We start from the raw sequence: 114,983 nt of genomic DNA, 5'->3' as shown, positions 1-114,983 counted from the left end.
CCTATACACGCACGCTATTATACTTTGACAAGATGTTTATACTGAGGAAATTCACCACACAGCTATATTTCAATCTGAATGAATAAATTTCTCGCCAAAACTCGTTCGCTCTCTAAGATAACTATCATTAAGAGATCCAAAGACACAATCTAATGGCGAGCACAGTGTTCAAGAAAAATAATTCATTCAGAGACAGTGACAGCAAGCTTGATATAAACAAAATATCGCTAAAGAATCTACAAGACGAAAAATTGATATAAACATTCCGAAGATTCAAGCATAAGTTTCAACCTTTTTAATACACTTCTAATTGATCACTGAAGGAAAAAAATCACTGAAAAATCTGAAATGTTTTCGGAAGATATCTGAGCAAAACGCACACACACATACAAACACATACGATAAAAAAAAGAGTCTTATGACCCTGTCGTATCACTGCACCTTAATGGTATCCGTACAACGGATGTGAGCATTTATGAATAAATGCCCTACTATTGCACTGCTGTCGATTTATGTATGTGCATGGGGGAAAAAAAGTAACACCAGAAATTCGGGAGCATACCTGTTGCATTTTCTTTCATTAGATACCTCATACAACTCAACGAATGCAATAATAAGCACTCCTCAATCACAGCCTGAATGAAGAAAGAAGTTCCTACTTAGCGCCTTGAGTTTTATAAGGTCACTTCTCCTATACCTGTTATTTTGCAAAAATCGCATCAAAATACTGGACGTAAGTAAAACTACCAAAAGAAGAAGAAGAAGAAGAAGAAGAAAGATTCAAGGCTTTTCTTCTCAATCAAAATCAGCTTGAACTAAATTGCTCGGTAGCTTTGAAGCGTGTTTTTTTTTCTTTTAATCTGATTTTCTGTGGTTATACTGCATAAGAGAGCAAATTAACATCTAATAATGGCGTATAAGACAAAAGAGAGTGTCATCCTCTTACCTCAAGAAGAAATCAGATCAAACGTGACTTGGTCACTGACCAATATAATGTAGTATGCCCAAAGCAACACACAGGGAACTGTTTGAAAAAGGCCTTGGTTGAAAAAGTGTTGGACTTCTCTTCTTTCCGCCAGGGCCAGCAGCACAGAAATATTTCATCTAAATACACGGATGCCGAAAAAAAAAAGTTCTGTCCCGTGGGCCAATGTTCGAGAACAAGATGTAGAAGTGGAAGACAGAAGCGCTTAAAGAGTCACAGTCTTGTGTAGCATTGGTCTCTGCTAGCGTCTATTTTTGAAACTTCGGCCTCATCTAAACTTATATAGCTGCTAAAAAAAAAAGGAGGACGTAAATCAGGATGACACCTTGGTATGGTAACGCAGTCTGCTCCGCTACTTCGGTCGGTCTCGCGTCTGCGTATATCGGCGCGCGTGCGTGGGCAGCGAAAGACCAAGTAGAAAGAGTTCTTCTACTACTACGTATTTGGCTAATCCTGCGGGGTAAATGTCATGATTTATGGCAGGTGTTCTTCAGAGAATGACTTCTGTACTTTATAGACCAACATCTCGAAGGCAATGGCGGTGGTCTAGATAATGCCATGACGAATCCGCATTGTGATTATAAACCGGTGTACACATTGTGATCCTGTTACGCATGCCTAAATAAATTCATTTGGTATTGACTGTCTGATTCACACTCGAATTAAATTTTTCTTTAGACAGTGTTAATACATTTCATTTTTGTTACTCTGTTATTAATACAACTATAAAAGTAACGATGAAAAGTCAGATTAACTCTTACATATAATGAAGTACAACGGATATCAAGATTAGTTCTTCGATGCATCACATACATGTGCTATTCAGGTTTTCAGTTCCGTTCTCTTTCGAACAAAGAAATGTTGAAAAAAATCTAACTCTATATTCATCCTTAACGTGTGTAAACATAGTTATTCGCAATTGCATTGGAATTGAAACAGATTAGATTTGATTAGATTAAGTCAAATTGAATTAAATTAGATTAAATTGAATCAAATCAAATCAAATCAAAATGAATTAAATAAAGTTAACATTTATCCTAGAAGTAAGCCTAGCATTACTTCAGGATAGTGTAACTTTAATACACTAACGTTGTAACTAAAATCTCGGTTAGTTAAACATGATCACTATGCTCTAATAAAAACAAAACAATACAATACAAAATAAACAAAATAAACATGAAGACATTATGGTGGTCCCGTTGCACAAATGCAAACACACAAAGAAAAAATAAAAACGAAGCAAATAACGAAGTTATGTATGATCGTGTTCGTTTACTACTTAAGTTACAACTTAAGTTACCTTGACAGTTAGATAGTCGGCAAGTATAGGCCTAGGTAGTTGTTGCTGTGAATTGTGTTAAATGCAAGGGGGTCAAACACGTCGAATTTGGAAACCATGAAAGCACGCGTGTGCAAATAGAAAGGAGGGTAGGCCTATAGGCCTATGACTGCAAGAATCATTCACTGCTTACATTATAGAGCATGGAGCTAGAGCATAGCTCCATAGATGGACGGGGGGGGGGAGGCATTTCATGAAGTACTTTGTCCAATAAATTTGTCGCACAAATTTGCGTTCAGCCAATCACAAGCGAGGATTTCAGTAACTTATAACAGTTTGTTAAAAAATATCTGACGAAATACTTCATGAAATGAATCCATCAAGTAATTGGAAAATTGCAATGTACTACGGAAAAGTACAATTATTGTCTCGTCATCATTAATTAGCACCTTCGAATTTCATCGCGCATAATCTTTTATAATCATATTTCATTTCATTTCATTTCATTTCATTTCATTTCATTTCATTTCATTTCATTTCATTTCATTTCATTTCATTTCATTTCATTTCATTTCATTTCATTTCATTTCATTATTTTAGCACGGCACACGATTCAGCCAACACGGCTGTTCTTTCTCATTCTCGCGAATAATGAGATAAAATGATATAACATACGACAAAATGAAAACAAAATGATACAGAGAATTGCAAGAAAGTAGAGTAAGACATACAAATCAATGGAAGAATTGACAATTTAAAAAAAAAATCATCTCTAATAATTTATGAATTGAAGCAACATGTCAACATGTTAAGGCATACTGTATATTCGTATATGAACAAAGGAGGTACAAAAGGTATACATGTATACATGTACGAGGAGAACATACATGTACATGAAAGTATAGAATATTCAACATAGAATGAAGTGAAACAAAGCAGAACAAAAGCACCCCCCAAAAAAAAGAAAACAAAAAGAGGTGCATTTATGGGAAAAACATTTCTTACTCAGATTTCATCCAAATGGTGGAGGACAGGTAGCATGATATCACTGTGGACCTATGTTTAAAACCGCGAAAGTTTTTTTTTTTTTTTTCAGTGTTGTTTTATGCATGTTGACAGTGTATTCCACAATTTCGGACCTGGTTAATTAAAGGTCCTGTTTACCTTTGGGAACAGTGATTTTAAAAATTTTCAAGATATGACATTTAATGCATATGTCTAGGTTTGTTGTACCAATAAACATCCTATCATATAAAATTTTCGCGATAAAGTCTAAAATATAAGGAGATCTCTGTATTTTTCTTAATAAACCGTAACTGTACACGGTTTAGTCTGGAAACATTTTTATTATAAGTATTATTCACATTTTGTATATTTAACAATACTTAACACCGATTTTACCGATTCAAATTTTTACAGTGGTTGTTTCTATCCCTAACACACATTTCAGAACTATTTTAAAGCACTAATGCTGGGTTTTTGTTTCATCTGCAAATGGTAAATTATGACTTTAAATTCCTTTACCTATAAAGCGGGTTTTGATGTATGGTAACTTAAATACTCCCTAATGTTGTATATCTAACTTATATGTTTGTTTGTTTGTTTTTTTTTTCCAACTGAAACATATAATTTGTATGGTTAGGGGTTAAATTATAGAAGCTACTTTACACATTGTGTATAATATTATATGTTTATTTTTTTTTCTCATCTCAAGTGTGTAAATACTGATTTGTGATACATATATATATATATATATATATATATATATACGAGAAAAGTTAAAAAGCAAATTTACAACAAAAAAACCAAACTTTTTTAATCTACGTAAAGTACATGTATGATAACAAGATCTGACTTTCTTCATGCAAATGGTTTATTCTATTAACACATGTCAACCATAGCTATGTGTAACCTCTAAACTCCTTACGAGAGTATGCAACAATGCATTACATATAGTCAATGTAAAGTTTTTGCAAAAAAAAAAAATAAATAAAATGAAAGATGACAAGCAAATTATTACTGTGTATGGAACAAACACGCAGTCACACAGTGTGGTTTATGTGGTAATGTCCCAATTTCATATAGTTACATGTGAAATTGGGACATTACCACATAAACCACACTGTGTGACCGTGTGTTTGTTCCATAAGGGTATATTGCACTTTCGAAGTATAAAAAATAAATAACTAAGACTTTTCTCCAGATATTATAGCCGTAAGCAGTCTTCCGATATGTACATACTTGCTTACATATCTTGTTTATGTTGTCTGCCTCTAATTATGAGGTGTTTACCACGCTCTGTTTCGTCACCCAGATTGTATATTGATAGTTTGACACGGTAATTAAGTTTTTCTTTCAAATTTGAATAAACAATATTGTATAGAGTGTTGTCTGAATTCATCAGACTTCAAAAAAAAAATATTACTTTGGGGTTTTTTTTGTAAGAAGCTATTTTCTTATTTTCTGAATTAATGTACGATATCTGAGATGATTACATTGAAAACATTCATGTAAGTCAAATTAGGATTTTACAAGGTATAATCTTTTTAATCTTTTTCCAAGCTATATGCAGTCAGTTAAACAAAAACGAAACATCACGAAGATTGGTATGACCAAGGAAGTTCAAGAGAAATAGAGTCACAACCGCCTTATTTCCTTTTCTAGATGTTTGATGCCGCCGCTCAAAATATTTGAAGCATGTGCCAAACAGGATCTGCCACGCAGATAGGAAGACAATTGACTCGTGTCTCATTGCATAATCACTAACCACTTTCTAAGGAAGATAATATTATGTCTTTGTGATGGTAATTACTTTTCGCTATCCTTCCCTTCTTATAAAGGGTAGGTGGTGCAGACACGAGGATGCGCGAAGAAAAAAATGCTGAAATAAAGATGAAAATTACTCGACTGGGCATACCTGGGCGCTAATCTGATATATCTATCACTATAGAATACTTGAAGATTATTCCATGTTAGTGTTATTTGTGGAAATTAAGTGGAACAGTGATAAAACTGGCTTTCCAAGATGATACCGTTTTCAACGTTTTCTCATGATACAGCCCTGATTTACACTTTTGCTCAAATTTCTGGTCCATGGCGGAACCGGGGGCTCGCCTCCCCCCCCCCCCCCCACTTTTTGTTCACCATACAAAGGAATACATAAGGTGTCATCACTGTGCCCCCCCCCCCACACTTTTTTTTTTTTTTAACCCGAAAGTATGATACGTAAGTGCACTAAAAAGAAACAAATTGAGATCTTGAAGTGTGAGCTCGGTAAGGTTATGTTTTTATGTTTTTGTTTTTTTTTGTTTTTGTTTTTGGTTTTTTTTTTTTTTTTTTTTTTGCTTGTCAACTGAAGAAACCCGGAAGTGGAAGGGGAGGAATGAGGCTGAGGACCTTTTATTTCAGTTTTGCTTGTTAGGTCACGAAACCCGAAAGAGCCTCCCCCCACTTTTGAAAACGCTCCGCCGACCCTGTGGACGGGATTGCCTTTTGTTTTACATGCTTTATCATAAAGTGAAATTTCATTTCATTCAATAAATAAATAAGCAATATATGGCCAACATTATGTTAACATTCAAAATCAGTGAATTTTCAGATTGCTCAGCAAGACGGCGGCGTTGAACATCGATCATCAAAGGCACAAATGCACCCGTGAAATTCTTTTGTATATCAATAGAAATCTGACAACTGTTTGAATAATTACAGCCAGTTGGAACTCCAACTCTAAAACCTCCTTGGTATGACTTGCATCAGGACAACCGAGTTCCAAACATTAAAATCGTAAGTGTCTCAGAATCGCCAGACACGGCACTCTTCAGATCACGCCAAGCATCCTGTGAAGTTTGTTTGAATGCAAGCGGATTCCGCCTAGGTTGTCTCCATTACAAATGTATCAAGGGATGCGTGGGTATTTCCATGCTTTTCCAGTTATTAAACTAAATTCTATCTTTTGCTGGGAAGTCGATGTCTTTCTTTTCCTCTTTCTTTTCAGCATCTCTTTTTGTTATTTTTGTTTCTCTGTCACTTTCTCCTTTTCAGGCATTCGACTCCTCCCGCTAACATAGGCCTATCTTTTTTTCTTTCTTTTTTTTTTCAATCTTTTTGACGAGCTACACATGACGAATAATAAATTGTCGCCTACCAGACCAACATGACCAATAACAGTTCAGGGTCCGTGATTGAAGTCATGCCTTGACAAAGGGAAACTCAAAACCGTGTCCGAAAACTACGCCAGTTTCCGGGGGAAAAAAAAATGTTATGTTGTGTTATTTATGAAATACAGGTTTTGAGAGCCGCTTTGTAGGACCCCTATTGATTGATAGTCGATGGATCTTTATCTGATCTGTTTCTTTTGTGCGAGTGCCCAACTCTTGATCACTGCGTCATCTGATGACACATACGATATCAGTTTGCTGTTACACAAATGTCACATTGTAAAATTTTATTAAAGATGATAATACAATAAAAGATATTTAACACAAAAGAAAGTATAGAAAGTAGAATTCTGCATCCAAAGGCGAATGATATTACTATAATGCATACGTTACATGGACATCCCCCCCCCCCCCCTATTTTAGCAATTAAGTTATCCCATTCACCTGTTTTTATTCGTGTGTTGCGGTTATCCAGTTTACTTATGTTACGCAATCTTTGGGTCACTCTTTTGAGTCTCCAGGAGCATAATCCTGACACGTAGTCCCAATGTATGGTGCTGTACTGCATGGACGTCATCAGTAATGTTCAGGCAGGTGGTAACACGCATACCCCCCCCCCCCCCCCCCCCCTTTGAAGATCATTGTACATGTACTATATTTGGAGAACATGGGTGTCTTCATGAGCGATACTGTCTAGCAGCGTGATATGGTACAAGTCTGTGTTTATTCTAAGCCCCGCCCCCTTCTTTTCAGCTGCCCTTGGACAAGCGTCATTACATGGCCAATATGTCTGCGGCAATGCAGAGAATTAGCAAGGAGCTTTTAGGAGCTTGTCAGCAGCATCAAGGAAGATTTCTGCGATGTCTTTCAAATGTAAGTTAAGCGGGCATACCTTTCCATTGAAAGCCTTTGCAAATTAATTCTGGACATGGCTTTGTGCAGAGCCACTAGACTGCGCAGGGCAGGGAATAGATTACAGTCCCACCCGTTTCTTTCTGTGCTGTTTTGTTGTGTTGTGAACCATGGCCATGCGTGAACCATATGGCCATGCGCATGCTGCTTTGGCCTTTGCTTGTTTACACAGCAGAAATGCGTTGTCATCATCATTGACCAAGGTGCAACGTTCGTAGAGAAAACAACAGAAGAAACGCTACTCTTAAAATGGAAATGGAGCTTTAAAACAGTGTAGAGATCAATATCTATGTCTGGCAGATCTGGCAGTCTAGCAGTCATTATTTAGGCATGTCATAAATATGCAAAACATGTAAAATAGGTTAGCGTTCAAAAGTTTCATTTCACAAGAATACAATGCACATTTTGTATTTTACACTAATTTACTTTCTTGTTTACTTTATAGATCATTGGTCATCGTTTGCAAGATTAATGTCCCCGGGTCTGATATGTCTTTATGGCATAGTAAATTATCCTTAGAGAGGGAGAGAGGAAGAGGGAGAGAGAAGATGAAAAGACCAGAGTGGTTTGTCTATGGAGTTCTCGGCATTCTTATGAAATAGGCGCCACCACTACCTCTCTGTAATATACTATGGCGGCTTTCCTGTAATATACTCATAAATTCAGCTCCACTGACGTGTGGTGTACAGTGGTGGGGCTTTCTTTCACAGTATAATGCAAGTTGTAAGTGTGAATGCGGCTCCCACCAAACGCTGTTTCTTCGTGATTGATAGAGCAGTGGGGCCAATTTCTGCTGCATAGCATCTTTTCATCCTTCCTTCTTTCTTTTTTTCCTTCGTTTCTTCTTTTCTTTCTCCCTTTTATTCTTTTGGAAAGACTTCCTTATGTCCCTCGACTAATTTTAACCATATAGATCCAATCCTATCCACCTAACCTGAAACCCTAACTTAACCTTGCTTGCTAACACACAGTCTCACAGATGTTCACACACACTGCAGCAGGGCCTATTTCCTAATTTCTCTGTTGATGCATGTCATGAATGATAAAGATGATAAGGACAAGATCTGAGAGTTACATGATCTGCAATTTATATACTCTGCATTATAAAAGGTATAGAGATAAGCCTTCCATAGAAGGGGGGGGGGTATCTCACATATCCTTTATCTTGGCAAGACTTCCATAGTCTATTTATATTCCCCAAAGATAATACGTAATGCCCCACCATTTGCCAAGTGTGTGTGTGTATACATGCATCTGTGCATAAGCTACAGAATGGGGGGGGGGGGGGGGAGAAGGAAGTCTTTCCATTGTCTGTGAGTGTCATCAGTTAAAACTGCTAATATCTATAGGCTTGTAAAAAAAGCCCATAGGAGTATTGACAGTGATACATGTATATATCAATTCATATTTTTATACGGGGCATGCTCTTTTTTATGCCTCCGCCACGAAGTGGTGCCGGAGGCATTATGTTTTCGGGTTGTCTGTCCGTCCATACGTCTGTCCGCATTCGTTTACGCGATAACTTGAGTAACATTGACTGAAATTTTACCAAACTTGGTTCAAGTATAAAGTATGATGGGGCAATTACTTGATTAGATTTTGGGTGAAATCGGCCCAAGGTCAAAGGTCAAAGGTCAAATCATGAAATTGTATTTGTTTACGCGATAACTCAAGACTGGATAGAGCAAATTTCACCAAACTTTGTCCGAGGATGATGTATGATTGGACAATTACTTGAGTAGTTTTTAAGTGAAATCGGACAGAGGTCAGAGGTCAAGGATCAAGGTCAAATCCTAAGATTTATCTGTTTACGTGTTTACTCAAAACTGGATGAAGCAGCTTTCACCAAACTTGGTCCAAGGATGATGTATGATGGGGCAATTAGTTGAGTAGATTTTAGTGACATTGGCAAGAGGTCAAAGGTCAAAAGGTCAAGGTCAAATGTTAAAAATGTTGCTATTTCCCCCATATCTATGCAATGCCCGAAGGTATGTTCTTAAAACTTAGTGTAGACATGAACTACTGCGTAAAGATTCTCCAGAGAGAGTTTCATGTCATAAGGTCAAAGGTCATAAGGTCAAAGGTTAGGTGAAAATGTTACAATTTCACTTTTCTCGCAAGTGGTTCAATGTATTTTCATGGAACTTGGTACATACGCATGTACTGACTGGCAGGGATTATCTAGGGAACTTAGGGGTCATGGGTCAATATTCAGGCGGTCAAAGGTCAAGGTCAACTCCTCAAAATTTTACTATTTCCCTTATATACTAGTATATGCAATGCTTACATTATTAACTTAATATATGCATGTATTACCTAATGGAGATTCTCTGGGAAATTTCCAACCAGAAGGTAAAAGGTTAAGGGTCAAAGGCCAGGTTTAAATGCAAAAAAAAAAAAAAAAAAAACTATTTTGTACTGTAATTACACTCTTTCTTCATACCTTGAGAATTACTCAATGCATAAACTTATAAAAGGGTCCATCAGAAGTCAAGTAAAAATCCTCAATTCTCCAAATATGTGTACCTGCACTCTTAGACAATTATAGCAAACCCATTTCAAGGAAAGTGAACATTCAAGATATTTCTGACAAAACTGTCATTATAATATTTTGCCAGTTATGTGAAACTGTCATCACACATTGTGACGACATTGTACCATACACCTATTGGGAGAATCATGCATTATGGCGGAGGCATCAGTCGCCATAGCGACATTTCTAGTTTTTTCCTTTTCTTTTTGTTGAAATGTAGATTAGTGCCTATGTGTGTGTACATATAAAATACGATAGAATAGTATAATATAATATAATATGATATTTTATATGTAATAGATTTTAGGTACTGTAATTCAGATGGAAATTTTAAGAATTTCGGGCAACTTACATCATATCAGCACAAAAATTAAAAGCACACAATTTTTTTACCAGTAATAAATTATGTAATAGTATTTTATTTTTCATTTTAAACAGATTTTTCTTTTTGAAGTGTACAAAAATGTTGTGACAATGAAGATGTACCTTTAGGTTCCAATTATTCTTCCTATGTTTGAGATCACACCTGTGTTGATAAATAAATGCTGTTCATTGTGTGAGAGAAACTGGGCCAAATACTCGTAAACAAAAAAAAAAAAAAATATGTAAGTGAGACCATGCATGCTGCATGAAATGAAATATCCAGATGATTCAATTCCACTAAATTCTAGAATCTAAACCATGAATGATCAGCATAACATATCAAGTAAAGGCTTTCTAAGGTGTATCTTGTTTTGTTTTGCTTTTTCACATCCCTGTCTCTGCTTTATTTTTGCAGGATGTACGCATGGGCTTTGTTGGGATGGTGGGCAGGTAAGATATTGTACATTTTGAAGTGGTTGTTTTGATCATTATTTGTATTTCAAAAATGCTAACAAGCAATTTTGATCATTTTGTTTACAGAAGGAAGTAATGATACAGCTATTTGTATTGAGGCATTTTGTCTTTGCCATCTTCATAGGTGTCATTTTTCTCCTTTAAGACCTGGGAAATAGAAGACAATCACATATCATCATAGATGACTTATGAAAAACAAAAAACACAAACCTAGCCTCTCTCTTAACACTTGGCGTACATAGCTGAGTGCAAATAAAATAATGTGTACAAAGTTAAGTGTGGGAAACATAAAGAACTATGGCAAAATTATTTCAGCTCCATCTTTACCTCTTTAATTTTTTTTTTCCATCAAGTGTTCAAGCAAATAAAATTATACCATATCTTTTTACTTTTATGGACGTGCCACATATTATCACTTGCTGGCCAACAGAACTCCCCTCATTCGACTCAACAAAGTGAGTGAAGAGACAGGATGTGACATTATGGTCAAGGCGGAGTTTGCAAATGGCGGTGGGTCAGTGAAGGACCGAGCTGCCCTGTTTCTTATCAAGCAGGGAATTGATGAAGGTACGCTTCATGAAAGATTTATAAGGCTTCCCAAAGCTGGGGTGAGAAAAAAAAAAGAACAACAACAGCAAACCTTTTAAACACCTAAGCAGTGCAAAGAGTCATACGTGCATTATGTTGCAGCCATCTTGAGTCAATGTAATAAATGATAGCAGCCCTTGTTTATAAAAGACCTTTACGTTCTCATGAGAGATCATAGGTTCTAATGAGAGATCATGCTGATATTGTATAAGCAAAGCAGCTCATGAATAAAACAAGAAATGAGTAAATTTTACATTTATGATCACTAATCATTCGAGTGAACTCTATGAAGTGCAGAGCAATATTCTTTAGAAACTGTGAGACTGACATAATCTGAAACCACACTTGAATCATGGAGGAAAAAGGAGAAAATTCAAGTTGTGTCCAGAAGTACCGACACATACACACACATGAAAAATAGAGCATGTATTGGGAAAACAGGCAGTAAAAAAAAAAAAAAAAAAAATTATGTGGTTTGGAAGTTACAAGTCAATGACTCCTGCATGCAGTGGTACGCATAATACATACAACACTGATAGTCCATGATACAAAGGGACTAGCATGATAAAGTTGTATCATAAACTTATATTGAGAGACATAAAAATTTGCCTGAGAATATAGGAAAACATATTCAGTGCTTTGTGTGTGGAGGTTAAAGTACAAGACTATAACATTGATGTACAGGAAATGGTGCTTCTTCAATTTGACTAGGATTTCTCAAATTACCCCTATAAGTAATTTTATCAGTTTGTTTGAATGTAGTCTGTCTTGCCAGTATGTCATTTTGTAGTTTCTGTTCACTACTATCAGGTGATGAAATTCCATGCCTTGCTATCCTTGTATATGTTGCACAAAGCAATGTTGATGAGATGGAATAAAATAGACAAGAATGATGTGAATTTGTTGAGTGTGTTTTATTTCATTGCAGGTCGTCTAAAACCTGGTGGTACTGTAGTTGAGGGGACTGCAGGAAACACAGGTAAATGGAGTCCAAGATCGCTTTTATGGGACGTACTGAGGCACGGTATTAAAGTATTTGCTTTTCCAAGCTCAGCCATTCTACAGTTACAAAAAGCAGTGCATTGTATGCTGTGTATCCTTGCAACCAAGATTGGTTAAACCTTTTGGGAGGAAGAAAATAAAATAATACTTGATTTGCAGATTCCAAATGCAATTAGCAGGTTCATGCATACATGGTGAAACACTCTTTTGAGATTTCATTTGGTCGGATTTTACCTTATCTTATAGACTGTGCCTAGTTTTGAAACATTATCTCGGCATAAACACGTGACCACAAACATTTTCAGAACTGATGAAATTTCCCTGTAGCAATGCCAAACTTTTTAAGACTTTGCTCTTGCTGTGAGGGCATAGATAGTGCTTGATTCAAAGATTTCAGCTTATAATTACAATATGATTAGAGGATGACCTCATCAAGAGTTGTTTGAAGTTTTGTTGCTGATGTTGTTGTTGTTCTTTCGAAATGTTAGTAAACTGACTTGGAAATAAAAAAATAGAATGTAAACCAGATGTATGATTCAGGAACAGATTACATTTTTGTAAGCTTTGTTGCCTTACCCAAACCATTGTATTGATGTCGGATGCACTTTAATAGCAAGAGAAAAGCAACCAATCAGGGGTAGGGTGTGGAATAGGGATACAACTGTACCACCCTCCCGCAGTAGAGACTCTTTTTTTTTTCTTAAATTTATGTATTAATGTTGCATTGTAAAGCATTTTTAGATATTTTCCAGGTTATTATACAAGCCTGATTCACTGTAGAATTAACAGTAAACAACAGTATGATCAGTATTCTTGATTTCAGAGACGGCCTAAATAGAGTGAAAGTTTTAAAGTGCAGTAAATATTGATGTGAAATTGTTCTGTTGTTAAGCTGTTAAGTGACTGGATATCATGATGCATTCTGTTTCTGTATGCATACAGGAATTGGTCTAGCCCATATATGCAATGCCATGGGCTTCAAGTGTGTCATCTTCATGCCCAACACACAAAGCCAAGAGAAGATCGACATGCTCAGACTCCTCGGAGCAGAGGTCTTTCCCGTTCCTGCCGTGCCTTTTGACAATCCAGACAACTACAATCACCAGGTAATACCTTTACTCTCTCATCACCCCACCATACCCTCCCCACCGCCCAATCTCTCCAACTATGGTGTTGTACATGATGAATATAGACCAAAATAGATTTGATCAGCATATCATTGTTTGCCCAGGTAAATAGCGCGAATGCACGCAATTTAAAGGTGCATGGTCCCGGTTTTTAGTCAAATGTGTACACGGGCGCACGGTGCAAGTTTCCTATAGAGACCTACGCTATCGACTCCTCTTTAGCGCTTACGCTGTGGCCCACTTCAACGAGTCCGAAGAAGTCCGATTCACTGTAGTCAGTGGTCGGATCACAGTTCGGCTCATGATTCGGCTGAGGGGGATGACAGCTTTAGCAAACTTCTTTTGTGATGTCATAATAACAAGCACATACTGTACGAGCTGAAATTTTCGCGGTGGTTTTATTTTCGCGAATTTCGTGAATCGCCTTTGAACCGCGAAAATAACAACGTGCGAATAGATAAATACAGTTAGACCTCGCAACCGCGAAATTAACAACACTTGAAAATGTCCTCCTAGTAGCAATTCGCGAAAATATCTGTACACGAAAATTTCAGCTCGTACAGTATGCACGCACCCTGGCATTACTACAGACTGCGCAATGCGCAGAGAAGACAATGAAGGCAACGTTACTTAGCAACACCTACGCACTTTACTCTTGATGACAGCTCAACTTCGGTAATCTTTGTATCAATGCTAACGGTGATCGGCAGTATCATCAACAGCGCCCTCTACACTACCGGGACTATGCACCTTTAAGGAAGATGTGCCTTGGAGAACGATAGGAATACGCATGTTGTTAGTTCTTCCTATGCAACATTACTTTGCATGATAGCTGGATAGTGCATGGGTAGTCATAAAAAATAAATGGTTAGTGTCTTGCCTCTCCCATGTCCTTCATTGATTCAGTGCTGATGGCACTGGTATTATTATAATATAGACTATCATAACATTCTCTTCTTTGCACATTAGACAATAGAACAAAATATTTGTATGAAACCTAAATGTTTTCCTTCATGCGACTAAAAAACAAAATTGGATCTGAAAAAGGGAAACAGTCATGCCTAAGTTGGAAACTGGATGTAATAATGCATTTTAGAGGCCTTCATGGACTTTGATTCTAATTTTGGTAGCACCACAAACTGCATCTCAAATCTATGTCATTGTTGTTTTTCATATTTTTATTAAGTAATTACTATCTCATGAAGAGATAATTAGGCAACGCTTTATTTACTCGTAGATAAGCTAAGTGCCATTATACACCCATTATGCCCCTAGAAAGAGCAAACACAGTCACGCCAAAATTGACATTGAGGTGTATTTGTCTGAAAGGGGTTATTATGAGATTTAATACCTCTATGTTGACTTCTATCTCAGAATCTAAAAGTGGAAAAAGGCCACAAAAATAAATTGATGCTCAGGCCTATTCCAGAGATGTGTTATCAAGAAGTGACCTGTGCATTTAAATGTCATACCTTTTCAGATGATAGACTGTTGTTACTATACAGAATCTCACCCTAATTTCTGTGCACTTTTCAAGTTGTTTGGCTTTTTAACTTGAAGCACATTTAAACTCAACCTTTGGCCATGTACCACTCTTTCAGCGGCAAGTGTACATGAATGTGGCACTGAAGGGCGTAGATAACCTCAACATTCTCAACAGGTGTTAGTAAACATTTTTGTCACACACGATGTGTGTGGTTATTATCTAACAAGAGGTTATCCATTGATAATGTGCACTTAGGTAGCTTACACACCACTTTTGGCAAACTGTTTGCAGCTTCTTCTGTAGATATGGGTGCACAGAAAAAGAAAACACACAAAACTCTTTTCATTACCTTTCTGCATGAACTGAAAGCAAAAAATAAAAAAAAAAAGAAAAAGGCAGGAAACGGCTATGCGCTGAATTTTGTTACAGCTGTATATTTCACTAAATACTCTCATCCATGTTGAATCCCTCTTCTTCTTTCACACAATTCTTACTTTCTGATGTGATTTCCTATCTGTATTGAATTTGCAACACTATAAGACTCAGGACTTAAAGGTAGGGAATCCCATTTGCATGCCTTATAAATGAAGAGTTGTATAAATACAGTGGTATGTTGAAGAGAGTATCATTTTAGAAGCTCCCATAAAGTATTGAAAGTGGAAGGTAACATTTAGTACATTTTTATTGACCGTTAGATTTTGAATTGAATTTTTTTCGGGGCTCACCGTAAATTCCAGTACATTACTAGGCTACCTTTGCAGACCCGTGCACTGCATGTGTGTCCATCATGTATATTTTGTGAAGAAAGTTCATCAAAACTTACAAACATTTCCATATACATTCTTGCCACACACTCTATATGTTATTACATCAGCTCTTATATTTTTAGATTTGTGTTTATAGATAAAAAACATACAGAAGACTGCAACAAAAAGGCTTAAGTGTGGCTGACACACAGAACTACTGAGTAGTTGAGTTTTGTGCATTATTCAAATTGTAGATAACTGTTGACTTCCAAATTTCTCAGCAGTGGCCTAAACAAGTCCCCTGAGGTTCATATTTAATGTTTTGCTGCATTTTGGGAGGTCTGTAAAAGGTATCCCCTACCTTTAAGCCATTAGGAGTACTAGTACAGTCAAACCTGTCTACAGTGGCCACCCAAGGGGGCAGAAAAAAGTGGCCTTAGTAGACAGGTGGCTGCTATAGACAGTGGTCAGTATAGACTGTATGTTTTCATCTTGCATAATTATTTACAGAAAGGCAATATTCACTTTCCTCAAGGAAAAGAACAAATATTTTGTTTTCTTTATCCTGTTGTGACTGTATGGTGTTTATCATAATTCTTGATTTTCTATTTCTTTTTTGATTTCCTTCCACTTGTTAATTACTTTTAATTGGAACACTGCTTCATTAGCTCATGTCGCCTTCTGCTTTTTGTCACAAAGGCCAAACGCTATGCTGATTCCCTGGAGAATGCCATCTGGACCAACCAGTTTGACAATACTGCCAACCGCCAGGCCCATATAGAAACCACAGGACCGGAGATCTGGCAGCAGACAGGTTAGCCATGACCTTTGAGAATGTGATGTGCAATCATACATTTGATTTGATTTGATTTGATTTGATTTGATTTGATTTGACTTGACTTGACTTGACTTGGCTTGACTTGACTTGACTTGACTTGACTTGACATGACTTGACTTGACTTGACTTGACTTGACTTGACTTGACTTGACTTGACTTGACTTGACTTGACTTGACTTGACTTGACTTGACTTGACTTGACTTGACTTGACTTGACTTGATTTATTCATTCTCTGTATGGCATCATTTACAATTCTTTTTTTTATCAATATAATAAAACATTCATGATACTCATTATAGCTAGTTTCTACAATTTCTACAATTTTCATTACATATACATCTGTGACATAATTACAGTACATGTGTTATGAATTACATTACCATACGGAACGGTCGCCAATAATAAGCTATAAGCTTGACCCTTTGGCAACCGATGATACAATATGTTAATGCAATAAGAGAAGGGGAGTCCTACATGATGCTCATGGATAAGAGGGATAATAGAAGAGAGAGAAAGAGTCAGAAAGAGAGGAAGGCTTGCCAGATCAACTCTCAATACATACGTACATGACTATAGATTACAGTAATGTATTCACATATTTACATACAAATAACCATGATACAGTGTTGCTATTGTCAAATAAAGGTTACATTGAATGAAGAATTGAATGAATTGAATACATTGAATGAAGAGAAATAAGAACCACTAAGAAGCATAGTATTACACAGTTCAGTGCCCTACCAGGGCGTATAGAAGAGTGTAACTTGCCCGTGTGTTTCTGTGTTCTGTGTTCCTTACTTGTACTCCATGATCACTAATTTGACCACTTGTGAAGTTGCATTATTATTGTATAATAATAATAATAATAATAATAATAATAATAATAATAATAATAATAATAATAATAATTATTATTATTATTATTATTATTATTATTATTATTATTATTATTATTATTATTATTATTATTATTATTATTATTATTATCATATTATTGCTATTGATATTATCATCATTATTATCATTATCATTCTTATTATTATTATTATTATTATTATTATTATTATTATTAGTGTTATTGCTGTTTGTTTCCAGAGGGCAAGGTGAGTGCTGTGACATTTGGAACTGGAACTGGTGGAACCCTGGCAGGTATGTTTAGCACTTTTTGAAACCTCTTTGTGTGGTACATGTATATTGGCAAATTCAAACTGCTTTCCAAGTCTAACATGTAGGCATGATTCTACAATCAAATGCCAGTCTTTATTTAGCTTGTCTGCACCTAGAAGGGCAGAAAGGGTATGAAGAGACTTTCTGCAACTGAGACAAACATTCACATCAAAACAACAGCAACAACAACAAAGACTATCATATGAAAGAATTTTTGTACTCTACCTCATGCATGAAACACTAACTGTAAATTGTACAAAAATTATGGTAAAAAGGTTTCGCATCAAACCACTAGACTATAATTTCTTGGCCTCAATAGGTCAAAAATTGAAGACTAGTCACAAATATACTCGGACAGGTGTTGATGGGAAAATTTGTTTAATATGTAGCAAAATCAGCTCATCCTCAGTGGGTTAATAAATGTTCGCTCCTCTGTCTGTGATACGTCACATGACAGGTGTGGGGATGTACATGAAGGAGAAGAGTAAAGATGTGAAGGTGGTGCTAGCGGACCCCCAGGGCAGCGTCCTCTACAACTTCTTCACCCACGGCAAGATAGAGCGCTCTCCCGGCTCCTCCATCACCGAGGGCATAGGTCAGGGGCGTGTCACCAACAACATGAAGGGCGCCCCCGTGGATGAAGCCATCTGCATCCAGGATGTTGATGCCGTGAATATGGTCAGTCAAGTAACAGTGTATTCTTTACTTCACCCTTCCCTTTCCTATTAAACTAAAGCACTCCACACATCATTTAGGAGATTTTTGTAATTTGTTCATAAATCTTGTACCCAATGAAATGGTTATCTGTCATGACTGTGCAGTTTTATCAATTCAGCAGTGTTTCACCTTCATACTCCTTCTGTGTGTATGTGATAATGTTGTATAAGTTAAGATGGTGATACTCATAAGAGTCTATTGTCACCTGGTTATTCAATTGTAATACATGCACACCAAACCTGAATTTGAAATAATTACTTTTGTTTATTGGCTGGCATCCTATTTCCATGACTTCTTGTTTATGTTTTTGTTTTTTTAATGAATTATTTGGAAGTGTTTTCTTATGTACCAAGAGGCTGCATATTTACCATCTATAGCTTGTTTTTTTTTTTTTTTTTTTTTTTTTTTGCAATGAGTTATGTACCTAGAAGTCTGTCTGAAAAAAAAAGACTGAAACAAAACACATCTACAACAACAACAGTATAGTGAAAGCAAAAGAACAAGAAATAGAACTTTTTCCATTATTCCAAGCCAAAGTCATTACTGTAGAATTATGTGACATCATTAAAACCAATTAAATCCATGCACAACATGCATGCTCTTTTTCACCGTAAGACTGCAGTGTTCGAAAATTAGAGCCACTGTACCGAAGTAGGAATGAACATCCCAAATCAATCGTTGTCTTCGCCCAACATCATTCACCCAGTGAACCCTGTCTGCAAATAGTGTGAATGGTCCACAATTGGTGCTCTGTGTCTGATAGCGCCCTGATTTGTAAGAAAGCATTCACACCAATCAATTCCAATTAAAGTGCCAGCGATAAGGGACCAGTCAATAGAAAGCTGCAATAGTGTAATGAATTGCAAACTGGAGGAAAGGTCATGCTCTTGCTACATCTTCTTTTATTCCTCTTTGAATACTTCACTGTTTGGTGACAATAAATCAAAAGATCAAAAACATGGATAACTTACTCTATCTTGGTGGTGCTTGCCTCTTGTAAAACAAGAATTTACAAGTTTAAAGTGGGTGAGAGGTCTTTCAATGCATATCAGTGTGATTGCTTTATTTTCTCTTGTAAAACTCAAAATCCTGTTGTTTCTCTTAATGAGAAGAGATTTTTACATTCCATCATGCTTGAAAACTAGGCAAAAGGTCATGGGGATTTCCTGCCTCATCCAGAGAAATCACATCCATGAGAGCAAATTTTTAAGGAATGGAAATATATCATTTGTGTATAATATTCCTCAGTACTTTAGTGAATCCAGATGCATATCTTAATTAAGTTTTTATTTATTTATTTATTTTTTTAATCTCTAAAGCTTGGCTTTGCTGTTTTAAGTGAGTTGTTCATATGTGAGTCAAGCCCAGGGCAAACCTTATACAAGCTTGCAGCTGCCATGAATATGAAGGAAGCATGTTGAGAATATAGATACATGTACAACAATTGATGTGTAGTCAAGGTAAGCAACATTCATTGTGTGTAAGTCAAAGCAAATCTGTTGAGATGCATGCCCCCTTAAAAATTTGATTCTTAGTCACCTTTAAAAAAAAAAAATACTGCTTTCTCTGAAGTGTTATATTTTGTGAGGGAAACAAATATGAAATTGTGCCAGTTTGGTCAAATAACACTGCTATAGCAAAAAGCATGTAGCAACAACCACAACAACCAAAATTAAGCCTGCTATATTAGTGCTAGGACATATAAGAATGATTGCTATAGAAAAACTGTAACAACAACAGCAACAACCAATATCAACCTTGCTATATGTGTGGAAGGACGTATAAAAATGGCATCAATAACCACAACCGAATTAAGCCTGCTATATGTGTACAAGGACATATAAAAATGATTGCTCAGAAAAAACTGTAACAACAACCACAACTGATATAAAGCTTGCTATATTTGTACAAGGACATATAAAAATGACTACTATAGCAAAAACTTTAGCAAAAACTGCAACAACTGATATTAAGTCATGCTCCATTTGTGCAAGGACATATAAAAATTACTGCTATAAATAGCAAAACTGGAGCAACAACTGCAACAACCAAGAGGCTTGCTATATTTGTGTGAAGTGCCGTTATAGTTTTCATTTTAAGTTTTGTGGCTAGATAAGTTTTCCAGGCACTTTGATATGCTGTTCAGCCCAAAGTTTGTCTGTGTGTGTTGTGCTTGCTTGAGTAATATCCCATTTTACAGGGTTAATTGCATTATGATTACGCTAGTGTAAACAGATTATTTTAATAAAAGCCACGATCGGAGCCGACATAATGGCCACAAGGATGCTGTGATGAGCCAATGTCAACAGTGCTGTCTTTATGATCATAGCACAGCAAATATATGCTCTGTACAGAGTTTGTTGTTTTTTATGGAGTCATTGATATAGCATCATGACTTTTTCTCAAAGCTCTCACAGTGCCAATGAACTAGCAGAGCAGAAATTTTGTGTTTTTAGTTTGTTATGTTTTTGAAGTCAGTGCTTTTGTTGTCCCCGCCGAACGAGTTCGAGCAGGGGACTATGAAACGGGCTCCGTACGTGTGTGTGTCTGTGTGTCCGTGTGTCCGTCCGTGCGTCCGTCCGTGCGTCCGTCCGTGCGTCCGTGTGTGATCAAAATGTTCAAAATGCTACTCCTTCACCATTTCTAACCCGATTTTGATTCTGTTTGCTTTATATGATAGCACTACATGAGAGCTTTGAAACTTCTATACAGAATTTCAGTTGTGACCTTTGACCTTGACCTTTGACCTATATTGTACATTTTGCTTCAAAATGCTACTCCTTCGCCATTTCTAACCCGATTTTGATTCCGTTTGCTTTATATGATGGCACTAGGTGAGGGCTTCAAAACTTCTACACAGAATTTTGACCTTTGACTTCTTTGACCTTTGACCTTGATTTTTGACCTATATTGTACATTGCCTACAAAATGCTACTCCTTCGCCATTTCTAACCCGATTTCGATTCCGTTTGCTTTATGTGATGGCACTAGGTGAGGGCTTCAAAACTTCTACACAGAATTTTGACCTTTGACTTCTTTGACCTTTGACCTTGATTTTTGACCTATATTGTACATTTTGCTACAAAATGCTACTCCTTCGCCATTTGTAACCCGATTTCAATTCCGTTTGCTTTAAGTGATGGCACTAGGTGAGGGCTTCAAAACTTCTACACAGAATTTTGACCTTTGACTTCTTTGACCTCTGACCTTGATTTTTGACCTGTATTGTACATATTACTACCAAATGCTACTCCTTCGCCATTTCTAACCCGATTTCGATTCCGTTTGCTTTATGTGATGGCACTAGGTGAGGGCTTCAAAACTTCTACACAGAATTATGACCTTTGATTTCTTTGACCTTTGACCTTGAGTTTTTACCTACATTGTACATTGGCTACAAAATGCTACTCCTTCCCCATTTCTAACCCGATTTCGATTCCGTTTGCCTTATGTGATGGCACTAGGTGAGGGCTTCAAAATTTTGACCTTTGACTTCTTTGACCTTTGACCTTGATCTTTTTACCTATATTGTACATTGTGCTACTAAATGCTACTTCCGGCGGGGACATATGTGACAGTGCACCTCAAAACGAACATAAAGTCGCACACACTGATTTTGCGTGAGGACTGAAAATAAGTGAAATGGGTCAACCTAGCCGAACTTGACTTTTTCATATTTTCTGAAAGAGCAAGTCTTCTTTTACATAATGCTAAAATTTGGGGTCATAAAAAGAGCGGGAAAGTGTTTTTTTTTAGCAGTTTATCTCGAACATTTTTGGGAGAATAGTGTGATTAGGTGTGTCTTTTAGAGTCCTTATTTCATTTTTGAAAAACCTTGTCCACACTCTTCACTCTCAACTCTAATAACTTTTGAAAGGATAGCGCTACTGCTTTGAAATTTGGCATTAATTATGGACAGAATTTGTTAATGAGGCATGCTTAATTTCAGTTTAATCTGATAATCCCTTCATTGTTGTTACTCTGGTGGTTTACTTCCTGTTTTTGTCCCATTCATCGCACAGCCAGCGCGGTTTGGTAAAGATTAAGCGCTTGAATAGACACTGTACTTTAGAGCCTCTTTTCTCAGTTCACACTTTTCCTGAGTTTGTGCTTTCTTTCCAATATTTAGATAGGTTAGGAGAGTCCATTTGATTTGAGTTATACATCATTTTAAAGCTTAAAGTCTGCTCTTTCAGAATATGGTCTTAACTAAAAATTCATATTTGGCGACTTTATGTTTGTTTTGAGGTGCACTGTCACATATATTACGCACCGCGTAATTTCTACTTTTCCTTGTTTTTTTATGCTTGCTTTCCGGACAACTTTTCATTTCTTTGTGATGAAACCCTTTGCTTCATACCATTCATACCATCAAGAAAAAGTGCAAGGTCACAAGAGGTGACCTAAAAAAAGTGAAGTTATTCCATTGTTTTGTATTTCAGCAGTGGTTGAACTTTAGTTAGTGCATATATTGCATTCATAAATGTGCAAGAAAACTGAGAGGGGAGGATGGGGGTAGGGCATGGCTTAGAAAAGAGCAGTTTCAAGATTTTTTGAATTTGTGAACCAGATCTTTTTCCACATCATTATGCTCAGTGATATTTTTCTGATAATCTCTGGTCTATTTCACTGTCACAAATCGGCACAGAATTATATGAATACTAATTTGGGCTTGTCCGCTGTACATAGTACCTGCCATTCAAATACAGGTCCATTTATTCATCTCTTCCTCTCTCTCTTTCTATCTTTCTGTTGCAAGCCTGTCTGCCTTTCTTCCGTCACATTCGTATAAAATATTGAACAAATATTGCGCTGAATTTGTATCCCTGATTTATGTAATGCATCCCCCATTTGGCTCTTTGACATTGTTCGACACATCATTATCTCCTCCTCTGTAGACATTCCGTCTGTTGAGTGAAGAGGGCTTTTTTGTCGGAGCATCATCTGGATTGAATGTGGTGGCAGCTGTGGAGGTGAGATGAAACAACAACCCAAGATCTTTTTATTCAAGTTTCTTGTTTTGTCCCATGAAATTTTTTTTGTTCAGAGGTGGTTTGTCAAATCTACGTTGATTTTCAAAGTGTGTGGAGATTGAAGCAAAAATGAAGACAGAAAACACCCAAATAAAGAAAAACAAACCTGACTGAAAACTACATAGGCAATATGCTATTATGAAGCAATGCCATTGCTCATAGTAATCTTTATGAGTGTGTGGGACTTTTTTTTTTTTTTGAGGGGGAGTTTGTTTTTATCATTGGTCACAAGAAACGTTCTAGTTTGTCTGGAATTTGAATGTGGAGAGGAAGGTCTCAGAGCAAAACTGTTTGTTTCACCAGGTTCTCATTGACTTCTTTAACCTGTTGAAGACAAACTGATTTTGCTACAACACGCATTTCCTAGAGACCTCTGCCCAAATATACTCCGGACTCGTATTTAACGGGTGAAATGATTTTGAGGAAGATTTTTAATAATTTCGTAACTATTTCATGTGATGGCAGCCAAGAGATACACAGAAATTTAACCCGTTGAGGATGAGTCCCGAGTATACTCAGGCAAGCATCTATGGGAAATGCGTGTTGTAGCAAAATCAAACCATCCTCAATGGGTTAATGATTGTACCAATGATTGACCTTATAATTATTACCTCCATCCTCGTAACTCGGTAGACTCAAAATTTTGTAAGTGCATTCAAGATTCACGCTCAATTCCATTGTGCAGAGACTCTTGTCAGCAGGATAGTACATCAACTTGGTAATTTTCCACAAAAAGTGAAAGGTGTATTCTTGCAAAGTCGACATTTCATGATCATTGTTAAGTTGGTCATGATGCTGGTTATGACTTTTCTCTGTTGATCAAAATGGCTTCTCTCTCTGTTTGTGTCCATGGAGAATTATAAAGTCTTCATAATGTTCTAGCTATTGCTCCCTGAACTTTTATTATCCATACCACCCACTGTCATCCATAAATTTTGTGAGTGTCTCTGTGATTGACAGTTGGTGTTGATGTTGAATATACTGCAGAAAGGTCGATTGCTTAGAAAAAAAAAAAGCAAAAAACAAAAAAAAAACAAGAAGAAAGAAATTGAATAGGGTAAGTTAGTTCTTGCCATTTGTTTAGTGTTGACCTCCAATGAGTCTGTCAGGGTTTTACAGCTATCCCAGTTGGTTTGTATTCTCCGAACTGCAGTAACTGCAACAGTAGCAAGGCCACATTCTTTTATAAAGTGTTTTGTCAACATTATTCACCAAACTCCTTTGCAATGTTTGGTCCCAGGGACACGGAGGTTTCCAGCAAATCTCTCTTCAAATGTCATCTCTGCAACCATTACATGCTACAAATCTAACCATCATCCTTTCCGTGATACTCCCATTCATTTTGAAGTACAGAGAGGAGGAAATGCTTGTTTTACCTGGAAAATGAAGCCTGAAAGCAGTTTCTTTGCAAATTCAAAGAGAGATGACACATCTTGACAGAATACTCCCTTTCCTCTGGCCATTGTTGTTACAGAAGTTGTCATGAATCCATTACAGAGTATATGTAATATGTCCATTGTGTGTTTCCATGAAGAAGACAAAATGTTTTCCATAAAGAAAAAAGAAGAAATATAGAAGAAGTAACTGCTCCCTGGCTCTGATTAAAGCAGCAGGTTTTTGTATTGTTGCTATCTGGATATTTTTGTTGGTGGTGTGGAGAGCAGTGGGGGAGGAATTCATTCATCTTTCTTCCTTTCTTACAATATAAAATACATTGAATGTGTCACTTAACAAGAGAATAATAAGCATACAAATGTAATAGAATACACTGGTTAAAGCAGAAAAAAGGAGAAAGACGAGGAGACTCTATAGAAAAGCAGAGCTTGTGAAATTAGGGGTCCTCATAATTAAAAAAAAAATATTAAACAACTCAATTAAATACAAGAGTTTCTAATAAAAAAAAATCAAAAAACTATAAAACTATAACAAGCATGGGGGTATAGATGGAGAAAAAAATATTTACAAAAGGGACATAACATAAGACAAGCACAAAGATAGAGAAAAAAGAAAGAAGGGACACTGAAAAGCAAGTAAACGAATGGTGTAATTCACAAAACAACAAGGGGGGGGGGAAATAGATAAGTTGGCTACAACTGAGAAGACAAAAGAAAGTCTGCAGTTCTCTAAACAGTGGTTATGCAGCAAAAAAGTAATGAACTGTTTAGATACCAAAATTAAAAAGGCAACACAGCAAATCAGAGTGTAAGTTTACGAGTCAACCAAGTAATTACTTAGTAAATATAACTTCAATTTACGCATAAAGACAGATATACTGACAGCACAGGTAATGCTTGAATCTATAGAATTCCAGAATGGGGAAAGGGAGGGATCGAATTCTGAATATTTGCCACAATGCTCTTTTGTTCGTGACAAGTCAGATGCATCGTATTCTATTTTATATACTTTAAACTATTGCATACTGTGCTTTGCTGATGGATGCCAAAACTTGCGTGCTTTCTTCACCAGTCCGTATGCATTTATAAACACATTGGGAAAGAATATAGAAAGTGTAATCCTATTAATCTTAAACATTTAGAAGAATGCCAAAAAGTCATGCACATAGGCTTATTCATTTTTTTTTTTTGCTTCTGCATTTTTGCTTTAGAACACAGACTAGTTAAATTCTACTTCTGAGAACCTTTTCTTTTAATCATTGAATAGTCATTTACAGGTGTCATCTTATATGACAAAATGGTATTTGACAGATTTGAGCAAAAAAGAAACCCTTAAAGTGCAGGAATTTCAAAAATTCACACATCAAATTCAGAGGAATGTGAGGTATTTACAGCCCCCCGGAAGGGGACTTGGGTGGTTAAGGCCTTCTTCCCCCCCCCCCCCCCCACCTCCAATCTTTGACCACTAACTGTCGATATTTAGCCCGTAAACTGTCAAGAGCAAATAAGTAATTAGTTGAGATTTGCTGTCAAGTGCTACTTAATCATTCTATAATGATTCCATTGTATTTTGATTGGGCCATAAAGTAGCACTTTGTATTCCAACAATTTGCTTTTCCGAGTTGGCGGATTATTTGCACATAGCGGCGGCAAACAAGAGATAAGGCAACCGTCCTGTGATGTTTTGTGAAATGCTCTCTGTATCATCCGAGCAATTTTTGGTCTATGCTCTACATCCTTGGATACATATCATAAAAACTATTTATAGAAGTATGCTTGCAAACCTGGTCATTATGCTTTGTTTTAGATCAAGAAAAAGTCCTCTCAAACAACAGCTCCAGATATTTTTGCAACTTTGTGGTTTTGTTTTTGTTTTATCTTTTTTTTTTTTTGAGTGAGTAAGGCATTGAAGTTGATCTCAGTTATCATACCAAAGCTGTGCAAAACCTGTATCCTCACTGATATTGATAATAACAACTGAAAGATGCTTCATGGTGGATGAAGCACCAATCTCACTGCAGATTGCACACAATGCTCTTGAATTCTTTTGCAGTGCTGAATTGGACTAAATATTTCTAATTCATTAAACTTTTTCATTAAAAAAAAGAAAGAAATTACTTTTAAAAATTCCCTCCCTCCACCCCCCCCCCCCCCAAAAAAAAAGTGCTAAAAGAAAATAGGGAACAGTCTACTATCTATTGATAAATGTCAAAGACATTTCCTTGAAAAAAATCACATTACTTGAAAGTTCCAACAATTAAAGTGTGCTCTGTGTGTGTACCTTATTGTCCATAGCATCCTAGATTGTCCATAGAACCATTCATGTACATTTGTATACCACTTTAGATGCAGCAAAGTACGGAATTTATAGGATTTAAATGAATATAAATAATGTGCAAGATTAGCACTTAAAGTCAATAGTCCCCTTTTTAATGAAAATTAAAACATGGTGATGTAATTCATATCCTGTTTCTGTTGGGAATATGATAGGTAAATCTTGTGAGTTTTGTGAGTTAATATTGACTTTTAAATCACTTTTTTTTTTACATTTGTCCTTACTGTGTGAACATATCAGGATAATTGAAAAGTGTGGATAAGAGATGACCAAATAATCAAGGTCAGACTGTATTTTGTTTCAAATGTACCGTTTGTCTCTTTGTTAATTCGAGACAGATCCATCCATGTGTTGTCATATACATTTTTCTGAGAATATAGCTTTCTGTGGCTCGTCATTTTGCTTCATATTACGGTTGATGGTTGGAGGAAGAGACTTATGATACCAGGGGAAAAAGAGAAGTAGATCCCCAACTGTAATTTCCTGGAGAGGCATTATTGCTGTCATAGATAATGCGGTGTTCAGTGCTCGAGATTTGTGATTGTTTCCAACTAAAGTAGAAACAGTTGTTGATGATGTAAACACTTTAAGTGATCTCTACTCAAGTCACTGTGGAAGACGATTTATCTACCACAGTCTTGAGAGACAGTGTCTAGAAGAGCTTGTTCTTGTTGTTGTTTGTTTTGTCAGTTTTTGTGTTTATCTGTAAATTATTTTCGTAGAGAAAATCAGAATGCAACTTTCTCGGAGTTCGATGTCAATGAAAGTAATACTGTGCAGAAATTTGCCTAGATATACACCAAGATCTTATGAAAGGTGCGTGTTTGATTCTCAGAATTGTATCAGATTTCATCAATGAGCCATCTATTGATCATGGGAGGGTGGGGGGGGGGGGGGAGAGGATGCAAACAACAAATCCAGCTAATCTCTGTGGAGTTTGTAAGCTTCCACTAATGAGGCATTTATTACGCAGCTTTATGGCAATGGGCTGTACCGCATGCGTCTATGCATGCTTCAAGACACCTGTGATTCATTAGCGTAATCGGGGTTTATCTCCTAATTTTCTTGTTGCTATAAACAGAAATGGGGGGGGGGGGATAAAGCACTGTAGTCATTCGCAAGTCATGTGTGTGTGAGTTTATCGTAAATGGCAAAATATTTCCCCAAAATCTCATAAATGAAAGCCACTTTTAAACATTAAGAGCAGTGATTAGAGAAATTATCGAATTTGTGTAATTCATTTGTATCACAAACACCCTACCATACAAACATTTTGCAATAAAGCCACAAATATTTATAAAGAGATATCACAAATTTTATCAATTAACCGTTACAGTGACGGTTTATTCTATAGAGGGTTTTTCATGAAACTATTGTTCACATTTTGAATATCTAATATTAACATTAACAAAAGTCCCTGGTCACCTCTGTACAGTAAAAAGATAAATTATGTTGGTACTCTGTATTGTGCAGTTGGTTTATCCCCCCATAATTCATTTTGTGAGTCAACAGACATCGTTCAAATTAAGGTTGGAAATTACTAAATTTTCTCTTCAGAAGTAATATGTTTCTTTCTTGTTCCATTGATATGAATCTCAGTTGCAAATTCAACCTCTTGCAAAGTTGTCTTACATGTCCCACATTTGCATTTAGGAAATATTATACTTGTGAAATAAAATTATTTGTGAGGTGAACATGAAACCTCCCTAATGAAAAAGTCTGCTTTCATGTGGTCATGTTGTCATAAGATATGAGGATGGATCAGAAATTGGCCAAGGAACAATTAGTTAAACTTATGTTTAGGATCCAGGACCTTTCCAAGGGATTAATCTTTATCTCGAAACATGACACTATTCGATTGTTCTACCTCAGTGGAGATCTGTGATACTCTCAGACCCTTGACTGCTGATTTTGTTCTGTTTTTAAACATGTCTGATGCATTATACCATTCTATACCCATATTATATAAATGAAAAATTAAATGAGCATTGATGAAGGCAACCTTCAATATACAAACTTAAAGGCAAAACATAGATCTTAGAAAGGCTTAAAATTCATCTCTCTTCATTGCAATTTTCTGGCATTACATCAGTAGGGTCTTCCAACAAACTCGTCTGGGTGATGCAATTTGCCAGAATGATTAGTTCTTTTGGAGTATTTTGACAGCAAAAGAGTATGATAATTTCTGAAGAGCCCTCCCTACTCAGTAGTGGGTTGGTAGATTGCTACGACACGATGAAGCATGCTGTAGCAATTGTATTTCCCAAGAAGCTGCACGCAAGTCACACTCATATGGCAGCTCGATGGATACTACTATGGCTTATTTCGTTGATTATTGATAATCATTTATAAATTAAACATTACATGGCAACTATGATCACATATGTCTTCAGATTACAATACTGTTGATGTATTTCTTTGTCTAATATTTTGCATTTTCATCCCAACCCAACTGAAATGGTTTTATCACATCATTATTTTATACACTTCTCATGCATATGCGCCCACTTCAGAGCAAAAATTGACAGTTTTCTGCAGGTGTAAGGAAACTATGGTTCACCTAGAAAAATTTTTCTGACTGGTTGCAGGTTGCCAAGAAACTGGGACCTGGTCACACTGTGGTGTCATGCTTGTGTGACACAGGACAGAGATACTACGCCCGCCTCTTCAACAGGACCTGGCTGCAGGAAAAAGGTCAGGGGAATCAAAAGGATTCTAGATTTGTTCATTTATTAATTTTCTTTATGGTACATGTATATCAAAGCAGATGCTGGTCAACATTGTGTGAGCCACTGATGGAGGGGGGGGGGGAGCAAAAAACACAGTTATAAAAGATACTGTGTGGTGCTGCAAATCAATGTGCACATGATTATTTGATATTTCTTTCTTGTGTTGTTTTAAGTCTATGATAAGTTAGGTGTTGGATGCAGGCATGAATAGATAAAAAAAAAAAAATAGATGAGGATATCACATTGTGTTGGTGTTGCCAAGCAAAAAATGGTTTTATCATAACAAATGATTCTTTCGTGAGAGAAAATCTTTCTATACATTATTTTAAATTGGTGATGTGACAATAAATATGATATCCAATTTGATGATATTCAGTATGGATGGTTATGACTTCTGTAAGGCCCCTTGCATTCTTTTTCTTAAAGTTATTGAGAACACATTTTCTTACCTTTTTATTCTTATGTTGTGTTACAGTGATGGCTGGGATAACTTTTTCTTTGCTTCTATTTCACTGTAACCACTCTAACCTTCTCACTTGTGCTAGACACAACTGCAGACACCTTGGGCTAATTTGCCAATCATGTCATATGCTCATAATCCTGTGTGCACACACTGTGTATTGAACCAATAGGCAGGATAACCACTAATGAATTCATTTTTCCAGGTGTCTTTCCCAGTTGCCAACCCTTTAATGCTGTTTATTCTTTATCGATAAATTTTCATACTAAACAGTAAACATGTGCCCGGATTTGTGATAGCCAGCAGTTACTTACCATTCAGCTATGTAAGGCAAGACTTAAGCTAGCTTCTGAAAAGGCTGGCCATGGGCAAACCTGACGACAAGACTAGCCATCCACACAAAAAAAAAAGCTTTCATGTAAAGAGGTTACCAATTGATTTCAAAAATGAACCTCATGATTGCTTCATATTAAAGGCACTTGGTATGTGGCCTCATTCACCCTTTGCCTACAAACTGCAATTATTTCCACAGACTTGTTCAGTTGCTACCGACACTCATTTAAGCTGTTTTCTTCCTTCTCCTTTCCATCTGTCCAGGCCTCCTGGATACACTCCCTGAAAAGTACCACGGTTACCTACACTCGTGATGACCTGGTTCCAGCCAGGAACAGTTGGAGCAGCTGCCAATCAACAAGTCTAGCATTTTTCTTTTCTTTTTAAAATGAAGATCATTCTCAGGAGATAATCAGTGATGTAATTTTATCATCATTCAATTTTCAATGGCATTGATTCTATCTCAGTCTGCAATTCCTACATCTTGCATGGTATTTCAGCGAAAGATTACCCAAGGTGGAAATAGACAATACAGAATAAAAAAGAACAAACAAATAAACCAGGGATTGACATAGTACATAAGAGCAAAATTCACATCAAATGATAATGTCATTGTCATGGAAATTTCCTCTTAATTGAAAGGGTGGGAACTTGGATGACAGGAAAAGTGTGATTTGGAGTCCCTGGCTATCAAAAGCTGGGATCTGTATTCCAGTCATGTTGAAGACCAGTTGCCTTGAATCGAGACTTTGGCAAATGGCAGATCTCTAGGTCAGTATCACACAAAAGAAACCAAAAGACGCAAGATGCCTTTCATTATACATAAAATGTGTTTGTATGTGATGGTGCTACTGCATTCTGGGAAGTGCATTTTTGTATAGTGTGTAAGCTCTGTCCTGCCTTGGGAAGAGTACGGAGGGAAACTTCTACAGGAGAAGTGATCATTGATTTGATTTTTTAAAGGCATCTCTGACAGTTTGTTATCATTATTCTCATGGTTGTCATGGAAACAAGCTTGTGCACTGAAAACCTCACTTAATGACATACAGCCACATTCAACAGTATGTTGGCGCTTTAATAAAGATAAAAGTAACAATACTTGCCAAATTTATTTAGGGTGGCTAAGTGGTTATCATTCATTTTGAATCAGGGGCACACAAAATAATCCATGATGACGGTTTAGACAGAATCAATGATTTTCAATTTACTGCTCTTTTGTAAACTGAGGAGATGATTTGACACAATCATGGACAATTTGATATCATTAGTCATTGTTGGTGTGAATGTGGTAGGTGAACTTAGTAACTGTGTGGCAAATTTATGTATGTTCTCTATGTGAGTCTCTGTGCCCTATAGAGACTCACTTCAAATCCTATCAATGCATTCTACTCAGAAACGGGATGGAACTTTGGTGATGGTTTGCACTTTTTGTGTTGTGTGAAGTTATGAAAAGGCGATAGAAATAAAATATGCAACGGAAGAAAAGTGAGAAACACAAAAGGAGAAAGACTGGATCAGTAAATAGTTATGTGAAAGAAACCGACAGAGAGTCGTAGGAAATAAACTACTGTATATCAAATTTGTTACTGTCTCCTTCAACCAAGTGCCTCTTCATGCACGCAGCTATAACTGTTAATAAACAGTCAGAAGAGGGCGCTGTTTAGCTTCAGTGGACTTGTTTGTGTGCTGTGTCACCCCTGTGTGAATCGTCAGGCAAAATCGAACATTTTCTGATTCCATCAGACACTGACTAATTCTTTATTTGATCTATTTGTGGCGTCTTTTACTCCAGTGTCACATGGTAGAGCCGCCGAGTAGAAGAGAGCTGCAGTCCGTAATTTCGGGTGTCTTTATGCTGCGCGTGTGCTAACGCCATTGACTTGACAATTCCGCCCAGCGTATTGAGTGTGGTTATGAGTACATAGCAATCTTATCTTTTACTGTGCCTCGTTTGATTCACTAGAAAGACGAAGATTCACGTCAAATTCTTGGTTATCATTGATGTAATGATTATACATTGCTTAGCGAATGGTGACATCAGGGCGGCTGGATAAAGATGGTGGGCTTTCAAGTAATGTGGTTAACTGTTTTGATCACAGGTTAGCGCCTCATGTGCCAAAGACTTGATGAATTGCGTGAATTAAGTTCATTGTCTAATGCATCGATGATGATTTCGGAAAGACGGCAAGTCTGGTTTGGAGAGATTTGACAGTGCTCATTTAAGCATCTTCCTTCATCATTATACAATGTATACTGGGCCAGACTGTCGGCCCGTGGGTTGTGGTTTGTTTGCGGTTACAGCTGTGCCTGTGGATTAGAGTGCTATGGCACGCGCTGTTATGCGGTTTTTTTTTTTTTTGTTTGTTTGTTTTTTTTTTTATTCACAACGCCACGAACTGTAGTGTTTAGTCACGCAATCATTTTTTTAGGTATCATTTAATATATGTTTCCCCCTTTTTTTGTAAGTAATTTTTCCTTTGGGTGTCAAGGAATTACTCATCACTTTTACTTAATGCTTTTAACCATGGCAAAACTATAGGTCTCTTTCAGATGATTTCTGTTGTTTTTATTGATAATTTGTATTATGCTGGGTTTTTTTTAATGGCTAATCTAGTGCGGTATGTTGCCAAAATGTAAAACGTGGGTGTTTTTATGACGCATTTATGCCTTTTTCTTTTCTCTGACAATCATAGGATGATGATGATAGTTTTGTTTGCTGGATTTCGAAAAATCCGTTTTCACGATTCCTTCACTGCAATAATGGTGAATGGTTAGTGTAGAATGTTTGGGAAGACTAGTTCTCAGGACCAGTTGGATGATTTAATGAGTTTCTGTGTTTGATGTTCAGTGGTTCATAGGATCTATTACTTCTGTCATTAAAGTCGTTTTAAAGGAATTTTAGTGTGTTTTTTTTTCCTTTAACAATCCTTTAATTTGTTTCAAGGTGAGGGGTATACATCGTAACTCAGTATGTTTACGTTCGCATCTATCATATTGTTATCAAAGCGTTACAATTAACTGTCAAATGAATATATATTTTCAAATAAACGTAGTAGATGATCATTCTGCAGCGTATCAGTGTATCTGTTGTTGTTGTTGTTGTTGTTGTTGTTGTATTCATGGAATGGCCGACGCGAAACCTATTGTTGATGGATAACATAAGACAATGCTGTTGTATGTGATAAAAAGAAAGGTAATGTTCACAATAATATGACGTAATTTTATGCAATAACATGGGATGGCTTTCTTATGCAGTATTGTGAAGTTGTATGTGTTTGGGTTTTTTTTTTTCGACTAAAGTTTCAATTTGAGCTAAAGGACTTACACTATGCAATTTGCACTATCGTTCTTTTTCTGCAATGCTCATAAAAGTAAACTTCTGCTGTGATAAAGATTTTGTATGAAATGCGTTCGGCCATGGCAGTGATGTAATGGTCATTACTATTATCATTGTTGTTGATACTGCTGCTGCTGCGGCTACTACTGCTACTATCACAAATACATGCTCTAAGCTTCTATTAGTGTTACTGCCACCAATTCAGCTGTTATTAATCACTATATTTAAATGTAATTAACTTGTGCGAGTTTTGATGGTTTGAACTTTATTGAATTACGAAGGGAATTTGACCGTGGTAGGTCAGAAAGTACAGTGCTACTGTAATTCCCATTATATTTAAATATTAGAAAGGAGTTCATTGTACAAGAAAGCGGCAACATGTGTATAATTTTCTTCTATATTCCGTCCTTGGACGGGGTTCATCAGGACACTTAATTGACTATCGTGATCTGTCGTTCCTGCTCTTCGTGATTTCATGTGTCAGCTTTGTTTATCATCGGTTCCAATTAGGTTGGTACTTAATCAGGTTGAATAATTATTTATAACCAAGCACACAGCATTGATATGCAACACGCTCTTCGTGACTTAAGTGTCAGCTTAGTCAGTGTACTGATTATGTGTATGTGTTCATATAATACTGAGACATTGATTTAGCCTCTCGTATACTTGTTCTGTTATACGATGTACATTATCATCCACATCGGCAGCAACGTACTACACAAGGATAGTAATGTTAACGCTCTCACGCCCTCAACGGCTATACTTCTGCTGACAGATCCTCCTCCTCCCGATCCCTCCTCGGTCAAAGCTTGTCCCGAGGGTGGCTCAGGTGGTTGTCGGGGGGACAAATGCCCAGAATCCGCAGATTCTCGCGGATTTACAACTACAGCTGGGGCACCGACATTACTTCATCTTATGTGTGTGTGTTTGTTTGTTTGTTTTTTTCTTTCTTTCTTTAAGGGAGGGGGATGCATAGGGTGAGAGGAGGCGGCGATTTTGCAGCATTCATGAAACACACACGTGCAAAATATCAATGTACTTGAACGGGTCTCTAATCTCATCCGGTGAATTCCTAATTAAGCACCAACCATCTTCACTCTAACACGAGAAGTCTGAGCAAAACAGAAATATTTATAGTTTATAGGACCTACTCTCTATGGCAATAAGTGAACTCGATGTGTCTCCCTTCCCCCTCTCTATCTATCTATCTATCTATCTATCCATCTATCTATCTATCTATCTATTATCTATCTATCTATCTATCTACCTATCTGTCTATCTATCTCCTTATCTCTATACAGTTCGAGCGAGAGAGCTGGAGACGTTTTTATAGACTTTTTTCCCTTTATACGATCTTCACACGCACAACCATCCGAATGAATCAAATTTATGAGCAGTTAGCAGTGTTGTTGTTATTGTTTTTAAGCTTAATAAAGCCGAGAAAGCACGTACGTATCATCCTATTGTGAAAAATTACGTTCTCTTCTCCTGACTCTGTACTATGTGAAAATATTGTGAAACATTGTAAAATACACAAGGATTAGACCGTTCCCTCCAGATAACAGTATTGTCTTTCTTCATGAGTATGTGAGAATGTAATAATGATCGTCATTTCAGTGTGTTGAATAGCAACTCATGATTATGTTTTGTTTCAACCAAAATCTACAAATATCAAAATCAAAATTTTTATGCTCATAATTCAACCAATAAAGAATTATATCAACCGAGTTTTATAGCACATCAAATAGTCTAACAAAAACTTCCATTTTCTCTCCAAATTTCTAGCCCTCCATACTGGATTTTTAGGGTTTTTTTTTATTGAATCCATTCCATCATTTCAAAACTCAATAAACTAATATCTTCAACCAAAACCATTTTTTTAACTCTTCTCCCGTTGTAATTTACAAAAAGATATGATGGAGTGACTGTCACTTTGTATATGAAATTTGGTAGACGTACACGATACAAAGTGCATATGGTAATTTATTCAATATTTGTTTTCACAATGTTTAAAAATGTGTAAATTTGTTATTTAGATTTTGTACAATAAGTTGCTGCTTGAACTGAATCACCACACAATTTAAAGCACCATTTCTGATCTCTTAAAAATATATGGACCAAATTCCACATTGATTTACTAATCTCACGGTAATGAAAGAAATCTATAATATCTTTCAAGTCGTCTTTTTTGGACAAAACGAACTGCTATCATTACTGATTGTCTTCATCTTTAATATAGCCTTCATACATGCAAACTTACTTCCACTTCTTCATGAATCGGTAGTTCGTCGCTATTATCCCTTTGTCAGAGGCTCCCTCTATGAGTCAAAACCAATTAGCTACCATTCCTCTGACAAGAATCCATCTGCTTTTAAGACATGAAATGCTTTGTTTTATATTCCAATGATATAGGTTGATGATATACATTCAACTTTCTACTGTTAGGGCAGTAAAGTAACGATCAGCCATTACCAAATTGGTTGTTTTTCTTGTCATTTCACCTAGTCTTACAATAAATCTGACAATTTCAGTCTCTGAAACTCGTTCGGTACCTCATTTCCCCCAACTTTAGCACCTGAGAAATGTTCAAAGTAACGCAAAACACATATCCATGATTTTAAGCTACCATTTAGTAGGTTTGCTTAGATTTGCAACTAAAAATGAAAACATTAGTTTCTCCTAAGTCTTTTTTCTTAAATTATTATTTTTGTAATAATTCTTGCAACCTTTCAGCATGTTTTTGTGAAGAGACGTAAACTAGCCAAGAACACTGTAAGGTAAGTTAATGTTGCCGAAATTCAAACGAGTACAAATACAATCTAGATTTACTCTGAGTATAATTCAAACGTCAGGATTTATTCGACACTGAAAATTGTCCTTGAAGCGGGATACCATGGAATGGTCCTTTTGAATGCCTGATTGTGTTTGATAACATATAGCTAACTTGCAACCACTTTGAATGCCTTCGACTGTCAAAGCCGATCGTGTCCAAAACAGAAGTTGTGTATGTGTGACAGGTGACTAACCAGTTCTTAACCATTTTGTGTTTTGTTTGGGAAATTCATGGGAAAGAAATCGCATACCATTTGAAAGCTCTGGGATGGAAAATGTACTGATTCCAAAAATAGAAAATCGATATTTGGCGACTTCTTTGAGTTGACGGCCGGGTAACAGGCAGACATTTGCTGCCATACTCAATACTCATAACATAGCATCATGCATGGTGATAAGTTACAGATATATAAACACCACTGATGAAACTCTACATGCACATCACTCTCTATCGAAACGCCTACACTGATATTTTTATCACACTAAATTCTATTTGTAGGCGATTATTTGAATACGTGGCTAACCGCAATTTACCCCGTTTTCCAGGCATTATTGACAAGCTTTCAGCCGGCTTACCAGCTTCATATCCGCCAGATTTCTGGAGAAGTGATAATAATATACTCGTATCCTTCAGGCGACGCTGAACTTCAGAAGATTGAAATTGTGTTTCGGTTTCGCCAGGAGGAAAACAAAATCTCATGTAGGCGTTACTGTCGTATTTGATGGAAGAAGCCTTTGATATTTTTTTGACACTTTATAACTCATTTGAATTTCATATGGCGTTGTTATTGTAAAGCTTAGCCAGGATCATGACAATTGCAAATTATGGATTGATTATATCATGTTATATGTGTGTATGTATGTATGTTTTCATGCAGGGCTCAAGATTAGCGGTGGCCCGCGACCAATGAAATTTGATGTTGGGCAACCAGATTTTTCTTTACGAGAGACGGCAATTACTTTATAGTACATGTTCAACTATACAGGCAAGCCTTGCTTGGACGAAATTCTTTGCAGCGCAATTCAAACTTCGAGTTTTTAGTCTTTGGCGAATAATAATTACTTTCAACGCTCGGCGCCGTTCCCCTGCTCCAGGATCAACTGAGGAATTAGTGTTTATAAAGCAGATAACTATTGTAAAAGGTGAATTCAGCACACTCGCATCCCTGAAGTACTTATCAGGTCCGCTAGAGGGGTGGAAATGGTTCTATCATGAGAAGTATATTACAGCTGCTCCCACAAGTTACAAGCACTTAATACCTTTTATTGCACTTTACATAAAGGGAGCAGCTAGATTATCATCGATACAGACAGAAAACAAGCTAACAAGAACACAAAGAGAAGACAAAAATAAAATGCATTTATATAAACTAATTGGATAGTGGTTTTTGTTGTCTGTTAGTTGCTACATTTTTATTCAGTTTCATCTACATGCCCACAGCAAGGTGTGTCGGCTCCTTGCAGGAGCTCGCTCGCCCGCCTGGTGTCGGGTGGATAGCAAGTGGAGCAGATGCCTATCGTCATCACGCGGGATGAAATGACGTATAGTTGCCATGGCAATAAGATGTCTGCCGGCAAGTCGCGATGCGTGTGTGTCACGCTTTGGGGAGTCCAGAGCCGATTCGATCGGTTGCTTCCATCAGTTCCATGCCGCGTAGTCTCGCCGTGGAGACTACAAAGGAAGCGGCCTTCCCCACCAGGCCTTCTCAAGACTCTTACAGTTTCCTCTTGTTCTTATCTCAAGAAAAATGGTGTCCAGCATCAAAACAACTCCGGCAAAAATTAAGGTGCCTGACTCGTGTAAGTAAACAGGTGGAAGAAATCCATGAGTGTTGATTTTCCATTGGAAAAAAAAAATGAAGTTGGCAATGTCTTATCGGCTCACATTGATTTCATGCAATATTAATTTTATGGTAATATTGATATAACCCACGTAATGCATTTTTTAAAATGAACTTGACATAGGTCGAAGGATTTTGCAAATGGTCAATTCAAAACACCATGATGAAATTATATTCAATTGAGCTTTTATTTCCATCCAACAGAAAAGTAATACAAATACAGATACAAATACATTCTACCATTATGAACCAATAAGTTTTTGTATCTAAAAAAAAAAAAAAAAAAAAAAGTTCTTCAGACAGAGAGTATACAGTGTAGCTGATACACGTAGTATATGGTGCAGCAATCTTTTCATCTGTAGCGAACGTCTTTATTTGTGTCTTTTTCAGACAGATGAACAGATTTTGCTTTAGGAGGGAGATGTTATTCATTTCATTTCATTTCATTTTATTTCATTCCAAACCATATTTAAAGTGCAATATAACAATTACATAATATATACATGCATAATCAAATGCAGCTCATTTGTTTATAATGAGGAAAACGTAGTTTAAGAGAATGCAATCATGATCGGCAAACTGTAACTGAATTGTATCAAGGGAAAGTTGCCGGAAATGGAGGGAACTGCTGAAAAGCCTGGCTTGTAGAACGCAGTCCCTTCATGAGTAGAAACTAATAGTAATGGGCAGACGCAACTATAAGGCAAATTGTCTGAGAAACAGGGAAAACAAAACAGATCATACGCACACAACTGCACTCAAAGACAGAAACAAAGCAACTCTCTGGTGAGAAAGATACGCATTGAAAGAATATACAGAAGATCAAAGTGGACAGGAAAAGGGGCAAAGGAAGATGAGTTCAAGGGTCAATTCATACGACCTTGTCAAGGTATGACTAGTGTTAAATATATATATATATATATATATATATATATATATATATATGTTCATAGTTTATTGCATTCAATGAGGCTATTCTTGTTTGGTTCTATTTGTCAATATTGTTTTTTCATTTTGAAATATTGGGCCTTAGGCAGTGACGCTATAGAGGCTTCTCTCACACAGCTACGAAGTTTGGAGTTATGAGACTATATCAGCGAACGCCTGTTAAACTGAGAAAATGAGCACAATAACAAATCAAATCCGCTTAGAAATTTACACAAATCACACCCTCCTATACGCGTGCACTCCGCACTCACGCGGCCATATCAAAAGCAAAATGCATCAGTATGTGCAATGTGTAAATGTTATTTGTTTGCTACAATTTTTAGTGATCTTTATAGCTAAGATATAGATATCGGAGAACAGGAATCAAAATGGTTATTGCATTCCTCTGAAAGGGATAACAATGTCACGAATTTTAAGCATGCTTGCATTATGAGTTTACATTGGCTTTAAAGGGTGTTTGGGTGTTATATTTTAATAAATAGCACCTGATCTTGAATGCACTAAACTAGATTATGATATTATACGTTATAAAACCCTAATTAACCCAAGACCAGTTTACAGTATAAAAGCAAACAGTGTACTCATAACAAGATATAATTGGTCGAGTTGGTACCATATGACATCCATTGATTTCGTTCTAGTTCACGATCGTGAGTCATAGATGCTCTGATTCTGTAGCATTGGGAATCCCGTGTTAAACAAATAGTATGTTTCACATCAATGGTATGAATTATTATCTTTAAAAAAAGATTGTAAGATTGTAATCTCTCGTTCACTTTCCTGGCCAGCATACACTTCAAATGCATATTATTGACCGTGCAGTTCTATGTCACTTCCACCTTTGGCCTCAGCGAAACAAAACTGTTCTTGGGCTAAGTAGGTATTTGCCGTGAGTATCATAGTCTAGTACAGTGCATTCTAAATCATTGCCCAATTTAATTATGAAATACATACGTTAGTGTGCGTGTGTATGTATGCATTGTGTGTGCGTGTGTACACGGTGAATGCATGCACAAGTTGATTCATAACATGTTCGATATCACTTCAGGTGGATCAAAATATCTTACAGACTTGAGGCAAGGAGAAGTTAGTATTATCAAGAGCACGTACGTGGGATGCAATATGATTGAATAATTATCTTAAAAATACCTTCATATATTTTTCAAGGCCTACGATATCAATCTAAAGGATAAAAACGATTTATCTGCGAGGTTGTACTGCTTGAGGTTGTGTGCCTGATCAAAATAACAAGTAATCATAAGGAGAGAAACACAGAGCTTAATTTGTTTGTAAAGCGTGGAATGAATTATATCCAACATCTCTGCTGTTTGCCCCCAAATTATGTTACAGTTATTCATGGGTAGTGATAACAGCTTGTGTTAAAGGGATGGTATAGTTTTGGTTGAGATGAGGCTTCAGGCTTCAATTTTTGTGTATGTGAGATAATAAGAAACCTATGAAAATATGAAAGAGCGTGTTTAAGTCTACGGGGGATTCAAAGTTTATTGAATGGAAATTGGTTTTGAAATGGCTGAGATATCAAAAACAAAAGGATCCAAAATGAAAAGGTGGGACTCATCTTTCATTAGGATCTCTTTATTTAACTCTGTTTTTAGATATCTCAGCCACTTCCAAACCGATTTTCATGAAATAAACTTTGAATTCCTCTTAGAATATTGTGTGCTCTGTGACATTCCATAATTAATTTCTTAGTATCTCGCAAAAAGTTAAGAGCTCAATCCTCATCCTAACCAACACTATCATCACTTTAAGTTTTTTTTTTAAGTATTCCAATCAAATATTGGCCGAAGTTTACATTGCATATTCTTCCCTCAAGAAATTAAATGCTCTTGAAAGAAATCCTTGTTTGTAAATATCTAACGCATTTTCGAAGAAAAAACCCCAAAGATCCCAACTAGTAACAGAAGAAAAAAATAATAATCTCAAGCAACAACAACAACAACGACGACAACAAACATACAACCTCTGTCTTGGCACGCCAGACTCTCATGCTTGCATTTTTGCATTCATGTTTTAAAAAAGTAAAAGTTTAATATGTTTAATCAGATTTGTTTTAATTCCCTATCTTCAAAATAATCAAGACATTGTAGGAATTATGTATATCACTTGTATAGTCATGTATATATATATATATATATATATATATATATATGACTATATAGTTAAGTGATATGCATAATTCCTACAATATCTAGATTATTCTGATCGATAGGGAATTGAAACTGAATAAATAATGAAGGAGCTACACTGGTGCTGTACACGGTCGGGACCCCTTCTCGCACTCTCTCTCTCTCTCTCTCTCTATTATATATATTATATATATATATATATATATATATATATATATATATATGTTGATAAGGTAGTCCACGTGTTGGCGAGATAAAATGATAAGTAACAAAGCTGCAACAAAGTTCATGCTGTATTCACCAACGGTTTATTTCTTCACACAAATTTTCGAGCGTCTCGCCGCCCTTTCTCAACACTTGAGAAAGGGCGGCGAGACGCTCGAAAATTTGTGTGAAGAAATAAATCGTTGGTGAATACAGCATGAACTTTGTTGCAGCTTTGTTACTTATATATATATAACAATAATAATTTAGATAAGACATGTACATGTATATGATTTTTGTCAGTGTTTATGGCTGAAGCCACTGCAGAGGCCATATTATATTCTTAGATTGTAATTCTCATATTTACCCTTCCTTAATTAAACGCCTGACCTTATCTGTTATTAAGAAATAAGTGCCGTGTTTGAAATAAAGAGGGGATTAACCAGTGAGCTAAACAATCCATTTTGAATAATATTTCATGTTCCAATTATATTCAAGTCATGTGATTTTTTTTTAGCCTTTTGGTTTCATAGTTATTTCAAACATGTTATTTCTTTTTCAACTAGATAAATTCAGGTTTTAAGGAAAAGAACAGGATCTGTATAGCGGCAATCATTCCAAACAATTCTTAGATCTGATCGCGATAACACAAGTAGCAGATGGTCTCAAGTGTGATAGTGTAAAATTTCGCCTTTAAGATGAAAAATGAGATTTGCCATGGCGAAGTGGGCGTCTTTCATCGAAGCCAGAGGTTTGTGCATTGAAGAAAAAAAATACGAGCACACAGTACTTCAGTGTTTGTTTGTTTGTTTGCTTTTATTTCTGCATTCAATCAAATACAATTTGAATGCAAACTTCAAAAAGTACAAAGACAAAGAATAACAAGTGCAGTGAAATAAATCGATAACAGTACATAAATAGATTCACATAGGTGATTGCATTGAGCAATGTTGATACACAGAAACATGAAATAAAATATACAGTATTTTTCAGTAAACAACAGAGATAATTGAATGCAGGAGACCACCATCATAAGCGATTAAGCTTGAAATGGATGGAGGCCTCATAAAATGACTATCCAACGACATAACTCTCTTGGAGGAAGGTGATCAGGTGAGTGCAGTGCAGTTGCAGGTGAGAGTGCAAGATGCAGTTGAAGGAAGAAAATAGAGATTGACAATAAGATGACAATCTATACTATAAATATTTGTTAGCTCAATTGGTTTGGAGAATATAATTGTATCAAATATCGTTTAAGTGAAGCTTTCAAAGAATAAATACTTGAACAAGACTTTATATTATCCGGGAGATTATTCCAAATATCCGGACCCGAATATCTTATAGATTTATGTGTCACTAATAATTTGGGATTCAAAAGGTGGAAATTTCTACATATACGAGTAGGGTACGAATGGACAGAAGTATTGAACCTAAACATGTTATCAAACGATGATGGAAGTTGATGATGTATATATTTGAACATAATTACTGCTACTTGAATAATATTCAAATCAAAAACCTTCAATGTTTTAAGCTCATGAAATAAAGAATCAGTATGAGCCAGAAAATGCGATCCTGTACAAATACGTATAACTTTCTTTTGTAATTTAAATATAGAATTTATTTTGGTAGAGCCGCAAGTACCCCATACAACATTGCAATAACTTATATATGGGAGAATTAAGGAATTATATAATAGAAATAAAGTTGAACGAGGAAGAAAGAACTTCAGCTTGGAAATTATCCCTATATTTCTAGAAATACACGTTGTAACATGATGTAAATGCTCATTCCAAGTCAAACTTTCATCTATATACACTCCTAGAAATTTTGAATTCATTTTCTTTTCTAATGGGATATCATCAATGTTAATATGTATCAACGTATCTTCATTATGAGAATGAAGTTTGAAATGAATAAAATGAGTCTTTTTTATATTCAAAGAAAGTTTATTAGACTTAAACCAATTTGATACTTTACTAATTTCAATATTTAGAGTGTCATTTAAAATCTTAAGATCTTTATGAGAATAAAATATATTCGTATCGTCAGCAAATAGAACAAAAGAGAGAAGAGAAGATGTATTTATAATATCATTAACATAAAGAAGGAATAATAATGGGCCTAGAATTGAGCCTTGAGGAACACCACATTTAATTAAAAGGGGGTCAGATTCACAACCATTAACAATAACATATTGTCTTCTATTAGTTAGATAATCTTTAAGCCATAAATGTGCTTGTCCTCGAATACCATAATGACTAAGTTTCGTGAGTAAAATAGAATGATCAAGAGTATCGAATGCTTTACTCAAATCACAAAATATACCTGCAACATGTTCTTTGTTTGCAAAAGCACTCGTAATTTTGTCATAGATTTGTATTAGTGCTAAATCAGTTGAATAATTTTTTCTGAAACCATATTGATTGGGAATAAGTAAATCATACTTATTAATAAATTGAAGAAGTCTATTATAAACAATTTTTTCTAAGATTTTGGATATACTAGGCAATAAAGAAATAGGACGATAATTGCTAATTTCATGAGGATCATCTTTTTTATGTACAGGATTCACTTTCGCTATTTTCAGCAGATCAGGGAAAATACCTTGTGATAAAGAAAGATTAAATATATAACTTAACGGTTCTGCGAGTGGATAAATTATTTCTTTCAATAACATCATACTTATTTTATCAGAACCACAAGATTTAGAGCTATTTAAAGATTTAGTGATACTAATGATTTCACTGGGACTTGTTGGATTAAGATAAATAGACTCTTGATTTTGGTCAAAAAGATAATCTGTAAAATGAGCAGAAGTATTGCTAATTTTAGTAGCAAGTTCCGGACCGATATTAACGAAAAATGAGTTAAATGAATTAGCATACATATTGGGATCATTTATTTTAATACCGTTTAATGTGATATCATCCGTTGGCGGAGAATCAGGCTTTTTACCTAGGACCTCTTTAATAATTTTCCATGTTGCATTAATATTCGAAGAAACCTTTTTCATTCTGTCAGAAAAATATAATCTGCGGGATAAACGAATCAATTTTGTCAATTTATTTCGATAAACTTTATACATATTCAAATTAAATTCAGTTGGGTTACGAACGTGTAACTTATACAAAAAATTACGAGTTTTTATGGATTTCAAAATACCTTTTGTAATCCAAGGATTTCTAGGTTTATTTCGGTTAATTTTTATTCTGCATAAAGGAATATTATTTTCATAATAATATAATAATTTATCGTTAAAACATTTATATGCCAAATTAACATTGTTAATACTATAAATATCTGTCCATTCCTCTAAAAATAAATTCTGTTTCAATAATTCCACATTACGTTTTGACTCTTTATAATACCATATTTTATCATGTAATTTATTACGACCCACTTTACATTCACAAATTGAAAATATTGGTAAATGATCAGAAACTTCAGAACATAATATACCCCCCATAATTGTATTATTATACACATTCGAAAATATATTATCAATCTGAGTTGACGAGTGTGGATTTATCCTGGTGGGTTTATTGATAATTGACATAAACCCATATGAATACATTAAATGCATAAAATTAAGGGAATTATTGTTATCGGATGTGGGCGAAAAGTTAATGTTGAAATCACCAAAAATAAAAACATGTTTACTTTCATTACCTATCTTATGGAGATATAAATCCAATTCATCACAAAATAATTCACAATTCAGATCAGGAGGTCGATAGATTAAACCTATAATAACATTTTTAGAGATTGGGTTCTCAATTTCAATAAATAACGTTTCTGCATATCTTAACGTGATTTCAGAACGGATTTTGAACTGTAAATTTTGCGCAATATAAAACGCAACACCGCCACCCCTTTTTCCTTGTCGATCAGCCCTAACTAATTTATGATTGGGTAAATTAAAGATATCTGGGGAGTTTTGATGTAACCAAGTTTCACTTATTCCAATAACAGAAAATTCAAAATTGTTTAAAGAGTGCAAAAGATTTTCCAAATATTCAAAATTTTTATTTTTTTTTATTTTTATTTTTTTTTTTTGTGTTGTTGTTGTTGTTGTTGTTGTTGTTGTTTTTTACAACATCTCGGACATTACAGGCGTGAGTCAAACCATGCAAGGCTTCAATGCAGCAAAAAATAATTTTGTTCTATAAACAATAACTTAAGGCGACTGGGAAAGTGAGCGTTTGATAAAGACCCTTCGGAAGATTAAAAGCGCATGATTTGTAACGTTAGCATACATGCAAGTTCATGCTATATATTCAGTAAAAGATAATGTCAATGCGATGAGCAGAGGACCACCGGACAGCAGAAAAACTTTACATATATTATATGTATATATATATATATATATATATATATATATATATATAATTATACTGTATATATATTATTATGTGCCTGTAAAGTTGCATACAACTTTCAAGCTACAACTTTTAACTTGTTAAATTCAATTCGTTAAAAAAAAGCAAAGGACACAATTATCCTTGCCCACAACATTTTGAGCAATACATCTAATTACTTCCAAATTTATTTCCCAACAGTATCTGGTCGTTGCACCTTTCATTTCCCCTTACTTTTCTTCATGTTTCGTTTGTTTCCTTCTTCATTCTCAGATATTTTTTTTTTCTTATTCAAGAGGACTTCAGCCTGAATATCATTATGAAATCAAGATAATCATCAGATCCGTCTAATGTTATCAAGTCACGTTCATTCTTGACTAAACATACAGGTTAATATTTTGAATACAATGTGCATGTGTTGTAGACGGGGACGTGAAAAAATAATAATGATATTGCATGAGATGACTGTTTCCTTTTCATGATGATGCAAGTGAACAAGTGTTCCTCTTAAAAATAATAAATGATTTTCTTTGGCAATAATTTGATTGTCTCATTAGTGAAAGGTTACTATAATCATATTACTCGGAATGACGAACATTTTGCTCACAAATCTTAACGATTGACAAGATGATCCGTCACACATTTTATGTTTATCTCTTTTTTCGTCCTAGGCAAGTTAATCAGAGAGTCTTTTATATGAATGCTGGTGTGTGAAACGGCACAATTTTTGATAGATTACTGAGTTCAGTAAGATGGTCCCCAAGATTAAAAAAAAAAAAAGCATAATGAAAGTTCAAGCAGAATTGACCAACGAAGTGCGTACTCTGTATAGTACGTGTGTGTGCCTAGCTGCGTATGTCTTTACTGAATTCAAAAATTGTAGTACATGTATTTACCGTTAGTCTACTGCACTCTTTACAATTCGTAATCATTCCTTTAAGGCAGAAACTATCGGTTTGATGAATAACTTCAGAACTCTTATTCTGTTACAAAATCCTTATCATTCCTGACTTCAAAATGACTGAATTGTATGTGACTCAATTCTAGTCATCTCTTAATTGTAAAGAATTAATATTCAGAATACGTTGCCATGGGGTGGAATAGAGATTTTTTAAGATCAGTGTCCCTCTCCCTCGCTGGTGACGTCAGCATCAATGAATTGACCTCAAAAAGGTGCAGTGGGCAACCAGCCCACACGAAATGTAGGCAATTCCGACCTTATATTCTTGTTCTATAAAAACAGTGTTGATGCTGACTAATATTCATGAAGAATTCATGCGCTGGAGTATTTGAGAGAAAGAGAGAAGGTTTTCAGAAAAACGGAGCACCACCATCATTTCGTTGAATTTTGTACATCATTTTGTGTTTACAACTAACGGAGTGCTCATTAAATCGTAATTGACATTGGAGTCAATAATATATTCCAATATTGGCTGATGAGGTCATAAAAGACGAGATAATGTTGATTATAGTCTAACATATGTTACTGTCTACGAATGCAATAGATAAGAACATGACTGCGAAAAACGACAGCCCTCGTCGCAAAGAAGTAATTGATTTGTTTTTCACGCGCTTGCAGAGCAATGGTGTGTCCTTTCAGTTAAATATCACTGTTTTTCCTATTTTCGGTGATTCTTTCTTTTGAGTGAGATCCATCACTGACGTGTCTCCACAGGCAAGCGGGCATCAACCACGCATCTCAAATGGCCCTTCGCACACGGTTCATAAGATCCATGTTAAATAGCGGCAACGTGCCTGATGCAGGAGTGATGGATGTTGAAAACGAGGAAGAAAAAATGGCGCTCTCGAGGAACGTAGCACTAGGTTTCAGCCAATAAAAGCGCCTCAACCACTTGCATCTCATTAGCGTGTGCGGGGATGGTCCAGTAATATCGATCAGTGAGAAATGCGGTTCGTCCGTTGGCAATGTGAACTGCTGAGCATATTGTAAGAGATGGTGTGTGTGTGTGTGAGAGTGTGTGTGCACCATACGTGTGTGTGTGTGACATTGTACTTTGTGTGCGCGCGTGTATACCGTTGATGTCCATCTTGCTGCAGTATGCGGCGGCAACCTGTGCGACGAATTAGAAGCTGGGATGCGAGCCACCAATGCATTGCAAAGAAGACGAAGACGACGTGACAGGATAGAACAAATCCGCATGCATTGCGAAAGGATTCTTCTACGTCTTAGGAAGAAAGGAACACAAGAGGAGACCAATTTTTATTGAAAAGAGCAACAGCGAAAAATAGAAAGAAACACCTAAAGGGAAGGGAGGATTATCGACAAAACACTTGCTCCGCCGGTGGCTGGATGATGGTTGGAGTTATGACATGGGGACGAGGGCTATGTTTTGGCGCCTTTTTCCTCCTGGCCGCTGTCGTCTGTGCATCAGGCAGCGATAAGCACTACACAAACAGCTTCGTGATCGAGGTGCAAGATGGCGACAGTGCACATTCCGTCGCCAAAAGGCATAACCTTGAGTACCTTGGACAGGTTAGTCTGAAATATCTTAGTATCTCTCTTCGTTAAAGGAAACGAAAAGATATGTATTTTCCATGAACAAAAATGATGGTTAATTTCGGAAAAAGTAAGCTCGTAACAGCTTCAATCGTAGCAGCTGTCAGGGGCAATGGAACAGCTTGTAGAGGCAATATACCAACTTCGATGACGTAGGTTTCTGGTCTAGTGAAGCTATGCGCATCAGTGTAAGTATGATTACTTCACTCTTGGCAATTAAGGTTTATATCAAATCATAATAGCTACCATTCCCTAGAACAGTAAACAACTAACTTTGAAAAGAGGAAGTAACGCTATAAGATACTTTATGAAGCCTTTTCAAGATGAGATGCACAGAATGAAAAGGAACAATTATCCTTAAAGGGGGGGGGGGGCAAGGGGTGTTTAGCTCCGCTCTAATCCCATAGTACAAAACTGATACACGAATTGTTGGTCTTGAGGATTCACCACAAGAAAGACGGATATGCATAAATATGCTTACCTGAATTATATTCTAGGCAGAGTAGCATAAACTCTCTAGTAAAGTGAAAAAAGTAAACAAATTCTTGTTAAACCCAGATCACATCGCTCAGTTTGGAACAACAGTACTGAATGTGTCGTTCGTTAGCATTTTGATCTTTTTGGAAATGGTGGTAAGTAATATGATATTCTACGGAAACATGTTAATAATCCCGAATGAGTTCATTTGCTACGAGATGGTTGTTTTATACTACATTTTGCAGTTTTCTCTGTCCTATGTAATTTATTCTGCCTTTCTGTTACTATGTGGAAAAAATAAAGTGAGGAACTTCAGGCCACTGGGAAATTTATCCTTGTAGAAAGGATACGGGCTGAACGTAAACGTTGGAGACATTTTTTTTTTTTTTTACGATAAATCACTAGTAAAGAGTACACTCATTTAAAACTTTTATTTTTGTTACTTTGCAGCCGTACCTATTCTATCAAAGTAGTAGTGAATACAGAAAGTTAAGAACCTTAATTGCTATACAGACACATGATTTGCTGGTTGCTAGCAAACGTATGAAGGGGAAAGGTAAAAAAGAAAAGTAATCTGGATGTGATATGAATGCTGACGTGTCACCACGGACAGCCCTTACTCCTGCAGAGTAAGAGAGAGGGGAAGAGGGGTAAATGATATATTTATTTTATTTTATTTTTATTATTATTTTATTTCAGTTTTATTTCCACAGGGTAGTCTCATCAAGACCAGCAGGTCCTGCTCTTCCAGAGAGCCCTGCCCATGATAAAAATACATAAACATTCATCGTAACATAAAGTTAACCTTCGTACATTATTGAACAGTAAAACATTAAAATCTACACACATGAATACTTATAATACAATCAAAATGAAATAAAATCATCTCAATAGATATATTTCTTTACATAGAATAAAAGTGGAATAACCCATCCCCCTCCCCCCCCCCCAACAAAAACTAATACTAGTAATTACAAACCCTCACGCCTACGTACGCACACACAATGCAGGCCACTTGGCGCAGACACGTTGGTGCACCAACCCGAAAATCTAACCCTGCCATTACTCCCGCGCACGCACGCACGCACGCACGCACGCACACATGTATACCGTTACACACACACACACAAACACACACACACAAATTTACATACACACACACACACACACATTTACATACACACACACACACACATGCACACACACATCTGCGCGCACACACACATGTACACACACACACACACACACACACACGCACACGCACATGCGCGCGCACACACACACACACACAACACACACAGTCACTCATACATCGTCCCATACTTTCTTACACTCCACTTCCAAATGCATAGCGAACTCATGCATGATACATAGTGTACCTGTATGGGGGATGCACACACACTAGCGGGAAGGTGAGACCTCCGTGAGTACCCGTGCGCCTACACTGTACGTACACACATACACGTGCTCGCGTGTTATACACAATAATTTTCTATACATACAGTACGATAACAGTCATTCATGTGCGTGTATAAAATAGCAAGATTAAAAACAAAACAAAAATGTCACACGTCTACGATCTGTACTTAAAACCTTCATAGAACAAAGTGGTATGGGGAAATCACCTTCAACATGCAAATACGGGTAAAACAAAACGATCAAGGCACCGCTATAGACAAAACAAACAAACAGACAAACAAACAAACAAAAGAGGTACCCGCACTCCTTCCCGTGCAGGGTCACAGAAATAACCTATATGGTATGTGTGATTTCCATGTCACCTTACCCTGAACCTTAAAGCAAAAATAATAAAATCCGAAGTTGCTGTTTAAAACACTGCAAAGATTTACAGTTTTGAACGAGTAACGGTAGTTTGTTGAACAGTTTTGCTCCGGTAACTGCTAAGGTGCGAACCTTAAAATCTGTCTTACATCTTGGAATAAATAAGGGACTATTAATAGCATATCGCGTAAAATAATATACTGGTCGTTTACTAATACATGAATTCAAATACATTGGGGCTACATTATTCAATATTTTAAAAACCATCAAACACTGTTGGTACTTAATCCTTTGTTGCACTGTTTGCCAATTCAAAATACTGATAAGGTTGCTTTGTGGGGTGGAATAATCTGCACGTAATATTAATCGTGCATACCTATTTTGTAACTTTTGCAATTTTGCGATGTTTGCTTTAGAGGTATTTCCCCATACGCTGTTACAATAATCTATATGCGGCAGTATCAACGAGTAATATAACTTTCTTAAAAGTCTCTTGGATAAATAATGCTGAACTCGTCGAATACAAACAATCGTATTTGATACCTTTTTAACTATATCATGTATGTGTGAAGACCATAGTAAATGCTTGTCAATCGTAACACCAAGGTACTTGATTTTATCTACTGATTCTAACAGATTGCTATTATATTTGATGGAAATGTCAGCATTTTGAGTTTTTCTCTTAGAGCCAAAAAGTATCGTTTTTGTTTTGGTTGCATTTAAGCACATACCATTGCATTGTAACCATTGAACTACATTATTGAAATCTTTTTGCAGATTGTTTTCACATGATTGTTGATCCTTTGCCTGATTAAACAATGCCGTGTCATCTGCATACAGAGAGATATTTGTCTCCGGATGGAGATTTAGATTACAAATATCATTGACGAACAAACAAAATATCAGCGGTCCCAAAATGGAACCTTGTGGTACACCAGATCTCACTGTGAGATAGTTACTCATGGTCCCTTGTATGCTAGTACAATGTTGCCTATTTAAAAAGTATGACTTAAACCACGCCAATTCAACTCCATTAATGCCGTAACATAACATTTTTTGAAAGATCAAGTGATGAGGTATAAGATCAAAGGCCCTTTTCAAATCTAGGAAAACGGCACCTGTGACTCTGCCTTTGTCCATATTGTCAAGAATTTTCTCTACTATATGGGTTAAACATGTGACAGTTGAATGACCAGGTCTAAATCCTGATTGAAATTCGCTTAACATTGATTGTTCGTTCAGGTATGTATATAATTGGGTATGCACAGCTTTCTCAAGAATTTTGGACAATATTGGCAGCACGGAGATGGGCCTATAATTACCTAGTTGCATTCGATTTCCTCCTTTGTGAATAGGAGTTATTTTTGCTATCTTAAACTCGCTCGGAAAACAGCCATGTTCTAAAGAACAATTAAACAGCTTTGTTAAAGCACCAGCTATGTAAGGAGCAGCTATTCTAAGCAACCTTGGAGGTATATCATCAACTCCAACTGCTTTAGACGTATCAAGACGAGATAGTTCCTTTAATACAAATTCTTCCTTAAGTTCAACAAACTTAAATACATTTTCAGTCTGATGTAACGTCTTTAATGCATTTGCATTAAGATTTCGGGTGTCCGTATTACCTAAAATTTCATTTTGTACATTATTAAAAACTTTATTAAAAAGTTCAGCGACTTTTTCTTTCTCTTCTATAATTTCATTATTCAAAACAATCTTGATTTCAGAACTACAATCTTTTTTAGGTAACAATTGTTTCAATACTCTCCATGATGATTTCATATCACAATTCTTATTACATAAATTTTTATAATAATTTCGTTTCAGTTTCTTGTTCAGAACATTTGCTGCATTTCTCATATTTCTATACTTTTCCCAATAATGCAAACTTTTATACTTATCATATTTGCGCTTAAAATAATCACGATCACGTGCTATACTCAAATACTCATTCGTTATCCATGGTGACCCTTTAGACTTTCTTTTTATAGTGATGTAGGGAGCATGACGATCACAGACCTCTTTTACTCTACATTTAAAACTATGCCACATCTGTTCTACGTTTTCATTTCTCACAAACTGATCATCCCACTTTATGGTATCGAGGTCTTGCTTAAATGCATCTGCATCAAAATGCCTATATGAACGAAATGTTATCAGTGGACATCTTGATACTGGCGGTTTTTCTTTTAAGACAAGGTAAACCAATGAGTGGTCACTAATTCCCATTGACTGTGTGCCATTTTCCAATGATTTTAGATTATTTGTAACAAGAATCAAATCAATGAGAGTTTTACTGTTTGGCGTTATCCTTGTAGGGTTTTTGATCAATTGAGTAAATTGCATGTTATCACAAAAATCAAAGATTTGCCGCGATAGATTATTCTTTGTCAACATATTGCAGTTAAAATCACCAAGTATCAAAATGTCCTTTGATAAGTCACTAACTTTTTCTAAATTTATTTCAAAACGATTAAAAAATGTATTTCCACTGTTTGGCTGGCGATACACAATACCAAGTAACTTTGAACTGTGATTTTGTAGTCTTATTTCAAGCCACATCATTTCTAGCTCACGGTCTTCGAGATCACTTCTTCTTACATATAAAATATTAGCTTTTATAAAACAACCAACTCCTCCACCTTTTTCGTCTCTATCCCTCCTTTCAAAACAATATCCATCTATGTGTAATAAAGAGTTGGATATACTTTCACAGAGCCATGTTTCTGAGATTGAAAGTATTTCATATGGGTTATTCTCCAAAAATAATTTCAAATCATCAACCTTATTTCTCAAACTTCTTATATTAATATGCGAAATTTTTAATCCCTTACTTTTTGGAAATTCGGATGAAATTCTTGAGGAGTCGTCATCACATGACATTTGTGACAAATCAGCCAGGTGGGGCTGCTGATATTTAGTATTCATATCAGCGTTCCAAAATGGCATTTGTTGAAAAAGACACCTGGGACATTCCCACTTAAAGAACTGATAAGATGTATCATTATACTGTCTAGGCGAGACACATCCACATTTAATGTGTATCCATTGAGTGCAATTTGTACAGAGTAAGGCCTTATGATTGCATTTAACAGGTTTTTGACAAACGTTACAAAAAGATGATTCAACCATAAATAAAAACAAAAACAATTCTACATTCAAAAACAAACACTAACATCTACCTGAAATGATCTGTAGGGTAGATAGATATATACAGTAAAATAATGTAATACATACAAGAGTTTACTAATCACTATAAGGTCGTATACAAATGCGAACAGAGGGAGCTTGGACAAAATAAATGTATTAAATAATCACAACATTATGAGCTTAACTGGCATATATTCGTATACAAAATTGCGCAGATATTTCTATCAATATATTACTTTCTTTTTTTTTAAGACTGTGGAGTATTGTAGAATTTGCTGTTGAAGCAGAAATTCTTGAGTTCAGTTTGAGTACCTGTCTAATTTGGTGAGTTTAAGTACCTGTCTAGTTTGGTGAGGTCGTCTTCCCTTGATACAATCACACGTCCCATGTCATTACGTAGCTTGACACAAATGCGTCCATCCTGGGTCCATATTCTGCTGATTATTTTCTTGTATTTGCTCCTGATCTTCCAGAACAGATCTTTTCGCTTTTTAGTGAGACTCTCATTGATGTACACTATGTTGTTTGCATTCTTGAGCTTGAACCTCGCACTATAAACACTTTCGCGTTTGCGGTAGTTGGCAAATTTCACAATCAGGTTCCGGGTAGGTGTCCGTGAAGCGTTTTTCGTTGACGAGCCTCTGGTGGAGACGCCACTGGCTTGGTTGTGCGTGCTCGGCTTGCCCAGTCGATGAGTACGGTCAATGTCCTCCTCGCAGATATCGACTCCGAGGTCACTTCTGCAAAACTGGATGATTTTGGTGTCGGTATTCTCATCGGGGGTCTCGGGTACGCCACTGAAGATGAGACATGTCCGTCTAGAGTATTGCTCAGCCTCGTCATTGGCGTCTTGCAAGTCATGGATCTGCTTCCTCATTGACGTTATTTCATCATTCTGTTCGTCAATGTCAAATTTAACCGAGTCGGTTACCTCTTGGCAAATGGACTCCTTCATATTGTGGAGCAACTTTTCTTGTATGGTACGAACAAGTTCGTTCACGAAGACATCATCTTTGAGGAGGTTTTCGATGACTTGTCTTATAGCGGAGTTCAGACCCGTCTCGGGTGGTATCTGTGCCGAGTCATTCGTCGAAGTACTCTGTACGCGCCGGTTTCGAGTCACGTGATCAGCGTACGTGTCGAGAGGCGCCGAATTTAAACACACAGGTGGTTCTTCGGCTTGGTCCGGTGCACTACTAGCGAGAGCTGGTTGTTCCTGCCCGGGCTCTCTGGGGGAGCCAGTGGGCTGTTGCTGGTTGGTAGCTGCCGCCCCGCGTTTACCTTTTTGTGTTTTCCCGGTCATTTCTCTTGTTGGATTCCACCAAAAGCTTCGGTTATTCTTTGCAGTTAATATTCTCAAGATGCTAGATTTCACAGACACATGACAGGTTCCACCTACGTTACACAAAATATCCGCAATTTTGAGTAATTTCAGTCCATTTTGCTCCAAGTTGCGCAGAGCTCCTCCTAATCACGTCCGCTCGTACCGACGTCCATAGCTAATATATAGTGACTAATGGAGAGATGCACGTATTGAACCACCGATGAATAGTTAAAAAACTGAGCTAAGAAAAAAAGAAGAGAGCAAAGTTATTCACAGATTGACAGCTAAAGAAAGGGTCAAAATGGAGCACAGAAATTTGATTGGACAGATCACAAGGACAAGAAGCCTTAGATAATCATGACACTCGTAATTTTCTCCGTGGGCGACTCGTGATACTTTGAGGCATGTCATTATTTCCCGTTGACCTTGAGGTCTGTTTTGTAAAGCCTCTTGTGCCGGTCACCCAAGGCCTAGAATTGGCTTCGGTACAATTAAGGTCATTACCGGTATCATTACTATGATTTCATTCTTGCATGCTCAGTGCTTCTTTGGGAACATGAAGCTGCGCATTCGGGTTTCGCGTAAAGCACGCCGTACATTGTTGTGATTATGTAGGACCTATAATTTCATTTCATTGCATTTCATTTCTTCTATTAAGTTTTCACACAAATTATGCAATGTTGTGTTTACAAATTCCAACCATGACAATGTAAAGTAACACATAAATTATAAGTTATAAGTGCAGTACATACAAATAGCATTTACATGGTACAAAATCTATTGAATAACCAAAAATCTGAAAATGAAGGCTCGACACGAACTTTTTTTCTTCTGTGGACAGTTCGAGCCACCAAAATCTTCAAATGTCATTCTTTATTTATTTATTCATTTTTATTTATTTTTCCTTTTGGTGGCTCGACATTGTAGTTTGGTGGATGTACAAAAAAGGAAGAGAAAGGAAGAGTAAAACATAAAAAAACAATAATCATGTAATAAAACATAAAAATATTACAATAAAACATGAAAACTATGTGAAAATTGGCAGGAGTGATAAAGGGCTTGTAATACCATGTACTGTGACTAAGATCACTACATGTAATATATTCAATATTGAATTGACGCATAAACATGATTTCCATGACACTATACATATTCATGAAATGATTAATTTTAACATTAGGGTGATAATTGCACCCGCTTCTATTATTGGACCAATAAAGATTTTAAGAAATTATACGTTCTTTTGGCCCGGTCGGGCCACCAAAACTATCTATTTCTGGTGATCCCGAGACACAAATGTGTGTATGTATGCATATATATGTATATATATATATATATATATATATATATATATATATACATATACTTATAAATATGTACTCCCATGGAGATACTCACTTTTACCTTTCTTTCTTTCGAAAATTATAATAATAAATCAGACGAAAATGTTGCTGACCGGAAGCAAAGACTGTTGATGTTGTTAGAGGAGTTTAATCTTATTTGTTTTCGCTATCAATACAATACATACTGCAGGAAGAATTCTTCTTTATTTTTAGCAGAGGAAAAAAACAACAACACACAGCTATAAAGTCTATGATCATATCGACAGATGTTAATGCAAACTTCCTTCCGTCTTGCTCCTCAGTGGGATTTTAACGATCAATAATTTCCTCCTTTTTTAATGTCATGACTTGTTTATCACGCGTTGTGTAATATGAGCTGCAATAAGGTAATTTCTTGTTCTCCCATGACAGCCGCTCTGTCTACTACATTTGGATAAAATACTTGTATTAGACAAAAGGAAAACTTCCGTGATATCTCCGGTGCCATTTCAGAATCAACGTGCTAAATAATACAACGAATTTCGTACACGATATAGACTGATCACATTTGAAGAATACCACATGCGCATACAAAATGCTTAGGATCTAATTATCAACCTGTGATATGTTTCAAATGCTAGAAGAAACCCAGTGTTGACAGAGCAAACGAATCTCAGGTTCTCATAGTGTCAATTGAATCGTCATAAGTAGAAGCCACTCATTATCTACACTGAATCTTGAGCCTCCATGGTACACAACCAAGATGCAGTTCGGATGTTGTCATGATAGTTACAATTGTCATATCTAAGCGTTCATGGCAAATCTATGCTGTGCGCAAATATCGAGACTATACTCTTGCCAACCAGTCTGCGAGTATATAGGTACGGAAGTCATTGTTGGGTAGGCAAATCTTGATATCTCTTTTGACACGCCCGATGTTACGACACACTGATTACGACAAACCAGGTCATGAAACTGATCAGCGATATAGTCTCAATGCTGTCTCTGCGAAAAGGGATCAGGACAATTTCCTACTGATCTGCTTGCAGAACTTCACGGCAGTGATGGACTTAACAAAACCATCACTTCTTCATTATGTACGCCTGTGTCATCCAATTTTCCTTCAACAAGACCATCGTCTCTTTTTTGCCAACATGGATGTCATCAGAATTATTTGAAATTAACCCTCTGGTTACTGTCGCATGGAGTTATCACCTTTGTTGATGCCTTTAGCAGACTGAGAAAGGAGGCGGGTTATAATGTAGATGGGGCTTCCTGTTCCCCTTATATACAGGTGCTTCAAACATCTTTTTTTTTTTTTCCCGCTAGTCACATTTCATGAAAAGATGCGGTAAGTGCTTTGCTTTGACCGTCGTCAGTGTACGCACTGGTGCAAGAGTCAGCGACGTTGAGCAATCTTTTTCCCCGCGATGTGCATCTATCAGAAATTGTTCTATAGAATCGGAGTGTTAATAATGCTCCTGTGGCACAGCCGTGACATCTGGAGTGAACGAAAAAAAAAAATCCATTATTGCATGCAGTCACTCTACTCATTGATTGCGTTTGGGGTCATCCCACAAGACGGACACCCACGAGTCATACAGCCCACGAGTTCGACATAGAAAAGAGGTCCATGAGTCATACAGCTCACGAGTCTTACAGCCCATGAGTTCGACAGATACAACACGGGGCTTAATGTGTCGGTCTCGTGGGCCTTGTTAGCTTAGTGTAGAACTCATGGGCTGTATGACTAGTGAGCTGTATAATGGGCTGGGGACTCGTGAGCTCTATGACTCGTGGATGTCGGTCTCGTGAGGTGCACCCTTGCGTATTTACTGTTATAAGATATCTGCGTACATGTCTGAGCGAAATTATTGGGAAGAAACAATCGATCTGTTCTTCGGTGCAAGTTGTATCTGGATAGACAAAGTTAATATTCACCTGATCTCACGATTGAACTTGACTTAGGGAGGTCATACTTGTCAGCAAATTTTGTATTTTTTTATTTCTTGTTTTTTTCCAAAAACAAATGCATGCGATTACCTGAATAGAACCGAGGGGATACATGTTGTATCGATGGTATATAGTAAAATCGAAACAGCTTAGTTGCAGTACAATGATGCTACAAGACTTGAAGTAACGTAGATGCATTAAACTGTTGGAAGTAATGAAGAAATGAAGGGAGAAAAACTTTGAATTTTAATACAAGCTACTTCCACGGATGTAGTATTGGCAGCTCCAAAACGTGATGCCATCGTGGAGGAAAAACTTGGATGATTTGAAATGGATATTCCCAGAGAGCTGGACCTCTGCGGTCCCTAAAACGCCAGAAAGGATCAAATTCGGATGAAATTCAAATTGCAGCCGTACCTGTTTAAAAAGAGGTTATTTTTAAGTCTCCTATTTTACGTTGCTTTCATTACTTTCGCAAAAATCAGTGAACTTTTATCTCTATTGTTTATTATAGGGACGTAATGCGCATGTCCGATGTTCGGATTGCCTAGGTGTTATGATTTTTTTTTTTTCGTAACGTGCATGCGCAATAGCAATGGGTTTGTCGACAAAGGTGCGTAGATATTAAGCCAATTCAACACAAAAATAGAGGTATTTCTTTTATTTTTTTCAAACCTCGCATGTCTATGGGTGAAAGTCACATCACTCATCTCTAGCTACCGAAACCAAAACTGCTATCAAGCTTTTGCGTCGCTTTCCAAGAAGGTATTTCGAATTGGCTTCGTGGCCACGAAAATGCTGCTTACCACAGTTCTGAAGAGGTGAGTGTTATGGTGTATGCATGCAATGAGAGTAAATCGAGTTGTGTTATTTTTAGTTCTGCCCACGCCAGAGTGGCAACGATCGGGAACAGTCGGTGAGAATTGAGGGTTGATAGCCAACATACAGACACATTAACAAAACAATTAAAAAAAAAAAAGACCCATCCCTATTCGAGAATGGATGCGTCATCAGATGCTGAATTGCTCTCATGTCATGGTTTCGTGTTTATTGTGGTCTTTCTCTCATACTATCTGCCCAATGGATCTAATTATTATACTTTTTAATTTACATAGCCACGGTCTCACGAAGGGTGCTTTTCGCCATTATTGACGCCTATACTCATTCGCTGATAAACAGTTCTTTTACTCTCTTCATCTCCCTGAAACTGAATTAAGACGAACTGAGGAACATTTTCGTCTCGTCGTCCTATTTTAAGCGGGAGAATGTCTTACAGTATACCTTACACTCCAGAGTGAGTTGATTAAAATCATAATTGCGAGTGGTGGAAGATCTGAAGTAAATCTCAAGTAAAATAGACCACTTTGATAGGCGAAAGAGTAGACGGACTCGATAACAAGTAATAATAATCAAGAGCTCAATCCTACACTCAGCAGACACATACACAACAACACTGCGGATGCAAAAGTCCGCGGACAGATCAGATGACCGGGTTAATTGCGTTTTTAGCGATTTTAGCCTTTGCACTTCCAAACTCCGCAGATTTTTGATCGAATTCTGAAACGGAAGTCCTTTAATGGCTTGGAGTTGTCCTCGCAAATTCCCATGAAAGGGCTTTGAAATAGTTATTTTGCAACTGTCACTTAATATCCATCCAAAATTTATTTCAGTTTTGCTAATGTACTAATCATTCTGTTTTCTATCCAAGTGTTGATTTAACCCTATTCCCCCCAAGTGTTGATTTAACCCTATATCCCCCCCCCCCGACGTTTCGCGTGATTATTCCGCAACGCGTGATGCTCTCGCCGCGACATTTTATGACGCAACTTTTGATACCAAATTTGTCGCTCCCGGGCATACCGTTTTGAAGCCACGCCCCTTTGAAAAAAATTCGTCGACCCAAAAATTGCTCAAAAACATGATTTTGTGTACAAATCCAATGCAAACTGTGTTTTTGCGATTAATTCATCTAAAAATAAATATTTTTACTTTCAATGGCTGATAATGATTTATTTTAGCCTGATTATGCTTTAAAAAGTTTCTGCAACAAATTTTGACGAAAAAAACCCCCACAAAAACAGAAAGTAAAAAAACAGAGAAATACATAAGAAATTCAATAAACAAAAAAAATACATAATAAATAATTATGACGCCAAATTTTTGTTTCAATGTTATTGTTGAGGTTACTGAAAAGAATATGTTCACCAAAAAATAGAAGTCTTGGAGCTTTCTTTTATTATTTATAGGCAAAAAAAAAAATTGCATAAATTAGCATAGATTAATTAATGTAAATATATATAATGAATTAAAATTTGAAAAATCTAACTATACAGTCTTGTAGATTACATTGGCCTCTACCGTGGTGCGAATTTTCGCGAGGATCGCGCAATCCACGACCGAGATCTGAAAGGGGGGGGGGGGCTGCCCCCCCCCCCCCCGGTGGTTTCAAGTCCCTCAAAAAACCCGGTGGGATTAGGGTTAACCTGTTCAGCGTACACGTGCTATAATGGGTAAGTGGTTCTTGCCTAAAGTGAACACTTTAAGTGAACACTATAGGGATCTCAGTTTTGAAGGATCCATATGTACATACGCCTTGTTTGAGATTTTACTTCTTCTGTCATTGCTTGATTTTTAGGTGATGTACTGCCACTTACGCGGAAGTGACAGATATAGTCCATTCCTTGTGCGTGCGGCTGACAATATTGTTATAGATTCGTTCGCATAATTCTGCGTACTGTTAACCATGTCTAATTCCTGTGCCTATTACTGGTTTAGACGCGCATGGCTTCGTTGCTGGGGGATCAAATCATTTCAATTCGCTACGCAAAAAACAGCGGGCTGTTTCGTTAATGATTAAGTCCTTTAGTCTGAAAGTGCAGTGCTGCGACATTGATCGTTCGTTGACAAAACAACATCTCCAGGCCTGTGGGAATTAAAGAAAGCATACTATCTGCAAACCATCTGTAATCTGTAGGTAACATACACAGAATAGCTCAAGAAATTTGTTGTCTGTTACCCGTTACCACACATTGTGGCCATATCAGATAAATTGCACACGACTCTTGTTGATTATCCAATTGAAGACATTTTCCAATTAATTTAAACAATATTCGTACATCAGAACAATTATTTTAGGAACCATATTTTCAGTACCCGTAACAGTTATTCAAATGTTAAGCAATTTATTTTTTTTTTCATTTCTGTAAATTTCTCAATTAGATATAAGTGCAAACGAATCGAGCAATTATCAATATCCGTGTTGATAGTGCCCTAAATCACAACTCTCTGTCCTATTCTATGATTTCACTGTAATGATTATTAAAAGAAAACAAAATAATATCTCATGTTTTGGTATTGGGATATTCAATAATGCCGTAATGATCATGAACTTATATCTTTGGGGTAACTTTTGAGAAGCTTGCCTTAGAGAGAATAAATATAACATTGCAAACAAGCATGCAGTGATGAAGATAGAGACTGTCTCACAAATATCAAATATAGCCAGAACTATGCAGCTGACATTTTAAAGCCGTCCGTGAGTTGTATTTCAGTTGCCTCGAAATGCCAGATATTACAACGTGATCGCCGAAATCTCTGCGTGACCTTTATTCCCAGGGAGATGTCTGCAATGCATATTGAAGTCATAAAATGGCCCACGGCTCTGTTTTAATGCGCTCTGCAAGCACAACTATGCGTCTTCCTATATCTTCAAAATGTGGGGAAATGGAAACGCGGCCCGCAAGCCGAATAAACTGCGCACCCCATTACCGACAAGCACGAATCGACTGATATCGATTCACGGCTGGTATCGGCGTTGACTTACGGGTACGAGCAAATAACGGCCTGGTGATAATCCAGGTAGAAAAACCATTGGCGATCTCGCCTTCCTACATTTGCACGAAGTCCGGCGACTCGGGGATATCTTCCGTTCAGTGATGGCTTTTAAATGTGTGTGTTGTTGTGCCGTTTTGTTTTGTTTTATTATTCTTGAGGGGAGAGTTCTGTCTTCCGGCATTTAAGTCAAACGTACATTGACATTTACGTAATGTCGGAAGCAGCATCAATCCAGGCGACAGTGATGGAGGTTTATAAACGAACGCCATAAACTAAATACTAACTGCTAAAGAAGATCATTTTAATATTACCATAATAATCAAGGGTCAGTTAGATAAAACAATGGCATAGTCACAATTGATAGTGACTCTGCCATGGTGACTATTTCATAGAAAACCAAAGCCAAGAAAATAATCATTCGTAGTTACCATTAATAACAGTATTGTAAAGTTCTTATAGTTTTATGCAACCGGGATCGAATATCGGGAACGACAAAAACGTCAAAGCAGTAAAATGACAGTGATAATGATAACCAGTTACACTCGTTTTAATAGTCTAAACACTTGTTTGTTGTGCCAGAGGTCATCCTCCATAGAAAGCTTGAAGACTACAATTAAAATTATGTAAAAATAAAGAATGTAATAAGAATAGATTCATAACGAAAACGCCACTACCCCCTCTTACAAGATGTTTGCGACATGCTTGAAAGCACTATAGCAGACAGTAAATTGAAATTCGATATTAGCGTTGCTGTCTGCAATTAAGTGAAATCTACAACATTAGAATACCCAGACAGAAAAATAATAAGTTGAGGGGATGTAATTCATGTGTATGAATTAATCCGTCATCCGCCTACCAATCGATCAAAACTGCTGAGTCGATAACGCCGCGGTGCCACTGACGCTGAATCGTTCCATGTTCACGACAGTTGCATTGTAACAGCCTTTCCGATTTTCCTTTATCCTTTACAAAAAACAAACAAACCATACTTGCAATTACCACATACATATACAAGCGTGCTGGTCAGTATTTCAACGGGACGTCATCATCACATTGTTTGAGGGCAACCTAAATATTCATTCTTTTACTTTTATAGTACAATTCGGAAAGTTAAAAGTGAAAATCAGAAACAAAATCAAGCAAGAAATTTGGGTGTTGTTGTTGTTTTGTTGTTGTTTTTTTGACATAGCGATTTTTAGAAAAGGGCTAACAAGTTCGATGGATGAATAATTCTCAGTATTATTCTAATGTGCTAAAAATTTCAGATTTTTTTAAAACTTCTTCTGACTAAAGCATTTCCATGACTGACCCCACTATGTTGTAAGTCACAAAGAATACATGCTACAAAACAGACTTCTAGAATTGTCAGATTATCAGAAAAAATATCAAAAGTAGGATATTTCGTGCTCAGCATTGTTCTTCGAATGACTGAGAATAATTGTCCACAACGTATAGCAAATTAGACTTGTATCGCCTGTTTTCCGCTGGATTCGAGTAATGTATATATATATATATATATATATATATATATATATATATATATATATTTTTGTAATACATCGTACGTTCTTTCTTCTTGAAATAATTGTATCAACAAAGTGTGCTATTGGAAATCAAATATCATTTAAATTGAACTGAATTTGCTGCAAAAGTTGCCCTATTCCTCAGTAAATCGTTTGCCTATAGTTTAAAGCTTTTTGTGATTCAGTAATGTAGGCCAACCTTTTTGTAGGCCGAGCGTTTTCGCTTCCTTTAAAGTTTGAAAAGTAATCCTTGCTGTCACGTTATCCGACAACCATGACTAATTCGGCGTCGCGTCCTATGACAATTCAAGAAGAGAACCAAATCGAAATTAGTGATACTCGAACAGATACCCGCTGTCTGCGCTTTCCTCGGGGGTTCACAATCAGAAGGAAGCTCACATCCATTTACAGGTGACTTGAAAAGGTCACAAATATTACAAATTAGATCGCACAGAAATTCCTACGGAAAGTTTCGTCAAATTCGAAACACCTTTGCTATCTGTTCCCCTATCATCAAGATTAGATTTTCAATCGCTACTTCACGGTGCTTTAATTTGTGATATGCGTAAATGATATAATATACGTGTAGAGAAGAATTAGATTCCTGGAAACCATTTGATTAATTCGATTAAAGTTATGTTAATCCCAGCAAAATTGATTGGGTGTTGATAGTAGTGATTGGTAAAATTCTCATGAAGCAACTTGGTCATATAATTTATGTGTTACTTTACATTGTCATGGATTGATGTTGTAAATACAACACTTTATGAGTTGTGTGGAAGCTTAATACATGAAATGAAATGAATTAAATGTATTATGACTGTGTCCATACAATGCAAAGACCTTCAAGGGGACCATGGACTCAAATTTGCCCTACGTACAATAAACAAAACCATTATAATATGTGAAAGACAACAACATTGACGAAGTAAGGGACAAAAAAAAAATAGTCTGGGGTCACTCTCTACGGCAATATTAAAGACTGAGACTGGCACGAAAGTTGTATTGATCTTTGTTTTCTCATTGTAAATAAGAAATAAATGTGAGTCACAAACAGTAATCGTTTGACTCTGAATACAAAGGCCTTAACTGGAGGAACGTTTTAATTTATTTCAACTATTACTCTTCAGACTTTTCCATTATTCACATTGTTTATCTGATTTGGAGTATGTAAATGATGATATGTCAATGTTTACATAATGTATTATCTCGATACCTTACAGTGTCTAACGTTGGAAAAAGCTTGGCAAAAAATGCAAAGTCATCTTTACAAAAGAACACGATCTGTACATACTCGGTTCTAGGTTTCAGCTTGGAGGCAAACGAAAAGAGCGTGCATATGTGGAGTCAATAAGCCGTGATAGCCTGTTGAAAAAACAAACAAACAACGATGCAAAACCGAAGAGGGCATTATTAATAAAGGTGAAAGTTAAGGGAAAGATTTTTTTTTTACTAATACATTTGAAGTAATATCATTCTGTGACAATATTATTCGCATACTGGTTTCATCATACGTATACTATCTTTTCTCTCTCTCTTCCTCTGTTTGTGTATAACAATAATGATAATAATAATAATAATTATTATTATCATTATAAATACACAAATATAAATTGAAAATAGATGGATCTATAGACAGTCATTGCTGTGAATACAGTTGACTGTGAGTCTGCAGATGATAGGTTGAGGGAAAGACCACGTCACTTCTCATTCTCTGTCGTTTCAATACATGTTTCTTTTGTCGATCACGAAGGCGTTTCAATAATAGTTGGGCGAAATTCAAATTGCTCTTTTCCACTGATATCTAGGACTTCTCCAATCAAATCATTGTCAAACGAGGCTTTTATTACTGTGATATTTGACAGTTCGACCGAAGCTTTGGAGTAATTGTTTTCGTGTGCTCGGAAAGATTCTCGTGAAAGGACAAATTTGTCACTTCCTTTACCAAATTGCATTTCACTTCTTGCAGTGAGAACAACCATTTTGACAGCAGAAATGTAAGAGAAAAGTACATTGGGTCTCAGATATCCCAAAACATTAGCATTATCCGGCTAGTGGCTGTCATACATATGATGTTAATTTAGGTAAGTCACGTTAATTTCGTATTCACTTTTTCGTCTTTGCCCGAGAAGTTGTTAATGTGGACGAATCTACCTGCCGATGTCATTAGGTTTAACATTGACTAACCATAATCTGTTATCTATCTTTAAGTATAAATGCACTCATGCACGTTATATCGCATGATTGTGAACTGGATTATACTGTTTCATTTCCTATGATAGGCTCTATAAACTGCTCACAATCATTGTGATTAGTCAAAAGAGTGGGTATGGATTGTATAGATACTTTTCCTATATATGAAAGATCAAGATATCTAATGAGCTTGTAAATTAGCATAATATTGCATCAATTACGGTTCACATGATGACTCTTGCAATTGCACGCACACACACATACTCATCCACACACACCTTCACCTCCACACAGCTCCAGATACACACAGAACTGTACATTTCCGATAGCCGAATTCGCCGATGAATAAGCAATAGACGTGAGCGTGTCGCCCCTAGTGCTTTAATGACGCAGGAAGCGGGAGATGCTTTACTCATTCCGGTCAACCATATGGTACGGCAAATCATTCAGACATTTTCCTGGGATATTGCCTCTATACAAGGTCGTGATCGTTACCACGGTACCACGCTAGTATCTATGGTCTATAACGCACTATATGTACAATCAACGTCATTTTCGTCATATTGGGGATACCGCACAAGCAGTGACGTAATCATCGTCAGTGCAGTGCCGGTCTTATTGATTGACACAAAGGATTATCTTGTCCCGTTTATTATAATGAGATGTTGCCCTTTACCCGCAACATTTGTTGCCTGACATGATAACGCGTGGTTCCATTTCACAATGGTAATTATACTATTAGGAAATATAATATGATATTGTTTGCATATTGATAGAAGAAGTATGCAGAACACATTTTCCCCTCATCTCTCATAACTGACCGTTTCTGGCTTACAATTTGATTTTAATGGCAATCTACAGTCCCCCCCCCCCCAACAAAAAACAAAACAAAAAAAGATGGTGAGGAATCATTAAATATAATTATACTCAATTTCACTAAGAGATCATTGCAAATTTAGCCGCGTTATTGACAAAAGATTATCATCAACCAAGTAAAACCTTTAATATTCTCATCATTTTCGTCATGAATAAAAAAAAAAAGATTAACTACCCGGAGAAAAACTGAAATCACTGAGAGCTTTCCAAAACTTACTTACATACGTGCAATGCCTTTCTACAAGTGTGTTATCAAAGCAAACGTGAAGCTTCGCCTCGAGATACATCCTCAAAGATGGCCTGCTTAGATTACAACAGGTTATCAGAACAATCGTTCTCCTTTCGGTGATTTCACGGACTTTGGCTATAAGAAAACTGACCCCGCCCCCCCCCCCCAAAAAAAAAAAAAAAAAACAAAAAAGTAAAAGATAGAAGTGAATTTGTATCATGGATTTGAATCTTGAATGAACTAATAGTTTGAAAATGGCCAATTATCATTTTACACTCTCCAAATATGAACGCAATTCATCTTTCGAAGAAGCCAGGTTATTGCATTTTTTTTTTTTTATTTCATATCCATTTTTCTGTTTCGAAATCTACTTCCCTGGACTTCAAGAGATGCGTTGAAGTGTGAATCAATCCAGCACACCATGGCATAAGAGTCTTGATGCGTTTTCAATGGGCTGGGTATAGGCGTGCGAGTTGATAGCTTGGGGGGTTTCTGGCTCAAGCGAGCATGAATGCAGGATAATAGATTCCAAACACCAAGTCCGTTCATTTGGGATTTCTTCGAGGCTCATAACGGGTGACAACATTTCCCTCTTGCTGCAACACATGAAGAAATCCAAGTTACGTGTTCTTTCCCTGTCGCCAATACAGAGGAAACGTGGACCTATAATGCCCTTCTGCTGCTCACAGCACGTAGTGACGTGACTGGATTTATAGATACATTTCATCATTCTTTTGCTCCACTATTATAGTGCAGTGACTCCAAGGATGTGGATAGAGTTTGTTTTGTTTTGTTTTGTTTTTTGGCCACCCCAACAAACCTTTCCTGAAAACGTCCATCTTTTTGTCCATTTCTGAAATAGATCCACATGTGTATGTTGAAGCGGCTCTATGACATTTACGCCTGACAATTGCTCCCATGAAATATTAAGTACACTAAGCCAAACATAACCCTGTCCATAATCCTAGTCCTCACGTCAAACTAAACTTAAAATCCTATCACAACCCTAACCCTAGGTCCTTGGAAAAATTCAAGACCGGAACATTATTTTGTCGCAGGTGTAAATGTCGTGTCACCGTGAAGAAGGCAGTGACGACTTATTAAATTAAAGACATCAATAACATCATATGTAACGTTTGTAATGTTGCGCGAAAGTGGGAGTGCTATGTATTATGCCCATTTAAAATGAGTAATGTGTTGCCAAAATATCTTAAAGAACAAACAAGAAACAACTGAATAAAGAATAGTAAGAAGTTGTTCCATTCTCTCATAGTAGCTCAGTGTATAGTGTATAGTGTATTGGAATACAACACAGCTCAATTTCTAACACAGTCATATTGGGAAAATAGAGAAATCAAAGAAACGAAAGTAAGATCTACCTTGACATCTTCCTGACAGGTATTGAAGCATCGACCAAACCTGCACCACTTCGTGAAGCGAGATGCTGAGGAATCGAAGCCAGCTAGTCGGCGGCATAGGAGGAGCCTGGAAGACACGCTGACTCGACTGCAACAAGATACCAAGGTGGGTGAAATTTGTTTATGCAAGATTTGTACTTTATTATTCTTATTCCTATTCTTTTTCTTCCTCATGCTCTTTATTATTATAATTATTATTATTATCATTTTATTATCATTATTATAATCATCAATAGAGATATTATTATTATCTTATTATTATTATTATTATTATTATTATTACTATTATTATTATTATTATTGTTATTATCATCATTATTTCATCTCTCTCTCTCCTTTACTTATTCCTATTCTTGATAGGATGATCAAAAGGGGTCTAGAGCAATTACCCCCTGGGCAATTACCACAGACACTTCCCCTGACCCTAACCGTAATTATAATCCTGAACCTAGTCCCAACCCTAACCCAAACTCTAACCCTAAACCTAACCCTAACCCTAATTTTTACTCTAACCTTATCACTAATCAGTATTTAGCGGGGGGTAATTACCCTGGGGGAGGGGGGGGGGGGTAATTGCCCTGATACGATCAAAAATTGTGTGAGACGAATTCCATATACCGCCGAATAAGATGTATTGAGTAATCACAAAATCAGAATACTGATGTTCCCCAAAAGTTTGCCCAAATAATTTGGTATTCATGGTGACTTCTGGTGACGCACACATACGTAATAATTATGGCCTACTTATTATGTATAAGAGAGTTTAGTAGTAGGCCCACCTGTTTTCAGTAGAAAGAAGGTGATTTCTTTTGATCTGACAAATAGAAGCAATTAAAATTCCTCGACAATATCATTCTTAATTCCCCATCAGACTGGCACGGAGTACACAGGAAAACAGTAGTAGTGATCATTTCAAACTGTATTTCTTCTTGAGTGGGATTTTCCTGCCTTCAGTTTAACTCTACGCATGCCACAGTAATATCTTGTCCATAGGTATGTGTGTGGAATTTGTGCACATTAGACTCACTGGCACAGAAAGGACTTTAAAGAAGACCTCCAAGTCACACTCTCCGCTCTCCCGGCTGTCTCTGTAACATGTCCATCTTATTGAAAATGCATTCTATCACTCCTGCTGTTTTCTTTATACATACATCAGAATTCCAGCAGCCTTAACTATGAGGACGCTTGTATTTTGATTAGAATTTACTCTACAGACAAGAAAAAAAAAATTAGTCTGATGTGTTTAATGATTATCTTCATGAAGCTATTACTTTAAGAAAAAAAGTACTGTGCGATTAGGAATAAGGTAATTGAATTTTAGAGGCATTATATCAAATTATATTAAATGGGTTAGTCAAATACCGGTTAGTGCTTGGCTAAACACAGTCACGTGATGCTATTTCGGGAGGCTATAAGAGACGAAGTCGAGGGACTTATAACCTCCCTCAATAGCATATCAAACCCTTCGGGTGGAACATTCGGTATGTTCCCTCCCCCGCCAGTCATCATCTATACAGATTTACAGACGAGACGTTATGTGAGCCACTGTTGCGAGTTAATTGATGCTGACAACAGCTGGATAATAGAAATGCATTTACAATTTATTTGTGTCTGTAAGGAATTAAGCATACAAAATGCAAGTTTCCCTTTGTTTTGTTTTGTTTTATTTTTGTTTTGTTGTTGTTTTTTGTTTTGTTTGTGTGTCGATTTTTTTTTTTTTTTTTTTTGGTCTAACCCAGCTGAGATTATATATCCCCAGGGAATCACCTTTCTTCTCTGCCCGCTTCGATCCTGCTTGAGTTCTAGTGACTATTACCACAACGGGAAAGCAATAAAACAAAAGTTTCAAATGTCACGAGGATAGTATTTATTGTGAGATATTGAAGAGCATTATATTCCCGTCTGACCACCTGCATTCTTTCCTGAAGAGATGATATTGTCTATTCTAGGTTTTTGACGAGTTATCACTCGGTCTGCTCTTTACAATGGGGAAAAGCAAGCGATATGGACAGAGAGATGAATATCTTGTAAGACATCGTATAAAGATGTACTTCCTCCATGTCACAGCGGAGACAGGCAAAGATGGAGCAAAACACCTTGCCCACGGCCATAGACGCATGACTACATCTGCCGAGCGTTCGATCGAATCCCCAGCACGTCACAAAGGAGCGTATTACGAACATGACGAAGTGCGCTTCCTTGGTATCACAAAGCATATCACGCTGGTGTGTGCGTGTGAGGTGTCTATGTGGGAGGGGGTTCGAGGATATTCATTAACACGCTCCTGAAAAAAAAAAATAAATAGAAAAGATAATGATGAATAAGAAATAATAAATCTCTATCTTTGGCCGTTGTCAGGCGTCATTGCCTACCTCAGCCGGAAATGTTCCCCAGAAAATGACGCGCAGTGAAATTTATATCTGATGATGATATAGTTAAAGGCCTTTGTAAGAGATGCAGCTTTTTCATAGTTGTTGACTTCCAGTTATCTGCAATGATTAGACGTCAACAATTACCAAAGAATATATATATATATATATATATATATGTATATATATAAGAATATATATATATATAAGTGCCCATGAGATAGATAACAATGAAATGAAATATAAGAATAATAAGAATATATATATATATATATATATATATATATATATATATATATATATATATAAGTGCCCATGAGATAGATAACAATGAAATGGAATATCTTTTCTTTTTTCAAAAATCGTTTCAAAATCTTTCTTTAGCTCTGAAGTCTACATGTTAATATATCGACGTGCATAATTACGTTGCAACATTTTTATCTAGCCATCAAATAATGGAGACCATGCCAAGATTACATTCAGAAGCACTTCAAACATCTGAGGACTAGTCAGAGTCTCTGTCCACTCTCTACTCCGTTTACACGCGACAAGATAGCGGAATCGAAAATTAGGTTTATCCTGCGTTATTAGTTTTTATCCCGACCATCAGGTATAGGTTAATGCAATTTGTATTCCCTTTATCGTTTACAATTCTTATTAAAGAATGACAAAGACAGTCTCTATAATTCTTAACGCCCACCAATTAAAGGCAATGTTTTAAAGAATACATTGCAGGTCTACTTTAACATTTGATAAAATCTAATTTGAACTGCAAGATAAACCTGTTTCAGTGAGTCTATAGAATGAAGCTATAGGATAAAACATTGACAATGAACGTTAAATACCTCGAAAAGTTTTTTTTTTTTTTTTGGATATTAGTGTTGGAATAGCGATAATAATACCCCAAGAGTTATAGCATAACTATATGTGTGTTTCTTTGATTATGAATTATGCTTGACCTTTTCTTTTAATTCCATCCAACAACAAGAACTATTTCTTTCAAAAAAAAAAAAACTTTTCATAAGTTATTTCTTTCAGCTGAGCCCCAATTACGTTTCACAGCTTAAACTGCTTGTTTGTTTCTTAATATCGTAGTGTCAAATCACAGCCTCGCAAATGAACCCCTAGATGTAACTTCCCGGCATATCGCGCAGAATTAGGCCAAACCCATTTTGTCTAAGCTTGCTTAGCCCACGAGTGTCGGTGATTCTCATAGCTGCTCAGTCTTACGGAACACCATCTGTCGAGGGGAATATAACATCAGATATGACATAAAAACCGCTTTCACATCAATTATTCGGCGAAAGATAAATACAGTAGCCATGACAACAATGACGTCATAACACAAGACGACAGAGAGAGAGAGAGAGAGAGAAGGGATGGGGAATGGGATAGGAAGGGAGGAAGGAGGGAGGACAGTAGTCTTGGCAGGAAACCGCAAGAGGCATTCCATCATTCTATCTCTGAACACAAGAAATATATTATCATGCTTGGGTGGCGGCTATTTTTGTGTCGAGAGCACTCTCCATCAGACGAGAGGGAAAGATAATATTGAGTGCGGGATAGTGCATATTTGTCATACGGGACGTCTTTACTCAAAAATATTTATTCATTTGCTTGTTTTGCTTATCGCATCTCAGACAAGTCAAGAGAGCAAGAAACAAAATAAATACATGAATAAGAAAATAACCGCGATTAGCATCTCTCTCCCCAGATGTTCTCTCGTGCCGCCAATCGTCAACATGCCACTACAATATTATTATTCCTTTCTCTATATAGGTTTTTCTTTCTTTTCCAAGGAGTAGAGCACTTAAACTGTTGGTATCATGTCATCTTCTCAGGGTTAGAATTATCAGTTGTGGCAATCGCACAGATTATCAGCACCATATGGCATGAGAGACTGGAGTAGCGGAAATAATTTAGACCGTCTCTAAAAACCAGTAAAAGAAAACATAAATACGATAACTGTATCACTATTCAAAGTAATCATTCTTACATCGACTTGTTTTTATTGCAACCGATGGACAAATTACCTTTCATCGACGTTAATACACATCGATTATTCCGTGTTTTGTGTAATAGTCAAGATAAAAATCATCAGCAAACATGCTTTCGGTATGTAAGCTCATGATTTTTATCTTGGCTTTAACTCAAAACAATCAGTTGCAACTGTCTCATTATAGGCACACACATCTTGAAATTTGTGAAGAGATCCATTTGTTATATGTATTATTATGTATGTTATATGCAGACACACACACACACAGATATATATATATATATATATATATATATATATATATATATATATATATATAAGAGAACACGCAGACATAAACACGCAACGCACACACAAAAAAAAAAGTACTGTTTGCCGACTTAAACGATTTGCCTGAAGCATAGGACTTAGCGTACCAGTCTTTTCCTTATCATATAGCTTTTTGTTCTCCATTTATAAACTGGATAGAAAAAATAAGGGCAATCTTTGTTTTGCACTTTCAATAGTGTGCATTTGAACGTGAAACACACGTGACCTTCGATTGTATAAACTATCATTCAGTCATCATCATATTTTTACTTCCAAACTAAGTTCATCAAATTGAACTCTGTACAGCAAAGGAGAGAAGTCAACGTTTGACAATTTCACCGGAAAGTCAAACTAATCAAGTTAATCTCCAGAGATGCGATATGAAAACAGTTTTCAAGTAAAAGAACCCATCGAGAACAAGGAGACATTGTCATTTGATCAGCTCATTGCACAGAGCCTTAATTCAAATTAACATGTTAACCAATCAGAAAGTAAGAACCAATCAGCAAGTGGAGAAAATGGTAGCATTAACATGAGGCAGAGAAAAGTCGACAGGAATGATCCGTCATGCTCTAGAAACAGGGACAGGTCCCCACTCTCCCTTTCCTACTCTCACTCATTGCTTCTTTCTCCCTCTTTTCTTGTTGTCTTATGAATATTATGAGCACTTTTGTAGTTCTGTAATGGTGCATCATCTCGTCACAAGAGCTCCTTTAAAAGCAGTATCAATCGTCCAATATATAGGACCCTCTCTTGCGAATAAAGCTGATTTGATGGGAAAGATATACAAAAAAAGAAAACACACACTTTAATGACCAACAGTGATTTCAAACTCTTTTCCGCTTACAGAAGCAACTATTTAACGGAGGTCAGTCTCTCAATCATCACTGTTTACGTACTTAATCCTGCATTAGATTAAAGTGCAATTTAACATTGACTTAAATATTTGGAACAATTATGACTCGAGTTTACCTATATACCGCCTACGGCGTTAAATCAAGCGAAGAACCATCTATCTCATGCAAGTGTACGGTAATTGCCGCACTATGTAAGGTCTAATGCATGTTTGAATATAGCCATCATGCGTCTCAGGAAGAAGCCACGCACCCAAACAAATAGACGCAAATAGGACAACAAAAAGCAAAACAAACGAACCTCAGGATATTAAGAAGGTGGCTAGACGTACAGGAAATTGAATCGCTCTGGATAGAAGGCGAGTCGAAAAGAACAAACGAAAAAAAAAAACCGAAAAAGATAAATATTGTGGCGACACTCCGATAGAATCACATCAACGATATGATTTTGATTAACAAAGCGGCAATGAAATTGAAGTGCATTTCACCATTTCATTTCATTTTTTTTTTTTTTTTTTTTGGAGTTGGAGTTACAGTCAAGGACACTTTTTCGTTCACGTTTTCATTTTGCTTAAAATGAAATAACACTTCGAAATTCATACCTGGACGAAATTTGAGACATGTCACATCTATCTCAGAATAAAAGACATCGAAACGGTAAACAGGTTAACAGGCTTGAGAAAAAAAAAAGAACACTAAAAGATTATGTCGACTTTACATAATTTTAGTTGTAAAAAGAAAATCCATCAGAGATTAGAGATCAAAGTTCTATTCAGCAAATACTAACGGCGGAAGAAATAATCCAGCCTTCGTCATGGTTACATATGAATTATCGTCTCCTATTATGAACAACTATTACCGCTCACTGCTGACTGTATGTATCATGCGTCAGACGCACTAACAAGAATTAATGCGCTCACCATTTCTCTTTTTCCGTCTTTATTTTGCTTCTTCACAGATTAACAGATACAGAATTTTGACATTGCTGCATATAAGTACAGTATAATGTTTTCTTTTTTGCAATGGTAAAAACAAATTGTAATACAATGCAAGGGGGAGGCTAAAAACTCCCTCATTTATACCAAAAACAAAGAACCGAGTCCACACAGCTTATTGGGCTCAGCCACAACCCCAACATATTCTCAGTCATATTTCAGGGATGATTTAATCATCTCTGCAAAACTTTCCATCCCCACTTGTCTACAGGCCGAACAAGCCAGTCCAAACAGAGTCTATAATCATACTGATCATGACAAGTGCAGAGGTTTGAAAATCTGAGTTAAAAGTGTAATTGACTGTAATTAGAATTTAGGAATGTAACTGAGCCCAATTGCTTAGACTGCAAGTAACAAACACCATTTGGTTCTATGAAATGTTAATTTTCCTTTTCTATAAGCTATAGCTCTTTCAACCTTTTCTAGATAAATTATCTCATTCTTAAACTGATGAAAACTTAAGGTCTTGTCTTGACATTTGTTACGAAAAATAAAATGTTTTGCATATAAAATAATGGTGTTTACCAGAGTCTTCTGGGTGTCAATACCAAAACAGATATCGATACAGGTTAGAGGTGAAGAAAGTATTGCAGTTCTTTCTAGCCACTTCGTAACGTTTTGCCAAAAGGTTCGTACATAATCACAGTAAAAAAACAGATGGAGCAATGTTTGCTCTTCAGTGTTGCATAAATTACAATTTGGGGATGATTTTATACCAATTTTAAATAGAAATTTGTTTGTTGCAATTATACGGTGCAAAAACTTAAATTGAAAGGTTCTAATTTTTGTATCTAATGTGGCAAAGAATGAAATATTGAAACGCTTTCTCCATATAATCAAACTCTCAAGGGGTTGTTGCAAATCTGTTTCCCATTTTAACAAAACACGGGAATACTCGGTTGGACAGATCTTTTTTAACAACTGTGAGTAACAAAATTTAACAGGTGATTTATGGCATACAAATGCTTCCAACTTGTCATCAAAAACTTCCGGCTGCTCATCAACATTTACATGTTCTTGTTTCAAAGCTCTTTTCCACTCAGCAGGTATAGCTGATAAAATTGCAAAATAATCTAAATAGTTTGAAATAGGAAGATTAAATTCAGCCTGCAATTCTTCAAAAGACTTAAAAAAACCATTTTCTCGTATCAAGTCTCTAACGTAAGATATACTTGCATTGGACCACCTTTTGTAAAATACAGTTTTGCCTGCTACCTTAATAAATGAGTTATTCCAAATCGGTTGCCAAAGTATATCTTTATATCTAGCAGGGTTGTAGTATCTGTAATGGGCCCAAGCCTTTAATACATCAATCCAAAAGAGATTTACAGATAAGTGGTTACAATCGTGTGCACTAAAGTTTCCTCTGAAAACACTCTTTCCTCCACATTTCTCCAGAAAGAATTTAGAGAACAATTTCCATTTTTTGGTTCCTGTTTGAATTTCTTCCTCGAGAAATCTCTTTACCCAAGATACTTTTAATGCCTGACAAAAACTTTCTGCATGTGGCATTTTCAAGCCTCCATTTTTGTAATCATCATACATAATAATACGTTTAATACGGTCAGTTTTTTGGTTCCAAACTTAGGCATCACCAGTGACTTAATTATAGTAATTTTTCCTAGCAGTGTCAAGTTACGGTGTCTCCAAATGTTCAGTGTGCTTTCCGTTTCTTTCAACCTTATTTGGAAATTCTGGTTAAAACAGTCTACACTTCCTCTTAAAGGTATATATATTCCCAAGTAAAATAGATATTCTGTTACCCAGTTCATCTGGATATCTGAACACAAAGTGCCACTCCACGGACCAAGACAAGCGATGTTGCTTTTTTCAATATTAACTTTCATCCCACATATTTTTTGAAAAGCAGACAGTAAATGAAATGTGTTTCTTAAGTTCACTTCATTAGCAGATAAATATACAATCGTATCATCAGCGTATTGACTAACTCTGAGTTCGACTCCATCAATTTTAATGCCAGTAATGTTCTTACTTTGCCTTAACATGATACCTAGGATTTCAACTCCAACTAAAAACAAATAGGGTGATAAAGGGCAACCTTGTCTGACACCTTTTTGCAAATTAAAATTGCTTGAAGAATATCCATTGTTAATTACACAACTGGATATGTCCGAGTACATCACTCTAATCCATGTAATGAAGTCGTCTTTAAAACCAAAGGTTTTTAAGCAAGCTATTAAAAAATTCCACTCAATATTGTCAAATGCTTTTTCAAAGTCTATTGACACAGCTAAACCTTTGGATGGTTTCATTTGACAATACTGAATCACATCTTTCAATAGTCGAATATTTTCTCCAATATAACGATTTTTTAAGAAGCCTGTCTGATCAAAATCTATTAAAAAAGGCAGAACTTTCTTAAGTCTATTTGCAAGAACTTTTGCTAAAATTTTATAATCATTGTTCAGAAGTGTGATAGGTCTCCAGTTTTTCAAATGGAGCTTATCTTTACCCTTTTTTGGCAGTAAAGTGATGACACCCCGCTTCATCAGTGTAGACAGCTCTCCATCTATAAAACATGTGTTAAAAACTTGACATAGTATATCTTTTATGTCTTGCCAAAATACCTTGTAGAAATCTATAGGAAGGCCATCACAACCCGGAGTTTTTTCACTTGGAATTGATTTAACAGCCTCGAAACACTCTTTTTCAAATACCATGCCTTCACAGAGGTTTGCCTGTTCTTCTTTTAGCGTAGGCATTGAAATATTATCAAAAACTTCTTTAATGTCCCTTTCTTCAACTTTACATGATGTATATAAATTTTCATAAAAATCCTTTTCCATAATCAAAATTTCAGATGGGTCACAAACGATCTCGTCATTCTTTAGAAGTTTTTGAATATGTTTTTTGTTGTAATTTCTCTTCTCCAAATTAAAAAAATATTTTGTATTTTTTTCACCATCACTGACCCAAGAAGCCCGGGTTCTAATCATTGATCCCCTAACAAATTCTTCTTGAATTTTAGTTAATTCTGCTTTCTTGTTCAATAACAACTTTTCTAGATCATGATCATCAGGATTTTGATCAAAATCGTTTTGAAGTTTTTCTATTGATTCTGCTAATAATTGGAAGTTATGTTTTAAATCTCGTCTAATCTTTGAAGATAATTCAATACACTTTTGTTTTACTTTAAATTTAACAAACTCCCATAAGTTACAGACACTCATATGAGAGTGCAACTTAATTGTAGATATTATAACTTTTCTTATTTGTTCCCGATTGTATTCTTGTGACAAAAGAGATGTATTCATCTTCCAGAACCCTGGTCCTCTTTTAGGGACCTTCTTAATAACTATTAAGGAAATAGCTGAATGGTCACTCCTGTGCCCATAATGTATATTACAATCCTCAACATAGTTACAAATATTTTTAGAAACCAAGAAATAGTCTAACCTGCTACGTGAGAGTTTGGAGCGCCAAGTAAATTGTAGCTTACTGGGGTTTCTTTCACGCCAAACATCCACAAGATCAAAATCATCTTTTAAGGTTTCTAATGCATCATAACAACGGGGGTGATATCGAACATGAACTGGATACCGATCTAAAACAGGGTTTTGAACAGTGTTCAAATCACCACCTATGAACAAAGGTTCTTCACAATACTCAGTTAATACATCATGTAAATTTTGAAAAACATCCACCTTATCTTTGTTTGGGCCATATAAATTTACAACTGTAAACTTTGTAGTTTCACCATAAGACAAATTAAGCAAAAGTAACCTTCCTTCTTTGTCTCTGTGTACTTCCAAAACATCTAAACCACAGTTGGCTCTTAATAAAATACAGACACCTGCACTGTCCGACTGACCGTGACAAAAATATATTTTATTACCCCATTCACTTGACCACACTGCTTCACAGTTCTCTGTACTGTGTGTCTCTTGTAGTAAGAATAAATCATATTTTTGCCTTCTAAGCCAACTAAATAGACATCTTCGTTTCACATCATTAGCTAAACCTCTGACATTGAGAGAGTATAACCTAACCTCTATATTTTCACTCATTGTTCAAATTTGTCATCAATTTAGTTTTCATAGACCTGTACATGCAATCAATTTGCCATTTTATCTGAAGAAGCAAAACTACATACATACAAACTACAAAACTCTGTAGTAAATCCAATAGAGGGTGCTTATAATTAAAACCAAGCAAAGTCTTACTTTGAAACCTTTCATCTAGGCACTTATGACAATCCATTGTTTCTTCTCAAAATTCTCAAAAAAAAATTCTGAAACTCAGGGGGACAAAATAATGTTCGCAAAATTAACTTTCCTCTGCCATTCAAAAAGGCCCTAATCAATGTCCAGTGTTGAAACACGTTCATTTGTACGAATACCATGCTTTTCCCGCATCAACTATACTCTGTCTATAGATCGCGAATAGTCTTGAGTGGTCCTACTGCTCCCTTCCCTCCTTCCTTATACTTGATGACACGGGGGACAGACCAAGGAATAAATGCAAAATGGCCATCTTCGCGCAATTGCTTCACTTTTTTCATCAGCTGTTGGTGTTTTTCGCGCGTCGATTTGTGTACGTCGTCCGATACGAAAATACGGTTCCCACCGAATTCTACACCACGTTTGATAATAGCAGTCTTCAGCACCAATTCACGGTCTCCATAACGCAAAAAGCGAACGTGGATGGGGCGCGGTCTTTTGTTTCCCCTGGGTTCATCTGGTCGTACCGTCATCCTCATCGGAGTGCGATGGGCACGATCGATCTCCATAGAGTGCGGGATACCAAGAGCGTCGCGCACAAAGGCATGTACCACTGCCTTACAATCTGAGGCATCCTCCTCCGCACCTTCAGGCACATTGTGTAGGACTACATTGTTCCTTTTGTTTCTATTGACTAAATCTACGATCTGTGTCTCAAGCTTGACAATGGTGGACTTGTCTGCTTTAGATTCAATTTTACATTTCAGTTCCTCCAAATCAAGTTCAAAATGACTCAAACCATGATCCATCTCTGACACATGGTGTTCAATTTCAGCCACCTTAGATTCCACTTGTTCTGTTCTATCACACAGTTTGTCAAGTTTTGAAGAAACTGATTCAAGAAGTGGCATTTTTGACCAAATGTCCGCAAGCATCGAACTTTCACTGGGCATGTGTAGCATGCGGCCGGAGGGCGCAGGTGCGGTGCCCACCGGCAGCACCGCAGTTTCAGTGGAGGGCGCGGGCGTAGAGCCCACTGGCTTTGCTGTGCGAGGATGCTGCTGTGCAGCCATTTCACAGTCAGTCACACGTGCTTTGACTAGAACAGCGATGTACGATAGAAAAAGTACTTACTTATTTGCTTTTGAGTCCAATGTCACTTGTTCCATCAAAGTCAATATGACGAGGGATTTACACAGTCCATTCAGTCATCTCCAAAATAATCTCCGGGAAAAGCAAAAGTGGCAAAATAGGCCATTAAATCGGGAGAAAATTATCCAGACAACATGCCTTGGTGAAAGTATATAGCGCCCCCTCGCTCACCATTTCAAATGTGACTAGTATTCCCACATTTCATGAGATTCCTCCTATGTAGATATTCGAAGTGACAGGATATCATGAATATTCTCTGTACTCTCAACATCGAAACCTGAGGTGAAAAAATGTGAGGCAGATAGCACGGGAAATCAATAGAAGAAGTCTGAAGGACAGAAAAAGAAAAGGAGAACGGGAGGTGGTTGGTTTAACAATATTATACGGAGGCAGAGCAGACAAACCGGTATATAGGTAAGCATCTAAGCGGATTAATCAATCAGAGCAAATGGGGAAAAAGAATGATCGATAGAGAAACAGAGAAGAAGGGATGTAAGTAGGTAGATAGAAAGAGAAAGAGAGGGGGCGCAGAATGGTAAAGGTGTTTTGACTGCGACAGATGTTGCATTGTAACTTAGCACCATTCCATTATTACAATAATGATGTCCTCACTCCTGGGAGCTATGTCCTGGGAGCTATACAAGAGGAAACCAGAGATGTGTAAGTATGCGAAATGAAGCCTTGGAATCAGGAGGCAAGCGTTAACATATCCGGTTCCTGCTTTATGAACATCGTATCGACAACACAAACTCTGGTTTAAAAAAAAAAGAGACCCAAAACACACACACACACACACACACACACACACACGCACACACACACACACACACACACACACACACACACACAGATCATTCTTCGATATCTTGTACTGCATGGCGGAGGCATATTGTCACGAATATGCTCCATTTGTAACGAGACAAGAAACGTTGCCAATTTCACATGAATTTGATTCACAGTTGACTGTCAACGTTATGGCAAAATAAGCCAGTCATTTCCATAAAATTAGCCAACGCCAAGAAGATTAGAAGAACTAATCATTTCATTTTCACAATAACACAGACAGAGCTGTTTGTAAGAATTTTTTTACTGCAGAGATGTGTTGTTTGCAAACCAATGAAGGCAATTAATGGAAAACTAAAACCCTCATACCATGTAATGTCATTTACATTGTAAACCATTTACTGAGGTATTCCAATCGTTGTCTGATCTTAGCGTTGATTTATCTACGTAGAATGAAATCTCGGAGCTGATGTACTCCCTGCCTCAAGAATTATGGGTACATGGACAGACACAAACACAGTCATGCAGTCACCAACCCACGCCTTAATCATCACAGATACTCGCTCTTTTTTTCCGCAAAACGGAAGTAATCTTCCTTACAGTGATCATCGTGATGAAATGGATGACTGCCAGCAAGTTAATCGGATAAAGTTTCAGGCATTAAATTTGAGGAAGAAAATGATCTGGTTGTAAAATTTGATACATGGAGATTACTTTTTTTTTTCAAAATACGAAATAGATAGTGTCATTTTACTTCTTCTTCAAACTTTAACAATTTTTACTCATGAGTATAATAGTATGCGATTTTGCTGCTTTGATAATGTTACATTTCTAGGATCAGAGATCATGATGGTTTTTGACGATATATGAATTGCATTTCCTATATCGATTTCAATCGGTTACTTTGTTGAAAACTTTGTATCCTTTGGTCGCTGTGATCCAGAGATTTAGAAATTAAAGCAAACCAAACTTTAACGCTATGAAACATTAATAACTAAGCAAACTACCTATAGACGTTGCATAATCAATCCAAAAGTATCGTAACGACTCATCAACTTATCAATAAAATGGTTTTATCAAATGCAACCTTTCAAAGGATTGTCTCCTTGAGTAGACACAGATTTAACCATTTTACTTTTTTAACAATATGGAAATATGTTCACTTAAGGGAAAAAATAATTCCTTGACAACGTGATTTCATTCTTCATTGTATATTTTCTTAACTGGCGCTGACTGTTAACCTACTATTAACCCTTCTACATGCTTGAGATTATCGTGAGTGGACATTTTCTCAAAGCGTATTCATTCTGGAGTCAGTTTTCTTGCATTTTCTGTGGTACATGTAGTTTCTTTTATTAGGTGTCCATATTTTCTATTGCGTCACGAGAATACTGAACGTCACTCTCGTAAATGATAGTCTGGGTTGTTTTTTTTTTTTTAAGAAATAAGAAATGAACGCATTTCCGTGGCTCTATCAACAATTTGTAAAGAGGGTCACAAATGTTCTAATCACAAGGGAACAGTGGGCAATCGTTTCAATCAAACCTGATGAAACGAAGCCTCGTTAGTTGGTCCACCTGGTGCCCGCAGTAACTATGAAATAACTTTGAAGACAATTTCTTCGTTGTCATGACAAGCCGGCATGATCACCAGCGCCAATAAGATATGATTTTTTTTTCTTGTTGCCATGGGATTACATAGAACTGTCGTCCATCTGAAAAGAAAGGAAAGGAGTTTATTGCGTCATAGAATAATCAGGCGAATCAGACTCCTCCAACACAATCAGTTGATTGCATTAATTCTCTTTCTCTTTTCTCTATTTCAGCATGATTTTCTCCAGAGTGCTCTACTGATGATTGTTACAAAACGACATAGCAAAAACAAATACACACACACACAAATGTAAACTCGCTCATGGAGTAGTCTGAGAGTGTTTCTCGTAGGACTGTAAGAAATGGGTTTTCGTACGAGGGTAATTGATGGCACGATCAAGCTGTGAAAAATCGCATTCTCAATAATCATCTGTTTTATCTCTTGATGAAACACGGTTCGTGCTCTTCCTTCTCCATCCCCCCCCCCCCGCCCCGCCACTCGCTTTTGACGATGATAATTCATTTTCAAGCCTTAATCTTGTATTTAAGCTGCAAATCTCTCGTTACAATCAATGCAACCACATTGGATCGTACTTTGTTCGAGAGAGAGTGAGTGGTGTGTAAGTGTTCGCTCGGCTATGTGCAAAATAATTGAAACACGTCGTGGCGCGCTAGCCGATGCTGCATCCAATACTGGTTCCAGTTTAATCAGGTGTATGCCCAGAGAGAAAAGGTAATCACGGCACAGCACGGTGAACTGCTGCTTTTCTCTGCTCAAGGTCGCATCATGTTATACATGACGTGAAGTCTCTTAGTGAGTGACCACCGCAACTGCTAGTACAGTCTTGTAATGATATTCATTAAAGAAAACCATCCCTGGCTTTGCTCCCGGACTTAAAGCCCGGAGAAAGCCAAAAAACAAATTTGAAGATTCATCCAATCTCTCCGCCCCCCCCCCCCCCCTCCTCATGAATTTCGTGTCTCCTTGCGTGGGTTCCAAGAAAGATTTCTGTAACGTAGGCCCTACTGTTCAGGGATATTTGTCATACACACACACACACATACACACGCACACACACACAGAGACTAGATCAGGTATAATTAGGTCTCATAAATAACACCTACATAATCTTATTTCATGACTATGATTTTTTCTCCCTCTCCTCCTGTCATCCAGATTAAACGCGTCGTTCGACAACAAGGCTTCACCCGGGATAAACGCGGTTTCAAGGATCTGAAAAAGCTTTACGAAAAATACGACTACCCAAAACTGAAGCCAGCGAGCCAAGAGGAGCCGAAGACATGGAAGAATGCCCCGTTCAATGATCCTCTCCTATCCAAGCAGTGGTATCTCGTAAGTATTGCTTGGGCCCAGTTGCCATGGTAATCCTCCATTTATTTTATAAAATACCTGTCTCTCTTCTTAAAGTGACGTGAATGAACTTCTAGGTCTAAAACTGCGAGTTGCTGGTCTACTTTAGTGCGCTATCTGATTTTTACTCTTTCTTTTCTGGTAAACATATAGCTTACGCAATCATGTCCATAGTTACGGCGATTGTATTCCTTTGATGGGATCAGGATGGTGTTGTTAATCTGAAGTGTCAGCTAAATCTCTTGCAGTGATTAGATATAGAATGTCATTAATAAACATGCAAGATACCATGGATGGAAGCAAACTAACAGTTCGCCTCATAAAAACTAAACATAATAATTCATATAATCATAGAAACAATGTCAGTATGTACCTACGTTTATTCCCGTCAGCGTGTAAATGGCCTGTGCATTGCACCATGATGCTGCGTGAGTAGATAAATTATGATCAAATAAATATGACTTCAATGACTCTTTTATAAAGGACTGTCATGATTTCCCTTCCGAGCGACCTATTCTGTGCAGATTGAACTGTATAGGACCTACTGGCATAATCTCGTCAGATTTGTCAAGCATTCTTAGCATAATGATAGTAAAGACGAGGCTGTAAGTTCACATCGCACGTAGATGTTTTTGCTGACGGGTAGGCTTACGCTTGATACCCGACTCTGCCCCTATCAATACTCACTCCACCCCCACCCTCGCGTGCCCCCATCATCCTCGAGCTTACACCTGATATCCTCGTCAACACCTCAATTTCGGACAACATCCACATAATGGATTAGCCATGGTGGCATCTTTTCTTCTCTTCCATTTACCCCATGTGTGGTCTTGGCTTCTCGCTGTTCTTTTCTTTTTCTTCTTTACGTTCATCAAATTGATTCATGTCACGGTCACGACGCGAATGCGGAATGACGGAATGACTTTACTATAAGATGCAATCTATCATCGGCTTACACATCCAATCATGGAACATTCCTGTCATTTTGGTCAGTTAAATGCCTAAACCGTATGCCATTATTTGTATTGTTTGCTTCAGAAATACCTGCATTCTAATAGATATTATCTTTGTCTTGTAATGATCAAAATCAAATGATACATGTGCCGTTTAGGATGCTGAAAATAGGAAGAAAAATGAAGTAGCAATCATGTTACGAGATCTTCTGAGTCAAACTTTGTGACGGATTAATCTATTACGCTTATTGCTGTTAGTCACAATCAATTAATTGCTATTCCCGGCAGTGTAAACATTTTTTGGTTTCTTTTAACGTCACCAAACCAGGAGTGATAGGTTTGGCTTAAGGAACTAATTCTCATTAGTATTCGGGGACATTGATGCCTCACACTTTTCATGTCGAGAACAAAAATCCTCCCCCACGCCTACACCCCTGATCCTCTGAGGCAAGAGGCAAAGTGTTGGATGTGAAACTTTAGAAATTCCTTACCCTATCCTTTTCCGGGTCTTTACTACAGCAAAATCCTTGCTGTTCGATTTCTTCCTATGCATCATTTTTTCCCGCACTCCTGCGTTTTCAATTCATAAGAACATCATAAAACTGTTTGCAAAATACTATTCGATCTTTAAAGGTGTTCGACTTTCTCATGTAGCGTTTTCTCGTCAACCTTCCAGTAATCAAAACCCTGTTTTGGAGGCAGGAAATGACCGAAAGATGTTTGTGTACTCTTTCAAGGAAGACGTGGATTGCCTGACAATGCCACTGGGCAATAAAACTGTCGGATAAAGGGAAAATGAGAAAGGGAGAAATAAAGGAAGACATGGTGTATACGCCAGACACGGCGAAGACGGAGGGCCGTACTGGGAATGAAACAACATCCTATTGCTGTGCGTCTCTCTGTGCAGGAAAGCGGTAACCAATCCCAATCTGGAAGAATAGATGAAAATATATCAGATACAAACCCTTCGGATGTTTAAAGAATATTGATGGAAAGGTCAGTTTGAAAAACGATTGTACCATTGATCCATAACATATACTGCGCTGGGCAGGAAGTCTAGAAAAATGGAGGCTTCTCCGCGGTATATGTTGTTGCTCCTCCTTCCTTGAGTCTCTCTGTCTGTCTTTCTGTCTGTCTACTCTTAATGTATGTGTCTATCAAACTATCTATCTATTCTTTCGTCTATCCACCCACTAATACTGTCAGTGTAGAGATTTTTGCGGTGTACCACTTTTACGCTATCTGTTTTTCAAGTGGAGGTCTATTACCACTGCGTCCAAAGAAACCGCGCCAACCTCAAACTAATGGAGATCCAAGTATTCCTATCAGTGCCTATAGTGGAATCTCCCTAAGAATCCCCTGCCACAGGAAGACGATTTTTTTTTTTTTCAGTCTGAGTTTCTTTTCATTTCAGTCTCAGAAGATCTCAAAGAAACCATACAGATTTCCCCGCGGTATGATGTTGTCCCTCATATGTCTTCTGTCTATCTGTCTGTATGTCTGTCTGTCTACCTACCTACCTACCTATTTATCTGTCTGTCTGTCTGTCTGTCTGTCTATCTATCTATCTGTCTGTCTGCCTATCTATTCATCTATCCACCTACTAATATCTTCGACTCAAGTGGGAGCCCATTGCTAAACTGCGTCCAAAGAAACCACACCAGTCTCGCACTAATGAAGATCCAAGTATTCCTTGTGGGCATTGGTACGCAAGAATCAACGGCCAAAGGCAATTCGATGATTATACAAAATCATTTGCGACTCACGACCATCCATGACATGCCACCGCTATTCGGGCATCGTGGCAACCGACTTTCGAGCTTTGAATATACGTACACCGGAAGGGCGAGCATGTAATCACAGTGTGATGTAAATCAGTTATGCGTGTCAATCGACGTCATAATCATCGTCAATCGGATGATCTGTTGATCCTTGGAAAGTGGAGCGTAAGCACTCACGCAAAAGCATTTAGACAATGGACGACCTACCTTTACCTGATCCTTAAAGAGACGAGGTTATTGGCGATTCCTTCTCTTCCTCTCTCGATCTCTCTCTTCTTCTTTTTTTTTTCTTTTTTTTAGGTGATCCGAGTATCCTCTCGGATCACCTTCTGTATCTGTACGGATTCTTTGTTGGTTCTTCTTCTTTATTTCTGGACAAAAGTTGTGTATCTACGTACTCAGAAAGTACTCAGAGTATCAACTTCAAACTCATACCATATATGTATCATGTCCCAAAGACGACAAATTTTATAAAATCATAGTGATCAGTCGACCGTGACGTCACTATGACGTCATTATATGAAAACACATTTTCACTCCTATCTCATTAATGGAATGGAATTTTTCAATGAAATTTACGTCACATATAGTTCAAGTCAAGCGCATTCTACTCATATAATCAAAATTCATATTTTCTCTTAAAACGTGCGCGTACGCGCGCGTTGAAATATTTGTATGCTCAAATCGAGCTCAAAATTTTTTTGCACACGTTTCAGACCATTTGGAGCATTTTTTGAAAAATTGAAAAAATCGGACGGACGCGTACGCGCGCGCGCATATACGCACGCACAGCTCATATGCAATAACAATTTCACGTTTTTTCACTTTGATCGGATGTCTGAAATGTCAAGGAATATTTCTACCAAGTTTCAAGTCAATCCCACTCAAAATGACGTCATACGGGTCCGTCAAAGTTGAAATTCCGCGCGCGCGTCAATGGCGATATACAGTGCAACAATGCCAAAAAACTGCCAATTTTAAATCCGATTTTACTCGTCAGGATGGACGGTGACCCCCCATTTTCTTTACATATTCTGAAAGCTGATGAGTTGTACATGTCATTTCATGGGTTGGCAATGCTGGAAAAAATGATGAAAAAATATCAAATTTCTTAATAAATCAAAACAAGTCAATTTTCAAAATGACGTCATCAAATTTCAAGTTTACTCGAGCGTATCTCACTTATCCTTAGTCAATTTTCACCCAGATTTCAGTATGCTGTAGCTTATTTAATACTCTATCAGTTTTAATCAATCCAAAATTTCGCTGGATGAAGTCTTCACCTCGTAAAAATAGATTGAAGGTAACCTCGTCAAATTTGATCCATTTGCGAGTTATCTCTATAGGAGTGCAGTTTTTCTTGAAATGAAAATCAACATGACTGTCTTTATCGAGCACTATCTAACTTATCCTACGGTGAATTTCTCCCAGATTTTAATGTGTTAGTTGAGACTTTGCGCTATCGGTAATGTGTCCTCCGTTGTTTTTTTTTCATACGACGTCGAAATCACGTCGAAAAACTTCGCTTAAATTAAAGCTTAGCTTCGATGTATTTTCATATTTCTTTCTTTTTGCACATTTCTTTGCAATAACACATGAAAGACATTCCCTAGTACCCCCATATTTTGAACATGTTTAGTTCATGTGACGTACATTATTTTATAAGGTCACAACTACTTGATCGAACACCATCTTGGGTAGGTAAATTAGGGTCAAAGGTCATAAATTTATCATCCTGTATCTTGGTGAATACATGTCCTATCTTTCCAATATTTCGCACACACAAAGACCACGTTACCAAGATCATTTCACAAAATAACCAGTTTTTTCTTAGATGCCATTTTAGCTGTGCAAAGTGGGGTCAATGGTCAAATATACTTCATTATGTATCTTCGTTATAGTGTATACCGACTTTGGTACCAAAGATGGCAGACCTGACTCTCTTTTCTGAATGAGAATCCAAATATCACATGGCCAATGTCCATAACCACAGATGAAACCTTTACGGTCATGCCTATTGGGATCAGGACTCAAATCATTGATTTTCGAAAAGAGTACTAGCTCACTTACCCTTCGGTGAATTTCTCCCAGATTTTAATATGTTGTAGCTGAGACTTTGCGCTATCGTACGTGTCCCCTTTGTTTTTCATACGGTGTCGGGATCACGTCCAAAAACGTGGTTAAAATTAAAGGTTATCTTCGATGTATTTTCACATTTCTTTCTTTCTCCAATTTTCTTTGCAATAACTCAAGAACAATAGCCCCTATCACCCCCATATTTTGCACATGTTTAGTTCATGGTACGTACATTATTTCATAAAATAACAACTACTTGATCAGACACCGTCTTGACATGTAAATAAGGGTCAAAGATCATAAATGTTTCATCCTGTATTTTAGTCAATACATGTCCTATCTCTCCCATATGTTGCACACGCAAAGACCATGTCACATCGATCATTTCACAAAGTAATCACTTTTTGTTCAGATGCCATCTTGGCTGTGCAAAGTGGGCTCAATGATCAAATATACTTCATTCTGTATCCTCGTTATAGTGTGAACGGAATTTGGTACCATAGATGGCAGACATGACTCCCTTTTCAAAATCAGTATCCAAACATCACACAGCCAATATCCCTAAACACAGATGAAACCTGTATAGTCATGCCTATATTGGGATCAAAACTCAAACCACTGATTTTCAAAAGATCGGATCACCTAATTTGTCAGTCTTGACAAATTCCAAGTCTAGTTTTTTTTTTTGCATTGCTCAATCCAGCTATAACTTCTTATCACAGTCACGAAGAAGCCAACTTTAGGGATACAGTGAAAGCGGCAGATGAAATTATCTTATCACACTAATGAAAATGGCTTTATTTAGTGCACTTTGTAGTGCATAGTTTTGCTGCTATGTGTGCTCAAGCCTGTTGAGATATACAGTCTGAAGTTGCAAGTAGAAACCAATCACTTGGTCATCAATAAACGTCTGTGCATAAGACACTGTTGAGAGCCACTGGCACGCGAATCTTGTGCCACTTACTGTGTGCTCCATACTTACTAGAAGCACTTTCGGACAAACTCGAAACTGATGAAACGAAGGGATACAAAACACCCTAACAGACGAAATGTCAGACCCTAAAAATTCTCAATTACGGGTAGGGCCTATATATCCAGGTTCTCGAAGAAAAACGCTTTCATGATGATGGTAACGCGATGACGTTTACAGGATTGTTCTGTATATTTTACGACTATGCATTTTACTCTCAAAACGTGCCAAGAACTGCTGTTCTTGGATATTTTTGGAGCAATATAGTTCTTTCATCGTTTCTGTTGTGTGTGGGTTGTTCTTTTTTTCTTGCTAGATACGCATAGCTAATTTCACACTGGGAGGTGAAACTGATGACAAAGTGGATTGCTATTAAAAAAAAAAAAGTTTTAAAGAGGTTGCTGTGTTTATTTCATCATATGATGTTGTTACCTCACAGAGAATTGAATATATTAGCCTAACTTGACTATGTCTGTTGTTGGTATGGTGTCTGAAGGAAATTAAGGTAAAAAGAATAAGCAATCACTAGGAGTGTACAACCAAACTTGACCTTTTCCTGTCGCGATGGAACAAACTACTCAAAGATCACAAACCGAACGTGAGCCGCCGAGAACCAAGGGAAAGGCGCGGAAAAGTCTAATATCCCGCTTGCTGACGGCCATTGGAAATGTATTGACATCATTAGCAAACCTGAGCAAACACATCGGCTGCCAAAGCCGGGAGAGCACTAATTTATCTGTCGAGAGATATTCCCCGAGGTGCTGTCGGCGCGGCCCTACGGTCAGAGAGCGATGGGGATATAGGAGAGCACAGCCGCCAGCAAACATCTTGTCGAATTGCCCGGCGTGAGTAGGGACTGTTCCTTCTCAAGAGACGTACACTTCAAAACGTCTTCTTCCCACAAGTACTGCTGTGGACTTCGGCCCGGATTGGTCCAATGGAGCCGTGGGTGGAAGCAGCATACACTAGCAGTCATAAGCACTTTACAACTTGTAGCAACATGAGATCAACAGTGGACAGAGTATTAAGAGCAGATGATGTCGTGAATTCCACGTCCCTTGAAGACTATGATTGATTATATATAAGGAACAAAAATAAATCGCTATAATAATATGTCACATTTTTTGTGATCCAAAGGAGGAAGCAGAAATTTTGCTATTTTCAGCATGTTAGCTATTGTCACAACAGAGAGTAAGTTCGTGACTGAAATATTAATTAGAGCACCCGACGGTACATCCACTGGATTGCCATGGCTCAGGGATTTAGCATTCTGATCAGTCAGACGTGCCTGTAAACTTAATAACCCGCCGTGTTCCCTTGAAGTATCTTTGCGTCGTCCTAGTCTCATTAAACGTCCACTGCACTAAGTGATCACTGCGGATACTGGATCTTATTCTTCAAGCACTTATTCCCCATTGTGAAAACACCATTGTTGACAGTGTGTAGTCAAACAATGATAATTACAAAGAATGGGATATTCAAGATCGATGTTTGATGGTGTGTTGTTGTCCTTTTTGAAATTAAGAAGGCAAACTTCCCATTTTCTCCCATGCTTTGTATGGAAGAATAGAAAACGCTGTATTTTTTTGCTTTTATTTCTTGCATTAATTGAATATACCTCGAAGAATATGATACTGCCACGTCTGTTGCCATGGAAACTGCTTATATATTACCTAAAATATATCAAGACGGTTGACAGAACCTGATTTTTTCTAGGCATGCTGGATCTATCATTTACGCTCAAGATAAAAACATGTGATCAAAATAAATCAAGGTGACCTTCACCTAATTTAGCGTAAAAATATTAATTTCCATGACGCAATTCCTAAAACCCGGCATACAAATGTTACATTTAGCACTCGATTCTACATAGACATCATGCTATCTATAAAATCAAGCGAAGAAGTGTTCTTTGGCTGGACAAAGTAGAAGAATGGACAATCCTCAATGTGTTAATTTGAGACCGTCACAGCAGGTAAAAACCATCATGTATTAAGTAGAGAACTAAGCTCTGTATACCCTGTTTGAGCTCAAGTGCACATCTGAATTCTGATGAATGCTACTCACACCAAGAAAAAACATTCGGGAGCGCTTATGAAGGGTATTATCTTATTACAATGCAAACATACACTGTGTCCTCGGCTTCCCCCTTTTTTTCTCTTTTTTTTTCACGTATGCTTATACTATCTGTGACATTTTAGTTTCTTTTTTTATGATTCTAATGTGAAGCAACCGTATCAGCCTTCGAGCTGCTGGATTGTTATTTTATTTTATTTTTTTTTTGCACAATAAAACACATTGAATTGAATTGAATTTGTGGGGGGGGGGTCCGTGTGTCCTGGAATTTTGTACTCAATTAATAAAAATCCACTAAAATTCATTGATCCATTTCAATACATTGATTATTTCTTAGTAATTGTACTCTGCTAACTTATCATAGCAATGATGATTTCATTGGTATGTATCTTTTTCAAGCAAAGCAATCATATAAACACAATTCTTCCCTAGCCTGGCGGCCCTTTGAGGAAACAAACAGAAAAAGTACATCAACACTTTATCTAAGTTATACAGCAACTTGATAGTCCAGTAATTGCCACATTGTATACCCTACATTGAGAGGATTTAAAGTCGTCACTACTTGTGACTCTCTTGCGGCTGCTCAGAGTGAGCACAAGCAAGCATAAGGTTTGTCAGACATCTATAAATATGGCGGGAAAAGGGCTTTCCAAGAGCTTTATAGTTGGTTGGCAGCATAGGTTGATCGATGGGCAAAGCGCATCGAGGCGGACATTCCATAAATGAGTCGAGATTGAATGCTCGTGTTGTGAAGGAGGAGGGGGAAAACAGAATGCAAGCACGCCGCTATTTGGCGGTCTGTTCGAAGTAATGGAATAAAGGGGCGAAAGAAGTGCAGCAAACTTCATCTTGAGGGTGTTAATGTCACCATTGATTTGCATGGCAGGATTGACTCAGATATGCAGGAGACAGACAAAATCTTTCAGATTTTTTTTTTTTAATCCATTTTTTTTTAACCGATAGCACTCACGATGGCATAATGCCATTTCCAGGATTTGAATTCATTCGCATTTCCCTCGGGATAGGCGAGAAAAGCTTCTGACCTAATAAAAGCTTTCTAGCAGTCATATCGTCCGCAATGAAGGAGAGCGAAGTCCCGCCGAATTATCTTCCCTGCATTTGCGCTTTTAGAATTTATTTCACTTCGAAGTAATGTCATTAATCACCCACATGCAAAATTCATGTGTATTTCTCGCGGCAAAACCCCGGGCCATCAATCTCAATGCATGTTTATTTCGCTCTACCCTTTATGTATGCTTCTGTACACTTGTTAATGTATGTGAGGATGTTCACGCATATTTTGATATATAACTACATATACAATCATATCACCATTCCTCAATGTACGTGAACGAATTTTGAACAGAATTCACTGGTCTGTAATTTTTTTTTTTAATCGAAATTTGCGAATTGAACTGAAGCTTTCAATGTATTATTTTTTATACACACACGTATACACACACACACACACACACACACACACACACACACACACACACACACACACACACACATACACACAATCTTTCCCTCTCAACTTCATTTACTCACTCACTCTTCACGTGCAGAAAAATGTCGGTCAGGCAAACGGTAGACCAGGACTGGATTTGAACGTGGAGGAAGCATGGAAAGCTGGCTACACTGGAAAAGGGGTTACCATAGCAATCATGGATGACGGTGAGTTGTGAGGCAACCGATTTACGCAAAAAAAAAAAAAATGCACACAGTGGCCCAAATTCACGAAAGCCGTACAATTTTGAACCGTGGGTTTAAATCATGGCTTGATTGTACCGCAGTTTTGTACCATGGTACAAAATCTGCATTTCACGATGGAGGTACAACTTTAAACCGTGGTCTTATTTTGAACCAGGGCTAAGTAGACCATGATTGATTTAAAGGGATGCTAAAGTTTCGGTTGGCATGGGGCTTAATGTTGCCAACGTTTTTTGGTAATGATATTTTGAGATAACGAGAAACCTCTTCTGAAATATTATGAAAGAGCATATAATTCTAAAAAGGAATTCAAAGTTTATTTGATGGAAAACGGTTTTGAAATGGCTGATATGTCTGAAATAAAGCGGTCCTGATAAAAGGTGTGACCCACCTTTCATTAGGATGGCTTTGTTTTACGTTGCTTTTGGATATCTCAGCCTTTTCAAAACCGATTTTAACCAAATAAAAGTTGAATTTCTCTGTTATGCTTGTTAACACTTCATAAAGTGGTTTCTAGATCTCTCGCAAAAAGTTGGAAGGTGATTTCCCACCTTAACCAATACTATACAATTTGTTTAAAATATCGCTTTCGTGCATTCGTTCCAGTAAGTCACAGAGATCTTTGGTATTACCTTAATCCGTGTCTCTATTGAATGTCCAATTTAAACACTTGCGGCCTAACTTTGATGGGGGGGGGGGGGGGTTGAGGACCAGGCGTTTAGAAATACGATGCCTGAAAACATTCAAACATCAATATGACCTTAAAGATCGCCTTCAGCTATCATAGGCCCTCTATGTGTCATGTATACCATGTTCGGCAACTCTGTATAGTGATTTGTTTTTCGGCCAAAATTATCATTAGACAACCATTTTAATCCCACTTTTTGCACTTTTCGCTAAGCACTAAAAATAAAAACTCTGACGACCTGTAGTATTTGCTATAATCACTATGCGACAATCATCAAAATCACATGTAAACTAACCATATCCAGCATCCAGCTGAAAAAAAGGAGTTTACAGTTCCTTGTTCTGAAATAAAAGTGTGTCAGAATGTTCATCTTTTCTCTTTCTTGTTTCTCCTTTTTTTCAAATTCAACCTCTCAGTGTTTTTTCCACGCTGTACCCAACCTTGCGGCATACTATTATGTTGATAATCACGTCTATCTGTCTGACTAGTTAGTTATCTAATTGTCGCTAAACGTATGTCTAGGGTCCTATCTCTTTTATCCGCTTTTTAATTCATACAATGGCCCGTCGTCCTTCCAAACGTTCTTGAAGTAAAGAAGAAACCACCTGTTAATTCAAAGCAATATGAATGTCTCAATATTTTTTTTCAAAGTTTACGATTCTTTTCTGGGTTTTGTTTTTCTTGCCGTTTTCTTTGTTGTTTACTGGCCATAGGTATCGACTATCTGCACCCTGACCTGGCGCCAAATTTCAATGCAAATGCGAGTTACGATTTCAGCAGCAACGACCCCCTCCCTTATCCGCGCTACACTGATGATTGGTTTAACAGGTACTGTGTGCTGGCCATCAATTACTTTCAATGAGCTGCTTCAGTTTCCATAAGAGAGAACTAGCTAATGTGTGTATACGTGTGTGTTAGGGTGTGTGTGTGTGTGTGTGTGTGTGTGTGTGTGTGTGTGTGTGTGTGTGTGTGTGTGCGTGTGTGTGTGCGTGTGTGTGTGTGTATGTTGTGAATACGGTTAGTGTTCCATTCGCGAAATTGAATAATCTGATATCTATCGTCTGCAGTCTGTTGTTAACGATGGTGATGGTGGTACCCGAGATTTAATACAAACGTGGATCATTGCAACTGATAGACAAATTGCCCTGCATCGACGTAAATAAGCACTGGACTATGATAAGTTGTTCATCAATTCGAATAATTACGCAGTACCCGCTGCACGCCATAAGGATTAGGACCAGCATTGGCTGTAGGACGGAAGCTCGTCTAGTGGATAGGACGTCTGTCCGGTGATCAGGTCTCTGCTCGAGTATATATGCCCATGATTTCTGTTGTCATGGCTACTACTAAAACACTGATTCATCCAGTGCTTATCTACGTCGATGTAGAGCAGTTTGTCAATCAGTTGCAATGAAAACAATTTTCTTCAATTCGAATAAACGTGGAGTAGCAATGACATCAGAACCATTATCTCAATCAATTCAACAACAAAACCTGATTATAGTATAATGATTTTGAGATCCCGGTCCATGAAAACATGCTTTGTATGTTGTTTATTCCGAAAAGACGAGACGCTCATTTTGAATCGTAATGCTGACCGAAAATGATTTACGAGTTGCCGTTCTCATATATAATATCGAAATTTGATTGATTTATTCATTAATATCAATGTGGACTCTGAGCCATGCTAACAAAAATTTTAGACCTTTGTATATATTGAAGAGGGGAACTAAAAAAAGCATGTTTACCTGTTTTGTGATTATTGGGACGTATTAGGTGACAGGATCCGTGATTGATCTGTGTTCCATTTTCAAATCTAGTAGCAGTTATACTAACGTGATTTGCCATTTATTACGCCTACATTCAGAGAGCCAAATAGAAAAGTTTCATGTCGTTAAGATCTCATTCGATTTGAATTGAATTGAAAAGAGGGATAGAGAAATGAGATAGAGACGACAAGAAGGGAATTAGGAAACAAACGGCTGGATTGTAATGATCTGATTAGATGGAACTCTTCCAGGAAACCAATTTTATTATTCTAAATTCCAGCCTATCTGCCCCTGTGCACTTTCAAGCACTTGCACGCACATTCACCACCATCACACATCAGAGTTTATTTTCCCCTGCCATTTTCGTAGCAGAATTTGTATTGTTACGAATTTAATACGTCCCTACCTTTTCCTCGGGCCGGCCATCTTTTCAAGCAATGCTTACAATGGCGGCCCTCTGCATTATCGCTTCTTGAATATAATATTGTTATTGTAATCCCTACCGCATAGACATGCATACTGTAATATTATATCATTAATTTCCTTTTATATCGTTGTTTATGCAAGTCAAACGACTCTGTTTCAAATATACTTTGTATGTTTCCCATGTTCATGATTATGTAATTTATGTATATATTGATTTGCAGAAAATAAAGTATCTATCAAACAAACAAACAAACCCATTATGGTCATAATATCCCATTCCTTTGCAATGGTCGATTGACGACGTTCTGGAGCAAACGTCACTAACCATTGTAGAAATGCGAAGCAGATTTCATCCTCCATTCACATTATGAAGGAGTATGTTTCTAAAATAGTGTTTGATATCTTTGTCATTGCTTTGTTTGACACTTGAACTCTTTCCTTTGTTGTTGTTGTATGCAAAATATTCGAATAGCATTTTTATCTTCAATCACAATACCCCTGGCGGCATTCTATATGCACGCACGCATCCAGCGCATAGTCTGACCTTTCGGATGAAAAGCGAATGCCGTCTGTAGGGGTGGATAAAAATACCACCTACTTCTTCATATTTTTTGACACATCTCTATTTCAGCCACGGAACACGATGTGCCGGAGAAGTGTCGGGAGTAGCAAACAATGGCGTTTGCGGAGTGGGCATCGCTTACAACTCCAAGATTGCTGGTGGGTTCGATTCACATTTTATTATTTCATTTTTTATTGGAGTACGTATACAAATGACATGCACAAAGAATGACGTTTTCGAAAATTCACAGGAAGTGCAGTGAAGAACAAATAGTTCCGGATAATATCGAACAAAACACGGGTTCTCGGGTACTAGTAACCAAGCACTGTACAGCATACGATGTAGTATTCATTTATTCATCTGTAAAATATCAGAATGCCAGCTTTCATAATGAGAAAATGCAATGACTGACTTGAAAGCGTCTCAACGTTAATGACATTATTACATGTCCGTTATTCCGAACAAGATTTTTTTTTTTTTCTCATGGATTACACTGAGCCCAGTGCTTAGCCTAATATCCTTTTCATTCGCTGTTCAGTCATTACCACATATCTACATGGATATATGGCACGCAGAACATTAACTTCAAGTTTGCTGTTGGTTTTTTGTGTGTATGTGTGTGTGTGTGTGCTTTGTGTTTTTTTTATGTAATAATAATGATAATAATAATAATGATAATAATAATAATAGTAATGATAATAAATTACACTGATTTTGTAAAGCGCTTAATACAATGTTTCTAAGCGCATAAGGAAAAGACGAAATGAAAATAAATAACGAGAAGTAACAAACAAGTCAAAATACAAGTAAGAATGATTTGAAATACATCAGTGTGTACCAGTAAATACATTTAACAAGTAAGTAAATGCAACAACTTTACTATTTTGGACAATAAATTTTGCTCCAATCTGTACATGTATAATCTTGTATGCATCATCAATACAACAACGGGGCTGTACAGATCACGACCTATACAGACGGATTGGTAAGGTATTTCGAAGTCAGCATCATTACTTATCATTCGTTTCAAAAGCTTTTCGTATAGAAAGTGATGATTTAGCTAACGATCGACGGAGCACCGTATGATTTAAAATGTTTTTGTTGAACGAATATCAAACTTGTCATCGATGTACTGCTGAATATTCTTTTGTATTGATATGATCCTCAGTGCATTGTTTGTTATTTTCCAATTACTTTTTAATTCAGTTGTACTTTGAATCAGAGCAAAACCCTGGCTTCGACAGTGTATTTGTTTCTGTAAATCTGTTTACATGATTTTCGTCATTCTCTTTCCCACAAGGTATTCGGATGTTGGATCAGCCGTACATGACGGATATAATCGAAGCTAGCTCTATGAGTCATCTACCCCAGGAAGTGGATATCTACAGCGCCAGTTGGGGTCCCCAGGACAACGGACGCACGGTTGACGGGCCCCGAGACTTTACTCTAGACGCCATTGCCAACGGCGTGAACAACGTGAGTGTTGTTGAAATTTGCTGTTTTGCTTTAAAATGAATATTTATCAGATTTGTTTTTTGTCATCCCCAGAATATGTCTCTCCGAATTCCACGCTTTAATCTCTCCGCTTATTCCGGCATTGACACTCGACTTTACGAAAACAGTTCCTCTTTTTTTTTTTCAGTTGAGCTGTTTGGAGCAGGCCTACTTGATTAGGAGAGGAAGTGAACAATAAGAATAATTATATAAATTGAAATTCATCTGATTTTTGTTTTATTCTACAGAGAAAAAAAAATGCAAAAGAAATCGAAATAGACAAGAGTGATAAGTAACTATTTTGCATTCAATGATGCTGATTAGTTATACAGAAATTTGAAGCCATCCTATATAAAACTCGTCATGTCGTAATTTTCTGTTTAATATGTTATCAGGGCCGAGGTGGAAAGGGTAGCATCTACGTGTGGGCTTCCGGTGATGGCGGCCCAATGGATGACTGCAATTGTGACGGGTATGCGTCCAGCATGTGGACAGTCTCCATCAACAGCGCCATAAACGACGGCAGGACTGCCCTCTACGACGAGTCCTGTTCCTCCACACTGGCTTCCACATTCAGCAATGGTCGTAACCAGCACCCCGAAGCTGGAGTGGTAAGCTGCTTTCGCCTGTTAAAACCTATTCGATAATTTAGCTCTAAACACTAAACGGCCACAGAAGGAATGACCTTTTTTTTTTTGGGGGGGGGGGGGGGTTTATCTGCAAAATACTCTTCATTTTCACCAACCATCACGAAACCTCTTCTCATCTTACTCACAAATAAACAATTCAATTCAATTCAATAGTTTATTTATTTCCATCATCAAAAAGAAAAGAAAAGAAAAACTTGACATAATCCAAAGTGATACAGTTTTTTTTTTTCATTTCTCTTACACTCGTCTGATAAAGGATTTTTTTAAATACAATATAAAGTATTTATATTATACGCGAATGATGTCGTATAAAAGAAACTATGCACTTTGCCATGGCAACAAAAATAGTATATAATCACAATGATGGAAAACAGTGTTCCACTAAAAAAGCCAAGCTTGTAAGACGTGGAACACTGGAACAAAACAACAACAGCACCAATTTGTTATACCAATAAAACATAATATCATTTAAAATTCTTCTATATACTATTGTACAGTTACTCATTGATGATGCTGATACTATGAACAATGCTTACTAGGATTTTAGAATGCAAACGTATAAACTATATAACATATCACATTTGTGGCACAGTCACTGTGGGGCAAGGTATGCCAGGAAAATTGAACGGAAAGGAAGACATGCAATCGGCCACAAAAAAAAAAACAACAACAACAAACAAACATAACGACAACAACAACAACAACAATAACACAAAACACAGAAATAACAGAATTTGAGGAAATGCACTCAGACAGATACTGGACAACGAAGAACGAGGAAAAAGGAGCAGGGAAGAATACAGAAGGAAAAGGAGAGGAAAAGGAGAGGGATGGAAAAGGTCTGTGGACACACTACAAACACCAAATACAATTGTGGGGGGGGGGGGGGTCGTCCTTGTTCATGTAAAACTTCATACAGGCCCTGTCACACCTTTCCGGGTAAGCTACGCGGGCTTGTTGCGAGTAGGGATTTTCCAGCACGCAGGAGAATTTTCTGCGGGCGGACAAGGATGTTGGCGAGTTCCGTAGTTGCGCCTTACTGCTAGACGCGTACTATTTACCTGCTACTTGCGTGTATTCCGTGTGGCCTGCGTGAGAGCTTTGGAACCGATCCATTTCCAGCTACGAGTGACATACGGGGACTGCGAAGTGTCTGCGTTACAACTGCGAATAACCTGCTTGGGAATTGCCTGCGAGGTGCTGCTGCTAAGGGCCTCCTACTGGTGTTCTGCGTGTACCAATGCCGGCAAATCCCCGCGACTCACCCGAAACGAGTTTTTAGCATGCTCAAGGCTTTGTCACACCGTGTCTTGGGAAGCCTTGCTGGTTGATTCGCGGGGGAAAAAAAATGCTACCCGGACCTCCTAGCAGTTAGTCCGCACCTGACAGTACCTAGCGCGTATCTCGCCCGTAGTTGCCCGGAGGTGCGCACGCAAGACCGATTTACCCACAGCCAAGTTTTGAGCATGACCAAAACTTTTCCCGGGGGAGTCGCGGGGATTGCCCGCAGAGGTCCACGTAGAACGCCAGTAAGAGGTCCTTAGCGGCAGCACCTCGCAGGCAACTCCCACGCAGGTACTTCGCAGTCCCCGTATGCGTCATTCAGAGGGATTCCTTCACCGAGTTATCAGCCCTCACTCGCCACCCACGCGCCTGACACGCACGTCACATGAAAGTTAAGGCCGTGTCACACCTTCTCGGGCAAGCTACGCGGGCTTGTGGCGAGGAGGTATTTTCCAGTACGTAGCAGATTTTCCGCGGGCGAACAAGAATGTTTGCAAGTTTCGCACTTGTTTTTTACCTACTAGACGCGTGCTATACTTAGCTTCTACATGCATGCATTCCGTGTGACCTGCGTGAGAGCTTTGAAACCGATCCGTTTTCTGTTACGAGCGACTTATGGGTACTGAGAAATACCTATGTTGGAGTTGCCTGCGAGGTGCTGCCGGTCAGGGTCTCCTACTGGTGTTCTGCGTGTACCTCTGCGAGCGAACCCCCACGACTCACTCGGAACAAGTTTTGAGCATGCTCAAGGCCTTGTCATACCGTATCTGGGGAAGTTTTGCGGCTTGACTTGCGGGGAAACAAATTTGCTACCCGGAGCTCTCCGCAGTTGGTCCGCACCTGACAGTACCTAGCGCGTACCTCGCCTGTAGTTGCCCGGAGGTGCGCACGCAAGTCCGATTTAACCACAGCCAAGTTTTGAGCATGACCAAAACTTTTTCCGGGTGAGTCGCGGGCCGCCCGGAGAGGTCCACACAGAACGCCAGTAGGAGGCCCTTAGGGTGGGATTTCACGGAGCACGCGAACGATTTGCGAATGACGCGAATGGCAAAATCCAGCATTCGCGTTTTAGTCTGCAAAAGATCGCCAAACAGACGTGAGGGTTCGGAAGTGTCGTCAATTGTTCGCGAATGTCGTTTTTACTTCGGCGAGAATTTCAAAAAAGTTTGAAATTTTTTGCGAACCTTTTCCGCACACTTAGTCGGGATTTGCTCGTGAATTGTTCTCGAAAGTGTCTTTAAAGCTTCGTCATAGGCGCAAGACCTTCGCAAGGCACGCGCGATATTCGCAAAATGTTCGTGAAACCCCAAACAGACTCCGAAACTGTGGAGAATGTCTCGCGTATGTTACGCGAAATCTGCGAAGTTTTTCCGATCATTTTACGACGTAATCGCAAACTGTTCGCGTACCTTTTGAGACATTCTCGCGAACGTTTACCGCACGTTTGGGGGATGTATGACTTATACGTTATCTACAGATAAAAATCGTATAATACATCTAAACATCAAAGATTTATTAACAACTATAGTAACAAAAGAAATTAAAAACTAGCAAAGAGAAAGAAATGTTTGATATAATGTACAAAAAAAAATCGCAGAATACACTTAAAATTAGTCTCAAGTATGTAAAATTTCATTTGAACTATAGAGATTATGTGTGGGAGGAACTGCTAAAAAATCAAATGCTTTACTAGTGGAGATAGGTCCTATAGGAAAAAATGTAGGCAAGCACACGATAGAGAAATGAGAGAAAAAGAAAGGAGAAACAGAGCAAAGAAAAAAAAATGAACTGAAGACAGCTTCCACCTCTCCTTGGGTACATTTTCTCCCATGATTATTGAAAATTTTTCGTTGTTCGCATTTCCGTCGCGTGTTCTTCGTGTACGTAACATGCTGTACTTTAGCAATGATACACACGACATTCGCACATACGTCGTGGGAACTTCGCACAAATTGCGCAAGAATAGTTTTCGGCTTCATTGCCGGAACACATTCGGAGAAAAACTTTTCCGAATGTTGGATTTTGTCATTCGCGTCCTTCGCAAATCGTTCGCGTGCTCCGTGAAATCCCACCCTTAGCGGCAGCACTTCGCAGGCAACTCCGACACAGGTACTTCGCAGTCCCCGTATGCAGCCAAGATAATGACATTCCGTGGGACTTTTGCCATTCCTTCAGAGGAATTCCTTCACCGAGTTGTCAGCCCCCACGTGACTGGTACCAGTGGCGTATCTAGGGAAAACGGCGCCCGGGGCAAGCACGAAAATTGCGTCCCTAATTTCTGAAAAAGTGTTCAACCCCAACACCATCCCGGTAGGGACTTTAAACAAAGTTTACATGATGCTTTTTCAAGCACTTAAAAGGGATCTTTTGAGGGTGATTTAAATGTAATGAATTTTGATAGATTTTGGCGAGCGAGCGCAGCGAAGCGAGCCGAAAATTTTTGTATTTCAGCTTACAAAACATGGAATTCTTGTCATTTTTTGCTTACCAAATCTTACAATTCTAATCAAGATAATACCGGTATAGTGATGGCCTTATAGATAACAATTTATACAAAAAAACTGAGGACTTTAAAAAATACTCTAAATTAGTGAGCTGAAATTTGTATATGTCCTCGTCATCATCACGTATTGTTCTTATTTTTTTTTAATATAAATTTTGGCGAGCGAGCGCAGCGAGCGAGCCGAAAATTTTTGTATTTCAGCTTACAAAACATGGAATTCTTGTCATTTTTTGCTTATTAAATCTCACAATTTTAGTGACGACCTTATAGATAACGATTTATACCAACAAACTGAGGACTTGAAAAAATACTCTAAATTAGTACGAGCGAGTGAGCCGAAATTTGTTTATTTCTGCGTCATCATTACGTTTTTTTCTTATCTTTTTTAATTTTTTTTTGCGCCCCCCTCCGCCGTATGTTCGAAACCGTTGCCGTCCTCTTTTGATCCAATCGGCGATCGCTTCAGAACGAATGAAATTGCAGTCGCTGCTCCGTGTAACATTTTTCCTGCTAAATATAAAACGACATGAGTGAACACAATAGACATTATCATTTTGTCCGCGTCATCGTCACGTTTTGTTCTTATCTTCTTCTCTTTTTTGTATACAAATTTTGGCGAGCGAGCGCAGCGAGCGAGCCGAAAATTTTTGTATTTCAGCTTACAAATCATGAAACTCTTGTCATTTTTTGCTTATTAAATCTTACAATTCTAATCAAGATATAGTGACAGCCTTATAGATAACGATTTATACCAACAAACTGAGGACTTGAAAAAATACTCTAAATTAGTACGATCTTGTTTGATTCGGGGTTTTTTGCGCCCCCCCCCCCCCGTATGTTCGAAACCGTTGGCGCCTTCTTTTGATCCAATTGGCGATCGCTTCAGAACGAAAAAAATTGCAGCCGCTGCTCCGTGAAACATTTTGCCTGCTAAATATAAAATGACATGTGTGAACACAATAGACACTGTCATTTTGTCATAATCACGTTTTGTTCTTACCTTTTGGTCTTACCTTCTCTTTTATATAAATTTTGGCGAGCGAGCGCAGCGAGCGAGCCGAAAATTTTTGTATTTCAGCTCACAGAACATGGAATTTTTGTGTGAACACAATAAACATTGTCATTTTGTCCGCGTCATCATGTTTTGTTTTTATCTTGTTTGATTTGGTTTTCTGCCCCCCCCCCACCACTCTCCCTCCCCCCTTCCAGGCGAGTTTTTTTTTTTTTCCTTCTTCTTCTCCTTTTCTTTTTTTCTTCTTCTTCTTCGCTTTTTTCCCCCTTTTTTTCTTCTTCTTTTTTTCTTTTTTTTTCTTTTTTTTTTTTTGCGCCCCCAAGGAGTGGCGCCCGGGGCACGTGCCCCCTTGCCCCCCCCCCCCCTAGATACGCCACTGACTGGTACACAGGTCGCACAGTATACCCGCAAGTAGAATTTAAGTAGAACGCTTCCAGCAAGTAAGACACATGCACTGACTCGCCCAAATCCTTGTCCACCCTCAGAAATTGTCCGGTATGCTGGAAAATCCCTACACGCAACAATCCCGCGTAGCTTGCCCGGAAAGGTGTGACAGGGCCTAGACATGGTTGCGGGTAAAAAGAATTGCGTGCCAACCTCCGGGCGACTACGGGTGAGATACGTGCTAGGTACTGTCATGTGCGGTTCATGTACGGGGACCTCCGGGTAGTAAAAATTGTTCTTTGCAAGTCGCACGCAAGGCTTGCCCGGAAAGGTGTGACACGGCCTTTAGACACATGCGAAACTTGCCCAAATCCTTGTATGCCTGCAAAAATTGTCCTGCGTGCTGGAAAATCCCCGCACGCAACAAGCCTGCCTAGCTTGCCCGGTAAGGTGTGACAGGTCCTAAACTTGGCTGCGGGTGAATGGGACTTGCGTGAGCAACTCTGGGTAACTACGGGTGAGATACGTGATAGTAACTGTCATGTGCGGGTCACTTGCAGGGACCTCCGGGTGGTAAAAGTTGTTTTTCGCAAGTCGCATGCAAGACTTGCCCGGAAAGGTGTGACACGGCCTTTACCTTTTTGATTTACATTGGCAGTTGTCTATATCTTCGCATTTTTGTTTGTCTGTTTGACTGCTTGTTTGTTCTTATATTCCATATTGCATGAAGCTGTGTTGTGACGCATCATAATCCTATTTTTTTTTTCTGTTTCCATTTCACCATGAGTATCTCCTTAGGTAGAGCGAGCGCTTTGTAAGAATCAATTATTATTATTGATATTATTATGATGATCATGATCATGATCATGATTATTATTATAATCATGATCATGATCATGATCATGATCATGATTATTGTTATAATCATTATTATCATTCTTGATATGATGATGATGATGATGATTATTATTATTACTACTATTACTACTATTATTTGTACCAATATTGGTATTAGCTTTAATATTATCGTCATCATCATCGTCGTCATCATCATCATTATTATTATCATCATTAGAAATTAAGCTGTGGCAGTGCAAGTTTGCTTGAAGAACACAAAAAGGAACAAAAAGAATCATTGCAAATCGCAGATTCGAACGAGGACCATGATCTAGGCGAGATCACATTCCATCTTGGACTGCACGTCAATGACACTTACGCATCAACTTCGAATTTAAACTTTGCAATGCTTTAATATGTATTTCAGTCTGATCCATTATGATTGTTGGTACATTTATCTTCTTATTTTTTTTTTTTTACAAGGCATTTGTCACGTTTCATAATCATTCCTTTTTTTTCTCTCCCTCTCTAATTTTGAAAAGGCCACCACTGATCTCTATGGGAACTGCACCCTTCAGCACTCTGGAACGTCCGCCGCTGCCCCTGAAGCCGCCGGAGTGTTTGCCTTGGCTCTGGAGGCCAAGTAAGTCACACCTTTCGAAGAGATAATTGTCATAGATACAGAGGCACGATCGTTATCTGTTTGGTTCTCTCGACAGATGCGTCTTTGCGTCACAAGATTCAAGATCACTGATCTTCATTACTTGGCTTTAGTTATCATTATACAGCACTATTGCTTAAATTCTGCGAACAAATCTACTGGAACTTACCAGCGTTGACAAGGTCGCACATAACTGCAGGCCTAAGTTTAAATGCTTGACGGATTAAATCCCCCCCCCCCCCCCGAATTAAAAAAATAAATAAAAAAAATCTTATTACGAGCTAAAGATGGCATCAGTAGCGTTGCCAGCTAATATGTTTTATGATATTCATTTTTCTCACTTTGCAATAAACTGTTTGCTTTTGTTATTGCAGTTATGATTTTGATCTGCAGAGGTTGACAGCCCTGCAATAAATGCCTGAACCGGAAAAAAAAAATATTCTCAGACCACAATGTGGAGGAAATTACAACAAGGTGTTAATTTGAAACCGTGATGAATCTGGAATGATGTTGATTGATGTCTTAGAACGTTGATTGAAATCCAGTGCTGTCATGCATACACGTAGTGTTGTGTGCATTTGGTGGTGTGTGTGTTGACGTGTACTACTAGCAGTCAAGCAGGTATGTAAGCTTCCAAAATTAATACTTAAACACGCGTCTTAGTTGTTGATGTTCTAAAAAGGAACACGTATAGCACACGTACTTACGCACGCTAACATACAAACATAACGGAAATATTTGTCAAAATCTCGTAACTCGAGTTGTATGAGTTGTCCTCATAATAGATTCGTTTTTGTCATTTTGTTGTTTATTATTATTCCAGCTAGAATTACCTTAATATCAGCGATGCAAAAAGAGAGAGCGCTTTTCAGGAAAGGGAACTTTCTAAACAAAGGAAATTTCATTGCACACAGGAATTCATGTACTAAAAGTATCATATAACAATAAACCTTATCTGAGCAGTCTACATATCGGGTTACAGTCAGCCTCAAAATGCCGAATCATTTTCCGTTTATGAATGATGTCCATCTGTTCATGAGACAGGTACATTCTAGCCAAGTGAAAATTCTATTCTTTTCCACTATCGTTTTATACGTTTCGCACTTACGTTCCGACCTCTTAACTTCCATGCAGTCCTGAGCTAACATGGCGTGATATCCAACACCTTACCGTCCTCACCTCCCACAAAAACCAACTGTACGACGAGAACTATAAATGGCAGTGCAACGGCGTCGGTCTCGAGTTCAACCACCTCTTCGGGTTCGGCGTCCTCGATGCCGGCGCTATGGTTAAGCTGGCGGAGAAGTGGGAGACCGTTCCGGAGAGGTTTCACTGTACAGGAGCCCACTGGAATGGCTCGAGGTAACGAGATTTGGTTCCGTTTAGCATGTTTAGTTTTACTTTTTGCATTTTAGGAATTGTTGACTCCGTAACATCAATGGCCATGGTCAGCATCAAACATGCATTACCTTTTTACTGAACTTGTTTTTTCTCCGATTTCATTTACTCGATGCAAGTTCTCAACTGTCCTTTCTTTTCTCCGCAGCACCGTGAGAGCCGGTGACAAGCTAGTGCTGAAGCTTAACACTGACGCTTGTGACGGCCAGAAGGGCTTCGTTCGTTACCTGGAGCACACTCAGGCCATTATCACCCTGAACAGCTCCCGGCGAGGAGACGTCACCCTCAACCTCACCTCCCCGATGGGCACCCGCAGCATTCTCCTTAGCACGCGGCCAGAAGACGACGACGACAAGGATGGCTTCCAGCACTGGCCTTTCATGACCACCCACACCTGGGGAGAGGACCCGCGGGGAGAATGGATTCTGGAGGTGGCCATGGTGCCCGGGTCCCCACATGCCGCTACCCTCACAGAATGGTCTCTGGTCCTCCACGGCACCCAGACCGCGCCCTATATCGAAGAGGCCAACGCTCGCTCTAAGTGCAAGGCCAAGATAGAGCAGCTGGCGAAGCAAGCCGAGGAGGCCGAACGCAACCAGACCATCCTCGACCGCCAGGAAGAAGAGGAGTTCGAAGCCGTAGAGCAGGCGTTGGAGAACGAAGAGCTGGCGCAGCTCGAAAACGAGGAGGAAGAGGAGGAGCAGGCAGCTGCTGCAGTGTCCGAAGATTACCCCGACGAAGCAGAACCGTCCAGCGATCTCTACAACGGCCTCGAGAACGAGGTCTTTGGGTCGGAATCAATCTTTGCTGATTACTATAGTTCTTCTTATCCTTCATACCTCCAATCCTGGAGAAAATTCAGTAATGATGATGATTTTCTGGCTTTACTAAAGAAACTCCTCTCGAAGGAAAGCCGTGAGTGAAATTCATCTCTAATAATTAATCTCAGGATAGTGGGGGTTAGGAAACCCATGGTTAAAAAAATAATACATGAAAAATAAAATCGGAACTATGGGTGCTCGGGTGTGAAAACCTTTATTGGTCGCGTAGACAGATTGCTCAAATCCAATCGGCAACTGCAAACTAAAACTTACTATGCTGTGGACTTAAAAAGATGAGAATAAAATTAGTTTTAATGAACATTCGAACTCAGGGTAAATTATAAAACGAAAATTAAATTTCTTATGGATCATTTAAGAAAGATTTGGGTCAATCAACATGTTTTATTTACTTGATTGTTGGTATTTGTAATCCGAAATCGCTATGCTCAGAGACAGAGCGCGAGGCGAGTATAAGTTCACAAGAATAAACGTTTCTTCATCATCTTCAATGTTATACCCAGCACTCACTCAGGTGGTCATCTGTACCGCATGCGCGTTCCCGATTTTTCGGGAAAAGGGGTATATTTTAGGGGCTCAGTTCGGGGGAAAAATCCCCCAAATCGTGGAAATAGACGGTCTTTTAGTATTCTTTGAGTTTGGGTGATTCTTTTTTTTTAAATCAGGGATAGTTTTCAAATCTTTCCCCGAGCAATCCTGAAATAGCGTTCCGAACAGGGTTAGTTTAAACCCCAGGAAATTTCCGAAATAAGGGTATAGTACGGTTCTTGGTGTTTGCTCTGCATGTTTTGCTGTAGAGCATACCGGACTGGCCTTCTTTCCGCATTGGGGGGGGGGGGGGGGGGATCTTGATGGCTTCCCTTCATAAAGCCTGTGATAGGAGATCAAAATTCTAACCCTTTTCCACTCACCAAGGGTGTATCTTTAAGAATCTTGAACAAGGATATGTGTATGGTATACCGTCTGAGGGGAGGGCGGGTCTTAAACGCATCTCTCTGTAAAGACTGTTCGTGTCTTGGTATAGGGATGGACGGTTTTATCAGATTTTGAATCTTTATTTGTGTTGAAAAACGGGTGGCATGTGTACGTCATTGGGCTGACCTGATTTCACTGTACGGAAAGTTTTGACAAAATTCTGGCTAGCAAAACAGTCCTTACAGCCAACTTTCTGCATATTTTTGTAGACCCGTTTGTCGGGTACAGGTTAGTATGAATTTAAGTACTTTCCAAAGAAATAATCACTTTATAACATTTTGTTTAAACTAAGTAGGAACATCGGGGTTGTCTCAACTTCTTAAAATTTTCGTCGTCAGTGGACCATGGTACTTTTAGAACGCAGTTCATAGATAAAGGGATCGTTCACTATTATTATCAGCACCCCTGGTGATGTTTTATGTTTCACCAAGTGATTAATTGTCACACAATTTTCATTTTCGTTTTTACCCTTTCTTCGAGTTTCAATGAGATCTGCGTTATTTTTTTTTCCTTTTCTGTCATTTAGAGAGAGGAAAAACAAAGCTGGCCACCTCTTCTACACCAGATTCATTTTGTTTCTTTTGTTGTTGTTGTTGTTGTTCGTTTGTTTGTCAGTCGCCTTGACACGGCGTCTGAAAATGTCAATAATAATTATAAAACATTGTGTGCATGAATAAAAAAAGACTCCGCGAGAGGGAAATTTTTTCATAAATCCTTATTTTATTATTATTTTTTTTTTTACAGGAGGATTTGAGGATTGAATCTTTTCTTTTATTACTTTTTTGTATTTGATTGACTGCAGGACTTTGGTAGTTATTTCACGCAAAACAACGTGTCTTTACTGCATTAAAACTAAACTGAATAGTCGCTAATCATGAAGTTTTACATTCTGTCGAATTTGTCACCATCTTTTTAGTAATGCAATAACAAGGTTGATAATGTCCCGCGCATTTGAATCTAGAAAGTGTCTGTGTTTGTACGTAGCCCTATTACTGTAATTAAATGTGTGTGTCATCTTACAATTCTCTTATTTCACGGCAGAATAAATTCACGCATGTCGCCGCTGTAATCTTCTTTCGTTAGATGCAGACACCTCACTTACTGCCCTCTTGCATTTATTCCCTGATACACGAAATTATGTTGTTCTGTACAAAACGTCTTCAAATTCTTTGGTTTTTGCAGATTTAATGTTTATGTATGTACATGTACATGCATATAAATACAAATAATATTATACTCTGCTTTGTATACACATACTAAAACATATTTAAGTCTGCAAGACATTTTACGTGGACGTTATCATACAACTAGTATGATTTGAAAGAGAATGTATTAATTCCAGCAACTGTTTGTACAACCCAAAGACTTCAGTAAAGTTCAAAATTAATGAGTGCATGATCATATATATTATATATATATATATATATATATATATATATATATATATATGTATATATATATATATATATATATATATGTATATATATATATATATATATATATATATATAGGGCTCACACAATCAAAAGCTTTGTATGGAAATGTGAAAATTCTTAAAATTTGTTTGCACTCAAAAGAAATGGAGGATTATTTGTAATGATATAATTATGCCTAATCCTTTCTAGAAGGAAAAAAAAGCATAATCTTAAGGATGCATATTGTGTTTTTTTTTTGTTGTTGCTGTTGTTGTGCAATCTCAGTTCTCTGTTATCGTGTTCAATTTGAAGGCTTGATTCTTAACATTCTAGTGGATATTCGATTGAGCTAGGTTCATCGCACAATGTTCACCCGTAGGTGTGACACATCAAACATCTACTTTCACTTTGTTTCGCATCATTATCAAAATGAAACTGTCATGATGTATTATACAGTTCTAGAATATTATTGGTATGTACATAATAACAGATAGAGAGTTTTATTGTAACTAACAGCTTATCTATGAATATTAGCTGTGTGATCACAGTTTTCCATGTACTTAATAAGACTGCATCATAGTATTGTTTGAAGCAAGGTATTGCTCATAGTTCGTGGATAAACCATGCGTGTACATAGGCCAAATAAAAAAAAAAAGAGAAAGATATATCTATTCTTTACATGGTCACCTCAAATTCCGTTTAAATAAAGAGATTTAACTACATTTCACCAATTTTAAAATGGCAAGATCCACTTATACTACGCTGTATTTCGTTATCATCAAGATATGTGTATACCTAGTTTGTTCTTGTAGTAACAACTATTGCATGTGCCCTTTAATGTACTTCGGTGTCTGATCTCACTCATGGACTTTTATGTTCTGCGGGACAATTTCAAATTCGAATTGATCGAAACTGTCATATTTTAAGAGCAATATACTGCAAATGAAAAAAAGGATGATTACAATTACGATTCTGAGTGAACTTAACGAGTATTTGCAGAACAAATGCAACAGTGTAAACAATTAAGAAAAGTTTATTTAAAGTTATGGATATTCCTTGTATTGTCCATAAGGATTATTTTTGTCAAAACCCTTTTAACAATGTCCACCTATTATAGTTAAATTAGTATAATAAAAGTGCAATTAATGTACACGTCCCCCACTAAAGACTATTACGTCACCCGTTTCACTATTTTTTTTTTTTTTTTTGGGAAGAACGAGTGCATCGACGTGACGAGCTATTTTGTTTGTTTGATTTATTTTTCTTCCAACAAAATTTCATACATAAATCAAGATTCTTTTCAGTAATATCACATAAATATCAGTAAGCAGATTACAATGTACATGATTCAAAGAAGGAAAACTAATGTGTAGATAAATTCCATTAACAAAATATAACTCGTATTACCAAATTTCCAAATAATTACCTGAGAAATTATGCGGAAGAAGGACTGCCACTATAAGCAAAAGTTTGAACACGTGTCAGCCCAGGGACCTATCTACATAATACACATATATTGTTATGTTATATTGAAATACTAATTGGTAAGCTATTAGCTTACCAATTAATGTACACGTCCCCCATTGGTAAGATATTAGCTTACCAATTAATGCTTGCATGAATTAATCTTGTTTTTAAAAATAAAATACGTGCATTCACATCAACCTTTCATGTATTAACACACTGACACGCACTTTTTGTTTTGTATACTTATACTCCAATTCGTTCAATGATCTAGAAGTCGTATTACTGATGGAGCCACAATACACACAAACCAAATGAATGATAGCATTTAGTTTTCCACTCATCATTGTTGGTTTTTATGTAAAATTCTTTCACATACATAATATACAAAGAAAGACTTATAGAAAGACCCACAACAATACTCGACCGACTTGATCAAACTCATTTACTTTACGCTGCTTGGTCACGCAACATGCATACATGCATAGAGTCACACATGGACATGCAATATAACTCTTCTTGAGTCAATTGTTGATGAAACGATGTCTGTTTATCAGACAAGGCACTCAATCCCAGTCTGTATGCCTATTAACGCTCTGCTTTATAGCATTGAACACTTTTTTTCTCAAAGTATATTATATACATGTATATATCATAAATGCATATAGTGTTTACAATGTTGTATAACAAAAGTGGAGGCCTATACTAAATACATACAGCTATACAGCTTGTGATACGTAGATTAATCCGCTTGCACGCCTTATACATAATACATTACAGAAAGAGGGGAACAATGGCTTGATTTAATTGATTGTTTTGATTTGATTTGATTTGATTGTTCCACATCTCAAACATTCTACAATCGATTGAACATAGAACACTAGATATAGCGTCGTATTATAATAAGTATACAAGAGAAGACAATTTTACAAACATGAAATGTGGGGGACCTACTAAAAAGCAGAGCTTGAAATGTATATGTTATGATTCAGTCACACATTGTCCATACATTTCTTCATCTAAAGTATGTTTTGTCTCATTGTAAACAAATGACGTGCATTTAGATCTCATTTGAATATGCAAAAGTTACATTGTACTTTACTTTGTTTATATGCAATTGTCATATTGTATACGTTGAGGGCGGTGAGTTGGCTCAGTCGGTAGCGCGTCTGCCTCACGATCACGCGGCCCGGGTTCGAACCCGAGTCTGGACTGAGCAATGTTGTGTGTAAACATACTGTCCCCTCTAGCAAGAGGCAAAACACTCTGTCCCTCGGATAGGACATAAAATGGAGGTCCCGTGTATGAGAGAGTCACAGCTCATGCACGTAAAAGATCCCGCTTCATTCATTCATCGCAAAGAACAGGGTGTCTAACCCGGTGAAGTGGTCCCACCCCACATCCAACTGGACCCCATGGAAGACCAGCTTAGTGTAGCTGAATATGGGCTATCCAGCCATCTTCACAGATGGAAAATGAACAACAACAACAACAACAACAACAACGTTAGTATGAAATTAAATGTATAGGTCCCTTGATAAAGATGTCGGTCTTGATAAACAAACAACCTAGTACGAAAACTGTGAAAGGAAGGATAGTGAACTAAAAAAAAAAAGGAGCAAGAGACACAAATAAAATGAATCAGAACATAACGAGATCGCCAACTATAATACGCTTACAAGATTCCTCATCACCCGGGAACTTGCGTATTTAAGCGAGATGTATAGGAGTAAAAAAAAAAAAAAAAAAAAAGATTGAGGAAAGGAGGGGTTTAATAAATGCATTTGACTTCAGTGGGGGAAAGATAATGGTTAATATTGTGAGACTCTCCGTCGCCAAAGTTTATTTTGTAATTTTCATTTGAATTGGCACTTTAATATAAAGATCACTATTGTGGCATATTACTGTAGTAACAATTGCAGCAACATTACTGGAATATAAATCGACTACACTGTGTAGGGAAAACGATCACTTTACAGATTTAGAAGTAACAGCCCTCTCAACGTTTTCCAAAGGTACCCCCCCCCCCACACACACACACACACTGCCACCATTTTAATCCTACGCCTCCTATCAAATTACATACACGGCTCAAAACCTGACAATAGTCATTTGGGTTGACAGATCGTTAATATCTTTAAAGTTTGCCTTACCTGTGACAGTAGTTCTATGATACATTATGAGCAGTTTTTTTTTTTTTTTTATATATAGACTATATTATTTTTACGGACATGTGCGGCTTTTACTGTGACTCTCATTGATACTTCTGCACAGCAAGCCTGAGTGACCCTGAATCCTCTTTTCTCCCTTTTCTATATGAAACTGCATCTCCTAACAATACCTAACTTTCTCTTATTTCAATCACTTTTTGAATGGGTTCGGATGGTCCAATACAAGGGCTTGTGCCGAAAGGGTGGGTTGGGTGGTGGCGCGTCGCGTTAATGGGAACACCACCCTTCGTCCAAAGCCCCCCCGGTTTTGCCGAAAGGGTGCGTTGGGAGCGTTGGATCGCGTCG

General features: G+C 37.4%; 2 protein-coding genes across 2 annotated transcripts; both read left to right on the top strand.

Moving 5' to 3' along the window:
• The first annotated feature begins 7,187 nt into the window (after positions 1-7,187).
• LOC140227044 (uncharacterized) lies at positions 7,188-33,734 on the top strand. The gene is made up of 11 exons (XM_072307478.1): positions 7,188-7,294; positions 10,645-10,679; positions 11,134-11,270; positions 12,220-12,270; positions 13,236-13,399; positions 16,352-16,466; positions 17,587-17,640; positions 18,116-18,336; positions 23,274-23,348; positions 29,726-29,831; positions 30,924-33,734. Exons 1-11 carry the CDS (start codon positions 7,199-7,201, stop codon positions 30,971-30,973), a joined length of 1,104 nt encoding a protein of 367 aa, XP_072163579.1. The 5' UTR covers positions 7,188-7,198; the 3' UTR covers positions 30,974-33,734.
• A 14,909-nt stretch (positions 33,735-48,643) lies between these two features.
• On the top strand, positions 48,644-108,754 carry LOC140227033 (neuroendocrine convertase 2-like). The gene is made up of 11 exons (XM_072307468.1): positions 48,644-48,826; positions 68,912-69,037; positions 84,343-84,519; positions 93,962-94,070; positions 95,508-95,622; positions 97,621-97,709; positions 98,852-99,027; positions 99,441-99,656; positions 106,258-106,358; positions 107,511-107,738; positions 107,923-108,754. The coding sequence occupies exons 1-11, from the start codon at positions 48,644-48,646 to the stop codon at positions 108,695-108,697; spliced, it is 2,295 nt and encodes a 764-aa protein (XP_072163569.1). The 3' UTR covers positions 108,698-108,754.
• Positions 108,755-114,983: the final 6,229 nt, after the last annotated feature.

This window comes from Diadema setosum, chromosome 1 (assembly GCF_964275005.1).
Source record: "Diadema setosum chromosome 1, eeDiaSeto1, whole genome shotgun sequence".
In the NCBI taxonomy this organism is placed as follows: Eukaryota; Metazoa; Echinodermata; class Echinoidea; order Diadematoida; family Diadematidae; genus Diadema; species Diadema setosum.
This window is presented reverse-complemented; position numbering and strand designations above follow the sequence as displayed.

Bases quoted from the DNA above. Each gene is read 5' to 3' on its own strand.
- LOC140227033 (XM_072307468.1), top strand. From the start codon at position 48,644: ATGATGGTTGGAGTTATGACATGGGGACGAGGGCTATGTTTTGGCGCC. The intron at 69,038-84,342 runs GTGGGTGAAATT...CCTGTCATCCAG, and splicing joins GACTGCAACAAGATACCAAG to ATTAAACGCGTCGTTCGACA. The intron at 97,710-98,851 runs GTGGGTTCGATT...CTTTCCCACAAG, and splicing joins TTACAACTCCAAGATTGCTG to GTATTCGGATGTTGGATCAG.
- LOC140227044 (XM_072307478.1), top strand. From the start codon at position 7,199: ATGGCCAATATGTCTGCGGCAATGCAGAGAATTAGCAAGGAGCTTTTA. The intron at 12,271-13,235 runs GTAAATGGAGTC...GTATGCATACAG, and splicing joins GGGGACTGCAGGAAACACAG to GAATTGGTCTAGCCCATATA. The intron at 17,641-18,115 runs GTATGTTTAGCA...GTCACATGACAG, and splicing joins AACTGGTGGAACCCTGGCAG to GTGTGGGGATGTACATGAAG.